General features: G+C 32.5%; 8 protein-coding genes and 1 long non-coding RNA gene across 19 annotated transcripts; 2 read left to right on the top strand and 7 right to left on the bottom strand.

Annotated features, from left to right (window-relative positions):
• The first annotated feature begins 2,099 nt into the window (after positions 1–2,099).
• Positions 2,100–8,183, top strand: LOC140834117 (GDP-mannose transporter GONST1-like). Of its 7 annotated transcripts, none has more exons than XM_073198766.1 (11): positions 2,100–2,349; positions 2,493–3,191; positions 4,197–4,355; positions 4,437–4,671; positions 4,785–4,924; positions 5,470–5,599; positions 6,056–6,154; positions 6,402–6,556; positions 7,184–7,300; positions 7,719–7,816; positions 7,905–8,183. In XM_073198766.1, the coding sequence occupies exons 4-11, from the start codon at positions 4,450–4,452 to the stop codon at positions 7,946–7,948; spliced, it is 1,005 nt and encodes a 334-aa protein (XP_073054867.1). In that variant the 5' UTR covers positions 2,100–2,349; positions 2,493–3,191; positions 4,197–4,355; positions 4,437–4,449; the 3' UTR covers positions 7,949–8,183. The 7 variants fall into 7 exon arrangements, with proteins under 7 accessions (XP_073054867.1, XP_073054872.1, XP_073054870.1 ...); XM_073198771.1 differs by having other exon boundaries at positions 2,493–2,623; XM_073198769.1 differs by having other exon boundaries at positions 3,007–3,191.
• Positions 8,184–17,580: 9,397 nt separating this feature from the next.
• On the bottom strand, positions 17,581–20,774 carry LOC140834118 (uncharacterized). 2 transcript variants are annotated; one of them, XM_073198774.1, is made up of 8 exons: positions 20,623–20,774; positions 20,478–20,545; positions 19,461–19,562; positions 18,933–19,006; positions 18,791–18,839; positions 18,620–18,721; positions 18,382–18,493; positions 17,581–17,884 (listed from the first exon to the last, which is right to left on the bottom strand). In XM_073198774.1, exons 1-8 carry the CDS (start codon positions 20,676–20,678, stop codon positions 17,734–17,736), a joined length of 714 nt encoding a protein of 237 aa, XP_073054875.1. In that variant the 5' UTR covers positions 20,679–20,774; the 3' UTR covers positions 17,581–17,733. The 2 variants fall into 2 exon arrangements, with proteins under 2 accessions (XP_073054875.1, XP_073054874.1); XM_073198773.1 differs by having other exon boundaries at positions 19,461–19,580.
• An 11,965-nt stretch (positions 20,775–32,739) lies between these two features.
• Positions 32,740–33,999, bottom strand: LOC140833443 (uncharacterized). Of its 2 annotated transcripts, XR_012118482.1 has the most exons (4): positions 33,896–33,999; positions 33,436–33,669; positions 32,985–33,250; positions 32,740–32,881 (listed from the first exon to the last, which is right to left on the bottom strand). It is a non-coding gene; the product is annotated as an uncharacterized lncRNA (long non-coding RNA). The 2 variants fall into 2 exon arrangements; XR_012118481.1 differs by having other exon boundaries at positions 33,436–33,999.
• A 5,762-nt stretch (positions 34,000–39,761) lies between these two features.
• LOC140834119 (calcium-dependent protein kinase 2-like) lies at positions 39,762–43,499 on the bottom strand. The gene is made up of 8 exons (XM_073198775.1): positions 42,448–43,499; positions 41,802–41,945; positions 41,534–41,686; positions 41,271–41,386; positions 40,889–41,056; positions 40,679–40,806; positions 40,494–40,593; positions 39,762–40,203 (listed from the first exon to the last, which is right to left on the bottom strand). Exons 1-8 carry the CDS (start codon positions 43,127–43,129, stop codon positions 40,099–40,101), a joined length of 1,596 nt encoding a protein of 531 aa, XP_073054876.1. The 5' UTR covers positions 43,130–43,499; the 3' UTR covers positions 39,762–40,098.
• A 591-nt stretch (positions 43,500–44,090) lies between these two features.
• LOC140834120 (rhodanese-like/PpiC domain-containing protein 12, chloroplastic) lies at positions 44,091–48,971 on the bottom strand. Of its 3 annotated transcripts, XM_073198778.1 has the most exons (9): positions 48,637–48,970; positions 48,075–48,191; positions 47,778–47,869; positions 45,825–45,925; positions 45,623–45,733; positions 45,370–45,478; positions 45,011–45,061; positions 44,465–44,562; positions 44,091–44,347 (listed from the first exon to the last, which is right to left on the bottom strand). In XM_073198778.1, exons 1-8 carry the CDS (start codon positions 48,884–48,886, stop codon positions 44,482–44,484), a joined length of 912 nt encoding a protein of 303 aa, XP_073054879.1. In that variant the 5' UTR covers positions 48,887–48,970; the 3' UTR covers positions 44,091–44,347; positions 44,465–44,481. The 3 variants fall into 3 exon arrangements, with proteins under 3 accessions (XP_073054879.1, XP_073054878.1, XP_073054877.1); XM_073198777.1 differs by having other exon boundaries at positions 44,091–44,562; positions 48,637–48,969; XM_073198776.1 differs by lacking the exons at positions 44,091–44,347; positions 44,465–44,562 and adding an exon at positions 44,601–44,859 and having other exon boundaries at positions 48,637–48,971.
• An 8,182-nt stretch (positions 48,972–57,153) lies between these two features.
• Positions 57,154–69,432, bottom strand: LOC140834122 (protein CLT1, chloroplastic-like). Its single transcript, XM_073198779.1, has 10 exons — positions 68,861–69,432; positions 61,720–61,865; positions 61,294–61,331; positions 60,651–60,766; positions 59,801–59,897; positions 59,682–59,717; positions 59,112–59,162; positions 58,902–59,025; positions 58,244–58,369; positions 57,154–57,631 (listed from the first exon to the last, which is right to left on the bottom strand). Exons 1-10 carry the CDS (start codon positions 69,289–69,291, stop codon positions 57,450–57,452), a joined length of 1,347 nt encoding a protein of 448 aa, XP_073054880.1. The 5' UTR covers positions 69,292–69,432; the 3' UTR covers positions 57,154–57,449.
• Positions 69,433–74,247: 4,815 nt separating this feature from the next.
• Positions 74,248–76,925, bottom strand: LOC140834123 (uncharacterized). The gene has a single exon (XM_073198780.1). It carries the CDS (start codon positions 76,787–76,789, stop codon positions 74,576–74,578), a length of 2,214 nt encoding a protein of 737 aa, XP_073054881.1. The 5' UTR covers positions 76,790–76,925; the 3' UTR covers positions 74,248–74,575.
• Positions 76,926–86,460: 9,535 nt separating this feature from the next.
• LOC140834124 (non-specific phospholipase C2) lies at positions 86,461–89,075 on the top strand. The gene is made up of 4 exons (XM_073198782.1): positions 86,461–86,939; positions 87,403–88,057; positions 88,376–88,555; positions 88,651–89,075. Exons 1-4 carry the CDS (start codon positions 86,523–86,525, stop codon positions 88,944–88,946), a joined length of 1,548 nt encoding a protein of 515 aa, XP_073054883.1. The 5' UTR covers positions 86,461–86,522; the 3' UTR covers positions 88,947–89,075.
• Positions 89,076–95,378: 6,303 nt separating this feature from the next.
• Positions 95,379–97,199, bottom strand: LOC140834125 (protein LATERAL ROOT PRIMORDIUM 1-like; the record flags this gene model as incomplete). The annotated part of the gene is made up of 2 exons (XM_073198783.1): positions 95,379–95,799; positions 96,233–97,199. Coding segments are annotated over 2 exons (1,308 nt in total), but the record flags the coding sequence as incomplete, so codon positions are not given.
• Positions 97,200–112,720: the final 15,521 nt, after the last annotated feature.

Raw genomic sequence — 112,720 nt, forward strand, 5'->3', positions numbered from 1 at the left:
GTCCGATATCAACCGATTATAATCAGAAATTCATAACAATTCCATAATCAGTTCGTTTTTTAATCTGACTTCGATTCTATGATGTCTAACATATCAAGAACAACATATATGAGTTCCATTCAATTCTGAGCATAGCATAATTTCAAAGCATGTCAAAACGTAGCAAAACTTACGTCCAGTTGTAGCCTACGTTGCTAGGAACTCGGTACCCAAGTCGGAATCAAAATCAGACGGACGGATCGCTCGCAAATCCAATTCTAAAATCAAGAAGCAAAGTTTTCCTCGGATTTCCGTTTTCTTTCTCCGGAAGAAATGAAATGCATGTTTATATATATATATTTATATAACTCTCGCATGCATCTCGGCAATTGGCGCGTCCTTGGCCAACCACGTCTCGCGCATATGCGCGACTTCCTCGGCGCATATGCGCGAGACCTACTGGTCTCGGCGATGAAAGTCTCGGCAGCTCGCGCATATGCGCGACTCGTTTCCGCGCATATGCGCGAAGCCTTCTGGAGTTTCTGCGCATGTGCGCGCAGAGTATCGCGCATGTGCGCGGGGCTCTTCACACATACACACACTTTTCACACGTGCTTATATTTCGTGTCCCGATTAATCCTTTCGTAATCATATAAAATTATAAATCAATAATCACGGATTAACAGGATTAAATTTCCGGGCATTACAATTTATACTCAGTAGACGTATTTTTGTGTATCTAAATTATTTGTATATGTAAAATATTAATATGTTTATAAATCAATATTTAATATGCTATATAATAAGTTTATTTGTATATGTAAAATATTAATATGTTTATAAATCAATATTTAATATCCTATAAATAAGTCAAGTAAGAGATAATTTAAAAAAAATTAAAAGCATTAAAGGGATAATGTTTAAAAATATTAACATAAAATATAAGATAATAGACTGGGATATGAATATTATTATACAAGAGATAATATTTTGTAAACAAAGAATCCAAACCTGATTTTTTTTAGAAAAAAAGAAAGTCCAACCAAAAAACTATGGTGATTATTCCAAGAGAATTTTTCTTAATTATATAACTTTAATTTCGGATCGATCCGATCTATATTTAATAATATTTTTAATATAATTTTTTTTTATGAGATCAATTTTTTTATCATATTAGACGATATCTCATATGAGTTTTTTGTTTTAAAATATACTTATTTTTTAAATTTTTTTTGAGGAGTTAAATTATTTTTTAAATTATTCTTTTAATTTCAAGCAGTTGCTTTTTTTTTTTTTTTATACCAACAGTTGCATTTTCAAACAACTAATAATGACCTAATTTCAGATTTAAAAAGGAAAACCAAACTTACACATATTTATAAACTAATTTGACCATCATGTATGAAAACAGAGTGAGTGTCATGTGAGACCGTCTCACGGATTCTAATCTATAAATGAGTCAATCCTACCCATATTCACAATAAAAAGTAATACTCTTAGCATAAAAAATAATATTTTTTCATGAATAACCCTAATAACAGATCTGTCTCACAAATACGACCCGTTAGACCGTCTCACACAAATTTTTGCCATGAAAATATAATATAGGGATATTATTGTACTATAAATAATGTCATAAAAAAAAATATTCAAAACATAATCTAAATTATTTAATGTGGCACAAGAAAAGAAAATCTTGGCAAAACACATGAAATAACCATTAATTCATCCATGAATAGGTTTTTTGTGAAACTATTTCATACACTATATTCGGATGATGGCTTGACCGATCCATATCTATTGTGAAGAATAATATTTTTGACATTATAATAATATTTTTTTAATGAACTAAGTAAGATTGAATATATGTGTCATAAAATTGACTCATAATACGATCTTACAAGAGTTTTTGTGTGAATTCATTTACTATTTATCATGAAAAACTACTTAATAATAATTAGGAAAAACGAGCAAATATAGAAGGAAAAAAAAACTCCTGCGAAATCGTTTCGCTCATCAATAGTCACCCAATCCATCCAAATTAACACCCTAATTTTAATGGAAAAAACCATCAATTTTTAAAGATGAAATCCATAACTAAAAGGTCAAATCCTAGTTTTTTTATTAAAAAAATCAAAAAGGATTTCAGAAAAATCGAATCATCCGGGAGTGAACTTCGAAAAAACTGCAGATTATGCTGTTATAGAAGTTCACTTGGTTAGGGCAATTTTGATTGGTCATTCTTGTTATTCTCGTCTCTCTCTGTCTCTGACTGTCGGATATTTGTATTCGGCGTCCATTTGGGATAACATATCTCGTCTGCTTTTATGGGCAAAAAATTATGACACTGACATTGTAAATGCCACAAAGGTAACTCTTTTTTATTTATTTTTATTTCTGGGTTTGATTGTTCTGGTTTTTTTTCATTGTTATAGTTTAATCTGATTTTTTTCCATCTTCCCTTTTTTATTTAAGTTTCGGAAAACTAAGTGTTGCTTATGTTTCTTGGATAGGTTGTGAGTTAGGACTTAGGAGTTCTTTTATTTTTAAATGAGTAATTTGTGTTGATTGAGCTGCTGCAAACTCACCAGGAGATCAGATATTGGATCATAGTTTAAAGGCTTTGCTGTTGTGCAAATTATTGGTCAGTTTATCGGTTTGCTTTGGTGTTGGTGCTTTCAATTTGATTAGTTGTTTCTCGGACTGATGGGCTTGTGAAATTCCGAGTACAACTTCAAAGCTTTTTCTTCCTTGTGAAAACTTCAATTCTTCCTTCCTTTAGGTGTGGGGGAATTTTTCTGGGAGACTTAATGTTGTAGGAGCTGCTGTTGTCAAAAATTTTCTTTCTTTAAAAAATTTAGTAAAGGAAAAAGGACTGGTGGTTTGTGTGGATAGAAGGAGACTTAAGTGGTCAGCTATGAATGACCATTTGATTTAGTTTCTAATTTCTTTTCTATTTTAGTATTCTTACATTCTGCCTCTAACTTCGAGCCTATTGATGTTATAATCTTCGGCCAACATTAGCAGCTGCTACCAAGTTAATTTTCCTCATCGGAAAGTACGTCTCTATGTTATTCTGATCTTGTTTGGGAGAGATATATAACACTGGTTATTGGGAAGATTTCCCAAGTGGAGGAGACCTAAACAACGTCAGCCGAGCCACTTGCGGGATCAAGTCTCATCTCTCATGTGAGAAGAGAATTGGTCAGCAGGTTTATTCTTTAAGGCTGCGTTTGGTTGGAAGGATAGGATAAACTAATGATTAGTATGTAAATGATAAAGAAAATGATTGTGATAGGATTGTAATATATGATGTAAAATAATATTATGTTTGGTAAGATTTTTAAGTGTAGGATAATTTTGAATTTTTTGATGAAAAGACGAAATTGCCCTTCTCTTTCGCGACGGCGACAGTGGCGGCCGGCGGCCGGCGGAAATGGTCGACCGGAAAAGGTCAGCAGGTGGCCGGAAACTTACCGATGGATTCTCAAAAACCGTCGCTCATACGGTCATGAATTATTTTAATTACTAAAAATTAGACATTTAGCGACGTTTTTTAAACAAACCGTCGCTAATAGCGACGGTGTTTTGAGAATCCTTTCTATACAAACCGTCGCTAATAGCGACGGTTTTTTGACAAACCGTCGCTAACCGCTGTCGGCCGGTGTTCGGCCGGTGTTCGGCAGTTCGTCGCTGGTCGGCCGGTGCTCGGCGCGGTCGGCGGTCCGTCTGTGGTTGGCCGGCGGCGGTCGTGGAGGCGGCGGTCGGTGGCGGGAAATGGTGGTGAGTTTGAATTTAGGAGAAGGGTAAAATCGGAAAAATAGGAGGTATTAAGAGTATGATAAATAATCCTAAGGGGTGAGGAGGTATTATTTTAACCTATCTAATATAACCTAATCATACCTAGGAGGGATAAGGTAGGTTTATTTAAAATTGAACCAAACACTTGATTGGGCCGAATAAATTAGTCTATCACTCCTAATCCCTCGAACCAAACGGGGTGTAAGTGTACTTTTGTGGCCGGTTGTGTGATAATGTTATGCTCCCTTTCTTGGTATTCACATTTTCATGTATTTTAATGGTTTGATAATTTAAATTTATAGAGATCACCACATGTCGAAAATGGTGTTAGGAAGAAAATAAATCTTAGTCTTGCTGCAAGTGGCTACAGCTTTGACACTTCATGACATTAAAGCATAAAGTTTTCATTCTTTTAGGAAGAGGGGAGAACTGGAATTATGTCATGGGCATGAAAAAACATCCCGACATTCTTTCCGGTTCCAATTGCTTAAGGACTGGAAGAAACTTCTTAATATATTTTACGTTAAAGATGAAAGGATAGGCTAAACAGCCTATATTGCGTCATCATTTTGTAAGTTTTTATATTGTCCTTCTCTGTCAATTGAATTGATTAATTAAACTGCAGACGTGGCGAATTTGATATGTCTCGCTTTCAGATATTTTTGTGTGATGAATACACACGGCAGTAGTGATGGGGCAGATGCCGAGATTGGAAGTCCGGAAAAGAATAGGGCAAAAGCACCTCAAAGTAAAATAGGATTTACATTGCATAATCAAGCCTTGTTATCTGGCCTTGCATATTGTGTATCTTCCTGCAGCATGATACTGGTTAACAAGTATGTCCTCTCCAGTTACAACTTTAATGCCGGAATATCTTTGATGCTATACCAGGTCATCTTTCATATAGGTTCCTTAATGAATTACATTCAATTTTAGTGTACATCAGTTGATTTCAGTCAGATTCTGAGTTCTTTGGAAATATTAAGAAAAATATCTTAATGCAGAATGTTGTCTCAGTGGTGGTTGTTTCCACTTTGAGATTACTTGGCATAATTACTATGGAACCACTCACATGGAGATTGATTAAGGTCTGGTTGCCAGTAAATGTTATATTTGTCGGGATGCTGATCACAAGTATGTTCAGGTTAGCTTTCTCAATTTTGCCGTATATTGCATTGTCTGAGTATTATCTGCATTTACTTTTTCATGATACTCAAGTCTTGATTGATTGAACGTTGAATTAATTATCCTTTCTTCATTGATGTGTTGCTGTTCTTGATAGTTATGTGCTTTTTCATCCTATAATTTTTTGTTGAAAGGCTTATAATTTGCTCTCAATCAGTTTGAAATGATATATGTTTTGTTCTGAATTTTCTGATGATTTACCAGGTTGCCGATTTTCTCCACAAGCTTCATATGAATTTTGATTCTGAACTCTTATTATTTGTTCATTATAATTGATGGCTGGATTCATTTGACAATGAACATTATTTATTTTATTGCAATGCTGCAGTCCCATTGATCATCTTTGTTATTACAAAATCAAGAGAATTTTTTTTTGAAATTGTTGTCCACGGACATTCGATATCGCAGAATGCCTCTTCTATGATGTATGTGTTTCCTTTCTTCTTGTTCTTCAAAAATTCTTCTCATTAGCATATTATTGATGTATACCCATATTCCGTGCAGTCTTAAGTACATTAATGTAGCCATGGTCACAGTTCTAAAGAATGTGACCAATGTGATTACGGCTATTGGTGAAATGCATCTTTTTAACAAGCATCATGACAACAGAGTTTGGGCAGCACTTTTCTTAATGGTATGTCGTCTGGCCAATATTTGTTTATTGTCCCAAAAATTACTTATTTTTCAGTCTATATCATTTTAATTGACCAAGAACACTTGCTCCTCCCACATGTGGACTACACTTGCTCTAGATTGCTAGTGTATATTGGTACTTCATTTCTTTTATCTATCCTCTCTAGCGTTTGGATTTAGGCACTGTTTAAAAGTAGTTTTTTGGAGAATGTTAATTTTTAGTTGGGATTTTATAAGTTTGAAAATGCTTTAGAAAGCCAAGATCGATGAATAAAGAGACGTGGCTATTAAGCTTCTATTTGAATTATACCCAAACGTTAACCTCTTCTGCTTATTCATGTTCATATTTTTATTTTAATCATCATTGTTCCAGTAATTCACTCATTCGCACGAGTTGTCGAAAATACGGTGTCGGTCGGTTGGTTTAATTGTCCAATGAAGTTCATTCATAATGCAGATCGTTTCAGCTATATCTGGAGGACTTACAGATCTCTCATTTCATGCTGTTGGATACACATGGCAGTTCATCAACTGTTTTCTGACTGCATCATATTCTGTCAGTAGAACACCGAAGCTATTTGTTCATAGATTATGAATGCATAATTTTTGCGGAAGATTTCTGCCTTGTTTTCTATTACCACGTTTAATTTTGTGTTTCAAATTTCAAGTGATCTGAGCATCATATGTATACTGCTTTAGTTGCTTGTACGAATTATGATATATTTTCTTGAAATAAGTTAGTTATAATCCATCTAGGGAATGACAATTATTACTGATACATTGATATTCTTTTTGTTGCACAGCTGACTTTACGTAGGGTCATGGATACTGCAAAGCAAGTCACCAAAACAGGAGAGTTGAATGAATTCTCAATGGTCCTGCTTAACAATTCACTTTCACTGCCTCTAGGAATTTTTCTTATATTTTTGTTCAAGGAAGTTGATTATCTTTTGCAAACGTAAGTAAAAGTTCTTCCTATTCTATTTAGGCCCCAAGTTTCACGTCTTAAATTCTCATTCCATCTGAGCTTGAGAAAACCAAATGTTTATCTCCTTCCAAGTTTGGAATTCGACGAGGAAATTATGTAAGATTATTGTAGAAATGGCCTTTAAATGTGGAAAGTGGTATACAGATGAATTCTTCCTAATTTATTTAGACTATAAATTTTAAGTATTAATCCTCATTCCATCTGATTGTGAGAAAACTTTCAAAGTATTATGCAAATGTTTTCTACTTCGAAGTTTGGAATTCGATGAGGAAGCACTAAGATTGCGCTTGGATTTGAAGCTATGAATTTCAAATCCATAGATTTTAATTCATTTGATTGCTTGGATAAATTTATGTCGGGTGAATTTCACATTCATCCGTCCCTAGTCCATGTGGATGCAATGGTAAATGAATGTCATTTCAAATCCCTCTTCAATTCAAATTCTTCCTTCCAAATCATATCCTCCCATTGAAGTGTAACCTAATAGATTGTTGTACCAAGGGCCCTTAAATGTGGAAAGTAATTTAGTGATTGTGGTCGTATATTCCAATCTTGATAAACTTTGAGCTCTCATTTGTTTTTACCCCTTAATGGCAGACCACTTTTGAGATTGCCCACCTTCTGGCTAGTGATTACATTGAGTGGATTCCTGGGGTTGGCGATTAGCTTCACGTCCATGTGGTTTCTGCATCAAACAGGAGCTACCACGTACAGGTAAATTGGTTCTGTCTGAATTTTTCTTTCTTAGATAGCTGAGATGTATTCTTTCTCAAAAAAATATGGGTGTGCCCCTCAGGAATTGTCAGCATCGCCCTCACATATAATAACAAAACTGAAACATCACCCTCAGTTATATTAACACCACCGAAGGGTGGAATATGTGTCGGTTTAGTCTTTAGGCATATCCCAAGAAAAGAGAGAATTTAAGAACTGGTTCACACGTGTAGACTTTTGGTTTTCGATGAGCTACCACAGAGAACATACTCAGGATTTTGATAGAAGGTGGAGAGTGGATTTTGTGCAAAATACAGTTTTCCGAATATTGTTGTTCTCTGCAGCCAGGACTAAAGTTTACGTGCAGAACTTGAATATTTTCCTCTTCTTTTTTTAATTCATGAATCATTCAGTGCAGTCTGGTGGGGTCTCTGAACAAGATACCTCTTTCTGTTGCTGGTATCCTCCTGTTTAAAGTTCCGACAAGTTTGGAAAATTCTGCCAGCATTTTCTTTGGTAAATTTCTCTGCCGACTATGGAAAACCTTGAGGTTTGCTTGATCCCATATGGGAAATATTACATAATCCTGTGTTTCTTTCTGTAGGCTTGTTGGCTGGTGTGCTTTTCGCAAGAGCGAAAATGCGCTAATGGTCGGTTAATTTTTTCAAGGGCTTTGAATTTGTATCATACCATGTACACTAGCTTGTTCTTAGTGCAATTCTTCTCCGACACGCGGTGTTACCGTTGTGAAACAAGCGACGCATTTTCCGTCAATGTAGCAGACAATGTATGTAGAATAATCTGGAGGGTTTGAGAAGGCTTTTTTAATTTTCCATTTGTGCCATGAAAATACTCTACCACGGCTATATGACATATTTATTTTAAGAGATAGAACCTGAAGCTCTTCTTGATCAAGATAGCAGGCTAGCAGTCCATTTGGAAATTGAATTATTAAAAGAGAAGCTAAACTTCTAAATCAAAAATAATAATAATAGGTGAAAACATATTGTTTTTTCTTTAATTATCGTTGATTGATGATATACCAGAAAATTTATTATTATTGATTAAAACTATCTTCATTTGCTTGAAATACATATATATATATATACTAGAACAGTGCACGTGCGTTGCACGTGGAAACGATTTTATTTGAGATAAAATTAGTTGATATAATAAATAAAATTGAAAATTATATTTTTTATAAATTCATATTAATTACATATATGAAATTTACATGTTTTCACATGTTTATTTTAAATAATTTACTTTTCGTTATGTAATTTTGTTGGTTATTTCTGTGTACATGTCAAGTTTTAATAACAAGAACAGATATCGTCCGAAAAAACTTGATATATTACAAATCTACATTAAAAACAATTCTTTAATTAACTTGAACAAAAATTTGAATAAATTAATAAACTAAATTGAAATTAAAATAAAAAGATAAAACAAACACAATTTAAATAATTTAAATTAAAATAATTAATAAACGACTGTTCAAATATCGATTAATGCACATATCAATTCTTAAGCAATGATTTTGAAGGAATTCATTATTTTATCAATATGTTATGTCAAATTATATTTAACTAATTCAACAACATACAATAACCAAGTGTCCTTTTGTTATTTAATAATTGCAATTGCAACAATGAATGATGGATTTCTCTAGCTTTCGTTTTTTAGGCTATGACTATCAGCATGTACTCAATCTCATATGTTGTTAGGACCGGCTAGATGTTTAGAGGGGGTGAATGAATACCTATTAAAACTTTCGGTATTATTGGTTTGAGCTAACAAAATACAATCGCTTTATCTCAACTCAGTTGAGTTACAAGTCAACAAGGTAAAATATATGCGCAGAAAAAGAATTGTGTTCAAAGTTGAACCAAATAGATACTAACACGATAATCGGTAGATCCAATTATCCCAATGCCAAAAATATTCATGATGTTCAGTAGTTTTTCGTTGATGAAAATATTGTTAAACAACCAATTCAAGCTGATTTTGATGGAGAAAATGGAGAAGAAATGCATCAACCTTTGGAGAATGCATAATATGTAGAGTACAAGCAACAATCAATAATCAATCAACATATTTTAGTCAACGAGACAGAAAATGAACAAAGATCTCAACGATTTAGAAGAAGAGCAACATGGATGACAAATTATGAGGTAACTGGTAATAACCAAATTGAAGATTAATTTGTTCATTTTGCTCTATTTTCATATTGTGATCCAGTAGCTTTTGAAGAAGGTGTCAAAGAATCAAAATAGCAAAAGGCAATGGATGCTGAAATCACATCCATCGATAAAAATAAAACTTGGGAACTCATCGAGCTTCCAAAAGGTCAAAAAACGATGTGTGAAGTAGATTTACATGAGTAAATTGAAAGAAAATGGAAAGTCGACATTCTTACATGGAGACTTGGAAGAACATATATATATCCATCAACCTCCTTGTTATATTAAGTTGGAAATGAGCATAAAGTGTATAAATTGAAAAAAAAACTTTGTATGAGTTAAAGCAAGCCCCACGAGCTTAGTATAGTCGAATTAAGACTTATTTTTTAAGGTATGTTTTCAAAAAAGTTCATATGAGTATAAACTTTGTACAAAATTGAAGATGATGGAAAAATCTCATTGTTTGTTTATATGTTAATGATCTTATATTCTCTGAAAATGATAGTGTCATGTTTGGAAAATTTAAGAAGTCCATGATGGTTGAGTTTGATATGTAGGATCTTGGCAAGATGCATCATTTTCTTGGTATGAAGTAGTTCAATCTACTTATGAGATTTTTATTTCACAAAAGAAACGTGTTCAAAAAGTTTTGTGCAGATTTAATATGAAGAAATGTAATTATGCAAGTACTCCCGTAGACTATGGTTTGAAGATAACAAAAATTTGTTAAGGAAATAAGATTGACAACACATTTTACAAGCAAATTGTTAGAAGCTTAATGTATTTGACAGCAACAATGTCGGATATTATGTATTCTTTCAGTCTCATAAGCAGATACATTGAGAATCCTACAGAAATGCATTTTTAAGTTGTTAAGAAGATTTTATGATGCCGACAACGAACACAAGAACTTGGTCTCTACTATAAGAAAGGAGAACAATCAGATTTGAAGGAGATCGAGATGATAGAAAAAGAACTTAAGGATATGATTTTTTTTCTTAGATCAAGCGGTTGTTCCATGCACTTCGAAGAAACAATCAATTGTTACTTTATCAACCATTGAAGCTAAATTTGTTGCATCAACTTCACGTGCATGTAAAGCTATTTGGTTGAGAAAAATTCTTGAAGAGCTTAATTCAAGAATCATGATCTTTTTGCAATTTATTATGATAATAGTTCAGCCATAAAACTATCAAAGAATCTAGTCCTCCATGAAAGAAGCAAGCTCATTGATGTGAAATATCAATTTTAAGTGACTGCACAAAGAATGAAACAATTGATCTCATATATTGCAAAAGTGAAAACCAAGTAGCTGACATGTTTACCAAGTCCCTGAAACTACCTGCATTTCATAAACTAAGGGAGCTACTTGGTATTAGCATACTACAAAACAAATTTGAAGGATGATGTTCTTATTAAGCCGATGTTTACCTTATCGGTTTAAGGGAGATATTATTGAATTGTTAAAGGTTTGTCGAAGTACTTAGTTATCTGTCTTGTCAAATAAAATCTGTTAGTCATTGCTTACTATTAACAAAGTATTACAGAAAATAATTATCTTAGCATATTTGTTATTTAGTGGTCAAATATTGTTGCTATTTTTATGGTTTTTTTCATATGTATATTTGCCTATAAAAGGCTCATTGCTGAATAAAAAATATATATAATAGAAAACAAAATTCTTCTCTTTGTTTGATTTATATTTTATTCTCTGAATCACTAACCACAAATCTATATGTTCATTTAACTTGAAGTTTAAAAAATACAATTCGAACCATTTTTGCTTATAAAACGTATATGTTTATTTGATTTGAAGTTTAAAAAATCAAGTTTGAACTATTTTTTGTTATGAAACATAGAAAATATATCTTTAAAAAATATTAATAATAGCCTACTTTTTCATGTGAAAGAATGCATAATAAAAAAATATGTAAGAAATATTAATAGCATTCAAATTTTTATTTGAAATAATGCATAGTTATGTATCAATTAAATAAATAAATAAACTAAATTAAATTAAAATTATATCAATTATTAACTAATAATAGGGAAAATAATGCATAATGATGTATCAATCTATCAATTAAATAAATTAACTTTATTTAACTTGAAGTTTAAAAAATTAAGTCTGAACCTCTAACTAAAAATTAATATGTTCATTTAGCTTAAATTTTAAAAAATTAAAAAGATACATTAATCGTATATAAATCAATCAAATCAACAAACGTTAGAGCAATATTATATGAGTATGTTCATTTTAATAAGTCGGTGAAATCACAATACATTATTATTATTATTACAAAAAATAAAAAACTAAAATTATTCACATCGTGATGTCCTCACAATTATTTCAAAAACAATAAAGCACCAACATCTACAAATATTTATTTATGCTAAATTTATATATCGAAACATATGCAAATCAAATATTAGATCACTAAAAATTTATGGATGAGTGTTATAGATAAATATAAATGAGATAATGAAATATTTATATATTGATTTAACTTTAAGTTAAAAAAGTTAAGTATGAAACATTTTTTGTTAAAAAAATAGAAAATATATTATAGGTTTAAAAAATACTAACCATAAATTTATATGTTTATTTAACTTGAAGTTTAATAAATACATTTTAAATTATTTTTGGTTATAAAACATATATGTTTATTTAATTTGAAGTTTGAAAAATTAAGTCTGAACAGTTAACAAAAAATCTAACAAAAAATTTATATGTTCATGTAATTTGATGTTTAAAAAATTAAGTCCTTACCATTTTTGGTTATAAAACATAGAAAATATATTTAAAAATAGAAAAATTTATTGTAGGTTTAAAAAATACTAACAATAAATTTATATATATGTTCATTTAACTTGAAGTTTAAAAAATAAAGTTTGAACTATTTTTAAGTATAAAACATATATGTTTTTTTAACTTGAAGTTTTAAAAATTAAATCCGAACCGCTAACAAAAAATTTATATGTTTATGCATTTGAAGTTTAAAAAAACATAGAAAATATATTTAAAAATAAAAAATATATTGTAGGTCAAAAAAATACTAACCATATATTTATATGTTCATTTAAATTGAAGTTTAAAAAATAAAGTTTGAACTATTTTTAGTTATCAAACATATATATTTTTTTAATTTGAAGTTTAAAAAATTAAGTCTGAACCATTTTTGGTTATAAAACATAGAAAATATATTAGAAAATAGAAAATATATTTTAGGTTTAAAAAATACTAACCATAAATTTATATGTTCATTTCAGTTGAAGTTTAAAAAATAAAGTTTGAACTATTTTTAGTTATAAAACATATATGATTTTTTTTTAAATTTGAAGTTTTAAAAAATTAAGTTCGAACCGCTAACCAAAAATTTATATGTACATGTAACTTGAAGTTTACTAATCATAAATTTATGCGTTCATTTAAATTGAAATTAAAAAAATAAAGTTTGAACTTTTTTTATTTATAAAACATACATGTTTTTTTTAACTTAAAGTTTAGAAAATTAAGTCCGAACCGCTAACCATAAATTTATATGTTCATTTAAATCGAAGTTTAAAAAATAAAGTTTGAACTATTTTTATTTATAAAACATTTAACAAAAAATTTATAGATATATGTTAATTTAACTTGAAGTTTAAAAAATAAAGTTTGAACTATTTTTAGGTATAAAACATATATGTTTTTTTAAATTGAAGTTTTAAAAATTAAATCTGAACAGCTAACAAAAAATTTATATATTAATGTAACTTGAAGTTTAAAAAAATTAAGTTGAAACCATTTTTTATTATAAAGCTTAGAAAATATATTGATGTGAAATAATGCATAGTAAAATAAAATGTATCAATTAAACAAATTAGGTAATTAGATAAGAAAATTGAAAAGTCACCTAAATAAATAAATAAGACATTAATTAAGTAATAGTTGGAAAAGGGTAACCAAGTAAATTCACAATCAAACTTATATATTTATAATAAATATATATTGATGTGAAATAATGCATAGTAAAATAAAATGTATCAATTAAACAAATTAGGTAATTAGATAAGAAAATTGAAAAGTCACCTAAATAAATAAATAAGACATTAATTAAGTAATAGTTGGAAAAGGGTAACCAAGTAAATTCACAATCAAACTTATATATTTATAAATATATATTGATGTGAAATAATGCATAGTAAAATAAAATATATCAATTAAACAAATTAGGTAATTAGATAAGAAAATTGAAAAGTCACCTAAATAAATAAATAAGACATTAATTAAGTAATAGTTGGAAAAGGGTAACCAAGTAAATTCACAATCAAACTTATATATTTATAATAAATATATATTGATGTGAAATAATGCATAGTAAAATAAAATGTATCAATTAAACAAATTAGGTAATTAGATAAGAAAATTGAAAAGTCACCTAAATAAATAAATAAGACATTAATTAAGTAATAGTTGGAAAAGGGTAACCAAGTAAATTCACAATCAAACTTATATATTTATAATAAATATATATTGATGTGAAATAATGCATAGTAAAATAAAATGTATCAATTAAACAAATTAGGTAATTAGATAAGAAAATTGAAAAGTCACCTAAATAAATAAATAAGACATTAATTAAGTAATAGTTGGAAAAGGGTAACCAAGTAAATTCACAATTCAAACTCATATATTTATAATAGTATATATATATATATATATATATATATATATATATATATATATATATATATATATATATATATATATATATATATATAAGCATATGACTCACTATAACCATATCAATCGGTTAAAAACATCTTTCTTTCTCCTAAAATTTTCAGGTAAAAACTTGTGTGAGACGGTCTCACTCTCTCACAGGTCGTATTTGTGAAACAGATTTTTTATTAAGGTCATTCATGAAAAAATATTATTTATGTTTAAAGTATTATTTTTTATTGTGAATATTGATAAGGTTGATCCGTCTCACAAATAAAGATTCGTAAGAATTTCACAAAAGACCTATTCAAATTTTTAACCTTTCTTTCTCCTAAAATCAAAAGGTATTGCTCACCCAAGCCTTTTTTCCTGAGCCTTTTCTAGCTGTTCCGATGGGTTTTTAATAAGATATTGTAGGATCGATTAATTTTTATTTTATCAAAAGTTATAATCAGTGACAACAGTACAACTCAATTCTCTTAAATAGTATAACACTCCAAACATCACGGTTCGATCATTATCTAATAGAAACAATTATTGTACCCCAACAATATTCCTCTCAATAATTACACTTTTTGCCATTAATGAGAATCGAACACGTGATATTAATTTTGATACCAATTGTAGGACCGAGTGTTTGTCGTTTTATCTTAAGTCATAATTAGTGGTAACGGTATAATTCAAATATTTTAAACAGTATAGCAGCTCAAACAATACAGATCGATCACTCTTCGATATGAATAATTATTGTACCCAAACAAATATTATAAAAATATATTTTTTTACTTAACTATAACAAAATGAGAGAAATTTAAAAAATATGATGATCCGAGGAATGGTTTCTCAGATCCTATTAGAATATTAAACAAAATATGGCCATTATTTTTTTCCCAAAAAGAAATATATGAAGTTCCACCTATGATTCATGATGTATATATGTTTGTATGATTATAGTTTATACGTCCCGATCTTCTTATATTTTGTATTATTTTTAAAAACTCAAGGAAATCACCTTATTCTTGTAATTAATTTTTTTTTAAAAAAATCCCATTATTATTATTATTATTATTATTATTATTATTATTATTATTATTATTATTTTCGTACAATTTCAATAAAAATAAAGGTGATGATGTAATACCTCATTTCACATAAAATGTTGATTCATAATTGAGTTTATAATGAAATATAATGGAGTCTTATAACAATTTGTGTTTGTCATTTTTATAAAACTGGTTAATGAAATAAAGCTATAAATGTGATTATATAGTATCTAATTTATTTTTTAGACAATTGATGTTATTCTCAAAATATTTTATGAGTCAATTTTTTTTGAAAATAATTTTATCAATAAATTTTACAAATAATTTTAAAAGTATAACATAAAATACAATACAAACAAATAGACATATATTTTTTCTAATTAGCATAGATATAATTGTCTAAATTCAAAAACTGTCCTCTTTCAGCTATAATGACTCTCTCTAGACCAAATTTTTCAATGAGACGCAACTAATTTTTTATCTTACATTAAAAATAATGATTGATATCTTTTACTTTATGTATCAGTTAATTATAAGAATCATCTTACATATTGACAAATCGTTAGCTCATGTCCATATTAACGCGATTGTTCAATGAGTTCATGTAACAACTACTTCAGATTCGTTTTTATTGTATAAAGAAAGTTAACCTAAGTTAGAATAAGATTCTATTATATTCATTATAAATTCATTTAAATATTAACTTTTTACACATGTGAATTGAGGTAGTACATCATCACATTTATTCTTATAATAACTATTGATGCATGCACATGGATAATAATTGAAATTTATTGTTGCATGCAAATATTAAACTATTGATGCATGCAAATGGATAATAATTGAAATTTATGGATGATATAAAAAAAATATAATAACAATTATTTTGAAAACTTATCTTTCGCATCAAATGGTTAATTAAGACAAAATAAATATTTCATTACCTTTAGATGATCACAAGTTTCATTTTTTTTTTTGAAATCACAAGTGTCACTCCCCGGGACGGGGGTTGGTTGACACCGGCGTTGCTCTCCAATATTACATTCGAAAACAACAAGCCTCAGAAGTACAGAAACTCAGAAACCCTTCTATTATTCATAATAATCATTGTCTGTTACAACTCAATGACAAATGTTTTACAGCGGAAATGTAAAACCATAAAATTACAATGTCTGAACAGATGCAGCGGAAAATAAAACATAAATCGGAACTAAGAACAACGATCTTCATCACCAGCCCCAAAACTGACGTTGCTCATCTTCTTCTATCAACTCTTCCACGTTCTTATCTGAGATGGGTTTGGTGGGTGAGTGATATGATTGTCACTCAGTAAGCAGGGGCGGGAATAACTCTCAGTTTTCGAAATCGTTTTCAACAGAAACAGTAATATAATAATGTACAGAAAACTCGTATTTTCATAACAGGAATCAGAATTCAGAATTTACAGGCTTCAGAACAGAAATCAGAATTAGTAAGCACTGAACACGTTAGTGAATTTCATGGCTAAACTGATATCAGTCCCCTATATGTTCTCTCCTCTAAGGGGTGAGGCCAGAATCAGAATCAGAATCAGAATTCAGAAATGTTCAGAATATATATTCCTACCATTAGTTCACTAGGGAGTTTCAGTGCTTCAAAATCAGAAATCAACATACAGAAACTGAACTTTAACACAGAATTATCAAACAGATTTCAAGATATTTATATGTAAGCCCATTTACTGTAATTTGCTTAGAGGTTTCGGTTGAAGTCTAGAAATATGCTTTCTCTTGCTACTGGTTTCTACTGCTCGAAATTCAGCACCCTCTTAACTCGAAAATTCAAGAGATAACTCAGGATTTGTGTAACACCAATTTCAGAGACTTGAGAGTGTTATTTATAGGCCGAAATCTGACTGTTAGGCTCCCTATTAATGGTCATAATCTGCATTTAACAGCCTTGATTCCATTTTAAATGCTTCAGTTACAAGTCCAAGCTGAATCAGTAACTGTCTGCTGCTTTCTCGCTCTTCTGCTGCTGGATTCTGTCTGCTAGAAAAATACATGTCTGCTGGAAAAATACCAGCTTCTGAAATATTATCTTCTGCTGGAAATTTTGCATTGCTACTGAAATGCTGGAAATTCGGGTTCTCACAACAAGTTTCAGACTTTAATAAAAGGATAATTGTCATAAATTAGGTGAGAGTTAACATTGGAAGAAAATATTACATTTTTGTCAAATAGGTTTTATATTACTAAAATTTAGTGAAATAATAATAATAATTTTGTTTTCACTTGAAATCAACAGTGATGCTAAAGTGGTGCAATTTCATTTTACAGAGAAATAAAAATTAGATATGCTATAATTTCATGCACAAATAATGAAATTGCATCAACCATGATAACATAATAGTTCCAAATCATTCTATATTATGAAAGATCCATCCCCTTTCCCAAAACCAACTAAAGGAAGATAGTTGCAAGCAAAATTACATCAACTCTCTTAACGTACACGGAAGTGCTTCTAAATATCTGAGTTTCTGGTTGTTCGAGTTCTTCCACATGTGATCTCGAATATAACACCTTCAAGATTTTTAACCATGGTCCGAGTTCCCGCAACTTCACTCACTTGTAATCCATGTCGAATCGCTTCACTGATAACCAGAGCATCCATTCTGTGCAGAAGAAACATAAAAGATAAGTTTCATATTAAATTCATGCTCCATGAGACCGGCCTAGTTACAGAATGAAGCTACTATCCATAGAACAAGGGGGTGTAAATATGATGTTAAACAAACTCGAAATCGTGTTTAGTTACCGAGTTGGTCGGCTGCTACATCAGGATAAACACAAAATCTATATATCTAATGTGGTAAGCCATAAACTAAACCTATAGGGAACGGAGTTTTAGGGGCTAAGAACGTAACCTTTCCAATTTACCATCTCAGAACAATTTCGTTATATAAACTAGTGAACAAAGAACAGGCAATATGTGAGCACAAAAAATTGTACAAATAGGACTTGATATAAAATCAATTAAAACATTGATAAAGGAAAATTAGCTCACAATAATTTTGATTTACGTTATCTTTTTATTCTTATTATATGATAATAAATAGATATCAAAGAAATCACAAGGATCTCTTATTTCGTATATAGCATAGATACTTACACTTTTGCTCTGGATACATAGGCTAATATGAATTTGCACTTTCTTTGATGGCTAACACGGAGGATATTTGCCACAGTATCAAAGAGCAAAGGAATACTGGACTGCTGAAAGCTTGAACAGAGTCAAGGCTTCTTTAGTTTTTAGTTTGTGTATGCACACACACACACACACACACACTCATGACCAAACGAATGCAAAGCAGCCAACATGATAGATGAATTGGCAAAGATTAGGATATAGATATCGGCTCCAAGAATGAGATCAAATCCTTCAGGATGGTTTTGCAAGATTTTATCCAGCTGCTCAGAATTTCCCCATTCTAGTTTCTCAGATTTTAATCCTGCAGAAAGAGAGTGTAAATGACGAGATACTCAAGTTCCCATTATTATAACAGAAATCATTCACTTACCGGCATGACTTTGAGATGATATGTGCAGCTTTATGTTTTTCTCAAGGACCTAAATATGTTTAGAGAGAGAGAGAATAATGTCAACATAAAGATAAGATGTATGTCGCCACTCAAAAGCACCGAGACAGCGTCATAACCTTGCCTTGAGAACCTCTTCATTGTGGTCTGTTAGAACTGCTTCACTACAAAATCTATGACAGAGCATCCCCGTAATGCCTGAATTGGAAAATCGGAAACCAATTTAATTTCGAGGTGACCCTAGTAAGTGATGGTAAACTATAATTTGTCAAACCTACGGATCCTTTTATCTTGAAAATATCATTACCAAAACTATTGATTTCTGCTTAAGTATCTGGCACGCGATGCAAGATTAAATAGCAATCTTGAAAAAAATAATTCTGTTCTAAATACATTAACCTTTTCTAATAATTCACTGTTAAGCAAAAAATAATGATAAATTTGGATCTTATTTATGCCTTGAGATGCCTGGAAATAAATATTAGAGGAATTTCACAAATCTTGTCAACTTTCTATTTCTTTCTGATGGTTGACTAGCGCATGTCTTGTGCATTCCAATATTCATTTAAACATTGTGATATGTTTCCAGGTGCAAAAAATGATGTAATATGATAAAGCAACAAATTTTAAGGAGGCTAAATAGAAAACTAACCGACACCAGAGCCAAGCTCAATAACAGAACACCCTCGGAGAATTTCTTCATTTTCTGAGAGATAATTATTCAAAAGCATAGCCCCAGGCCATACCAACTGTCCTGTCAAATCATAATCAGCTGCCATATAGACTGTCAGGCCATAATCAAATCGCACATAATTTTGCAACACATCTTATGGTAACACAATTGCACTTTCTTTTACATGTTTGTCTTTCATCAAATCAAGCATACACCATATCAGCAGAAATTAAACTCTTGAGTTCTTAAACCTTGATATTCCTAGAGCCAAACGTTATTAAAGGCCCATCTATCGAACTTCTGCAGAATCACATACTAAAGATCTAGCACTACAGAAGCCACCTGCCTCAACTGATATAATTGTGACATTCTTCATTGATGCCATGATTGTTCTTCGATCAACAAACTCTTTATTTTAACATAACAAAAACATATTGCAATAGTGTAGCATAAAACGCGGCACTGTTTTTCCCTGTCAGACAAAAAACTATACAAGTAAACTCGAAAAGGGACACCAAAAACTACACATAATACCAAGATTTAATCATTTACATATCCTTTCATTCCCTCTATCGACTATCACCACTTGAGAGTCACACATACTCTTCTTCACGAGATTTTATTAGCTGCTCATTTTTATGCACCGTCCGATTTGTTAATTGTTGTTTGAGATTGAATCAAGATCACATCATTCCCTCACAACATTCCCCTATATTTCAATGCCAAGTCAAAACTCAAAACTGCGACTCCATCCATCGCCTCACGCCAGGTTTAAAACTCGACCCCAAAACGATAACGTCTATAAGCTGAGAAAACAGGTATTTTCCACATGATTTGAGCGGCACGTACCGCACTTCAGAACCGGAGATTTCCGAGAAGCAAAAGACAGCAAACACCCAAAAAAATCATAAAACTTTATCGAATTACATCCAGGTCTCTGTATTTACAGTCATTTCAGCCATATGCACATGTACATACAATGCAAAAAGAACTCACTTGAAGCAGATTGGAGGCAATACAGCTCAAGAATCTGCGACCCAAACGAAAACTTGGTCAATTGGTAGCTGCAGAGAACAAAAACAAAACCCATTAAATCAATTATCACAAGCAAAAGTTAGTAAAGATGGAGAAAGATGAATACTTGTCGTTGACAAAGAAAGATGCATCCAAGCAAACAACATCGTCTTCTCCTTCCATCTGCGGTCTCCGAATCGTTGTTTCCCTTGCACTTGGACTTTACTCTTTGGTACTCTTAAATTGGGCTTTTTTAGTACTTTAGGCCCATTCCCTAGAGAATTGGAAATACTTGCCCTCTCAAATTTACAAATTTTTTTTTTAGTAACCTATTATAAATAAATTTAACAATTACATTTTAATATGTTGAATTCGATCCAATATTACTTTTATTTTTTTTATCACTTTATTTATTTAATATATAAATTTTATGTGTAATATTGGTTCAATTTATGTTTTAGACCTTGACCCCTGTTATTTTACGGTCATATCTAGTAATCAGAGTTTGCCTCGATTTGACACCGCTCTTGAGCCTAGTTTAGTTTAGTTTTTTTTTAAAAAAATTCGAATTGAGTTATACTCTTGATCCGATTCAAATTCGTATCTTACATGATTGGTTTTGGAACCAGTGACTCGATCCAGTCCGGTAATATTCATGGTTATATATCAAAGAGCTTAAATTTATAGGCTTTAAAATAGTTTATAAATGGTTTAAGAATTTTTAAGTTATGAGAAAATATTTGGTAACACATTTGAAATAAATGATAAAAGATATAAGATGAGTTAATTGACTAGGTAAAAGTTGTTTTAAAAAGTTTTGGACTACCTATCCTATTTTAATATTTAGCAAAATATCTCCATATTGTATTATATCATATCTTTCCAAAATTCAATTACACTTATCCTAAATGCATGTCCAAACATTGACATGCCTAACGGTACAGATTTCGTGTTTGGCAGTTTCGGAACCGATCTGAATCGGTTTCAAGTTCAAGGTAAAAACCTTAAAACTAATCTGAATCGTGGACCGATTCTATAATTTACTGACAGTTTTTGGTCCAAGTCGAATCGGTTCCAAGTCCGAATTTAATTATTTTTATTAATGAGCAATTTTTTTATAGTATTTTGAGTGGAAATAATACTGAGTAATCATAAAATAAAAATAAAATAACTTAAACATTGATTTTTACAATTGAACATCTAAATTTCATCATGATTTATTAATATACTTTGAATACTCTGGATCTTCGTCGAAGCTTGAGCTTTGAAATTCGTCGATCGCTCCAGCAGTCTTATTATTTTTTTGGCTGCAAACCAATCTTATAGGCATGTTAGCAAGCTTAGTATTTCCGACACCAATGATTTTTTCACATACTGAAAATATTGATTCGGAAGCAACACTTGAATTTTGAACGACTAAGACATCTCTTGCAATTGTCGCTAACACTGGATAAAGTTGAGAACTTAATTTCCACCTATCAAGAACATCAAAATTCTTTGTAGTCTCAATATATTGGTTTTGATAAATTTGGATCTAATTGTAATTTGTTGTTGTCATCGATTTTTCTTTGAACTTTTATCGTTTCAAACTTTGAAAGAAGTTTAGTGGTCCACTTTTGCTTTTCTTTGTCGACCTTTCTTCCGGCAATGCACTCAGTGCACATTGTTCACTAATATACAAATCAAACAATTCTCGGATAGAATGCATGATTGACTTCTTTTGATATCAACATTCTGGCGAAGAAATTTAGCATAATATTAAAAAAAAAAAACATGTCTAACTCATAATGACTTTTTACTAGTATCAAGTTATATTGCTTAGCCATGTACAATTGAGATATTCTCCCAATATTATAAAATTTATTTTCCATATTTGAAACAAAATCATGTATAACAAAATCATTTAGATATTCAATAAATTTATAAAATATATTGAAAAAAATGTAGAAACATTGTCGAAATAGAGTAGCCAACGCCATAAAATTTTTGGCTGCTTCTTTAAAAATTTAACAAAGAAGCACAATTACTCAAAATATTTCAATCATCCTCAATAAATATTAAAGATTTTACGGCAATATTATTGTAATATGAAGTAACTAAATCTTGAAAACATAACAAAGTATGAAATAATAGATATAAAAAATTTCATCTAGTTCTAACAAAAATAAGAAATTTTTTAAATTTAATCCCGTTTGATTCTACTAGTTTTTTTTAATCATGTCCATTTCTTTTTTCACGTAATAAATATTTCTCACATACTTTGAATTTTTATATTACAATAGACATATGCTCATCACATGTGCATTTAACACATAAGTTCATAATATGACATGCACATCTAACATAAATCAAATTACCATCTTGTCATAAATCTTAACAACATTTAAAACATATCTAGCTATAGTATATGAGTTGCATGACGATTCTAAATGATATAATGCTAAAATTCTTTTTGCATAGTCCGGATGTCATCAACCAAATGACATGTAACAATAATATAAGATTCATATTTTAAAATAGTCCAAATATCAGTTGTCGAATTGACTCTACGAAGATATTTGAAAGATGCGATTTTAGTGTTTTTTTTATATTTCTTATACATATGAAAACAATATTTCTTAAGTATGTGTCTAAAAATATTGTGAAAATTAGGTTGAGTAGTACTAGTAAATTCAACAAAAACTCCTTGTTCAGCTATTATTTCAAAACATTTCATAACTAGTTTAACCATGGCGTTTCGAGAAATTTCATTTTTAATTGTGAAATTTTTACCACTTGCAAGATTAATTTGTTGTTAGGTTGGTTCCATACCGAATAGTTGTAGAGTATTAGGTCAAGTTTACGTACATTGACTAAATCTTTTTTCAAAGTACCTGTACCACCAGAACTTTCACTCGTTTTGTAAGAATATTTTGTTTTGCAAATTTTATATATGACAAAAGAGTTGTTCGTACATTGTTTTCTAATATCGAAATAATCCCAAACTTTACTTCACTTTGCTTGGACTGTGGTCTGGCTCATTGCCATCGTGTTGTTTGCTCGGGAGAACGATTGTGTCCCTACATCTTTGTTGGGGAGTTTCATTGCTTCTTTCTTCTCGTGGCCATGTTCGGCTTCATCAAAGTCCATGGTATAGCCAAAATGTTCATCAAAGTCGGAAATGTATTCATCTCCACCACTACGATTTGAAGATGATGTCCTTGAAATTCGAATTTATTTGGGTAAATTGCGAAAAAGTATGTAAATAATAATGAAGAGAATATTGAGTCTAGATAAAATTATAACAAAATATATTAAATATATGTTTACGAATGATAGCAAAGAGAAAGTTGATTGTAGAGAATGTAGATTTGAGAGAAAATTATTGTGTGAAAATGTTAAAAAATGATCTTGTATTTATAGTTGATTTTTGAGGTTAAAAATAAATAAATATTTGCAATGTGGACTCCAAATTTGGGGTCAACTTGCAATTAAATATGTGCCTTACAATCGTTGGCCAACTACCTTTAATTTTTTTTAAATTTCTGGTTCCAGACAGGATCCAGTGACGGGCAAGATCAAAATCGGTTCAATCCATTGAACAATGGATTGGAGGCGGTTTCGGGTCCGATTAATCCATATCGGTATCAATTCCGAGTTTAACGGAGCGATTCCAATCCATTAAGCATGCCTATCCAAACATATGCATGCACTTGCATTATTTGGATACCTTTTCGTAATTATGATAATAAACAATAACAAAAATATGACGTGAGACTGGAAAATAGTGACGTAATTTCGGACATTGTTGACATGGCCAATGCGACATCTATATTTCGGTGAAAAAGATTAAATTTGAAAAAAAAATGTTTATGTTAATGGACTAAAATTGTAAATTGATCGATAACAAAATAAAAAAAAAGTCTAAATTATAGATAAAAATGAAAAAAACGTAGAGTTTATAAGCTATTCAAAATAAATTTAAGTGTAAGCTTGATAAAATGCGAATTGATGGTCACAATGACAACCTATTTAAAAGGAAGGAAATTAATATTGCTTATAATGACTTTAACACGAGACCCGAGCTCTAATTTTTTTTACGATAATATAATTAATCTGCCGTTGTTAAACTCTCGTACTAACGCAATAAACTATGTTAGACAGGTAAACCGTACTTACGACATGCTCGTCCGAGAAAGTGTTGGCAGGGTAATTTAACGTCTTGTCAATGATCAATTGTTCACTTAATTCACAAACTTGGACACTCCATGAGTGGCAAATTAATTTTCTTCTTTTGTATATATGCTGGTGATTCTAACTTGAAAGATTCATGTGCAAGTAAAGAGCCACACATATGCATTAGCCATTGAATACAATTTTTCGAATATATATGACTGCTCCCCTTCAAGCGGCGGCGGCGGCGGCGGCGGCGGCAGGAGCACAACAATGACAAACGAGCTGAAGCTCAAGAAGCACCAACAGATAACAAGCACACGCACCCAATTAATATTGCAAGAGAAAGAACGTTCATATATGAATGTCAAGCTCCATCGGCATATCCAAATTGTATTCAAGATTTTAATGTTTTCCTAAATCTAATGAGTTTTGAAAAAAGAAATGCATACGAAAACTAAAAACAAAACAAAAAACTATAATACAAGATCCATCTGTATCGAAGTTTAACCATCCTGGAAGATTGTCTTGCTGACTAGTACCTCACGATGTTCAATTTTTATACGCTTTGTGGGCTACTTTCTTGCAGCTTTTCCGATTCTTAGTTTCGCGAAACTCCATAGTAACAGCTTGTTTTTATTTCTTGATAACTGGCGGCGGCTTCTCATGCGAAGTCGACACGCAACACAATTTTCTAACTGCAGTGAGGAACAATCGGTATATATATATGTGTGCGTGTGAGAAAAGTAGCATCAAAATTTTACAAAAGTTGAAATAGTGTTTACGTACCCGCATGTCATTTTGTTGTCTGGGAGGCTGGTCAACGATGAACTCTTTCATGATCCAAATAGTCTCTTTGCCATTCGGGGGCTCTCCTTGGTAAAAGATTAAAGAATTCTTGTATCCGATGCGGATATTGTTGTGATATATTTGTTTTTTAGTACCGTGGCACTTCCAATACCCCTTACCAGCTCTTCGATACAGTCGCTTCCGGTCTCTCGGGGTAAAAAAGTACCATACACCCTCTTGGCAGGGATATGTCTCTGCGGTAAAGCTCGCATATTCTACAAGTAGAATCAGAAAAAAACAACGTAAGAGCAGGAAAAATAGTACATATCCAGCAATGTAAACTATTTTCCCTGCTACGGATTGAGAACAAATACTCAGAACGACCAAGATCAAGATTCTATCAATTAATATATTCCATAATACGAAATCAGTGGCTAAATTCACATCAATAAACCTGTAAATCCAAATACCATTTCACAATGCAGTTCTTTCATGACAAATCCTGGATTCTGTCTCTAAATCTATGATCTCATGCAAGTTGTTGAAAAGATTAATTTATGAAGAAAAATGTTGAATATACCTATCAATTCCCGTGGACTGTGGTTGTAAACATTAACACTAGTGATTGGGGCGTATCGTGGAACCCGCTGGTTATTGATCTTCTTCTTCAAAAATCCGTTAATCAGCTCGTGGTCTTCCGGGACGAAGCGAAACCCCAACGGAAGACGACATGCAGGAGCATAACTTCGTCGACTTGGCCCACACATTTCTTCAAAAATACTTGAATTCTTGAAAGATTGCTTGATGATTTCACTCTGGATTTAATTTCTTGGAAAAGAATATTGCTAATGCATATATGCAAGATTCACAGTAAAATTGTATATATATATTTATATGTATATGTATGTGTAGATTGATGATTGATATAATCAATGAGCCAACTGCTAAGTTTTCAGAAACTGCTTTGAGGGAAGAACATGAACGGTTAATGGCTGCAAGATTCATATATTAATTCATGAGTTAATTATCAATCCACCAAATATTTATTTGCTAGAGTTTAAATTAAACAAAAATATGGGAAATGGGGTCATTTTAAAATGAATTATTCATTAAGGAAGATAGATTTGTATTGATTTTACATTCTTGAATAAAAAATTTATAAATGTGGGAATTAATTAACTATACTAGAAACATTTAAATTTAATTTTTGACAAACTATATAAAATCTCAAGTATTTATATGATGTAGCTAATATGAAAAAATATTTTATTTAATCAACAAAAAGTAGTAAATAACAAATTAATTTATTTATAAAAACTAAATTCATAACGATAAATAATTATAATAATAAACGAAATATGATTTTTCTAGTACCTTATTCAATTTTAAGATTTGGCCCATTAAGTTGTCAAAATTTGATTTTGGTACACTAATTTTTAATTTTGGGCTACAAATTTATGATATGACATATGATAAACCATCAATTTTCGATGTCACATCAGTATTTTTTCGATGTCGAATACGCATTTCCTGTACATCAACAGTTCAACGTCCAAACTAACCGAAAATTAAAAGTTAGTGTAATATCATAACCAAACGTTGAAAACTTAAGTTGTACGTACTTAGACGAAAATGATTAGGGATGTAAATGAGCCGAGCCGAGCCGAGCCGAACAGTATCAGGCTCGGGCTCGGCTCGTTCAACAATTTTCTCGGCTCGGGATCGTTACGAGCTTTTGGTTTCGAGCTCGGGATCGGCTCGTTCGGAAGTTATGAAGCTCGAGCTCAGACGCTCGGGTTCGGTTTGAGCTCGGCTCGAACATTTAGCGACGGCTTTTTGAAAGACCGTCGCTGATTAAATTAGCGACGGTTTTTAAGCGACACACCGTCGCGGATTAAATCGGCGACGGTTTTTAAGCGACAAACCGTCGCTGATTAAATTAGCGACGGTTTTTAATGACAAACCGTCGCTAAATGTTCAGCATAGTTTAATTTCCTTTGTTAATCTGCGCGGTTCATCTTATTACGTCAGCATGAAATTATTTTTCTTATTTTTTTATTTCGTCAACATTGATATACCGAAGTAAAATATAATAAAAAAATATAGTGAAGCCCGTGTTTTTAAATTTCCGAAGTAAAATATATTATTTTACTTCGCTTGTGTTATTACTGAAGTTATTGGTAATGTATTACTTCGTAATTTATTATTGACAAAGTAAAGCCTGCCGAAATAAAATCTGATTTTTCTACTAGTGATTATTGCCATAACATTCATATTTTTAATATAACTAGGTAAAGATAGGTGCGACGCACGTGAAAATACATTTCTATTATCAATAATTGTTCTTAAAGAAATGAGATCAGAAGAGATTAATTTACAAAAAATTATATATTAATGATTTCATGCTATATTAGTCGATAGAAATGAGTAATGCTATGTGCAACCAAATTTGTACAATAATTCTTACAATTCAAAAAAAAAAAATCAATAGAAATTTCATTTATCAAAATCTCATGATAAATTAAATATAAAATCTCATTAGATAATAACAAAATCTCACGATATAATTGTTGTAAATATCGCAGTACTATATATTAGTTGTACCTTTAGCATTATCCGTAGGAAATTCAATGTAATATAATTTATACTATATGTATTATAAAATGATTGCAAAAGATATTTGTTTAAAAAAATTTACGTGTTATGAATCTAAGGTTATTCTTGATTGGAAGGATTTCAAATCCATGAATTTCAATACATTCAAATGTATTTTTGTTATTTAGAGATGTAACATCATAAACTTCAAATCCACTCATTTCATGTTTATATAGTAGTATTTATGATATTGTTCAAGTCCACCAAATAATAATGTTATTTGAAATTTATTCTACTTTATATAAATAATAATATGTAAATAAGTAATGTGTAGATTCAAGATTTGATATATTGTTTCATTGTTAACAATAAAATTATAATTCTAATCCATAAATTTGAAATCAATTTATCCAAGCACAATCTAAATAAATTAATAATTGCTGAAAAACATATTAGTAATAAATATTATAATTTTGTATAAATTAGACATTGGAGAAAATATAATATAAAATTTGTTACATCAAGCAAATAAAATCAAAGAATTTTGTTATTTCAGTATTCTACAAATTATATTTATTTTTTGTAAATATTTTAACTTAATCTACAAGCAAATAAAATCAATGAATTTTGGTTATTCTATCTTCTAGACAACTGACAAAATATGATTTAATTAATATTTTATTATATTTATCAAAAGTGTTCAACTCTTTAATGATATAACATATTTATGCAATATGTTATTTAAATACAAAAATTCAAAATTAAGATAACATAATTTTTTTTATATTTCATACTATATTATTGGAAGTATTAAATTTGTATATATTAATTTTTTTCTGAGAAACTTCTTGCATATATAACTCATTCAAAAGATTATAGATTTACAAAATAAAACAAATCATATTCAATTTAATATTTGTGAAAAATATATGTTCACTTCATCTACAAGCAAATAAAAACAAATAACTTTGACCTTAATTCACACTTTTATAATATGTATAGATTTTTAGTTTTTAATTTATTATTATTTATCATACATAATTATTTTAATATTATAACTCATTAATTATTTCAAATTCGAGCTCACGATCTACCTAAACGAGCCGAGCTCGAACCCGAGCTCGTGAACCACTTAAACGAGCCGAGCTCGAGCTCGAGCTCACGAGCCAGCTAAACGAGCCGAGCTCAATTTTGAGCTCACGAACCTATTATCGAACATGTTCACGAGCTAACGAGCCGAACATCAATAATCTCAAGCTCGGCTCAACAAAATTGTCGAGCCCAAAATAAGGCTCGGGCTCGGCTCGATAAGCTTAACGAACGAGCCCGAACGAGCTTTTTAACGAGCCGAGATCCGAAAAACTCGCGAATAGCTCGGCTCATTTACATCCCTAAAAAGGATTTAAAGGTATAGGTTTCAAACCTCTCTTTAAATCAAATCATTCTTTCCGACTCAAATTCTCCCATCCAAGCGCAGTTAACCTTATTATACCTGTGGAGACCCGGACGCTAATTCATTTCTTAATCATTCTTGGGAATAATTGGATCAATTAAATAAACTTGGGTTTAAATTTTTTTTTTAATACAATATAAGTGCGGAACATAATAAAATCAATCTGATACAAACATCAACATAAAAGTACAAGTCTTGTACAATTACATTAAAATCAAACTAGGGTTCAACTACTATATATCAAGTGCTGAATCCTATTCTACTTCTGGCTTCAGATCTCCACGCTAAAATGTAATCTCTCATCATCGTCTTGACCATGATCCCGTTCCATCTGTTGTTATGCACACATACAAACATAACAATAGCCGGATAACTCCGGTGAGTATAATATTCTCAGTATAAACAACGTAAACATGCAATCATATAAAAACATATAAGAAAACATATAACAGTCATCAATAACATGTATCCATCTGACACATGAATGATACAAAACTATAACTCAAACTCGTATATCTGACTCGACTCTGATCTAGTCTAGTATAGGGATCCCGGTTCCCGGACGTTGGCATATCATATCGAATCTCAGCAATAGAAGTCGATCTACTTCTAAGCAACATCGATATAAACTAATCATCCAATGTCTAGACACCTTTGCCACAGACTTGACACCTCTGCCAATGACTCGTTCTCGTAATCTATCTTCTATTTTCTGCTATTCTATAAGTCAATAGAATAGACATATACATTCAAATAATACAACAATATTAAAACAATAATAAAAAAGTATGTGGTTTAGGGAAACTCAAGTCAAGTCTAAATCGAGTCGATCTCCCGGTTAACATTGATTTATACCTTTCGTTCGTTGGGTTCTAGCTCTGTTGAAGTCTCAATTCGAAGCATGTCAATACTCAATCTGGCAATGATAATATCGAGGAGTACAACATCAATATACCACTCAAATCAATACTGATATATTCAGAACTTAATCTAAGTCTGTTTCAATGGCATAACTGCACAATCTCAATATACCCAGCAATACGAATCAACAGATATCAATTCCCACCTCATAATCGATAACAATACAACCCTGATATCAAATCTCAATCAAATCCATTCTGAAAATCATAACAATTTCATACGATATCTGTTTTTTAATCCGGTTTAAATTATACGATGTCTAATATCGCAAGAACACCATATATAAATCATATCTGATTCCTTCAATATCATAATTTCAAATCATAATAGAAATCAATAAAACTTACGTCCGTATGAAGCGCTTGTTGAGAGGATCACAGTACTGCACTCGGATTCAAAATCAGACGGACGGATCTTTCGCAAATCAAATCTAAACTATGAAAAGCGTAAGGATTTTCACGAAACTTTCTTCGTTCTTCTTCTGAAAGTTTGAGGGGAAATGAAAGTTTACATATCAAATATGCATGCCAAGGACATGTGGCTCATCCTTCAAACAGCACGTCTCGCGCATATGCGCGACCCTCCTCGGCGCATATGCGCGAGACATTCTGTCTCAGCGCGTGTCTTCTCTGCAGCTCGCGCATATGCGCGCACCATCGTCGCGCATATGCGCGAGACCTACTGTCTCGACTTCACATGCTCGCGCATATGCGCGAACGCCCTTCGCGCATATGCGCGAGGTTCTCTGCCCATCTCGCGCATATGCGCGACAGGAGGTGCGCATATGCGCGAGGTGTTCTGTCCTCGCATATTCGATATCACATGTCAACTCAAATCAAGTCTCGGAGGAGTCCTTCATAATCATATCAATTTAAAATCAATAATCGCAGATTAACATGATATAAAATCTCGGACATTACAATACCAAAACAAAGAACGAACAAGTTAGTAAAGAAAAACCAGTTTTCTTTTTTAAAAAAAGTTGTTAATTTAAACTTTTAATAGTGTATTGCCCTAGCTAGAGAGTATGTTAGTAATATATAAATTTTGTTATACGATATATTATACTATATGATTAAACTTGACATGTCATGCCAAAAAAAGTTGTAAGTTTCAATTATTCCCAGAGTGAGAATTTATATATGCATTGTATTTATAAATTTATAATGTAATGTACGCTTCGTGGTCTGTTTAGAAATAATTAATGATTAATAGTTTAAAAGAAGCTGATATGTTTTTTTTGGGTCTACTGGTCAATATATGAAATCCGATTAATTAAATAAATTGGAGCGGTCTGATTTATCACTCCAGAGCCAAGACACATCATTTTTACAAAGAAATCAAAGTCTTGTACTTGAAACTAAAAGAAAATCTTACTAAGAAGATAGAATAACCAGTCATGGGTGGAGTAAAACATCTGCTTAAGAAACCTCACCGACACCAAAAACTTTTTCAAACAATAGGAAAGCTTAGAAGTCTGGAATGATGGAACTAATATTTGATATTACAAGATTAAGAAATTAATTCTCGTGAAACAACCCATGATAGAAATCTATCAAAAGAATGAAAAATATCGGAGAATTGAAGATATATATTAAAGCAATTCCAAGAAAAGAATCAAGTCAATTGATTATTGGTTCAGATTTCAATAGAATTGAGACATAATTACATAAATACCTTGCACGAAGAAAGACATCTAAATGAAAGGAATTGAGCAATATTTTGTATATCCAATCACCCGTACTTAAAACTTTTGATAAAAAATTAATAATATTAAATTTTAAGATCAAAATGAAATCTATGTTATTTTATTTTTTATTTATATATAATACAATATTGTGACAAAACTTTTTTTAAGTATTAAAAGTTTAATTGTTGACATGAAAAAAATATTGTATTTGATTAAGATTTAATAAACCCAAACTTTTTTTAAGTATTAAAAATTTTATTGTATAATTATTATAAGGGTCACCGTTATGACCGTCCATAACGGTGGATTGGTGTGGTGTGTTGACAAACTTCTTTCAGTAATGAAATGTTTGTTTACATATATTTCAATTTCAAGTTGAATTACATAAGAAAGAAGGTTCACACGAATGGCAATCTCTATCAGCATATCAAAACCTTGTTCAAGATCTTAAAAATTTTCCAAAAAAGAAATGCATATGACAACTAAAAAAGAAGAAAACAAAAACAATGATCCATGTATCCTGTTGAATTCATAAAATCCATCATTTTTTACTTGAAATTCGTCGTCTTGGTTGATCAATGCTGGTATCTTGAGCAGGAACTGTCGTGATCTCTTCTGCTAGGCGTCGCCGGAGGAATGTTTTGCAGACTAGTACACTGGTGTTCAATTGCTACAAACTTGTTGGTTTTCTGTTTCTTAGCATTGAAAGAAGCAACTTGTTTCTTATATGTTGAAAGACGAGTGCAGCTTCTTCCGGTGAATCCGGCACAGAACACAATCGTCCAACTGAAACAAGACAAATTCAAGAACTGCTTGCTTGGTAACAAGAATATAGCACCATTGTTCAATATACATAACAGAAAATGTAGAATCAAAAGTTGTTACGTACCAGCTTGTTATCATCATCCTTATTGTCAATTGCATACTCTTTCATGACCCAATTGGTTTTTTTGCCCTTTGGGGGATTCCCTTCGTAAAAGATTAAAGATTTTTTGGATCCAATGCAGATACTGTTGTGATATATTTGTTTCACAGTACCACAGGCCTTCCAATACCCGTTACCAGCTACTCGATTGGGTCGCTTCCATAATAGATCCATCTGGTTTGTCCGGGTAAAAAAGTACCATTCCTCGTCTTCCAAACTCGGATATAATTCTGCACACAGCACAGTTATAAATACCAACAACCAATCTAAGTTTATCAATCTTTTTGTCGCAAATGCTGGAATAATTCTTCGATCATGATGATGTAAAATTTTTCAAGTTTTACGTAATACTAGGATGTAACAAATTTGGAACGGTGGATATTGGGAAAAACAAATAGGAAGAACAGGGCAGTACCAGTCAAATCCAATGGACTATACTCGTAAACATTGGCACTGCGGATACATAGATTGGTCTTCTTCTTCAAATAGAAGTTGATGAGTTCGTGGTCTTTTGGGGCGAAGCGATACCCCGGTGAAAGCAAAATATCGGCTCGGGCGTATAAACTGAGACCAACTTGTTCATGATTTAACGCTTCTCCTATAAAGCTGGATATCCTTCTTGATTTATGGGATCCATGGAACTTAAATTCTTGAATTAAGAAGACAGAGAGCAGGGAATTATTCAATCAAGAATCTCAGATATTTGCAAGTTGCAACAAATAGAGAACTGTAAATATATGGTTCACAAATTATCTGGCCTCTGAATGTTCCTGGAAAAAGAATTACAATCGCATGCAAGATTCACAGAATAATATCAACTCCTTTTCGAATGAGAATGAATCAGATTCAAGCAGCGAAGACGAGGAACATAATACCTGTTTGATTTCTCTGAATTTTCTTCGGAAAAGAATGATCAAGAAAGATGATCTATTGAGAACAAAGTCTTCGATCGAGAGAATGAATGGAGCTAACTAGGGAGGAAGGGCTAGAAAGGTTTTATTGGCCGCAAGATTGTTAATATATGATACTGGATTGGCTCGGTTTTGTATATCTGTGGGGAGTCTAATTAAACTCAAATTCGAAATCCTTTTAAGTTGGATTGGATCATATTGATACGAAGTTGGAATCAATTATATATATATATATATATATATACTAAAAAAGTGCACGTGCGTTCAGCGCTGATCCTAACAATATTTGGGTCTGACTCTAACTTTTAGAAACAGGCCTCTGAATCATAATGCGTGTTCATATTTTTTTAGTTCCATAACAATTTTTCAAATTAAATCAATATGTTAAAGACAATATAAAAAATTAAATGAATAAAAATATCAAACATGTCCAAAATGATCACTAAAAAACAACTCGCCTAACAGTTTTAAAGCTAAAAATACTAATCAAGTCTGTATAATCAAGTTGTTCAATAATTTCTTTCTCAATCGATAACATAGTCAATCCATTCAATCTTTCTTGTGATATGGTTGATCAGAGAAAAGTTTTGATGAGCTTTAACTTTGAGAAACTTCGCTCTGCACTTGCTACTGTGATCGGGACAGTCAACAAGATTTTATAAGCAATACGAGCATTTGAGAAACACCCATCCATTTTCTTCAAGTAATTCACTACATCAATGACCGATTTTGTTTCTCTTGGTAATGAGCACCTCAAGAATGTCAACTCCGAAAATAGATCATTCCCATTAATATCAAAACAACCCGTATGAGTCAAAGAAATTTCAAGATTCTTGCAAGATCTCAACAAGGTTTCATTGTCTGCACGTTGTAACCTCTCTATATTGAACAAAAAACCAAATGTTTCTTCATATTTTTGAAACTGTTCAAATCGAGCTTTCATAGAAGAACGAGCTTGATCGATTATAAAGAGAAACTAGTTAATTCGAAAAGATTCTGCAGTTGACTGTATCACTTCTTCACTTCACTGCTACTTTCACCAAATTGTCTCTTTCTTCGAATAACACGTTTTTCTCGAAATACAGCTTCAATGCCCATCTCACATGTCATTTCTTTAGCTTCAACCATGGCTTTATCATAACCATCTTCTCTAAATTCTTCAAGAAATAAAACAGTTCCTTGTAAAAGTTTGATAACAACATCAAGATCCATATTTTCAGATTGCAGAAATTTGATAGAATATGTTCCACAAAAATCCAATCATCAGGGATCCTTTGTTAGAAGGTAAATATGAAGCAGTTTATCCTTTTTCATATACAGATGGAAACTACCAGGAAAGTAAATACAGAGACAGACAAATAGCTCATACGAAGAAAGAGAACTTGTCATACGTGGGGCGAAACAGAAAATATACAGAGACAACAGAGTCTGAGAAAGACTCGTGACCAAAATTTCGATAAAAAATACTTTTAATTAAAATAGAAAATACACTACACATTGAAAGTCGGATAAGCATTATATCCACCAAAATTTCAGTCAAAAGCGTAGATTACAGATACCACATAAAGCCCCAAAGAAAGTAAAAAACTACAATAAAAAATTAGAAGTCCGAACAAAACAAATATGAGAAAATAGACTTACAGCTCCTCACGATTCTTTTAATTAAACCTAGAGACGACGCAACGATTGAAGTCGGTTAGGGCTTGTCTGCAGATGAATATTAGGGAAAATTGAGGAATAAATCGAGAACAGGCTACGCAAGTTCCATTTAATAGATACCTGGTTTTGTGCTATCTAGTAACTAGTATTATATATAATAATTTTTTTAAAATTTTTGGTCCCCAAAAAAGAGATGAGCATGAGTCATTGGACTCATTTGCCTCTTAATAAGCACGGCCATGCGTGCGTTGCACGTGAGCAACTAAATTGCTGAAATATAAATACGAAATTTTGATAATATTTAAATGAATTAAAATATGGCTAATATCATTTATTAATTGAAACAAACCAAACCACAAAATCAGAAATCATGACCATAGATGGTATATGAATCGGAGAAGTTATTTTATCCACATGAAACACTTTTCAATATACTTCTTGGTTGATTTTGATAACTTAAAAACTATTTGTCGTAGTTTGTTATAATATACATTTAACCATTTCGCTATACTCAGCAAGTATATATATGATCGTCTTTAACATCTATTATGTTATTTAAAATCCTCATTTGGGATATGACATGCTCGTAATTTATTTCCCTATCAGGACGTTTTTTCGGTTTTCTACATTGTTTTTATCCAGTAATCTTATTTTCCAAATATTTATTTTATTGTTGAATGATTTTTCAGTTTTTGACAATCATCAACTATAACTCATAAGAATAAATGTTGTTTTTAGTCGTGATAGATTTTTACCTCTGACTAAAAGTATGTATAACATATATATTCTTCGACAACATAACCAATGAATTGTGCTGTAATTTCTTCAAACATCGTGATATTTGTAATATCATTTTTGTATATTTAGTATCAACATTATCAACATATAACTATAAGTTTAATAAATTTTTAACAATTATTTTTCAATCAGTGTGAGAAAAAATTGAAAATCTTTTCAAATGACTATATCTTAAAACTATGTTATCGTTTAATTTGGCGCAATTCAGAAAAGTCATTTCGTTCGTCATTTTTTAGAAGATTTTGAACAATGATTGCATGCATCATATCATGGGGATGATATAGTTTCAATCTCATAAACAAAACAAATTTTATTCATCGAGTTTACATTTTGTTTTATAATATTTTATATATTGTAGGACCGATCGCTTACCGCTTTACCAAAAGTTATAGCTAGTAGTAATGGTGCAACTCAAATATTTTAAATCGCACAGCAGCTCAAGTACCATGGTTCGATCGCTCTACCAAGCAGAGACAATTATTGCACCCAACAATCTCCCTCCCAATAATTGCACTCCTTGCAATCAATGTGAATCGAACCCTTGACATTTGCTCTGATACCAATTGCAATCGCTTTACCAAAAGCTATAGTTGGTGGCAATTGTGCAACTCAAATCTTTTAAACCGCACAACAGCTCAAGCACCACAGTTCGATCGCTCTACCAAGCAGGGACAATTGTTGCACCCAACATATATTGTGGAACGATATATAAAATTAATTATTGTATTTTAAAAATCTTGAGAAGAACACAAATAACGTAAGATATGTATATGATATATCATTCAAATATATATATCAAAGTGTTTTTCTTATTCAATATCTCATATAATAATACAACTGTTTAGATTTCATGAGCATATTATAATAGACAAAATTAATTTGATGAAATATTGTATAATTCAATTTGAATTTCACTATTCGACTAAGTGAATTTATTTGACGAGTAGTTTTCTATGTTACCATCATATATCTCGTGAATTAGTTTGTTAGCCACTTTAACTAAAATAATAGGAAAAAACAACATCTTAGTCACATCGAAATCTATCGAGATAATATTGGAAAAAATAAAGTGCAACCGGCTTAATGTCCCAATTTACTAAAGATGCACAAAATTGATCTATTGTGTCCACAAAGCTATATAATTGTTCTCATACCATTAAAAATAGAATGAGAATTATACACAAGTTTTTTTTCATGTACTTAAAAAACCCCATGAACATGACAAAATATAAAACAAATGAAAGGGTAAAAAAGAAAACTCACAAATGAAAGTTAAGTACACTATTAATTAAGATATTAAACTAACATAGAAAATTACTTAAAAAACCAAATGAACATGAAAAAATATAAAATAAATAAAAGGGTAAAAAAGTAAGCTCACAATTCAAACTCAGATATTTATAATAGTAGTAGTATAGTGTATATATATATATATATATATATATATATATATAATCTATTCTATATTTTATTAAGGTTGAGGACATAATAGCAACCACTTAGGAAGAACATCGATTTTTTCTTCCAATTATACCTTTATATGATACTAATATTACACTTTTGTTTTTTGGTTTTTTTTTTAAATTTCAAAACACGCTTTTATTTTTTTTTATTTCAACAATTCAAATATCAATTTAGTTCCTCCATAATTTGTAAAATTCCACTTTAATTAGTCCATCGATAATGATAAAAAAGATTGTACACACAAGCATCGCGTGTGCAACCTAACTAGTATAATATATATTTATACTATATTATTAAGTGTGAGGACATGATAATAACTACATAGAGAGGACACCAACTTTTTTTCCAATTTCACCTTTAGATGATACTAATATTACACTTTTTTTTTAAATTTCATCACACACTTTTATTTTTATTTCAACCATTCAAATATCAATTTAGTTCCTCCATAATTTGTCAAATTTCACTTTAGTCCATCGATAATGATAAAAAAGATTGTACACACACGCATCGCGTGTACAGAGTAACTAGTATAAAATTAAGGTTTAGGGCATGATAGTAACCATATAGGAAGGACATCAACTTTTTCTTCCAACTTTACCCTTATATGATACTAATATTACACTTTTTTTTTGTTTTTTTTAAAAAAAATTCAACACACATTTTTATTTTTATATTTTTTTAATTTAAAAAATTCAAATATCAATTTAGTCCATTCATAATTTGTCAAATTTCACTTTAGTCCATCAATAATAATAAAAAAGATTGTACACACATGCATCGCGTGTGCAAAATAACTAGTATATTTAGGCATTAGTTTGGTACATGAGATAAGGGTGTGATTGATAAATAATCCCCTTTATCACATGTTTGGTACCTTTTTAAAAAGCCCATGATATTATCATGGGCACTTGATAAATAAATTTTGAGAAGGATAAAACATCCTTTGTAAGAGGTGTGATAATTTTAATGTAATGATAAAATACATTACAAATGACTTAATTACCCTCAATTTAAATGCATTTAAGTTAATGTTAAATGTTTATTAAATACATACATATATACAAATATATGGATACATATACACACACACAAATATATATATATACACACACATGTATATATGTGTGTGTGTGTGTATATATAATTTAAGAATTGAGATATGCAATTACAAGATCTTGATAACAATGAAATATAAGTTTTTGTAATAGGGATTAATTTTGTCATTACAATTCAATATATAAATTTAATCACTCTTGTTAAAATCATCCCAAACATTCAACATATTATCTTATCATTATATTTATCCTTGATTTATCCTTATACTATATATCCCTTAGTTATCATATCCTATATACCAAACTATACCACAAAGAATACATGTTATCTAGGTGGACATTATCCGGAGCAGCATTGCTGAACTGGAAACATAAACAAGTTTGCGATGGAATTGGTTTCAAAATCGATGCATCTAAATGGAATTGCACACATTCTAGAGATACCGCGAGTTTATCTTGCTGTACTGCTTCTAACCTCAGCCTTTTCTGTCATCAAGAAATTTTCCACATGAACCATAATCTTCCATGTAACCGGATGTTGTTGGAAAAATTATTTGCTTTGGTGTTTTTGACATCATTCTAAGGTTTCAGTCTACAGGTAATTTCCTCAACAACTGGAACTAAACATGGATAAGACATTTGAACTTGCACTATCAGAGGCCTTGTCCAGTTCAAGGACTCAAAAAGCTGTCTGTAAGTATAAGAGATTGAACTTTGTATTCCTGCATAATTTTGCATGTTATCTGAAGATTAACAGATACAACGTCGATTTATCCTGAGGAATCTTGTTTATGTTTGATCGTCAATCTGTTAGAAGAAATATCATAGCTAGGACAAACAAATAACATTCTTCAAAGGAAAGAAAATTATCTCCCGTCACATTTCACAACAACACAATTGGTAATGCATCTTTGAAGGCTCCTAGTATATGAAAAACAACCGTAATCTGAATGTGATACTTACTGATGTGGACTAATGTTACAATTCTCCGATCACCCGAATTAGGGACCTCATTCGGAGATCATCAAACCTTTTCCCTCTATTTTGTTTTAACATAATTGCTTTGGTACCGTGATTTGTATTGAGAGTTGTAAGCCAATCATATTCTCTTTAGTGAAAAAGTAAGAAGAAATGGATAAAATATAATGAGATTCTCCATCATATCCTTACAGATGGAATGATGTAATACTATAATCCGAAGACACCGTCTCTTCTCTTCTTGGGGTTTGCTGCTGCTTCTGGATTACCTTTCTTCATCATTGCCACAAACTCTTCATAGTTAATATTCCCATCCTGCATGCAAATGTTTAAAATAAACTTATACACGGCACGTTGTCGAGAGGGACTAAGACTATGACACATGGCTATTTAATCTGTCATCACAAATAAAATTTGAATTTTTTCCCCATTTTGGGGGAGGGGCAACAGCCAAGTTTGTCTCGCCGCTGCGCACACCTCTTGGTAATTTGTAAGATTAAACTACATGTCTCTAGTAATAGTTACGTTCAATTGCGTAACTTTCACATTAACAATGAAATGAAGATGAGGATTCACCAAGTTATATATCAGAAACAGGTGCTTACATTATCAGCATCAACTTCAGAAATGATTTCCTTTATATCCTTTTCATCATTCATTCCATATTCTCTTAGAGCTTGCTCTAGTTCTTCAATCGTAATGCACCTGATCACATGAAAATTCAACTAATGTTAAGAACTCTGTTCAAGCATTTTACAAGCAAATACAAAGTTCCGTAAGCATTAAGTACCCGCTATTATCTTTATCGAAATATTGAAATGCTGTGTAAAGATGTTCTTCTCTGTCCATTCTATTCATGTGCATTGTTGCTGTGATGAATTCTTCGTAGTCAATCGTCCCATTGCCATCCGCATCGGCCTAATTTCCGATAATGAACAACATTAGTGTAATGACAACATAAAACTTACAGTTAGGTTTACAGAATTTCTGAAATACTTACAGCCTCCATCAACTGTTTGACTTCATATTCAGATAGTTTAGTGCCTTGCTTCGACAATCCTTGCTTTAGCTCTTCAAGAGTTATTGTACCACTGTTGTCTGTGTCCATGCTCTTGAACATTTGTTTCAATCCCATGATTTCTTCCTCTGATAAACAGCCAGCAATAACCTGTTCATCCAAGAATTAACAGCATGTCAAGTTCCATCTTCCCTAAAAGATTACAGTTTAAACAGAAATGATCCAAAAGTAATGGAATTATTCCAATATAGGAATATCAACAGTTGACCCCCTAAACCCGAAAATCTTGAATTCGACCCCGTCAACTAGTTTCCTAAATCTGCTGTTGTGTCACAAGTTTTGTAAAGAAAGAAGTATAATTTACCCGAAGTGCGATTTTCTTGAACTTATTCATGGCTCTGAATTGTTTCAACCTATTCAAAACAGCATTATCAAGTGGCGTATCAGGTGCCTCTCCATCTTCTTTGATCCATGGATGATCTGAAAAGAGTAGAACAACATTTTAGGATGATCTTCTACCATATAATTTAGTAATTATGTACTTTATAATTCTGAGGTGTTAAATCATTTTTCGCAAGACTTAATGGTCTAGTATCAGAGTATTTTCAGCAATTTAACTATGCGTACTTAGCACTTGGAATGCTGTCAGCCTTTGCTTCGGGTCCGAATTCAACATCTTCCTTACAAGATCCTTTGCACCATTTGAAATGGTTGGCCAAGGATCGCTTGTAAAATCAACATGTCCTCGAAGAATGGCATTGAAAATTCCATTTTCAGATTCTGTACTAACCAAATTCCCGTTAGAACTTCAAATACTATTCTGACGACGGGCTGAATCGAAAAGTAGAATGCTGCTTTATTTAAGTAAATCGAAGTTATGAATATTGTAAATTACCTGCCCAGAAAGGAGGAACTCCACATAGCAGTATGTACAACATGACTCCAACACTCCAAATATCAGCCTCTGGCCCATATTTTCTCTTCAACACTTCTGGAGCAATGTAATATGCACTGCCCACAATGTCTTTGAATTGTTCTCCTGGAATTCATAGACAGAATGAGATTTACACATGCTGTTTTCAACGTATTTCGTACTAGGCATATTAGCATTTTATAGGACATCAATCTTTTGCAAAATAATTCATAAGCACAATCACCATCCAAGCCTTAGCTCTGGCTTACTTGCATAGCTCTTCTTCATTATACTTCCCTGAAATCAAACTCTCGATCATCCCCTAAATTACTTGATTTATACTTTATAACTCTGGATAATTTAATTATCGTGACTCTCCGGTTTGTTTGAATATACTGTCTCTTAGAGTTATTTTTGAAGGTCAATGCCTGAATCATCACAAACGTGTGGCCATAATTGTGCGTCATTTTTCCTTTGACATGTCATTTTTTGTTATGTTCATCAGTTCTTGTACAACCCTTTGTTTGTCTAATCATGCTTGTGCAAAATTTGTAATAATCCATGGTTATGAATACCATGCATGCTGCAGAACTAAGAATTTATGAATTCTGCAGAAACCATTTATTACCCTCTTTGTAGAATACAGAAAGCCCAAAATCTGTGGCCTTGAGCGGTGCATTCTCATCCTTATTCAAGAGCAAGAAATTCTCAGGCTTGAGATCCCTGTGAATAACCCCCATGGAATGGCAGGTGTGCACAATCTGCACGATGGTTCTGAGCAACGACGCGGCAGCACGTTCAGTGTAATGCCCCTTAGCAATGATCCGATCGAAAAGCTCTCCTCCAGCACACAATTCCATCACCAAATGCACCGAATGTTTATCCTCATATGCACCCTTAAGCTCTACAATGTTGGGTTGTCCTGTCAAATGGTGCATGATTTGTACCTCCCTTCTCACATCCTCGATGTCTTCCTTATTCGCCAGCTTTCTCTTTGCTATTGTCTTGCAGGCCAACTGTTCACCGGTATGTTTATTTGTACAGAGATGGGTTACCCCGAATTGCCCACGGCCAAGCTCTTTGCCTATGGTGTAGGTGGCACGTACGTCTTCCATGGGCCGACCAAGAACAGGGCCTATCGGGGTTGGCTTGGAGCGCTTAGGGGAGCGGTTTGGGGACGCTGGTGGAGGCGTTTTTGGAGGAGTGGTGGAAGGATTATGGGTGGATGGCCCTGCGTCTGAGGTCTCAACCTTCCCCACCTCATCCGATGGAGCATCCACGGTGGCGCTCCGGGAGCAGCAGCTGCCCATGTCAATGAATCAGTTATTCGGTTTTCAATGATTTATAAGGAAGAGAGTTCAGAAGGGGAGGGAAATGCGGCAGACGAAGTGGCTACGGCCGTGTACTGGTGGCCGGAGCCCGGAGGAAGAGCAAAAGGGAAACTTCTTTTGGGTATGTGAAAGAAATGAGATTGCTTTAGAAAGAGAATTAGCGCGTGCAGTGCATGCATGCAGAGTCGGAAGAGCCAAGGGTTACCAGGTTGTGAGAGATTGAAGGGATATTTTGGTAATTTACTTTTCTGATAAAATTGGTTTGAATGAAAGAAAAAACAAATCATCTCAGGCACGAATGGCGGGGAGCGATTTCAGGCATTTGTTTTGGTTTTCTGGTTGACATCTGTGAAGAACCACTGTCCCTTCACCATGATACATGCATGCATATACATTAAATTTTTTTAGTAAATTATTAAATTTTCTTTTCCAATTCGAGATATTATATTAAAATATAAAAACTTTTTTTTATATTTTTATGTTATAAAAGATATGATTATTTAATATAAAATATTAAAATATATATAAATATTTTTATTAGGATAATGTAGATAGATAAAGATATCAATTTATTAAATGTATTCAATGACATTTTTATTAAACCAAAAAATGAAATGTTTTGTAATTTGGAAAAAAAATGTTATCTTTGGTTTATAAAAAACAGACTATAACATAAAACATTAGTAAATGTCTCGAATTTAATAATAATAGACTAATTGGGCTAATTTGTTTTGTGAAAAAATATCTTTTATCACAAATCATACAACGTCTCTACTTAACACGGTTTAAATTTGTGACATACATGAAAGTTCCAAAAAAAGTTATCATTATCTTTGTATGATATATATTTTACAAATTTAAATAGTGTAACATGAGATGTTACATGATTTGTAACATAAGATTTATGCCTCTTTATGACAAAGATATATAGGAATATAGATACACTGGTCAATCAACAACTCTATCATTGAATTATTTTGAGTCGTATCGTTACCATTCAGCCGAAGAACAAGTTCTTCATATAGATTGATAGTACTAGTGCCTTGAGAGACAGTACCCAAGTTAATGGAACAAATGTAGAGGATGTTCTGTTATCTTCTTCAACAATATTATCACAAGTTTTGAGCAAAGCCATTGAGATATTCTGGCAATTCATGCACAGTGCCTTAACTTCCATTTTGGCCTCCGTACCAAAACCTTCTAACAAGAAGTTTCTCAACTCAACCGAAAAACTATATGTTCTACATAACAATTGGATAATTCTTCCATGGGGGATGACACAACATAAGGGAAACGAGAAAAAGAAAAATATACCTAGACGCAATGCAAAATTAGTAGGTTGGAACCGATGGATCTGCTTTCATAGCATATTCATGAATTCCTCCGGAGACATTGAATACTCTCCTAAATCCCTGAAATCCAAAGTTATGATACAGAAGAACTTAGCCATTATGCATTTATTGATACTATTATGGTCATGCACTAACAGTATCAAGAAACAAAAGCAAAACTTAATCCCTTCAAGGAGTTATATATTGTATAGTGGAGTTTTTCCCATGATTCAAACCAATTTTTTGACGGTGATTGGAATGGCAGAGTGGTATCAAAGCAGAACTTTATTGGCCTTAGGTAGACTGTCCTAGGTCACATCCCAATTGCAATAGGGTCATGCTTGGATTAGGTCGGGGACAAACCTTGGGAGAGCCAAACTGTAGACGAGGGAAATTTCTAAGCTAAGAGAACTAAACTGAAGCCAGGGTTCTGGCCTTCGCCACTGCCCCCACACGATCATTTTTTTAGAGTGTAATTTTACTTTAGCTTCCCAACATGCTATTTTCTGTAGAAATTCATAAGATTCACCTGTGTCTGCAACCATTTGGCGACTTGCAATGACCGCATACCATGATGGCACTGCATTAAAGTTTTAATATAACAATAAGCAAAAACTTGTAACTCTACATGAAATCTGATGGCAAAAATAGACAAATGGCAGGTTAGTATTTAATTAAAAAGCCAATGATGAGTTAATTTAGTATAAGTAAAAAGGTCATAACTGATGCATTCAGATAAAAAGGGTACATGCAACTGATAATGAATATTAGGTATGCTGTCACTAATCTCAATAGCAACACAGTAATAAAAAATAGTCGTTCCTATCAAAATGATATTTCACAGCTTAATAATCAGTGCACAACTTGGAACAAAGGTTTAGAACATACCAGGACGTATGTATCAATCTGAGGATCTAACATTGTCAAAATTTCAGGTCCCCAGTTTCCAAACTGCCGAAGTGGAAGAACCTGGAAACCTGCCAGCGAAGCTTGGGCCCTGTATCAAGAAAACAAAATTTAAATTGTGATAACATACTATTTCCATAAAACGAAATGATAAATCAAAATCTAACACATTAGTTTCCTGAATCCTGCATTTTTTTTCCTTTTTTATTCTTAGGATGCGAAAATATTTGCTTACACTTCTTCAGGTTCTCGAACATCAATCAATTGGGCATCTTTAAGAAACGCTGGATTTTGCATTTTCTCATGAAACTCAACAGGTTGGATGTCTTCAAGTACTGATTCCTCCCTGCAACAGAAAGTGCAAAAATTACGATAAAAAGCACATCCGTTCTCCATCTAGAGTCTATACTCGGTTTAAAATATATATTGAATTTTACCTCTCTGAGAGAACTTGCAACAAATGCCATCCAAATTTAGTCTTGCACCTTACAACTTTATTTAATGGAGCAGCAAATGCGACTTCATCAAATTCTGGCACCTGATTAACTTTACAGTCAAGGTGCAATTTTTAAATGAAATCAGTGTTTTAAACGACGGTCTAGGCGGTAGGCGGCCCTCGACCGCCCCACCTTTGTCTAAGACGGTCTCTATAGGCGGTTCGAGGCTATCCGGCGACGAGCAGGGCAGAGGTGGTCAATGATTTTAAAATCCTAGTCAACTGTCAAAATCTAATAATTTTAAAAACAAGTCGAAGTTAATCAATTATAAAAACTTTATATATAATAAAAACACATCTCACTCTCTTTTGTATTTACTTTTCATTTCAAGTGTCCACCATCAACCACCACCTATCTCAAACCACGTCCAGCCGCCGCCATCAGCCACCACCTTAACTATCTTGTTAGTTTGCATTTATATATTTTTTCACTATGTCTAGATCGTATTATGTTGTATGAAGTTTTTTTATGCATAAACATTATTTAATTATATATATATAGGTAGAAAATGATGATTATTTGTAATTACAATGTATGATTATATATGATTATCTATTAAAAAATTGCTAAAAAAATTCAATCGAGGTGACTGAGACGGTAGGCGGTTACTGGCTGCTCCGCCACCACTTCTCGCCATTTACAATATCTAATGAAATTAAAGGAAAACCATGAAGACCACGAAAATAAGACTTGGCTATGACTAAAATTTCAAATATCGGACTTGGTGCCCAAGACGCTAATTTTGGAAAGATTTGGGCTGAATTATGGAAGAGATTTTTCGCTAATCATGGAATGATCGAATTATGGAATTATTGTGCCAAAATAAGAAGAGCAAACACCTATAAATAAGCCCTCAAACCCTGCAGAATCACACCACAAATTCTCTAAAAATTTCGAACAAGGCCAGAGGCAGGTAGTACGCGAAATGCTGCAGAGATTGATTCAAGTTCGAGTAGGCAGAAATCTGTCCTAAGCAAAATCAGTACTACTTTTTAAAATATAAATATATGTGTTTAATCGATCGAGTGTGCATTCTTTGTTTTATGTTCTATCCAAGAATTCCATTTAAGCACTGTTATGATTTGCGTTCGATATGGATAGGAATTCCAAAAGATGTTATTTTATGATATGACCCTACACGATGGGTATAAAACTGTTATATGTCTCACCCTTTAGAAAACTAACAATTAGAGACTGATCAGTGAAACATGGAAAATAAAATGAAATATCAGTACTGTATGATTATGTTTTGTACATGATATGACCATACACAATGAGTATAAAACCCTGGCTTGCTGAGTGTTTCTCCAAACACTCATCATTTTACTTCCCCCCACCCCCCAGATAAGAACGAATATCAGTTAGACAAGGATGAACTAAATATGTTCTATGGCTGGTGATGAAAAACAATTTGAGATCGAGATACGTGTTTAAGTTTGTTATCGTTATTTGATTTCAGTTGTAGACACTTACTCATTCTATTTCGTTTGTTTTTTTTTTGGAGTTTTGCATTATAAAGAAATTGATTTTTATGTTATATTTGCCAAAAAATGGTGGTGTCAAACGCACCAGGCGCGGGGTGTGACAAAACTCAGCACCCAAATAAAATAATCACAAATCAAATAAATACGATTCTGTTTGATTGAGATATCATCTTGCCTTAGATATTTTCACTAACCAATATTGAAAAATAAAATTACAGGTTAACTAAATAAAAGAGAGTATGGCTGATGATTCACCCTTCCAATACCATCGCTTGATTTGGAATGCATAGTTTCGCAAACAATCCCATTGGAAAGAAGTAAATAAAATCAACATTAAAAAAATATAATTTGAATAGACATTTTTATTAAATGAAATAAGCAGCAATTGAGATTCACACAAACAGCATACCATCTGCCCTCTTCTCACCCAACCAAGCATCCCACCTTCTTCTTTAGACGGGCAGATAGAGTATTCCACAGCCAAGTCACTTAAATCCTCCCCTGAATGCAAAAAGTGATGCTGTCACAAAAACAACAAAATGGAGATAGAGCAAAAAGCTTTAACATTTTCTAGATTTGAAGCTTGAGCTTCTATCAGAAACTGAATCTAAGAAAGAAAAACACCAGCTGAACACTGCTCCTCCGTTTCACCACCGAATCTACCAATTTGGACTCTAATTTAACAAGAGCCAATATAGAAACTAACCTTCAGCAGCTCTTTTCTGTAGTTCAAGCAAGAGGTCCTGATCATCTTCTTTGACAAGCAAGTGCTGCACCAATAATTCTCTGGCTTCTTTGGAGTTACTTTCAGTGCCGAATGAAGCTGAAAAAAAAAAGAAGCAAAACCTGAACTGAATGAAACTTCAAGAAACCAGAAAATGATATCTTAGAGACTATTATGCTAACAAAATACACAAGCACACGTACATATACAAATGCTAGCGCGCCATTATGATTACATACATTCATACATATATACGTATAACATATGCATATGTTTTTGGAAAGGAGAATGGTATCTAGAAATAAGGATTGCATGAAGAAACGTAAATTAACCACACTCGAAAATGAAATAAAATGAAAGATTACCTCCAATAAAAACCAACAAATTAACCAACACAAACTAATAAAAGGAACCAACGTAATCTTACAACAATTGAAAAAGAACCCCAGAAAACCAAAACAATAGATAACTACAAAAATCGGAACTTGAACACAAACAAACATCAAAACGTAGAAAATGGTATTGGGCTCCATCAGTGACAAACCTGCAGCCTTAGGAATGCTACATTGACCGATCATTCCGGAAACCCCACTCAATTTGGAGCTAAAAAAGCAATAATTACGGCGATAAACGGGTAGAACGTGAGTAATTCTTCGATGTAAAATAGACCGCGATGCCTGCCCTTGGGAGATGGGGAAGATTTGGTGATAGTTGAGAGCGGGCAGCAGAGCAAAGATAGGTGACGGGGTTGTGAAAATACTTGGCGAGAGATGGCAAGATGAAGCTCTTAACATCGCTTGCTCTTCGAAATATGAATCAGAGAATGGAGAAGATGGGAGTTTTTCTGCAATGATAACCTTTTTACCTTCGACTCGAGGTAACGCGACTTTTCTTAATCATCGCACATGTAAAACACGAGAATAACATTTAAGATTAATCAACTACGCCTTCGAATAAATTAGCAACGGATATGTCTGAATTGGTGGAGTGAATTAACTAATTTTTCTGTCAATAATTTTTCGATTTAACATGTCACACATGATTTGTTTAGTGTAATTTATTTGACTAACATAGTTTGAAAACTATGTGTTATTATTTTATAGATAATTAAACCGTTGAAGCACATTATAATTATTATCTGTTTTAGTCATTTCATAAAAAATGATGTAAACAATGGTTCCATCTTAATTTAATGTTGCACTCAATTAGTATGAATACATGTCCAAGAATTAATCCTAATGTATCTTGGGGCCTCTAGTATTTTTACGTATCTACATCCTTTAAACACATCGATCTGATTCATATCTAAAGAAATGCAATATTTTTAACATAAAAATTAATATTTTTCAATAAAATCACATATATTACACAATATACTTTTGACATAAAAATTATATTTTCATTCAAATCAGCATACATCATAAGCACAATATTTCTTCATATATAACTAACAAAATATATATTGTTGTATAAAAAATAATACTTTAGACATAAAAAGTAATATTTATCATGATTCAAATATTTTTCACACAAATCAACATATATTACACAATAATTTTTTCATAACATAGCTGACAAAAAACAATACTTTTGCAGTAGAAAATATTTGACATAAAATTATTACTTTTCATGAGTAATGTCGGATATCTATCTCACAAAGCTGACTCATGAGATGGTCTCGCAAGAGTTTTGATACTAATATTATATTAAAAAATTCAAATTAAAATATTTTATACAAAATTTTTGTATTTCATAAACTTGATGTACGTGATAATACCTTGTACAACCAATCATGACAGTATCCAAAATATGATTTTTAATAGTTTCATAAAGCACAAATATCAAAATCTAAGCTGCATAAAAAATCATTACACTGTTTTGTTAATATCTCTATATACAAAAACCTAAACAAGAGCACCACAAAGTGACATCCACATACCTTTTCAAATAGGTACGCAGAAACACTTCTACCAGATATCGATGCATATACTATAAATCTGTAACTTCTTGGTTTAGGCATCCTCATGTGATGAAGAAACTTCATAGAGAACTATAAGAAGTTGTGGGTGTGGACCAAATGGTAGAAGAATCACATATTGACAAACTCAAATACTTGGATTCTATTGTTAAGGAGAGACGTTTGTGTTGGTCTTTGGTGCAGTATCATGGGATATAAATATGAAAGTAAAGTATAAAATTGAACAACGAGATTTACGTAAAAAATCTCTAAAAATTAATTGGGTAAAAACCACACACAAATAATTCCACTATAATATTTTGTAGTTACAATTTCTTACAATTTTTTCTTAACAAGTTTCAAAAAAGAACACTCTATCTTACTACAGGAGAACAATACCTTACAACTATTATAGAACTAAGAACTCAAAGAAGTATGCTTATAAGATGAGAGAAAGAACTCAATAAGAGGATGCTTAGAAAGAGCTGAATGATACATCTATTTATCTAATTAAAATTTTCATTATGAAAACAAGATCTGAATTTTTCATTGCCATAATTGTGACAATTCATCAATATTGTCTGCCAACCATCATTTTCCATCATCAATGTTTTCTGTCAACCATTCATATTCTTCTACTTGGAGATTTGATTGAGAATCAAATATAACTCCACATATCCTTTCAATCTTATCATTTTTTGATGATTACGTTTTTTTTATGCCACTTGAGAAGATACACCACTTAAACTTATCAGTGTTCACTGGCTTGGTCAAAATGTCAGCTATGCTATCTTTTGTATGAATCTTTTACATATCCATAATGTTTTTCTCTACTAATTCTCGCACAAAGTGAAATTGAACGTCAACGTGTTTAGTCCTGGAATGAAAAGTTGGATTCCTTACAATGTGCAAAGCAACATGACTGTCACAAAACAAAGAAACGTTATTTTTTTTTTGTGATCAATCTCTTTCAGTATCCTTTTAATTTATATTGCCTCTTTGCAAGCTTGAGTGGTTGTCATATATTTTACCTCCGTTATAGATAATGTCACAACTGTATGGAATTTTGAAACTCAGCTTACTGATCCTCCTGCAAGTGTAAACAAATAATCAGTAATAGATTTCCTCTTATCAGGATCACCTCTATCATCTGAATTGACATAACCCTGAATGTAAAATCGGATCCTCCAAAAACATAATGTAGCATTTGAGGTACCCTTAATGTATCTCAGGATCCTCTTAAACGTACTTCCAATGCTCTCGTACATGATTCACCATATACCGACTAACTGCTTGAGCAATGTCTGGTCTCGTACAAATCATGGCGAACATCAAACTACTCATTGCTGATGCATATGCTACTAGAGACATCTTTATCCTTTCTGCTTGACTGCTAGGACACATCTTGGAAGATAACGTGAAATTAACAGAAAGAGGAGCCAAGATTGACTTATTATTTTGCGTGTTGAAGTATTGCAAGACTTTCTTCAATAATTGTTATGGAAAAGCTAAATCTATTTATTACTTCTGTCTCGATAAACTTGCATTCTAAAATTTTATTTTTTGGTCTCAAGTCCTTCATATCAAATTCCCTATCCAATTGTGCATACAATTCTTTGATCTTATCTTTGTTGGTGCATGTTACCAACATGTCATCCACATACAACAGCAACATCATATAAACATCACAAAACCTCTTGAAATATGTACAAGGGTCTACAATAAGTATGTTGTGTCTAAGACTCATGATATACGAATCGAATCTCATGTACTAATACATCGACGTCTGTTTGAGACCGTACATAGATTTGTTCAATCTACAAACCAAATTCTCTTTGCTTGTTTCTGCAAGACCTTCTGGCTGGAGCATATAGATTTCTTCTTCAAGATCCTATGAAGAAATGTCTTTTTTAAATCTAGCTATTCTAGATTTAAGTCAAACACTGCACACATTGCCAACACTACTCTAATATTGTAAGTCGAACCATATGAGAAAATATCTAATTGAAGTCAATGTCTTCTTTTTGAGTGTACCTTTTTACCACCAATCTAGTATGATATCACTCCACTTGGCTATTTTCATCACGCTTGATCTTATAGACTCATCTGTTTTATCACCAATCTAGCTTTCCTCCCTCGTGGTAGTTTAACAAGACCCTCAAGTTTTATTCATTTCTAATGCCTCCAATTTTTCTTGCATTGCTGTCATCCACAAAGATATATTCGAGCTTTGAGTAGCCTTATGGAAACTCGAAGGCTCACTGTTTTATGATAATATGCAATATTACTTTCAGTGACATAATCCGAAAGCCAACCTACTGATCTTCTCTCTCGAGTTGACTTCCTCACTTTGGAAACTTCAGACTCAACATGTTTTTGTTCATCGTGCTCTGGTACTACTTCACAAGAAATTTGATCTTTGTCTGTCTTATTTTCCACTTGAATTACAATGGTTTCTGTATTCAGTGTGTCTATCTCAATTTAATTGTCTTTCTCGAAGATAACATCCCTGCTGATGACAATCTTGTGGATAGTTGGATCTCACAAGCGAAACTATTTTATTCCATCAGCATAACTCAAAAAGATGCACTTTCTGGATTTTGAATCCAACTTCGATATTTCTTGACCATTGTACTGAATGTACACAAGACTTCCAAATGTATGGAAATGAAAGTAATCAGTCGGCTTCCCAGTCCACATCTCCATCGGAGTCTTTAGATTAATCGTCACTGAATGAGAACGATTGATGATATAACAAACAGTTTTGACTGCTTATGTCCAAAATGACTTGGCTAAACCCGCAGCCCTCAACATGACTCTTGTCCTGTCCAACAAGGTCTTGTTCATCTCCTCTGTCACTCTATTCTGTTGAGGTGTGTAAGCTGCCTTTTGATACCCTTATGTTGACAAAATGCATCAAATTTGTCATTAGTATATTTTCCTCCATTTTCAGTTCTCATACACTTTATTTTAATTTAAGAATGAAGTTCAACCCACGCTTTGAAATCTTTAAAAACCTGAAAAACATATGATTTCTTCTTGATTGGATACATCAAACATCTCCTATAGACATTATCAATGAACGAGACAGAATATCTCGCTTCTTCTAATGATACAACCAGTGCTTGCCAAACATCTGAATGAATCAGCTCCAATATGCTTTTACTTTTGAAGTAAAAGTGTTAAATTTTTATCTGTGTTGTTTACGAGTAACACAATATTCACAAATAGGTAATGACACTTTTCTAAACCCTAGCAGCATCTTTCATTCTGAGAAAATTTTAAATCCTTGTTCTGACATATGTTCAAGCTTTCTATGTTATAAAACTTTTAATTGTTCTCCTGAACCAACCATGCAACAGCTAGTTCCGTCTCTTTGTGTTTTTTTCCCAAAAGTACATACAGATTTGCAGCAACTTTTTCTGCTTTCATAACGACAAGCACACCCTTCACAATTTTCATGATCTCGTTCTCGATACTGGTTTTGCACCCTATTAGGATCGGAAAAGATTTTAGAGGGGGGGTGAATAAACTATTCGAAAATATTTTCTTTTAAAATTTGTTTTCAACCATTTTTAGGCGGTTGCAAGTTTTTCTCACATAGTTAGAAATATGAACCACTTGAAAAGTGCGGAAAACGGTTCAATATTTCTAATTATAGTTTCAACCGGTTGGCAGTCTAATCAATAAGATATAGTTTGAAATGTAAAGACAGAGGATTTTTATGGTTGTTCTGAGGTAAGACTCCTATATCACCCTTTATTCCTCTGTAAGAAGGATTCCAGTAAAATACTTTGGCTTTACAAAACTCTTTGCAACAGCTCACTCCAATCAGGACTTATGATACTGCCTGTTTTAGAACTCTTAGTGATCACTTTACACTTCTGGATTTTAAGAACTCTCGGTTCACTAGACACCACTATTAGTCAAATAATCAAGGTTACTGATGTAAGTAAAACAATCGGTTTTAGTAGCACGAACATGATCTTTGAATGATCGGATATATTTCCGTTGAGTGCGTGCTTGATGAACGATGAGGTATATAATCTTTGATTGCGCTCAGATTCTTTAAGTATGCAGGCTTGTAGTAATTGCACTGTGGAAAGCTTGACGATTGTATATTTCTTGCATACTTCCAGCTCTTCTTATATAAGCTGTCATTCCAACGGTCGGAAAGAGACGAGTAACGTTAACATGTAACCTTGGAATGATGTGTCACTATCAGCTGCAGATACATTAAATGTTCTTCAGCAAAGTATTTAATGTTCTCTTTGCTAGCATAGCTTTGAATCATGCTCCTTGAAGAGTTGCTGCTGAGTATTCTTTTATGGCAACTATTTTTACCATCAGAACTTATAGAATATAAACAATCTTTCTTTTCTGAGATAGTGACATAAATGCATATCAATATCGGGACTGGTGTATGACATAGTTGATTTGTAGCGGTGCAAAACCATTAAATGTCATGAACCGATTAGAAAATGTCTTTCATTTAGTGAGCAATAAATAGCTCTTTAATGACTCAATTTAAAGTCTTCGAACAGCTAGCTGGTTGGGAAGTTCTTTAATAAGTTTGAAATTTTTCTACTTCAAACGATTGAAGGTAGGCGGACTAAAATTCAAGCGGTTGAAAACTAGGCGGTTGTAAGATTAGACGGTTGAACTGCTTCATGTTATACACAAAAGATTGCAGTTGTTTCCTAAAACAGTTAAGTTTTGTTTTGATTTTGTCGGTCACCAAAAATTTTAGGTAATAGTAATTCCTTAACACGCCTGATACCATCCAATTGCCCTAAGGACGAGATTTTTCATCAACCCTTTCATATGTGATAACTCCTGTATGATGTGAACAGTGTCATCAAACATTTCTATTTTGATGGTAACGATCCCAACAATTTTTAGGGCATGATCATTTCCCATAAATACAGATCATCCTGAGATTGGTTCATACTGATCAAACCATTCTCTCTGGGACGTCATGTGTCACGTCACTCCTGAATCAATAATATATGTATCACAAAATTTTGTTTGCCTTCTGCAGCTTTGTTGAACAATATCTCACCACCGCCTGAAGTACTTGCTACATTTTCTTGAGAACCTTTCTCGATACTCATACACTCTTTTTTGTAGTGTCATTTACCGACACATTTAAAGCAGTAAATATTTTTCTTCTTACTTTTCAATTTCGATCTATCGCGTCTTTGACTCTCACTGGAGTCAAGGTCCATAAATCTTCCTCTTATTATCGAGAAATTTTCTATCTGTTTTGAAGTTCCCAACATATCTTCCTTAATCTTACACCTTTTTTCCTCCGAGAAGCGCAGTTAGAACATCGTCGAATTTTGAAAAAATTTGAGGATACTGTTGGTTAAATTGATGATAAGTTGACTATATGAACTCTGTAGACTTTGAAGTAAAATTTCTGCACATTCTTTTTCCTTTATTTTATGCTTCATAGAGGTGAGTTAGAAAAATATGGTATTTAAAGTGTTGATATGATAAGTCATTGATGATGATTCCGTCATTTGAAGAGTATAAAATTTTATCTTTAGAAAAATCTTATTGTGTAGTGATTTGGCTTTGTACATCTTTGCTAGAGAATCCAGATAACTTTTGTCGTATTTCTTATATATACTCGACAGTACTTTGTCTGCTATGACCAAGTGTAAATTGACAACAACATTATCATTCATATTATTGTACTTTCCATCATCTGTCATTTCTTTCTATCTATCTCCAATTGCCACCAAGCAATTCTCAAAACTGCTTGTATATTTATTTTTCACAGTATAAAATTTCTCTAATTGATTTTTGTTATCTAGTACTTGTATGTCATTATGTATATAACAATTTACTAAACCGGACAAAATAATCTCGGTTTAATAAAAACCTCAAAAAAAATCTTTTCTCTTGTGGAAGATCATTTTAGGCTGCAACCATATACCATACTCAAAATTTAAGAAATTTTAAATCAATGCCTCTTATACCACTCTAGGTCTCAAGTTCAGCATCTTGAGATATAAATTTGAAAATAAAGTATAAAATTGGACATCGAGATTTACTTAGAAAATACCTAAAAATTATTTGGGTAAAAAACACGGTAAAGATGAAAATAATTTCACTACAATATTTTGTAGTTACAACCTCTCATTGTATTTCCAAAAAGAACACACTCTCTTACTACAGGAGAACTATACCCCACAATATAGAACTAAGTACAGAAATATGCTTATAAAATGATAGAAATAAATTTTTTTTTTCTTTTAAGATAAAAGAGAAAGAACTTGATGAATAGATACTTGGAAAGAGCCAAATATGACTAAATTTTTATTCATATAACAAAATCCGGATATGAATAGATACTTGGAAAGAGCCAAATATGACTAAATTTTTATTCATATAACAAAATCCGGATTTTTCGTTACCATAATTATGGCAATTCATTCTGTCAACCAACATCTTCCGTCATCAATGCAGTCCGCCAACCATTAACATTTCAGTATCCACCGTATCACCCATTTCTAATCCATGAGTCAATGGAAGATTGTGTTGTCGAAGGATTAAACATACCAAAACAATCACGGATCTGGGTGAACTTATGTGTAGGGATCCTAACGTATGGACCGACCCTTAAAAGTTCACGCCATAAGGAATTTATGGGACCAATATAGATATTTGGGGAAACGATTTTATGCTCATACTAGTCGAAGAGGATGCCCCGGATCATCGCTATTCCAACACAGATTGCATGAGAAATGAATAGATTATATAAGATATAAAAAAGAAATGAAATATATAGTGTATTGTTTTTATTGAATCACTTGTCATAGGAACCAAACATGCCTTTATGACTGATTAATTAAGAAATAAAACAATCAGAGAATGTGTGTTCATCATTTCCTCTAAGTATATTTTTGTCTAAATGTGATTTGTACTTTAAATTAAAGATTATCTTCTATTTTGGGGCATAATTTATTTCGATTGCTATGTTTGTTGTCCACGTGTCAAAGACGAAATACTTCAACACGTAACACTTGAACTATTATGCATCGAGTACATATAAATACTCATCAAAGTCAACAGGGTTTTCGTGTTCAAGTCAAATGAGTTTCAAGTTAGTTCAGTTTTTATAAAGAAGATTGTCAAGACTGGGAAATAAATACTAAATCTAACGTTTGCAATTTGGTGGATTGGATATCGATTGTGTTGGATACAAAAATTATACTATTTTGGAAACGACATGGATATTGCAGGTACCAAATGTTGCGTCTTATGAAATGTGTCATTGTTCCCACCATTCTTTTCCGCATACTACCAACTACTCTTCTTATCCTCCAATCTTTAAGCTTCAAACTGCTATTGTTTGGTGTCGCATGCATCAGCTTGATGCATAAGAAAACTCATTCGGTTCTTGGGTTAACTAACGAGAAAGGTTTACTCGACGAATTGGGGGAAGGTGTCCAAGTGTAAATGATCACACCCGTGGCAAGGATGATGGCGCCAGCTACAAACCCTGGTGGAAGGGAAGATGCAACCCCAAGATATGGCAGCGGCAGTGTAAATAGGTATACAGATATTGGCACTGCAAAATATAGATAAAATCAAGGATTTTACCAAGAATACGCATGATTTTAAGAATGAACATGTTTCAAGGCGACATGCCAGGCCGGATGACTAACATTATGTATAGGAATATGAATGTAGTTTATTAATTTTAACTTACGAGGTTGATGCAGCATGAAAACTATGTTCTTAATTATCGGACTAAAATAAATTCGGTGGGGATGATGAAGTAATGGTCCGGGAATTACTGTTGATAGTTCAGGATTCGGTATTGTTAAATCTATCTAAGAGAGCTATAAACATTTATTATTCACAGTTCTGGACTTTGTGAAGTGTAAAGAACACGACACAAACATGTTCTAAACCTTTTTGGGTCAACATATGCTTGTCAATATAAACACGGACTACTCAAATAAGATAGAATAAAGAACATATCAACCAAAGATAAACAGGAATTTGAGGTGAGGGGGAGGACGGAGAAAGTATCGTGGAATCATTATATTTCGAGTATTTTGAATTCTAAACTTCAAAATTGAAGCAGATCATACGATGACTAATGCATGAAAATCAACATTTCAACTTGAAGTATCAGATGAGAGTTAAGAGTGACAAGATGACAAAATAAACAAACCTGAAAATGTTGATGCAAGACATGTTACTACGGCAGAAGAGATCTTGAGAAGATGCAGCAATGATATATTAAAACACATGTTTACAATGATGAAGAGCAGTGGCAGTAAAGGCGCACCATTGCATCCTGTGGCGAGTAGAACGTACAATGTTATCAGCTATAATTCTCTAGAAAAACTGAGTACACCAATGTGTGTGTGTTTTGTAAAATGTTTAGTATACATAATTAGGACATTATGTTCATATTTAGGCATCTCAACAGAAAAATTAAATCTTTGTGCTGTGATTCGTGACATAAATCTCAAACCACAAGATTTAGATATGAAAAAATCTAATATGTTCTCGAGTAAGGAAACTTTTGTAAAAATCGACAAAAGCATTGTCAAAACAAGATTAACACCAGATAATGAACAATTTTAGAGTAACCAAGAGCAAATACAAACGCCAAGGATAGAAGTATATGTACAATGCGCATAATGAGGTCTTATTCCGACTTCATTTATCTTAGATTGAATCTAGACAGAAGAACTTTAAAATAATTCAGATTAAGTTTAATGCATAGGCAAGAAAATATGAAATAATATTTGATGCTATAGTGCTAAAGTTAAAAGCACATATAAAGTAGGTTAAAAAGAAGAATCATGAATAGCACGACTTACTGCTCGACATGATGCCAACATTCAAAAAGCAGGCAGCACCATCTTTGAGATAACTTGGCAATTGATTAAATGGAATACCCCATAAGTTCGACAAGAATGGAAGGAGGAGGCATATAAAAACTGTCTGTTCAATAAGCAAGTTTCAAGCTTCTGGCAAAGTTGAAATATGTGGTGTTTCAAAAACTCTAGGGGCAGATAAAAAAACTTAACCTGGAAAGCAGATCCAAAGGAGTTAATGACGAATAGATCCATCGTACCTCCCTGAGTGCAAAAAGAATTAGGTATTAAGTTACTCAAAATTTATATCACTAAAGGTACCAGAAATTAATTTTTATGGCAGTTGGGGGAATCCTCAATACAGAGCTTGTCTTCCTGAAATGAAATGCTCCGTGATTCTCAAGGGACATCGTAAATCAATGAGCCTATATGACACTCTCCCTTACCATATGTGCAAACATAGATCTGGTATGTAGTAAATTAGTAATATGGAAAATGCAGGTCAGAGTTTGTATTTCTTTCAAATACTACTTGAGAACTGAATGACACAAAGGAACTCCAATGCTATGATAAGCAACTTTACACAAAAGAAATAAATGTTTCTTAAAATCAAAGGGACTTGAAGAAGATTTGGTTACCGAACAAAGGAAAACCAACTCCTCTGGTGCCAAGAATTTAGACCAAACAACTAAATTTCTCGTAAGATGCTAAATATGATTGAATCGTGAAATATGAGTCGCGAAGTCTTAAGTTTACAAAATGGTAAAACTGTGACATACCTACCTTCAATCTTTGAGCTGCATCCAAAAATATTGTTTCCTATAAATAATAAAATAACTGGTGAGAGAAACTACAGAAATGTAACTACAAGGGAGCTTAATTACCCACAGAGGAAGCTTCACCTTCAACACTGTATCAGCAGCTTGCAATAAGAAAGAAATGATCATGATAATACTCCAAAATAAGCCACCTTCCATCAGAGAACCAGTACCTGATCCACTGCAAGTGCAAAAAGAGATGACTGAAACATTACAATAACAAAGATAAGCCAGGACTTTCAATGTTACGAGTAGCACCACTTAAGGGCTTTCTAGGTATTAGAAGAGATATGCAGAGACTTCTTTCGCCCATTGAGCTTATGGAATTTAGGCATTGCAAGAATAAATAATGTTACAACATCCCATATTTTATTTTTGAAAAGTACACCGGACAGCAACTACAATAATTTCAAGTGTTTGAGAATCATTGATTTAAACACAGAAACAATTAAACCGTCATTAAATTTCTTATATACATCGAATGATACGAAATAATAACCAAATTCTAATGACTAGAACTGATGCTATTTTCCTGTAGCGAGCCCTTGGACTTCAAACTGATGAAAGCACTGTTATTTTTCAGAAAACTGACTCAGATCTCAGTCATTTCCAAATGAATATGATCTTCCTTCTAGACAAATTATTTTAAAAATTTATAAGATAATTAGTGAACATGAAAATTTTGTATTATCATGTAAATTTGATTGTTTTATGAGAGAAGTTAGAACCTCAATAAAAGCTGAAAGTGGAGTAAGATAAGCCACATATTAGTTTCTGAAAAACCTCGAAGAGCTTAAAACCATGTTATGGCCTAATTTTCAAGTTATTGAGCATGCTATTTTCTCTATAAGATAACCATGGTAGACTTAAATCACTGAGGCGTGGATGTATGTTGACAGAGGTTGAAGAAGAGAATGGGATTTATATGAATTACCTAGCAACAGTGACCATGACACCCACCGCTACCAGAAAGCAACCAAACAATTGCTTGAAACTGTATCTCCTCCCAAGGAAGATATATGACAAGACAAGTTGCCAGACAAGAAAGCTCTGTAAGAAATTAGTAGTTAAACAAACTACGTAATGCTCCGACTAGATTAGTTCAAAACAGAGAGATTCATATGCAGCAGGCAGCAGCCATGTGAATGAAGTTAAATCTACTGCTCTGTCATGACAATTTCTCTAAGTAATTAACAGATAAACTAGTTGTTTTAATCCAATAAATAAGCTTATTAAATCATGGAACGGAAATTTGAATTTGAAAGCATCCATTTGAATTTGAGATTGAAAAGGTTTTAAATTACTAGCAATTTCCACATTCAAGTGGGTTAACACAAGGTACATGTTATTTTAGTTTAAACTCATGAAATTTCAAAATTACAATGCCCTTAAATTTTTCTTTCTTTTTAAATGGTATATCATCTCTGTGTCACAGCTTGTCAGTTTCTGTCAGTCATTCATCTGGTACACTGGTTACAGTATTATCAGCAACCATCAATTTCAATACATCACAAGTTTATAAATTCAAGAATGATGAATCTTATTCCAATAAAGACAAAAGAATATTTCGTCGCTACCTGAGAAAGTATCGGAATTGCAGCCCCAGAAAGTATGGCTGTTCAAGCCCAGAAAAAAAAAGGATGAATCAGCCCAGAAGAATATTTTTTGGTAACTGTAATAAAATAAAATAGAGTGAAATGCATATTACATATGGGCACTTTAATCAATCTGAAAATATAAACGAGTACACATTTATGTGTGTGTGTAGATACATAGAAAAATACATGGACATGCATTTATAAACTGCAGTTCTTTCAATTGTCTGCCAAATTTTGAAAATAAAAATTAGATCATGACTTTTCATTAATAATTGTCCAAGAATCAGGTCAAAACCTTCAGTAAATGTAAGTAGCATTACTGAAATGATCGACGGATCATAATTTCCAACATCTAGCACAAGAAGAAAATAAACATTTGCCGCAAAAATATCATCAATGCATTACCTCCAGCTGCCATTCCAGATGCAGCTGCAAGAGCCTCCAAGAGGCCAACAGCTATTAATGGAAATTTTGGCAAGGATAGCATTTCATCGGTAACCTTGCCAGCCTGATACCGGAAATACAAGATAGAGAAGTATACAAGTACATACCTAAGAAAAGAACATTAATATACTACGATCAGAAAAATCATAGATATGTAATCATAGAATTTCAATTAACATTATTTTTTCTTATCATGTGGTAATCTTGATTACATAAAGCCAGTCCTAATTGACATATATTCTACGATAAGCAACATTTATATGGAAAATTCTTTATGACTGTTACTAATATTTTTTCAAGCGATTACAATATAAACGAGCTGAATATCACAAATAATATTGTATTAATAATTTTATCCAGTATTTTTGTATCCACTGGTAATGACATGCACTTGCATGCAGTTTTAATGTACCTTTCCAGGAGAAAATAATTTTTTTGTTATAGCTTTTGGTAAAGCGGCAAAGGATCAGTCCTACAATTGGTATCAGATCCAAGGTCACGAGTTCGATTCTCATTGATTACAAAGAGTACAATTATTGGGAGGGAGATTATAAGAGTACAATAATAGTCTCTGCTAGATAGAAAAATCAGAAGGTGGAGCTTGAGCTGCTACACGATTTAAAATATTTGAGTTGCATTATTACTATCAGCTATAGCTTTTGGTAAAGCGGCAAGCGCTCAATACAACAACTAGCATATAGCATTTGTCAACAGATATTAAAATAAATATCACTCTTTCGTAATCTTATGAACTCCTAAGACAACAACTAGCATATAGCATTTGTCAACAGATATTAAAATAAATATCACTCTTTCGTAATCTTATGAACTCCTAAGCAACATGACTGGAAAATCTTAAGCATTCAAGGTTTGCAAAACTTTTCGACAAATATTTTTCCAAGAAAATTGTGACGATCATAATATATATTTTTCTCGAGGAATATCATGTTAAAGTAGGATCCAACAACTTAACGGAGTTTAATTGACTGATGGAGCACATCCATGGTATGCTCGGAAAAGAGTAAATTTGTTTTGACTCTAAAATCACAAGACATTATGATACCATGAATATTATGCACCTGAACCATTGGAGATTACATAAATAGTGGTTGATCACCTAGGTATACCCATCATATTTTGTATTGAAATATTTGATCTACGAAAATTTATTTTACGGATTAGAAAAATAGTGATCGATCACCTAGGTATAGCCATCGTATTTTGTATTGAATTCTTTGATCCAAAAAACTTTATTTTACAGATAAAAAATCGTGATTGCGGTTTACGCAAACAAATTAGTTAAATTTCAATGATTTACAACATGAAACTTAATACGGTTAAGGTTCAAATTAAATAAAGATTATAAGTTAAGTTTAGATTGGCATGAAGAAGAACGTTGAGAAGTAAAAGCAAATGAGAGTGAGTTAGTCAGAATAGGAGTATTTTTAGAGGAAAAAAATTATAGTGAAATAAAACTAGAGAAAAAACAGATACTGAAAAAGAAGTGGAGATGGAAGACAGAGGAAATGATTGAGCAAGATTTGAAAGAAAAAGAGGATGATGACTGATGGAACATTTAACATTTTATGTGCAATCTTGATTTTGATGATGACAAAACTTGTTATTTTGTTTCTAATAAGTTTATCTAGTGTCAGAAAAGCTGAAACTGATCAGGTCCTGAACTGATCAGTTTCCGAGCCAAAACTGAAGCTATCGAGACGCCAACTGATTGCCAAAATTGAATCAGTCCAAACTGATTTCACCAGACCAGTTCAGAACATCAGTTGTAACTTATCAATTCATATATCACGACAAGACTATCAATTGGAATCCAGCTACGCACGAATATACAAGGTACAAGCTACTTCACAGACGAAGTTACAATAATGGACGTTGCACAAGGTTATAAAATTCGCTAGGCGTTAGTCGGGCGCCAGCCCAGCGCCTAGCGCCTAGGCGGGGACTAGGCGCCGCTAATCGGATTCTACGATATCAAGACATAATAAATCATATATTAGAACTTCAACACAATAACATCAAGAGATAACAAAAACACCCAATACTTATTCCATAGTAGGTCCAAAAGATGAGAATCAAGAGATGACTTGAAGATTGAAGTATGTGATATACAATGATTCATCAAGGTTGGCCAGATTCTAGCTAATAGCTTAATCAATGAATTTAAAAAATGGGACCATTTCATTTTGTAAAGTAGCAAGGTTTTCACGAGAGAGGAGGCTCCATATATTATTATCGACTGTCATTGTTATTGAAGATTGTCAATGAATAATACTACACAAAAGAAAAATCTGAGTAGGTGAGCAATAGTTCTTCAGATTTGCAGCAGGAGTTTTGGCTGAGAAGAAGCAGGAGTCGTGGCCGAGAAAGAGAGTTCCAGACTGGAAAATAACGAAAAGCCGAGAAGGAAAGAATTGCAGCAGAAGTTGTGGCCGAGAAGGAGCATCAGTCGTGGCCGAGGAGGAGGGAAAATAATAAGAAGCAATGAAAAAATTGTAGCAGACCTAGCCCAAATTTTATTTTGTTAAATGGGCTTGTTAGTGGATCAAAAAATTTTAAAAGCCCAAAGTTTTTTTAAAAACATAGCAGGCCCTAGGCGGCCCAAGTCCGCCTAGGCGCGTCCAGGTCCGCCTAGGCGCGCCCAGGTCCGCCTAGCGCCGCGGATGGTCGCCTAGCACCTTATCGGTGCGGCTGACCTCCGCCTAGCGCCTAGGGCGCGTTTTAGAACACTGACGTTGCAACAGAGCTAAAAGCGGAAAGCTTTCAGAATAGTTGTCAAAATGAAGAGACATATCATAAGGAAGCACATGCAAATACAACGGACATTATTATTGAGTCTTCATGTACGGTCAGCTAAGCGACTATAAATAACAGATCCAGACCATTGAAGAATAAGCGGAACTACAACAAATACTAGTGTGCGATGAAAATAAAGGGCACACTCATTTAATATCAGCTTACTAAAAGCAGTTAGTCCAATTGTATGAGAACACCTTCGTGTTGTATTGATTAGATCAGTTCTCACACATTCACACACAATCACTCACATATACAGAGAGTTGAGTTTATTGTTTAGCTGAGTGAGTCTTCACACAAACACATTAAATATTGTGTTTGTAGTCTTGGCATCAGAGACGTTAAACATTATGCGAATTGTCAGGTGTTGCATGCAATCTTGAGCGCTAGGAGTTCTAGTTGGGTGTTATCCTTCTGGAGTGGGTTTGTACAAGGTGTATAAATCAAAGTCTTCTAGTGGATCCTACCAGAGGTGATAAAAAAGGTGACGTATCAGTATTTGAAGTCTCTGAACATCCATAAACATATCTTGTGTCTTTAACTGTTTAACTATTGTTTCAAAACTGATTTGATCAGTTCAGCTGATATCAGTTCAGTTCTTCCCATAACTGGACTGATACAAGCCCGAACTGATCCCCTTATTTCAGTTATTCAGTTTACACAAGCTAAAAGCTTTAAACTGTTTGGTTTCTTAATAAAGGAATATTTCGACTGTCTTCTGCTTGGTTTAAAAACCAAACTTGATTTAATTCATCGGAGTATTCATTCTTAGAACACAAGCTATTGCAGCTTATGAAGAATATTATGTTTGAAGCACCTTCAAGGGTGTCAAAATCGATCCTTCAATGACAAATTTCAAATTTGTCACAATAAGTTTGTGGATGATCCATTTGTGACAAATAGGGTAAATGTGCTTGAGTTATTTTAACACAAATGTTAAATGTGCTTGATTTCTAAAAAATGGATGATATATTAGCTTATTAATATTTTTTAGTACGTTTATGTCTTTTATACTTTTCACAAGGGGGCCTGGTGCGATATGCTCGATGTAATATAAAGAAGGAAATTGATGATTAAGGGATTAACAATTTAAAGAAGAGCAAAAGGTTAAGAGGATTATGCATGAAAATGCAAAGTGGATTAACTAAATTAAAGTTCAAGATTGATTTAATTGATTTCGGATTTAAACTTAGCTAATTGATTAGATAGACTATTTATGTTGGGTGCATATCTTATAAGCCTAAATATGTCTTTAGGCAAGAATTGTTAAAAAAAGGCTGATATTTTAGTTTGAATAATATTTGAGAGATTTTCTCTTGTGCTCTTCACCAAAAGAACTCATCAAAGTTTGTATCCTGTGTCATTCAAAAATATTGATTTATCAATGTTATCATCATGTTATGCTTCACGTATTACGACATCTTTTTACTAAATCTATTACATACCAAGGTTTGTGTTTTTTTAAGCACTATGTTGAGGTTTTAATTCATCAATCGAACTCGAAAACTTCAATATTGATTCATTTTTTTTTTCTTTTTCGAGTCTTATTTTAAAATAAATAATTTATTTTACCAAATTTATTTTGTCTATTCCGCATTTTTGCTTGATTTTAAATCCTATAAAAAAAATTACATACTATTGTTGTGCGCCATTGGATTGAGTTTTTCAAACAATGTCGCATAAGGCTCGTATCTTGTAATAACAAGCTAGTTATACTCCTCGTGAAATTAACAAGGTTGGTTTTTTTAACAATGGTTTCAGAAATATTGATTTTTATACAAACCCTGGTGTTATATAGTAAGCAAAGTTTTACAATAAAATCATAGTCAAGCCATTTAAAAAATAAACAAAGTTTATTCAATTCAATCAGATCAGAGATAAGACCAATGTTCAATCCATGATTCATTTGTGAGGAAAAACTCTAATTTGTGTACGGGATTTAATGACAATCATGATAGACAAAAATGTTTCTAATTCTGTTACATTTCTAGTTTGATTTCCGAACAACCCCAACATATTATGTATGAAGTTCAAGCCCTCATATAGAGTTCAATATTCCACTTATAGTTACATATCTAGAGGGTGTTTACAAGAGCTTATAATCTATTTAAAACAACTTATAAATTGTTCGAGTGCTTACAAGTTCTCAAAAGCTGCCGTAAAAAACCCATAAAAGAGCTTATAAGAATAAAAAACAAGTTATTGACGGTTGTTAGTTTAAAAAAGTTGTGTCCCACTAATTTATTTTTTAAAGTCTCATTATTTCAACATCTTTAAAGACCAAATCCCACAACATATAATATATTATAACACTGATACTATTAACTTGTAATAATAAATACTACATAAATAATAATCATAATACTGATGATGATAACAACAAATAATCATAATAACAACTAATAAATAATAATGGTAGTATTGGTAATAATAATAGTTTATTATTATTATTATAATAAACTGTTAATATAAAAAAATATGTAAAAATATTTGTTTACATCACTTTCATAGTATCAATCTGTTTTAAAATATTATAATTACAATAATAAAAAGATATCGTAATACTAATATCAATATCTGCCCTTATTTTGTCCCAATACTTAACAGCTTACTTTTGAAAACAAGATCATACAACTGATACGTAAATAAAATTTGAAATAGCTTATAAGATGACAAACACCCTCTTAATTTAGTATGGATTAATATTGAATAACGCTGCAAGCAATCATCATAGGGGTCAATAAACCAGTAGCTAGGTGCAGCAAATTTTTATTTTAGCCCCTAGACTTAGATTTTCAATCACCTATCCAGACAAATAAATAATTCAAAGAAATGATATAATTTTTCAGATGTGATTGTTCTCATCCATTTTCACTGATTTTTAACGTCGTAGTAGACCAACTAAAAAAAACTAATCACGAAATGTATCGAGCCTTCCCAGCAATTTACATGGCCAGAATGATCAAGGTTTTTTTTATCAGAAGATTATGACAGATTCTAATGACCTTCTCCTCAATTTCTACATTGATGATACAATTTCTACATTGATGAATTGGTATAGAAACCAACAAAGAAGAACACACCCTAGTAGTCTAATATAGTCACTTGTTTTGCTTTCCAATCAAACAGTAGAATAGAAAAAGTCAAACACTTCAATTCATCCTCCTCGTTACTAAATCATTGATTATCATTGGGTAGTTCATTTATCATTCTACAGTTAAGACGGGCATGAATTTAAATGGAAATGGATATATCAATATTCATCTAGACCACTTGCCGTAGACGTGTGGATGTGGATCTCTAGAGTCGTGGAGCAAACGACTGACTGGAGATCGCCAATCAAATGGGGACCATCTCCATCTCCTCAATACTTACACCATTTTACATTCAAAAACTAGGTTTTCTAGATAATATAGATATATAGCTTTAAATTTTTGCACATTCAAAACCAAAATTTTCTACCAACAGCTTTAAATTTTTGCACACTCAAATCTCCATTCTTAATTTGAAATATGGCAAAAGTGAAATATCCAAAAGTGAACTACTTTACTATGGGGATCCCACCACTTGAAAATCCAATTCACCACCAAGGGTTCTCATTTAAAGTGTCCCACACCAACACAAAGCCTACAACATATCCTACCCTCGTTTCCTTTTCACGTAAAGGTGTAAGACCCACCGCAGAAAAAGACATTCACCAAAAACCATAAACTTCTTACAGAAATGAGAAGCAATTTGCTAATTTGCTTCGAGTCATTCCAATCTCAGTTTGTGATTTTTAAAGAATTTCCTATCCACATAAATCCAAATTCCAATAATAGGAGGTCCATATTAAACAGAGTCCGCAGCCTTAAGAGACACAATATTGATTGATGAAGAACACGCGGCCACCGGAGACTTATTGAAGTACAATCATTCACAGCACAACAAGGTCTCCTGACAAAAAGTAAACGACAGCGACGGGGTACAACTTCTGAATTATCGATGTTCTTGCAAATTTTCTTCTTTTTTATTTCAAGTTTACGTTTCTAATCCGGCAACCAATATGCCGCCGTGCACATGTTTCTCAAGTATGCTTAAGTTATAGTCAACAAGATTCGTGAGGATTTTGAAATTAAAAATTGTAAATATCTGGAAATTAATTTTTGTTTGAGAAGAGACCCACTAATAAATTTGAAATTCGATTATTTTGATACTAATTTAGCTGTAAAAAGTCCATAATCATAATCATTTCATAATTAATCGAAATGAAAGCAATATACGGATACAGTAAAAAGCTAAGAAGTACCCGAAAGTGGCGAGCTGAGCAAGGAAGAACGGGTAGTGCTTGAGAGGGACTAATGCAAGCTTGTACAGCACTCGGTTCCCTACACCAAGCACCACCGTAGCAGCTATTGCGACCATCAACTCCCCCCTCCGATCAACTCCCCCACCACCCCCCTCCGCCACAGCAACCACCTCATGATGAGGATGATTGCGATCGAACGAACAGCACCGAGGCTGCGATGGCGGCCCCCTCTTCTCCTCCTCTCGCCCTCCCTTCTGCCCAACCGCCTCTATCACCACCCATCGACTCGACCGCAGCACTATTCCTCTAACACCTCTCCGTTGCTTAATCCGCGAAATACCAATCGACGAAGGGACTCGCCGTGAAATGTGGTGAGTCGCCGCCTGTGACTCAACGGCGACGGCGGTCACCCGCCGGAAGCTCGCCGACATCACTTCTGGACGTGTTAATCAATGTAAAGATCTGAAAATGATTGGAAATTGAAAGTCGTATGAGAATGGGAAAAATTGGAGCGAAGAGGCTCATGCTTAATATTGCAAGAGTCTGCGTCCACGTCATCGCCAATTTCTTTTTTGCCACTTACTACATTATTATGTTATTTTATTATAAAGCACAATTTTTTTTAGGGTCCCACACAATTATGGGCTAAGAGATACTGCGATCGTATTTTATGAGACGAATTTCTTATTAGATTTATCCATGAAAAATTATTACTTATTATGCTAAGATTATTACTTTTTAGGCAAAAACTTGTGTGATACGGTCTCACGGGTCATATCTGTGAGACGGATATCTTATTTGGGTAACCCATAAAAAAATATTATTTTTTATGCTAAGAGTATTACTTTTTATTGTGAATATGAGTAGAGTTGACCCGTCTCACAGATTATGATCCGTGAGACGGTCTCACATGAGACTCACTCTACTTTTTATTGTGAATATCGGTAAGGTTGACCCGTCTCACAGATAAAAATTCGTGAGACAGTCTCACAAGAGATCTACTCAAAACAAACACATATATTTTATTATGTCATTCATTTTGTTTTCCAAAAAATAATTTTGAAATTTTTTATTTAACATGTAATAACAATAATAGTAATAATTTAAATTGTCGAAAAAACAATGAATTCGTTTTTTTAACAGGTTGGGTATAAGCCAAAATTAGTTTTATTTTTAAATCCATCGTCAATATATTACACATGTACATAAAAGGTCAAAATACATGTGTGCGAACCAGAATTGTAAATTATATGAGGTTAGTAGCAAATTATTGAGGTTGTGCTATTTGACTCTTCTTGTAATCAAACTTATTAATTATTATATATTTTTTCAATTTTTTTTGAACCAATTCTCGTTCGATATATATGATCATAGTTTTTTGTTAGGATCGGACGCCCTTTTCCGATAACAATCAGCTGGAAGTTGGAGGGACGGAGGGGGTGGGTGACAAGAATGGGGTTGTGGGTAGGTAGCCCTGTCAAACGAAGCGGCCCGACTCGAGTAGGCGGGTTGGCTCACTGGCCGTCCCGACTCAAGATGGATTGAGATTTTTAAACCCAACCCAACTCAAGATGGGTTGCAGGCAGCCTGTTGCCATCAAAATTATTTTTAAATATATATAATAATAAAATAAATTTGATAATTTTATTTTATAAACAAATATTTATTTTAAAATAATAATAAAATTATAAATAATTGAATTTCGCACTTAATATATGTTAGCCAAAATAATCAAAAGGTCTGCTTCTCATTTTATAATATTGCAATCCCTTCAATTTCGATTTGAGACAATGCATATTATCTTTTAAATTATCTAAATTATATCCATAATTTCACACTTCTACATGTTGATTAAAGTATTTATTACAAAAAATTTACAATTTTAACTAAAAATTAATATAATAACTTTTTAAAAAAAAAAATCTCAACCCGCTAGGGAGAACGTGCTCTTGAGCTATTGGAATTATTGTTCGGAGAGTAAGTTCGAGAATAAAGATTCGAAAGCTCGAAATATTTATATATTTAATATATAATTATATCATAATAATAAAATATTAAACCTCGTGAGCGGTTCGCGAACTATAGAATAAAATAATTTTGACTCGAGTTCGGATCGAAAAAAAATTCGAATATGTTCCAATTCGGCTCGAGTTTGATAAATTCAAATACAAATTAAATATTTATCGAACTGACTCAAAAAATTCATGAACCAGCTTAGTTCATTTAGAGGAGTTAATGATTGGTTTGCTTTATTTTAGCATGTGTGTTTGGAACTTCATATATAGAAGGTGGTGCAAACGTGATCCGATCATGTATATTTTTAATGTTTATGTGTTATTTTGTTGGGTTAAGCTTGTATTAGTGAGAATAATATTAAGATGAGTGACCTCCTAAAAAGTTCTTATGCGTCAAGCTGTTGATATTGCTCCACTTGATCTGGTTGGTATATGGTCATAAAAGAGTGACATCAGATCACGTGTAATGTTGTCTCTGATGTGATTATGGGAACAATACCAACAGTAAATAAATATTAAGACTGACATATAAGGAATATGAGACATCACTAGCTGATATATATACACATCTGCAAACTCATGGACATAACTGTCTGACATATTAGAACATAATTAAGTGCATTATGTGCTACCACAAGTATAAAAAAAAGTTTTGTATAGACTAACTACAATAGATTTTGGCTTAGCTGTAAGCATATGATCATAACATATTTCAACTCTTGCATTTATTTTATATCGTAAGATTTTTTAAACACAATTTAATAATGATAATTTAATAACATCTTTATTAAAGATTATATAATATAACTTTTTATAGTTTAACTAACTAATAATCCTAAAACATCCGTTCTTTTTTTTTTTTCCCAATCTCAATAAAATATTACAATCTAGATAAATAAGGATTACTTTCCAAAATAATTGAAATAAATTATTCCATTAAACATTATTTATTTTCGTAATAAAAATCGATTATCATGATAATGATAATATTATTACAAATGGTAATAATATAATGTGTTATATTATTAAAAAAATGATTGTTATTATTATCTATATTAATTTATATATTATTGTATATGATTATTCTTGTTTTATTATTTTATTTGTTATTAATTATCTTTCTTGTCTTCTTATTTTTTATGTTTTAAAAAGTTATTGAAAAAACAAAAATGATTCCGCCAAGTTGTATTGACGAAATTCTGTAGATTCATAAGTTAACGAAATGCTGTAGATTCAAATTTTGAAAGATAATTTACTTTATTTTTCTCAAAATCAGACCTTATAAATATAATTTTATTCATATTAAAAAATTAAAATTATTTAATAAAATATGTACTAACTCCGTAATTATGTTATCATTTTAGCTCAATTTAATATATTTGCACATTAATGCAAAAATATTTAAATAATATATTTGGAACATAAAATTAATTTTAAAAATTAACTTAAGTTAAACCCATATTTAATTATAGGTTGTAAGGATCATTTTAAAAAATTCTGCATTTAAGACTAAAAAAAATTCAAAAATCCAAAACTATTAATTTATTTTGATTAGGGTGGGACTGGAGCTCGTCCTAACCCAAGGATGACTCCACCCCTATGTGTGGCCGCATCATCCTTCGTCGCTCCTTCTCCATCGGTCCTGCAGATCGCCCGTGATGTCCCTGAACTAACCAACACTACCAGCCAACTCAATTCCTCCAACTCACATGGCTCACTCACTGTATAATATTCACACAACCAATAGTTCCTTGGACGAGGAACTTGCTTGTGTCACCTCAGTACTTCGTGATTCTCGCTGTTGAGCTGCCATATCTGAAGAATTTGTTGTTCTTATAAAAAATGGCACTTCGGATCTTGTCCCTCCGAACCATACTCAAAATCTTGTTGATGATATAGATAAATTTTTTAAAAGTCTAAAGCTAAACAGCATCCATACAAAATATTTGTAAGACCATTTTGCCATCAAAAGTGGTTGACAAAGGAATTTGTGAGAGAAATTTCTGCATGCAAGAAAGCATCGAGTACTGAAATCACAAAAAAGAAAAGCTCAATAGATTAGCCAACTCTACCAGGTGGATCAGGAAGATTGGTGGGAACAGTTGGTTGATAATCGGCAGCCTGTTCCTGTACTACTGGAGCTGAAGGCTGGTAACCAACATCCTCATCACCAAAGCGAAACACATCATTCAGAACAAAATAACCTCTCTCTTGTGGGGCAAGAAAAAAAAAGTCCTCGCAGATTTGTTCCACCTGGTAGTATCTCTAGATTTCAAAGAATCAGTAACAACCACGAGAACAACTACATTCCAAGGTTCAAGGGAATTTATTGTATTGATTTCAATTCCATTGAAGTCTAGTGACATTATTAGCTGATGAATTTGCCGCAGAAAAAAGGAAACAGACATGACATACACATAGAACTGGAAATAACATACACGATCTCCTATTGAACAAAGTTAACCACCTACTGAAAAGTAAGGAATCCGGACTGCTGCTGTTGGATCACAAATCATCTGTTTATGAAACAGAATCTCTTCCATATAAGTCAAGTGGATGGACTTTTTACCAACACATATTTTTAATCCAGATCTCTAGGAATAACATTTGAAGAAAGTTTAGAGAAAATCCTACAAGGTAAAGTAGGAAGAATTTAACACCCTTTGGTTGCTCATCTTTGTCATCTGGATGATGTATCTTTTAGCACTATTAACACATCAAAAAGAAAAAGACTTTTCCTATACATACCAACTCCAAAGTTCAGTAGTTTCATACTTCCATATTTCATATATGGTTATGACTAAGCATTAGTGTCAGCAAAATATGCCGCATAACTCTAGTGTTAAAAATTCAACCATTTGGCATAAATTGTCGATCACATTAGCTATGTTTTCCATAAAGAAAAAATACGTGCATAATTCAATAAAACAGAATTGCTCTTAAGATATTTTAACATCAAATTATGCAATACTCCATCAACTGCCCATACAATGTAGGAATTAAATAATAAAAAGAAATGCATCGAACGCGTACTTTTGGTAGCTTTTCGAAAGAACCAGTAAAACAAAACCCATGACCCATAAACAGTTTATTTTGAAAAGCTGGTTATATCACAGAGGAACCCATCACCAAGGAGAAAATTGCAAAAAGATATTTCTTTACACCACGATTTCCATTCCCCAAAGATAAAAACCAGCTATAATAAATAATCCTTAGATAACTAATGTAAAAACCATCGAGTTAGCACCATAAATCAAAATTTCAACATAATTCAATCTGAAGGACATCGACACTCAAAAGCAATAATCATGTTAAAAAGAAACAAAGAAAGGAGGATTGGCAGAGGAGGAAAATAGAAGTGGAAGAAAATAGTGAATCACATTAATCAGAGCGTTGTAAGTTTTATTACTGATGTGGTGAGTTATATAGACAATCACACAGATCTCAACATATGCCGATCGTTTACATTTACATCTCCCCGTTATCTTTTTAAACAATCTGTCATGATACAAAACACAAACACGGCCTTCAATTGTGAGATAAATTCATAACAAAATCTGGAAATGGATCGGCAGAAGGCAACTCTGAGGTGGAGACATCTTTAAGATCCACGAAAAACCAAGGGCTGTGTTCATTTTGTCAGAACCAGAAAAAGAAAGGAAGTGTATCTATAATTTTACGTTGACACTGATCAATGGGTTTACGTATGAAGCTGGTCAGCACTATTGTGGAGTTTGGTTAGCAACTTATCATGCATAAGACTGCTTCTTTTTGAATTTGATACATCATGGTTAAAAGATGGTAGAAGCTTAACAATATTTTCTGCCTCGGGGATACCACATATACACATCAATATTGTAGAAGTCAGTTCATCGTCAAGAACAACACCTGAATCTGCAATTTGGTGAAGCAACACAACTATTTCTTCTGTTTTACCCACTGCACTAAATCCCTTGAGTAAAGAATCGAAAACAAAAACATCTGGTGAGAATCCACATGCCGTCATTCGATTATATACGCTTTTAGCTTCTTCCATCATTCCTAATTTTGAAAACCTGTTGATCAAGATTGAAAATGTCCACGCATCAGGTTTCAATCCCCTATGCTGCATATCAACCAGTAGTTCGTTGCTAAACTCAACATCCCCTGCTTTAATGCTTGATTCAATGATAATGTTGTAAGAGATAACATCTGGTTGGCATTTTCCACTGACCAAATATTTGAACAAAGTTCTTGCTTGCTCTAAGCTACTCTCCCTGCGTAAAGCCGCCATTAATGTGTTATGGTCAAACGTGGTAGGAGTAGGACCATTGGTTCTCATTTTCATAAAAATACCTTTTGCCAAGTTGATTAAGCCACATTTGCATAATCCCTCTATTGTAGCACTGTAAATCAATGAATCTGGAATCAATCCCAATTCAAAAACCTCCCTCCATAGGCGCATAGCCTTTTTAACATTTTTCGACTTCAAATGAGCATCAATTAGGACAGTATAAGGCCCAACATCCCTCACTTTCTTGTATTCAACCATCTCACGATTGACTATCTCTGCCTTTGTCAGACGACCCTCCTTGCACAGGCCTTGAATTAAAGTGGTTAGTGTCCAAGAATCTGGCTTGGCATGATTTTTATTCAAGTTCATCGAATTGAAAAGTTTCAGGGCACCATCAACCTTTCCCATGTCACAAAGCCCTTTCAATATTGTATTATAACTCACCACATCAGGCTTCATATTCTGGTCAACCATCATTTCCAGAATCCTAAATGCATCATCCAACAATCCAACCTTGCATAATCCATTAATTAGAGTGTTGTAAGTTGTAATACTAATATCTTCGCCTTTTTCCAACATAAAATCAAATAACTCCACCGCTTTCTTGGTTTTCCCAAGTTCACAAAGCCCACCAATCATACCAGTGAATATAACGACATCAGGGCGTATCCCACGTCCTATCATATCATTGAACAATGTCTTGGTTTTTTCTAGTTTTCCCTTCTTACAAAGACCAATAATCAAACAAGTATACGTTACATTATTGGGCGAAACTCCTTTTCTCAACATTTCATCAAAAATTTCGCTAGCTCTATCAACATCTCCGCTGCTGCAATATCCATTTATGAGTGTACTATACACAATAACATCAGGTTCTAACCGTTTCCTCATCTCCTCCCACAATTCGATAGCTTCATCCACCTGACCCTCCCTGAAATAACCATCCATCAGAACATTATATGTGACCAAATCGGGAACTACATTAGCACATTCCATCCTCTTCTTCAGGCTCATAGCCTCACTCAATTTCCTCTCCCGGCAAAATCCCTTTATCAAAGTGTTAAAACTAACTCGATCCGGCAACACACCATTTCTACCCATCTCACCTAATAATTCCTCTGCCTTTATAACTAATCCATTACAACAAAAACAATTCAATATAAGATTCACAACATAAACATGAACGCTATATCCGTGCTTCAAAATCAAACCAATCACTGCCATAGCCAACTGCGGAATACAGAAATGCACCAAACACTCAACTAGAGCAGATAGTGACAAGTATGTAGACAAAACCTCATGAATACTCATTCTCTTGTAAACACTGAAAGCCATTTTGTACTCTTTATTCTTGGCAAGAATTTGAAACAAAAGATTGAAATTAGGCTCCGAAGGAACAATACCCGTGTCCAAGGATTGCTCAAAAAGTCCATAAACATTTCTCAACTGGATTTGGGTTATGGGTTTTTGCGATAAAGAATTTATTTGGGATTCGACCATGTCTAATTTTTTGGTTGATGGGACTGGAGAAAGGTTTAAGCCTGGGGTTGAAGTGAAGAAATTTGAAAATATCTTATTTTGGGTTGGAAAATAGAAACAAGGGTTTAAAAACAGTCTTGTCCGAATCGTGCTCACTGTCATAGCTATATTTCTGTTGAAATTGGATTCTTGTTTTTCCTTTTAGGGATTCAAGAACTGAACTTAAGTAACAAATGGAGCAAATGAGAACAGATAAACATATTGCACATAAACTGTATAAACATCGCGATACCTACCAGCCGTACCAGGGAAAGCAAATGCTTGAATGGTGGTCTCAAAGGCGGGAGCCCACGAGTAGGAACAGAGGAGACGAAAACAGATGTGAACTGGAGGGATAATCGGTTTCCGTGAAATCGTGTGCATTTTATTTAGGTTTAATCACATTTACGTCCCTCAAGGGCAGGGATGGACAACGGTCGATTTGGTCTGATTTTATTTTATAACGATCGGTTTTTCAGTTTTCGATTTTGAATATCTCTAGTCTAAAATCGAACCATTTTATTATCAAGTTCACATTTTGCCTCCTCCAACTTTAAAAATTACCTATAGTTCTCTTGAAATACATGTCAATCTTACAATTATGTCTTGAATATCATATTAAAAGTAATTTCGATTTAGTTTAATTTTAAATATTTTTAAGTGAAAAATTAAATATAATTTAAGATAAAATCAAACGACAAATTAAAAGTCGAATAATAAATATATTTTAGGCTGGTTCTATGGATTTTAGTTTTAAAATAAAAATAATAAACTTTAATATTTTGAGTTCTAACATACAAAATCGAAATAACAATTTTGTTTTGGTTTAATTGTATTTGGTCGTTCATTTTTTTATTTTTATTTTTTTACTTTTTTCGTGAATTAATTTTTCTAAATGGGCATATTTTTTAATATTATGATTAAGAGGTGGCAATTGAAAGGCCTATAAAAACCTAAAGAGATGTATATATATGTAATTTTAAAGTTTTTTTTTTTTTGATGTAATGCAATTTTAAAGTTAATGGGTGAAAATCTAAGTTTGATATAAATTGGTAGCAGTATATGAAAATATTAATTTTTGTTGGATTTTTTGTAATTATAATAAACTTCAGGCTTTTTATATATAATTAAACCTTTTTATTTTAATATAAAAAAAAAAATCAAAGTTTTGTGATGATTTTTAAAATTAAATTTGGTAGAAAATGATTTTGTAAAAGATGATGATCAAATTTTAAAACAAGTTTCTTAGCTAGAAAATTAATTAAAAATGAGTTTTCCCTTTTGCTTTAAGTATGAGTGGAACGGATCCTAATTTGTGAGATAGGTCAACCCTACCGATATTCATAATAAAAGTAATACTCTTAGGCCCCGTTTGGTTTGAGGGATAAAGTAGGTTTATATTATTTAACCTACTTTATCCCTCGTTTGGTACGCGTGATTATTTAACACACCTTATCCCTCCTATGAATGATTAGGTTATATTAGGTAGGTTAAAATAATATTTCCTCATCCCCTAGGATTATTTATCTACTCTTAATCCATCCTATTTTTTCAATTTTATCCTTCTCCTAAATTCAAACTCACCACCACTTCCCGCCGCCGCCCGCTGCCTCAACGACCGCCGGCGCCGACCATTTCCGGCGCCGGCCGAAAGTTCCGGCCGCAGCCCCCCGCCGGCCGTTTCCGGCGGACCATTTCCGGCCGGCCGGCCGCCGCCGCCGCCGCAAAGGGGAATGGCAATTTCGTCTTTTCATCAAAAAATTCAAAATTATCCTACACTTAAAAATCTTACCAAACATAATATTATTTTACCCCATATTAATCCATCCTACCACAATCATTTTCTTTATCATTTACATATTAATCATTAGTTTATCCTATCCTTCCAACCAAACGTAGCCTTAGCATAAAAATTAATACCTTTTCATTGATGACCTAAATAAGAGACTCATCTCACAAATACGACCCGCGAGACCGTCTTACACAAGTTATATAATGAAATTTTTTCTTGCACCAGATGTTATCAAACATAATCTCCCACTGATTACAAATTTTTTTCGATATAATTAAAATTGACATAAAATTCATATTATTGATATTAATCATTTATTTATTCACGATATATCTATTTTCTTGTGGACAGAGATGGAGCGACTTTTTCTTTTTTTTTTTTGTTGAGAGGGTGATTTTTTTTCCTCAAAACGATTAGCCACTAAAAAAAATAAAGTATAAATATTGTTTTTGCAACAAAATAATAGTAATAATAATATTTATTATTAACATATATTAAAAATTGATTCGGAAAAATCTCGATAGGACCAACTCAGCATTGTTAAGAAGGCATGTTGAATCATGTTCAAACGATTAAGATTAGTGGTTCAATAAATCAACCGATAAAAGACATATTTGAAAGTGTGTTAGGTGTCTCGTTTGAAAGTGTGACATAATCTGAGTTAGATTTGACAAAAGTATTGTATAAATCAAAATCTTCTAGTAGAATATTTATTGTTCCGGGGAAAAAAGAAATCTAACGTAACATTTGAACTTCCATGAACAGATTTATGTGTTCTTTACTTTCTGCACTTTATTTAAGTTCAGCTATGCATATTGTCCATTCTGTTATATCTGCCATCAACACACACTCTATTCATCACATTTGCTTGAGCATTTTTCACATTTAGACTTGCTTTAAGTCGCCCCTTCGATCGGTTTAGATCAAGAAAAGCATCTTCAGTTTCTAACAAGACTAATAGGCTCGAAAATCTTGAAAACTCCGACATCAATTTATTCATCTCTTCTAAATTGTAGCGTCGATCCTAACACAATAATGAAAATTTTAAAAAATTAAAACTATTGATTTAAAATAAAGTATATGACAATTAGAAGAATTAGACTACCAAAATGTTCAATACTTCATAATAAAAAATTATAAAAACTTTATCTTTAGAAAATCATCAATATGTTTGAAATAAGAATCGATTTTCATAATTAAAAGAAAAAAATATGCAATGAATAAGGATAAAACCCGACACAGCATTTTTTAAATGATAAGATTTTACATATAAAATTTGCATATATTTTCATAAAACTTTTAAAAATGATAAAAATATTATCTTTTGTCCATCAAAAAATGTTGTTTAAGTTTTTTAAGTATATTTGTAAGATCAATTGTTTGTCATTTTAGCAAAACTATATTTAGTGATAATGGTGCAACTTTAAATTGTACACGTTTTGATTTCTCTACTCAAGATGGACAATTATTGTATCTAACAATCTTCCTCTCAATAATTACACTCATTGCAATCAATGAGATTTGAACCGTACGTGACATTGGCTTTGAGACCAATTGTAGGATCGGTACCGCTTTATCAAAAACTATAGATGATGATTATTGAGCAATTCAAATCTTTTAAATCGTACAATAACTCAAGTGTTATATTTCGATTGTTCTACCCAGCAGAAACAATTATTGCACCTAATAAGATTTGAAATTAAAATATCAGAGACAATTATTGTACAACAAGCATCAAGATGTCCATATGAACACATAGTTGTCAACTCAAATTACTCAATTCAAACAGCACATGGACGCATGGTTCGATCTCCTCCAGACTATAATTCACACATAGTTGCAAGAAATTCTCGAATTTATGCAACATGGTGATTTCAAAAACAAAAAAAAAGTGTTAGATTATAAAAAATTTGAAGAACAAAAGAGGCCAGCTGAGAGAACCAGATATGAGGAGTCAAAGAGAGAAGAAGAAAGGAGAAGGCTAGAAGAAGAAGCCCGGAGAAAAAAATGTGGTGGTATAGAGGCTCAAATTTTAGAAAATAATTCATCTTTTTTGTAGGTGTATTAGGATTTTGTTTATGAATTTGTACCAATGTTATTTAATTCATTTAATGAAATGCATTTGTTTTTAATTATCATTTGAACCAATGTTATTTAATTCATTTAATGAAATGCATTTGTTTTTAATTATCCTTTTATCGTTTTTTCGCAACTTTTGTATAATTTTGCAGATTGATTTGTCATCACCAAAAACGGAGAAATTGTTAAAAATTTTGTTTTACTATAAGTTTTGATGATTGACAAAATAATATAATCGAGTTGTTTCAAGATCCAGTCTTTTGTATTTACATGTTTACCGACCGCTGGATCAAGTCAGATAACTCAAGAATTAATATAAAATCAAGCTATAGATCACCTGTCGTTTGATCGGACTATGTATTAAATAAAGTACTCAAACATAACAATTATAGTCAAATTGCACTGGAACCGATAAGATATGAGTAATTCAAGGAGGATATGTTCTTTTACCGTATCAACTGAAGCCATTCAAGATAACCGTTGTTTTTTGTATTTATTCTGATGAACCGAGAGTTCTTAAGCATCCAGGACTTATAAAGTGATTACTAAGAGTATCAACTTAAGAAATGATAACTTCCAGTTGAAGTGGGTTTTCACAAGAAATTATAAAACTAATGTCTTTTAGCAGTTGTTTCCTAAGTAAAAGAACAGGTGATGGCCTCCAAACATCCATACATATTTTTCTTATTTCCTCGCACACTTTATATTCTTGTTTAGTTTTTATTTTTTTGAAAACTTTAGTTTTTCTCAAGTTATTTCTTGTTAACTAACTATTTACATCAGATATATCTTACCACTAAACAAATCACTGTTTCCGCACTTATTTATCTTAATTGGTTCAATAAACCTATTGTTCAAGAATGTCTTAAAACCTTAAAAAATATAACGTAAATCTCGATTTTAATAAAATAATTTTAAGAGTCTATTCACCCCTCTAAATTCTAATATGCTCTCAACATATTATTAGCATCTAATTTTTTTTAATAAAAAAATAAGTATATGGTAAGCCAACTGAAGACACAACATAATACATAAATAAGTTCTTACAAGAGTAGGTCTTTTGTGAGACGGTCTTACGAATCTTTATCTGTGAGACGGGTCAACCCTACCGATATTCAAAACAAAAAGTAATACTCTTAGCATAAAAAGTATTAATATTTTTTCATGGATGACCCAAATAAGAGATCCGTCTCACAACATATGCCTCGTGAAACCGTCTCACACAAGTTTTTATACATAACGAGGACATAACATGGTACATAAATAAATTCTTATAAAATATACACGGTATGCAAAACGAGGACATAACATAATACATAAATAAATTCTTATAAATATAAAAAATCTTTAATAATCAGTGTCAACTGTCAGGAATTGTAAACGATATAAATCGAATTTAAATAAATCATGATTGGCACAACTATTATTCCGCCATTTATTAAATTTCATTTATTCCATCTCTTCATGTGAAGTACAACTGCATATATCCTCATGCGCTTACATAACTATGAGCAGATTAAATTTTTAAAGGATGCATGCATATTTTTGTAATATATTACTTAATAGATACTATTTCAATTACAATATTTTTTAAAAAAATATTGCAAAAAATATGATAAAAATTTGATCGAATTATCGTGATTGGTAATTATCGATCGATGGATATTTTTACCATATCAATTGAGCATTAATTAGATCACAAAAATATACTTTAATTCGAATTTCGATCCGAACAATATTATTTTGTGGTGTATGTTCTCTCATCACTTTTTTTAAATATTATGTATATGTTATAAAATAAGGGGAAATTTAATTACTTTCGGCATTTTAAGAATCGAAAATAATTTATGGGGAAAAAAAGAGAGAGAAACGACAACCTCTAAGTGTAGTAATTTAAAATTATCATGCAAACGGATGCAACACACTTCCAAGATTTGTTAATTAATTTCGAGCAACGTGAATATAATATATTTTATTCGAATAAATAAATGATATTATATCTCCCATAAACCTTCTACTTTTACACAATTAATAATTGACAAAAACTTATGTGAGACGATCTCACATGTCGTATTTTGTGAAACAAAACTTTATTTGGGTTATCCATGAAAATATATTACTTTTATTGCTAATAGTATTACTTTTTATTATGAATATTGATAGGGTTGACATGTTTCACAGATAAAGATTCGTGAGACCGTCTCACAAGAGACCTACTCTTAATAATTATTATTAGGGGAACAGTAATGTCCTAAAAATGAGTTTTCAACGGAAACCCTTGGAGTAACTATATAGAATAGTAGATATCGAAGTTGTATGCTATAATACATTCATTACAGATTTTACGTCACAAGTAGATAGGCGATGAATGTACCGATCATGGGTCATTAGGCCGAGCCAACTTGGGTTTCGGCCAATACTCACACACCACTACTGGTCATAGGTCATTAAGATGGTCCAACATGAGCCGTAGCCCATGCCCATACACCATCATTCATAGAATATCTCACCACTGAAAAGTGATTTCTTTCGCCTTCCCAACACTTGAACCAATGACATTCAGGCTTAAGTACCTAGATTTTTAAAGTGTCAGTATCAATTGAGCTAGTAGATCGCACTTTCCATTGGTACCAACACTATAAGAATTTTGGTACTTAAGCCTGGAGGTCCTGAGTTCAAGTGTTGGGGGAGACGAAAGAAACCACTTTCCAGTGGTAGGATAGTCTATGAGTGGCGGTGCGTGAGCATGGACTAGAGCTCATGCTGGACCATCCTAACGGCTCATGACCAGTAATGGTGCATAACGATAAAGAGTCCTTAGGCTGAACCAATATTGGTCTCAGTCCATACTCATGCACCACCTTAAACATGGAGGTCGTGAGTTCAAGTGTTGGAGGAGACGAAATAAACCAATTTCCAAGGGCGTGATATTCTATGAGTGGCGGTGCATGGACATAGGCTAAGGCTCTTGCTAGACCATTCTAACGACCCATGACCATTTATGATACATGGGTATAGGCTGCGGCCCATGTTACTTCAGCCTAATGACTAATGATCGTTACCAAGAGTATATAAGGAAGGCCCTTGGAGCTTCTTTCGTGACTTGATAGTTATCAAGGAACCTCACGACTTGCAAAATAGTAGGAATAATGAGATGCGAAGCCTGAATGTCAATGTGGCTCGCTTATTAAATGAACTCTGTCCAGCTCAGAAGAATGGTTCGACCTCCCGAACCACAGGTGCATGGCCCTCGCAATCCATTTTATTGGGTGCCTATTAATTTTTCTTATTGACTGGTTAAAGACATTCAATGATATCAATAAAAATTATAATTTTAATAGTCAAAAAAACAATTATTATTAGGGAAGAGTATATCTCTGTGAGATGGTCTCACGAATCTTTATCTGTGAGACGGGTCAACCTTATCGATATTCATAATAAGGTAATATTCTTAGCATAAAAATTATTATTTTTTCGTAGATGACCCAAATAAGATCTCTGTTTCACAAAATACGACATATGAGACCGTCTCATACAAATTTTTGTCATTAAGAAAAGGTCTTTTAAATTTGCACATCTTGAGATCTGTTCCTTTAAAATAGCTAACATGATATCGTGATTTGTTGTTGTAGAACCAAATTTATGGATGTGACATCCGATCACTACTTCGAAATAATAAAATAAAATAAAATAAAATAAAAAGCAATTTTAGAGCACCATTTGGATAATATTTTCTTATTATTCTTGTCATCTCGTAGTTCCAGATCAGGAAAAAATTAGCCAAATTCATCAACTAAATTATTCATTTCAGATTTTTGGTCATTTAAATTATTCATTTCAGATTTTGGTCATTCGGATAAATTTTAGTCACATATAATTTAGCGGAGTGCAGACGTGTCATTAAAAATTACTGACATAGTATTAAAACTTGATGACACGAAATCAAAAATTACTTACATGTTCGATTCTATATAAGTATTCAAATGAAGAAAAAAATCCCAAAAACAACATAATCTAATTCACAAAACCACAACCCAACTTCGACCACTCATAATACCAAAACAAAGAATAGACAAATTTAGGGAATCATTTAGGAAATATTCCATATCCAATTCTACACGCTCGCAACTGCACAATAGATTTTTTAAACTATGTTCGGTATTCGCTCGTTTTACGATAATGATTAAATTTCTTATAAATTAATTTAAGTACTTATAACGAGACGAATATACTAATTTTTTTTTTAAATAAAACTTGCCTCCAAATTAAAATGTGGCTAGGAAATTTTTTTATTTAAAAAACAGATCTGAAATATACATATGGTCGATGAAAAAAGGTTCCCGTATATTTAGATTTATTTGTGTGTGAAGTTGAAATTCCTTGTGCAGTGGAAGAACCTCCCAATTATGTCGGATGTCCAAATCTGTCATCGTGCCTTCTAAGTAGTTGAAACGATTTACGTAAATGCTTTGATTTTCAAACAATCATTATTTAATTATTTACGTAACAGCGATTGAGTTATTACCAGCTATAATCGGCGCCAATAGTAACTAAAGAGCACTGCCTCCACATGATTTGGATAGACAAGATTTACACACATATGTGATTTTAAAAAAAATTAGTGGACCCCGTGTAGTATGTGTAGGCTAAATTTGAACTCTTGATTCTATCATGTGGGTAGTGCCCCTATATGTAGGATGTAATCAACCCCTAAAATACATGTTAAATCACTTTAAATATATTATTTTATTATTATATAATATAGATAAATGATGTAATTGTTCGTGAGCATATGGGAAATTGTTGCACAATAGACATGGGGTTTTATGGTTTTCATCTATATTTTATACGTTTAACTAAGATTTGAAAATTTTGAAAAAAATAAATCAAGTCATCGACGGAAACGGAAAGAGAGGGATTCGAACTCTCGACATGGGATCTTCTCTGTTTTTAATAGTTGTTGCTGGTGAGCTGAAGGCTGGGCTAGGGGGTAGGTAGTCCGATCATCCGAAGAATGATGATCCAAGATTTCTTAAAGTGTTGAAGAGAGGCAATGTTACTCCTGATTAATGTTTCGGTCTTAAATTCTCGAAGAGATATTTGTAGTGACTCTAGAGTATTCGTGGTTGACGTTCTGATAAAAATATTCTTATTATTGCTTCGACTCATGTTTCACAAAAAATAGATCCGTTCTTATTTAAAAAATATATAAATATATAATCTTTAAAAATATATATATGTATCTTGCTATTTAATTAAAAATGTACTACCTTTAAAAACCGATTCTTAATTAACCGGTGAAGTTCATAATAAAGTTACAATAATATCCATTATTTTCTTATTGCACAAAAAAAATGTGATGCTTATATGTAATTTCACTCTTATTATCCTAAAATAATTTTTTTTTTAAATCTTACTTGTATATTCGAATTCAATCATATTTTTATCTATATTTTAAAATTTTTAAATAGTCCATTACTTCTAAAAAAATATAAAAAATCATTACTTTAAAAATAACAAAAATGATCATATTTAGATAATTTTTCAACAAATGTTTCATAATCTTAAAAAAAAGTTCAATCTATAATATAATATTTTTAAAATTTGAAAAAACTAAAAAATCTATATTATAGACAAAAATATATATTTACCAAAATTTTAAAACTAAATAACTAACACGTATATTCAAAATATCAATTATATATTTTTTAAAAATGAAAAAATTAAATTAAGTACATTTTAATACTTCTAAAATATTATATTTTTTTAAAAAAAACACGAGTATACGCCAGAATAGCTCAAGACCGGTGTTGGCACGTTCGAAATAATTTTTTTAAAAAAAAATTTAAGGCAAAAAAAATGTAAATAAATAAAAGAAAAGCATCCGAGCATAATAGAACGAGTTTCGTAAACCATACAAGTATACAACTATAAAGCTTCCTCTGCCTCACACTAAATCTTACTAACGAAATCAAGATTTCATCAATGGCGAAAACCGCCACCGGCACCTTCATCGTCCTCCTCCTCACCGCCACCCACCTGTATCAGACCTCCGCCGCTAGCCCAATAAAGACGGTGGTGATACTAATAATGGAGAACCGCTCATTCGACCACATGTTAGGATGGATGAAGAAGCTCAACCCTGAAATCAATGGGGTCGATGGCTCTGAGTCCAATCCTCTCAACACAACTGATCCGAATTCAGCTAAGATTTTCTTCGGAAATCAATCCCATTTCGTCGACCCCGATCCGGGCCACTCATTTCAGGCCATTAGAGAGCAGATTTTTGGATCAACTGACACTTCTGCCGACCCGCCTCCCATGAATGGGTTTGCTCAACAAGCTTTATCCATGGATCCTAAAATGCCACAGAGTGTCATGAATGGATTTTTTCCCGAGAAGGTTACTCTTTTCGTTACTTTTTTGTCTGTTGTGTGTGTGGTTCTATATTTCCCGTCTTTGATTGAAAATAAACTTGTCGGAGAACAGCTGGCTGGTTTTTGTATGAAATTTTTGATTTTTTCTGTTGACTTTTTTGTTTTCTCATGTGGGCATTTCCGTTTGTGGGCAATAATTGATTTAAAACTTTGAAGTTAAACCAAAGTTGCCAGCTTTTAATGCCCTGCATTCGCCAATGATGTTGCTTTTTGCTATTTGTTTGCACTTTCTTTAAGATCAACGAGGAGGCAAGTGGTAAATGGTAATGTTGCTTTTTGTCCTTTTCTCTTCTGTATAAAAATATCTTTCACACTGAATATCTTAGTGGAATGTCAGGGTGGACGAGAATTAAGTACAGAATTTTTATGAACATTGAATTATATATTTTTTATTGGAGTGAACCTGATGAGTGAAATTCTGCATTCAGGTTGCTGTGTACGAGTCGTTAGTATCTGAATTTGCAGTGGTGGATAGGTGGTTTGCCTCCATACCAGCATCTACCCAGCCAAACCGTCTATATGTCCATTCGGGCACCTCCCATGGCGCCACGTCTAACGTGCCAGCACAGCTCGCAAAAGGCTTCCCGCAACGCACCATATTTGATGATCTTTATGATGCCGGGATATCATTTGGAATCTACTTCCAAAACATTCCAGCCACACTCTTCTACAGAAACTTGAGAAAACTCAAATATCTTACGAAGTTTCATCCCTACGACTTGACGTTCAAGAATGATGCCAAAAACGGAAATTTACCGGGCTACGTCGTTGTCGAGCAACGATACACAGATTCAAAGATTGAGCCTGCTAACGATGATCATCCATCGCATGATGTGTATCAGGGGCAGATGTTTGTGAAGGAGGTGTATGAGACACTTAGGGCCAGTCCTCAGTGGAATGAAACTCTGTTTGTGATTACATATGATGAACACGGAGGATTCTATGATCATGTTCCGACGCCGAATCATGGGATTCCGAGCCCGGATGGGATCGTGGGGCCTGAGCCATTTTTCTTCAATTTTGACAGATTGGGAGTTCGAGTTCCTGCCATCCTTATTTCTCCTTGGATTGAAAAGGGCACTGGTGAGTTTAGTCTGTTTCTCGTTAGTACTACTTTGAAGGTCGTTCTTGAATTGAATACAATTCTAGATTGTGATTTTTTGTTCTGATCATGGAAAATGATCCTCTTCACCATCATCTCTCGCACAATATTCAAAAAGAACATAAGAAGAAGAGGTTAAAGAGCAAAATATCCTTCCATATTCTTGACATTACGTCAATCAGCGTTTGACAGAACAGTCTTCTAAATATAAATGACGAAACTCATAACTGTGTTCGTATTGGTGTTTCTCTAGTTTCAAAAGTCTGTCTTACACTCAGATTATTGTGATAATGGTGCAGTTGTTCATGGTCCCAACGGCTCTCCTTACGCAACTTCGGAATACGAGCATTCTTCTATTCCGGCTACAGTAAGGAAGATATTTAACTTGTCGTCGCCTCCTCTAACGAATAGAGAAAAATGGGCCGGCACATTTGAAGGCATTCTCAACAAGCGCCGCAGTCCAAGAACAGATTGCCCAGGTTGCAAAATGTTTAGATTCATTACAACCTTAAATTTCCGTAATTACGTTCTAAATTTTCTGGAAGCTACTGTTTTGATGCTCTTTGTTGGGTAGTGAAACTGCCCACTCCAGTTAAGATCAGGGAAGGAGAAGCAAATGAAGATGCCAAAATAAGTGAATTTCAGCAGGAACTGATACAACTTGCAGCTGTATTGAGAGGAGATAATATCCTGACGAGCAATCTTGGCATTTTTGGGAAAGAAATGACGGTTAGGGAAGCTAAAAAATACATGGAAGACTCCGTCCAAAGCTTCTTAGAAGCAGGATTTGCAGCTCTAAAGTTAGGAGTTGATGATGAACAAACTGTGAAAATGAGGCCCTCCCTTTCAACAAGACTGTCCAAGCCGTAAACTGATTTATTCTTGGATCAACACAAATGACTTCTATTATTGTAATGTATGGAATGTAACCACCGCATGTCACGCTTTAAATCTTCATTTATATTTGTGATACCTCTTGTCCGATATGGTGAAAATTAAAGATTTAAAATGAGTTTATAACGGGCTACAATAGACTGCTATAACAACTTGGGTTAATCATTTTCATAAAACGATGACAAATGCGAAGTAGTTGCTATAGAGATCCATTGTGCATTCATGCAGTCGCGGGCCCAAGGCTCGGGTTGTGACAGAATGATATCAGAGATGGTACGGCCAAATAAAACCGGGAAATAAGTGCTATGCGGGACAAAGTGATACGTGCATGAGAGCCATATTTTAAACCCGTGGGGCTAAGTGCTACATGACAGGAGCCACTCCTTGAACCTGTAGGAGCCACCTCTAGATTCTCGACGCTGATTGATCGAGGGATCAGGCCACAACGAGGACGTCGCATTCTGAAGGAGGGGTGATTGTGATACCCTTGCCCATATGGTAAAAATTAATGATTTAAAATGAGTTTATAATGAATTTCTATAGCAACTTGAATTAATTATTTTCGTAAAGCGAAAACCGTGCAGTCACGCAGGCGCGAGCCCGGGGTGTGACAATATCAAATAGGGCTTCATCACCTTCCCCACAATTCTCTTGCTCAAAATCTTCGATTTGTTCCTCGTTCTTATCTAAGGTGAGAGTGTAAGAGTTAATAATTTGTGAAATATTCAGTAAGTGGGGGTAGATCATACACAGAATAACAAAATACACATAAAACCTTGAAAATATGCATGAAACGTAATCACAGGAAAAAAGACAATTTTTGAAAATTTCACCAAACATGACATCATCATAAGATAATCTTGATCATGGACTTGTAATATTAGCATTGAAATTATCTCATATTTCATAGTGTTTTTCTATCATTCCCCTGTATATAATTCGTTTAAGGATTGAGGCCATAAATCGATTATTATTACCATCACATTAGAACCATAAACTTAACATAATTTTGAAAATTTCCCTTGGCCATTTCAAATCAAATCATAGTAGTTCTCGAATTTATAACATGCTTGTGATGAACAATTACATGTAATAGCATTTCGAATGGTTCGAAAGTATAAATATCATAGCCAAATAAATGTTTCGTAATAAAAGTCAAATAAATCAAACATATCATGAACGATCGAGTTAAATATAGATATTGATTTTAAAACATGAGTCCACTTACTAATCATTCTCCAAAAATGATGAAGGAAAAAACTGAAATTTATCATCAAAAAATCAGTCATCTTACAAAAGTGTTGGCGACTTATTGAATCGTTGGATAAAGTTTATGTCGGCAAAAAATTAAATGAGATAGGGACAACACGTTTTGCATGTTTTGAAAAACATGGAGGTTGGCATATTTGACGACATTTTCAGAAGACGCGTTTTATACGCGTCTTCACATGGACGAAAAACTCTATAAATAGATCTCCCTCCCCTCATTTCATATCATCCCTTTTTCGAGTTTTCTCTCATCTTATAAGCATTTGAGTGCTTAGTTCTATAATATTTGTGAGTTGTTTGTTCTCCTGTATTAAGATAAGTGTGTGTTCTCTTTGAAAACACAACGAGTGGGTTGTACAATACAAAATATTATAGTGGAAATTTTTTCATTTTGCCCGTGGTTTTTATCCTTACAATTTTTAGGGGTTTTCCACGTAAATCTCGGAGTCCAATTTTTAGGCACGGGCCCGGGCTCGGGCGTGACAGCAAGAGTATTTATAGAGTATGAAGTCATCCTGAAATTATTTGGGTGAAATGGATTGACTTGTTCCATATAGCGGTTAGAATGCAAGAGAAACAAGACAGCGAGATAATTATGGAAGTTAAAATTTTTCAGGTGATCAGAAATAGATAAAGTTGTAAAATATGAAACATAAATACAATCCAATTTGATAAACATGATAGTCCATGTATCTGTATGTAACTTGTTAATATTTGAAAATTTGAAATGTCAAAAAGTGACTTTAGGTAGTTCATATATCCGGGTAAATATATTTTGGAAATGGATAATAAACGTCAGAAAAATAAGTAAAGAATTGATCCAAATTTGAGAAGACAGAAATAATGAAATTTCGGACCATTCAAAGAGGATTAATAATCCTGAAGGACAAGTCAGAGCTTACAATAAAATCAACCTTTCACAGTTTCATAACAAAACGGTCGGAATTATATACTAGTTTGATTAACTATTTTATCAGCTCAACTTTTATTCTCCGTAAATATATGCACTAATTTAAATCAATTAAACCAAGGATACTACAAAAATAAGAAAACTTAGCGCCAGGTTGTGGCTTAGTTAGAATTTGTGCGGCTTGTTGATCCGCTGAAATGTACTCTACTTGGATGTCGATATCAGATGAAATGATGTCTTATATCAATATGCTTGGTCCGAGAATGAAGAACATGATTATATGTGATTACTATTGCACTTGTATTATCACAGAAGATTGGAGATTCAGCGGCTTGAATTCCAAAATCTCTTAATTGTTGATTAATCCATAGTAATTTTACGCAACAACTCCTAGTGACCGATATTCTGCTTCAGCTGTTGATATAGCAATCGATGTTTTCCTTTCACTTAACCAATATATCAGTATGTTTCTCAAGAATTGACATGATCCGCTGGTGCTCTTTCTATCAATCTTGCAACGTACATAATCTGTATCTGAATAGCCAATAAGGTAAAAACTTGAGTCTTTGAGATACCAAAGACCCTACCCATAAATGAAGTACCATTAATATATTTAAGAACGTGTTTGGTTGCAGTACACAGATGATATCTGGTTAGCTGGCGGTGAGATATATAAGTAATCCTATTAAGCCTTTGTATATTGTGAGGTCCACTGATATTCTCCCTTCATATTTTTCTAGCTTGATTGATGAGCTCATTGGGGTAGTGACAACTGCATAATTATCCATTTCAAATTTTTGAGTAGATCTTTTGTATATTTGGTCTGACTGATGAAGATGTAATTTTCGAGCTGTTTGGCTTGCAACCCAAGGAAAAATGCGAGTTCTCCTATCATGCTCATTTCAAACTTTTCTTGCATCATTTTGGAAAACATTTCATAGAGTTTTGGATTAGTTTAACTAAAAATTATGTCATCCACATATATTTGAACAAGTAAAGCATGATCATTCTTGACTAATTTGATAGGGTTTTATCAACCGTTCCAATCACAAAGTCATGGTCAAGTAAGGATTTAGATAATGTGTCATACCATGTACAAGGAGATTGCTTTAAACCATATAATGTCTTATCAAGTTTATAAATATAATTTGGATCTATGATTAATAAATCCAAAAGATTGTTCAACAGTAACTTCTTCATTTGATAGACCGTTAACTAATGCTGACTTAACATCCATTTGGTAAACCTTAAAATTCTTTAACGCCAACATAAGCAAGAAATATTCTTAAAGCATCAAGTCAATCCACATGAGCAAATGATTCATCAAAATCTATTCATTCTTCATGTATATATCTTTGTGAAAATAATCTTGCTTTTCTTACTACTGATCTACTATCATCCATTTGATTCCTAAATACCAATCTAATTCCAATAATATGTTCATTAGACAGTCATGGAACTAGGTGTCAAACTTTATTCCTCTCGAATTGATTAAGTTTTTCATGTATTGTATCTATCCAGTTTGAATCTCCTAAGGCTTCATTTATTTTCTTAGGTTTAAGTTCGGATATAAAGGTAGCATGCATGAACTCGTCTATCATTTGTTTTCTAGTTTTAAGAAGAGCGGTTGGGCTATCGATGACCAGCTCAAGTGAATGATTCTTATTCTACCGGAAATTTGGTCCAAATGGATTTGGATTTGGTAGTTGAATAGTTTGATCTTCATTTGTTTTAGCATCATCCTCCATTTGATGAATTTTTGGCTGTTGATTGTTCAAAATTTTGAATTGTTCACCTTCTTGTTTTTGAACAGCTTCTGCATTGATGGATGGACTTGCTTCAGGAGTGATTTCAGTCGTTTTTCTCAAATATATATCATGTTCATTGCAAGAATCAAGATTAGTAGCATCCACTCTATTGCTTAAATCATGTATATTTCTACTGCTATTATCATGATAGATAGATGATTTATCAGATACTACATGAAAATATTTTTCAACTGTTAGAGTTTTATAATTGTAAACTCTATATACTTTGTTCAACAAATAATATCCTAAAAATACATCATCATCAGATTTAGAATCAAACGCATATTTTTTTATCATTATTATGAATAAAGCACTTACAACCGATTATGCCAAAATATTATATTTTTGGTTGTTTGTCTTTCCAGATCTCATAGGGAGTCTTTCCATGATTTTGTTGATAATTGATTTGATATATGTGTAGCATGCAATGTTGATAGCTTTTGTCCTAAATCTTTTAGAGATACCAGATTCTATTAGCATGGTTCGAGCCTCTCTTTGCGTGTTCTGTGATCTTGTGGCTAAAAGCTCATGCACGCGAATATGACTGTTTCAATGTCAAATACAGCCAGAAATTTTACTAACATTCATATTCTTGTATTTAATGTTTATATCATTATTTGAGGTCATAAATACAAAAACCTGAAGATCAAATGCAAGCTTTGCAAAGAGATTCAAAGTATATGCAACTTACATGAAGAAATTAGCTAAAATGATAACAAAATCAAGTGTGAGAATACATTTTATATATACATATATGGTAAAGGATTAAATCATCACACACAATCAATCACACATTTGCATGAGAGTTGAGCTTCAATGTTTAGATGAGTGATTTTCACACAAAAACAATAAAAATTTGTGTTTATGGTCTTGGCATAATAGATGTTAAATATTTTGCAGATTGTGCGGTTGTAGGCCACAACCAAGTGCTATAGGTGTTTCAATTAGGCAAGAGATAAGTTTTAAGTTGAAATGAGTAATTTGTACAAAAGTTGTATAAATCAAAGTTTTCTAAAGATAAACTCTTAGGCTGATGAATGAGTGACGTAGGAGTTGCTATTATCCGAACACCCATAAACAAATTTGTGCATCTTTAGTTTATTGTATTTACTTATTGTTATTGTTTTTAAGATACATTGTCGAAATATTTTATGTGTTATTCAAATACCAGATATTGTATATCATATGTTTGATAAAATGATTCCATCCAAAAAAATTTATACATTCAACTTACATGTCTTTTAAATGTTTTACAAAATGTATAACATTTTTTAGATGGATTATTTTGAGTTCTTTCCAATTGGTTATAAAAACAAACTCAATTTAATTTCTCGGTATTCAATATTTCAAAAATCGAACTGTTAACTCAACAATTAATATATGTATCTATATCTATGTGTGTGTGTGTGTCTATATATATATATATATAACAGTGAATGACACACAAAATATTTTATTTGTTTCATTGTATCATGAATAGTTATAAATTTGAATAGCTAATAAGTATAATTTAATTCAACATATGGTTTGTCTAACTTCAACAAAATTCCAACTTTAATAATTTTTATCGCGGACATCCATATTTTTAACTTTTAAAAAACGTAATTATCACTTCTTTCTTCAAGTGATCCGGAAAAAAAAGACAGATGAGAGAGCAGATATAACAAAAAAAGCCAATATATAATATAAAAATATAATAGGAATGGCAAACTCAAATAAAGAATAAAATATATATATATATATATATATATATATATATATATATATATATATATATATATATATAATTTACTTGGCATCCTTCCGACGTTCATTAAACCGTAATTTCAGTTATCTAATTATAAACATACACACTTTCCTTTATTTAACCAACAATCAAAAATTCAAAATAAATAAATAACATTAATATATCATAGATGTTAATGATTAAAATTATATTTTCAACATTTTCCCGTTGGATCGACACTATACTTGCATTAGCATGAAATCCAACCCTTTGTACAATGAACAATCATTTTATCATAGTTTTCTACTCTTCCAAGAACGATTAAGCGCAGCGCAGAAGGCTCTCCTTTAGCTGAAACTAAGCAAAGGATCCCTCGACCTAGTAGTAATCTTATGTTCAAATCCCATGGGTTGTGTTTGATGTTTAGTTAAGTTAGGTTTAGGTAAATCTCCCGCCGTCGTCGTCGTCGTCGCAGCAGTCGTCGTTGTGTATAATATATACAGACACAACAATACTCAAAAACACTCAACACCCTAACTTCTGGTCCCTCTATCCAGAATTTTATCCTCATGAGATGTATTGATAAAATATAAAGAGAAGCAATCTTATTGAGGTAAATAATAAGGGTTCAAAAATTTTATTACCAAATTGACATCGAATAGTACATACATATTTAGAAAATCAATTTATGGTGTTACCATAACTCGTTCCATAATAAGGGTTCAAAAATTTTATTACCAAATTGACATCGAATAGTACATACATATTTAGAAAATCAATTTATGGTGTTACCATAACTCGTTCCCCCAAGCAACCCTCTACCAGTGGAAGCAACTACATCAGATGGATCAAGAATTGAAGCCCCATTTCTTCCGCCGCCGCCGCCGCCGCCGCCGCCACCACCGGTGCAGCCACCCGAATGGAGCTCCGAGATGTGGGAGAAACCATATTCTCTTCCCTGATCATATAGAAAACCTTTAAAAACGCGGCCGCCAATTCTTACAACAGCCTGATATGCAAACTCATCTTCCCCGTCGTCAAGTGCAGTCACTCTCACGCACTTGAATACTGCCGGGGCGTGCACTTGGCCAGGCAAGTGGCCTTTGAAACTTGCATCTATATAGAATATATAAGATGTGGGATTCATCAAGATTTATGTTATTCCACAAAGGTAAAGACTAAAATGTCTGCAAAATCGTGTAACTCATAAATCTTCTGAATATATTTGAAAATATCAAAAATAAGAAGATTATAGATAACTATTAAGAACTCATTATTAGTCAAAAAAAAATTAGGAGCATATACATATAACGAGTGTTACAGAACCACGGAAAATCTCAAGTCTAAATCATCATCATCGTATATTTATATATACATATATATGACGCAGAATATATGGTGGAGTTCATGATTATATCATACATGTGTAATATAAAATCTAACAATGTAGTAAATAATAAGATCACAATAAGTAAAATGAAAATTAGAAATAACCTAAAAGTGAAGAAATTTGAGAGTTTATATTTCTTGAGGCATAATGTAAATGTACCTTGATGGCTAGAACTGGTGTCGAAGCTTCTTGGAGGGGAGGTGTTGGAAGTTGTGGTAGGGGATCCGGTGGTTGTTGTTTGAGAAGCACCGCCGCCGAGTCTAGGTTTCTTGACACCAGAAGTAGACTGCGAAGATCCAGCTGTGGCCGTGAGTTTCCGCTCGCGGCGACACACCGCCGGAACCCAAGTGCTCTTTACATGCGTGGTGCAATCGTAACCTCTACTTTTACAACAAGACCTACATCTCCGGTAGGTGCAATCTTTCTTGGCTTGGTTTCCACAGTCTTGACAGGAAGTGGCTCCAAATAAAGAAGGCCCGCCGATATTTCCACCGCTACTGCTTCCACTTTGAAGCATCTTCGTGTGATCAAAATTCATGGGTTTCTTCATGTGGGAAGAAGGATTATGTCCCTGTTGTTGTTGCATCAGCTGAATCCCGCCGCCGCCGCGGTTGCACGAGGTGCGTAGCGTGGTTTCATCAGCTGCAAAGGTAGTTCGTGGCGCTAGACGAGGGGTGGCTGCGAGAAGAGGGATCACTCCAACCCCAACACCAGCGGAGTTGGAGGAAGTGAGGGTGTTAGAGTCGAAGTTGATGGTGGCCCCGCCAGCAGCCTCCCGGTGGTGCTGGTTGTGAAACGACGAGGCAGGCGCAACGAAGAAGAGTTCAGGGGGAATCCCGTTGTTAATATATCTCCCGGCTGAGGCGGCGTTCGCGGATGCCCAAAGACTACCACTGCTATTGACGGCGCTGGAGCCAACAGCGGCAGAGGCGGGGCCTGCATTGAAGCCCAACGAGAGGTCCCCCACGGCGGAGGAAGATGAAGCCACCCACTCTGCAAAAGCGCCGGAATCCGAAGGCTGCAGCCTCCTGCTAGTAGCCACAACTGCAGATTCTTCTCCACAAACCACAAAATTAAATGCACACAACAAAAAAGCACCACAAAATTTCCTCTCCGCACGTCTCCATCAAAGCACTGCAAGAAAAACCTAATCTTTTCCGAATCTTGAAAAGAATTTAACAAGCCTCGTTTATCTTACACTGGAAAAAGAAGTGGGGTCTCTGCAATTCTTTCAGCAGTAAATCTTATCTTAATGAACCAAGGAAGACTGATACAGATCAAAAGCCAGCACTTGCTGCTTCTGAAGGGACGGCGGATTCTTCTTCCCTCTGCCTACTGCTGAGCTTCTTCTACTCCACATTTACCATAAACTGCAAATCTCTACCACTTTTTGGTGCAAAAAGCTTCTCTGCAAGAACTTGTATACGCTCAGAAAAGCAGACGCACACATAGAAATATTTTCAAACAATTAATTATTTAACAACCCTTGATTTGTGAAGGAATAGGGAAGGTGGGGAGACCCCTACAACCATATACTACACAAATCGCAGCAGAAACGTACATATTTGTCGCTATATCATCTCTGTACCGCTGTGACATTGTTGGACCCATGCCTGGCTTCTCTCTCCATAATCAAGATTCAAAGAAAACATGGTATTGCTGTTTCATCCTTTCTTGTTTCTTTGTGTATATCAGAAAGTGGAAAATGAGGTGGGTTCCTCTCCATCGCATGAGAATACTGCGATTATTGGAGAGAGAATCTGCAAAGCAAAAGTTATGTGGTACTGGTGGTTGATTTTTCTTTCTTTTTTTCTTTAGGTTTTGTTTTTAGAACCCTAAAGTCAAGTATTTCACAACATTTCTTATAAAATATTTTTATTGCATTAATTTTTTGACCTAATATTAAATTTATTATAGTTTAAAGTTGAATTTTTTTTCAATATATTTATTATTATTAATTAAAGTGTTTATGAAACTATATATATGTAATGTTATATATATTGATTTATCTTAATTTATAATATATTTAAAACATGAAATTTTAGTTTGTTTTCATGACATCAATTTAATATTTTAGAAAACAATACGTTTCACATTAAAATTAATAATTTTTATGAATGATCTAATTAAAATATTTATATTATAAAATTCATCCGCAAAACGTTCTTACAAAAAAAATTTGTGTTCACAAATCCATGTTCATTTAATTATATAAATAAATGTATCTTTTATTTAAAATCCAATAATTGTATCACACGTACATTTATTATTACTCATTTACGCATTCCTAACAAAATATAATAATTATATTGTTAGAAATTTTTCCTCAATCGAAAATAGTGACATTTTTTTAAATTTATATTTTCAAGTTTAGTCCCATCGTTTCGCCATCTCCACTCTGCCAAGCAGTTGACTTCTGTCTTGACAAACAACAAAGAAAAAATCTAAATATAATATCATCCGAACTTTGAAAACTGTGTAGTATTTTCCGTATTATAATATAATATTTCTAATAATAATAATAATAAATAAATAAATAATAATATTTATTATAAATAGAATAATTATTTAATGTCCTTTCGTGACTGTACAAGTCCTGGTCTAATTATGAGAACTAAATTTAATCCATTATGGGAAGCATTAATTTTTTCAATCATTAAAACTGCTATTAATGTGCTGTTATTTCTATGTGCCGCATAAAATAAGTATTTTAAAATATAATTTGCAAAATGATATGCAGCTAAGATTTCGAAATAATGAAGTGTAATCTCATTACAAAAATAACAAAAACTCTTGTAGATGATTTTTAATCTAATTTTATAACACAGATATCTGATTTGATCCAATTTAACTTATGAAAATTATTTTTCTTTAATACAAATATAGATTGAATGAACATACTCATGGATATAAACTCGTAAAAATCGAGACCTATATTAAAATTTACTATGATTTCAAATTTATAATAGGAAGATAAGTTCTTATATAAGGTGTAAAATTAACCATTTAATGCATTAAAGCTTGCTTGATTATACACAAGCCACAGTGACGCACAAATTGTCATTAGATATAATATTTTTTTTATCAAATAAAATAGAATCAGAAATTCGTATTTTTGGACAATAATTTCATTTTGTTAAAATTGATACGTTTAGATTTGATTAAGAAAGTTAAAAAAACCTTTGAAAAATTGGGTTAGTTCGATTATGGGTGCCCACACCTCATATGAGTGGTTGAGATTTCACCTCATAGGGAAAAAAAAATTAAAAAAAATAAAATTGGGCCAGAAAAAATTCTGGCCCTTGGATGTACCCCTGCAGGCAGTGCCTGCAGGGGTAGGATGAAATAATCCGAAAAATTGTAACTATATACGCATATATTTTCTCTATAAAACTAAAATGAAACAAATTAATTTGTAATTTTAGACTAATTGAGTTTTAAAAATAAATATAATATTTTATTTACCATAACACAATGTGAAAGAGGAGTATTTCAGAGAACCTACTTTTGGTGACCAAATTAAAAATTAAAAAGGCTCACACTTAAATCTTAATTAATATATGTATATATATATATATATTATTGAAAAGTTGTTGTTTTAACTGTATAATAATTCAAACGTTTTAGTTTGATTGATATCCTAAAAAACATGATTATTGCATAAAAAATAATAATATAGATAAAAATTAATGTTTTTATTAAAAAAATGTAAACTTAATTTAATAGTACTTTTTGGCACTATATTTTGGAGCTAAAAAATATGATCCAAGTAAATAAAACAAAAGCAATCAAATTGTTTGAATTATTTTTGTCAATATTGTCACATCCAAATTCAAAATATAGATTAAAATTTGAATTTCATACTGATTTATTATGTCAAAACTTGATATTGATTACTACCAAGTAAAATATCGAATTATAATTTTTCAAAAAATATATCGAATTATAATTGTAGTTCAAAAGTTAAGAGTATTGCATCCTTAAGAAAATAGTTAAAAAAATACTAAATTATTAAATAATATATTATATATTATTCGTAGTAAAATTATTGTACGGTAATAATAATAATAATAAAAAAGAGACGGAATAAGTAAAGCGTGTTTTCCTCGAGCCCAACGCTACGCCTGCATCGTTCTTTACCTGCATATCCCGCGATTTCATCCCTTCTTCTTCCACGCTCTCCCATTCGCGTATACTTCACGCTTCCTTTTTTATTATTATTATTATTATTATTTATTTATTTATTTATTATTTATTATTTATTATTTGCTGTTTGGATCACTCTCATCTTTTGTCATTTTGAGATTTATTAAAGCTGGGAATCAAAATTCCTTGGGCAAAATATTAAATAAAACTTTTTGGAAAGATATAATTGTATTTATTATTTTGAAAATAATTTAACGCAAAATGAAAAAAATGAGTTAAAACATTATCTATACCACACACATAAGTTTAGCGTCGATTTTAACAATAATTTTGTATTTCGTAGCTAAATCTACTGTCACTGATATATTATGACCGAGTTATGAAGACGGTGGCTAAATTGGCGACTACATATAGCAAACTGTCTCTAATCTAAAGACGGTTCATTGAAGGGACCGTCGCATGAAATAAAATGTGGCCAAACCAACTAACATTAAACTATTGTTAAGTAGTTTAAAGACGATTTCTAATCAAACCGTCACTATCTAGCGATGAAATCATTGCAACATCAACGATGGAAGTTATTAAATTGTCGATATTTTGCGACGGTTTGATTAGAAAAATATTGACGGTTTAATAACTTATGTTGCTAAATTCATTAATATTTTAATTAAATAATTTAAAATAATTAATTTATATTTAAATGCCAAAAATTGATTTTTATAAGCTTGTTTTTTTAATTATTAATATTTTTATATAAAATATTATTAATCACTATTTTGTTATACGTAAAATAGTTTCAAATAATTTGTTAAATTAATTAACTATGGATGATTTAGCAACATCAAATCGAGCTAAATTTTACTAAAAAAATTATATGTGCTTAATATTGGAAAAGTGATGGTCGAAATCAATTTAACAAGAGCAACCTTTACTCCAGCCAACAGTTAACCCTACTCAACTAAATCAGTAAGGCTCGTGAGAAGATATTTCCTAAAAACTATCAATTTATTATGTTAAGGATCATAATCCAGCTGATTTATCAGATAAAGAATTTTGTACCGTCTCCGATTACCTGTAAATGTCAGAATTCCAACAAAACGACCCACATTGTATGATTTTCAGAAAGGACGGTGATGTGGAAAACGACGTGACCAACAACTATTTGATTTGGAATGGATATCATATTTCATTTTCCTAGCCGTGGGATCGAAGCCTATAAATAGATTAAGTGAGCGATCAATCTCCCTTTCCTGACCTTAAAAAAGCTTTATATTATTCTCAAGCTATCAAGAAGAAAAATAGATTGAGATTTTCATTAGCATACACTTAAAAGATTTTATTAGATCATCAATGATCAACTGTGCGTGGTGTTTTCAATATGAAATACTTGTAATTTGACAGTAAAAAGTCTCACTGATAATTTGTATTAAGTTTGTGAGATACTAAGAGTTTCAGCTACTGAAGTGGACAGTTGCAAATCGTTGTAATTATCAAAATCTTTTAGTGAAATCTTTCCATGATGAAAAAGGGGTGAAGTGTACGAACATCCAGTTATAAATTTGTACAATCTAAACTTCAGTTACTCTGCTTTTAGCTTTCATTTTTTAGCCTAAATGTTTCATACCCAAACCATTTATTGTGTTCAAATCGTATGAGTGAGCTTTTTTCCGTGCAGTACTCAACTGTCCGTTTATTGATACCCAACTGCGAGAATTCCATGTATGTGTCATATAACCAACCGAAATAATTTTTCAATATGTTGAGATTATTCACCCCCTCTAAATCAATCTCTGATCCTAACAAATTTTCAATATGTTGAGATTATTCACTCCCTCTAAATCAATTTCTGATCCTAACAAGTAATATCAAATAGCTTTTTTTATTGTCTCTGAACAAAAACGTAAATGACCTTATTCATTAAAATTCTCATGTTCTCAAAAGAGCATTTTGATGATTGAAAGATCATGCTCATTTAGTTGCACAAGACGATTATATGTGGTACATCATCACATACGGACTAATGAAAATCATGAAAGCAAACATTGTCATTGACATCACTGACATTCTATACAGATGATTGAAAAGCCAAGAATGGAATGGACCGATGAAGATAAGAAAAAGTAAAATCTGGATAATGTTGCCAATGACATCTTGTATAAAATACAGGATAATAGTACCTTTAGCAAATTCAAGATGTGCTCCACTACCAAATACACATAGAAGAAACTGATCTGGTTGTGCGAGGGTAATGACCAAACGAAAGCGAACAAATGGTCTATTGCAATACAAAAGTTTGATAGCATTAAGATGAAGGCCAGTAAATCTATGTTAGACTTTGATGAAAGAATGAGGATCATCATAATTGAATTGGCTGCTTGTGGCAAAGAGTATGACAATCGTGAAATAGCCTTGAAAGTAATGAGTGCACTCTTGCAAGAATGAGATGTCAAAACTATGGTTATACGAGAATTATAAGATCTCAATAAACTTGAACTGCATGATCGGTTCACATATGTTAAGGCTTATGTGTAAGGTCCAAAATGCGAAAACGTAATCCAACTGCATGTAAATATAAGGAAAATAGAAAATGACTAATTAAATTATTTTAATTATATTTATTGAATGTGATAGGCATGCTTACATGTTTTAAATATATATAATGCATAAAACTATGTTTTAAAGGTTATTCGAGATGCGATCGAAGAATGAAGATCGGAGACCATATAAGGGAAAATATTTTATTAAATAATTATTTTTAATTATGTAATATATGGTATATTTTTATGAGTATTTTTGAAAATGTGATATTTTGAGGTGTTTTTACACGCCGAATCGTATTTTAAACTGATAATCGATTTCTACGAAATTACAGACTTTGGGAATTCAGCTAATATTTTCGAAAACTTTTCTAAACGAAATAATTTTCCTACCATCTAATGGGCCTATTATACCCATGTTATCAGGCTTAAGCTTGTACCTTATTATTTATATCAAAATAAGCCTTAAACCCGAAACTCCTCCACCCAAAAACACACACACATCACACAAAAGCCATAGGTCTCTCCCAATAGCAACAACATGCACACACTCTACGTTTTCAAGGCCATCACATGAATTTGAGGAAAAACACAGCGACGAAGTGACCATAGCTGTCCTTTTTCTGGTATGGAAACCAAGGCAATGTATTCGATCATTTTCCCCACAAGCACCCCCCGGCTCAGTGGGGACCAACTATCCCTCTCCGCCCACGTTCCTCGCATCGCAAGTTGTTTTTCGAGCGTAAAATATGCAAAGGCACACCTTAATCTTCTTTCAATCATCGTTCATACCATATTATATGTTTTGATACATATTTGCATGAAAAACATGATACACTTCTTATATTTTCGTTTTTATATCATAACATGAACAAAACTAGAGTTTTCATCTTTTAAAACTCTTGATTATGATGCAAAAAGGGGCTGCCATGATAGGGCTATGGCAAGGGACGTCTTTCAACATGTTTAAGGGTCCTTAGGTGTACGTTTAAATGCTACAAAAGATAGGGCAGAGGATGAACGAAAATTGGGTTTTATGGCTAGGGATTTCAGCTAGGGTTTCCTATAGGGGCACGGCTCTTAGATGTTGTAGGATTCAGGGAACTAAGGGGATGGTATGATGGTCCTAGGGTGGTCGCATGAGGGCTGGTTCGAAGGCAAGGGGCTGTGGCGTGACGCTTGGGCGCGCATGGCTAGTATTGATCGGGTTGGGGGTTGTGGCTTCTAGGCTTGTTAAGCTTGGTCCAGCAACGTCCCTAGGGTTCGGTAATGGTCCTAGGATGGTCAGCTAGTGGCTGTACATGGTGGTTAAGGGCTGGAGTCGAGGGATATGAAGGTACGTGCAAGCTAGGGTTTCAAGATAAAAGGTGCATAAATTCCAGAAAGGTTTAGGCTTGTTCAATGATTGTAATTGGCTTGATTTGTGTTGTATAGGGTATAAAAATGTGTTAAAAAGCTATGGTTCAAGCCTGGTAAAGTTTGGTTAAGTTTCGAGTTGATTTGGGTTAAAACTGAGACATACGTTTAAGTTATAAAACGAATTGAGAAATTAGTCAAAGAGCGTAAGTTTACATCTAAGAAATATTTATGAGTGTATTTTAAGGTGTTATGTTAAGTTTGGATGGATTTGGGATATATATGTATATATATTACTTGTTATCATGGTTAAAGTTCGCTGAGTCGATAGATTCACTAGGTGTGATCGATGCAGGTGAGCATGATATTGTTGTTGGTGGAGGATTTGATGGTTGAACATGCTGGACTGATGATGCATATAACCCGATGACCTTTGTTAGTTTTTCACATTATGTTTATGATTTAAGATTACTTTAAAGATTTTACGACTTTTGATGATTTTGAGTGGTTTTGAGATGATTGAAGATGCTTATACATTATTTTGAAAAATGCTAGTTTTAGGTTTGATTGACTTTTACGACTTGCGTTTTTGGGAATTTCAAATAATTAGTTGGTGAATTGATTTTAAATGGTGCAAAGTATATTCAAACATATACATACATACATATATATATGTGTGTGTGTGTGTGTGTGTGTGTGTGTGGCCGAAAGTTTAAAGAAAAAATATTCTAGTATATTTTAAAGAAAAACGAGTAGTTAACGTTTCATTATGAATTTGAACTGGATTTGAGAACTGATGATGAATCGACTGCCAAACTAATGAAGGCCGTGACTTCTACATCCATTGTTCAATTTGTTTCGAAATAAAAGTAAGCCGAACAGTTAACCCATTATGCGATGTCATTGTTTGTCAAGAAAATTGGCAAGTTTTTAAAGAAAAACTAGAGAAATTTTCAAATATGAAGCAGACACAAGCATTACCAAAAAAATTACACTGATGAGGACAATGTGTGTTTTGATTGTGAGAAAGCCGATCATTTCATATTTGACTATCCTAAGAAAATAAGGATGAGAGAAACCAAACTAACAAAGAAGACTAGTCTCATGACAAGAAGAAGAGGTTCAAGGATGACAAAAAGTAATTCAGGAAGAGAAGAGATCAAAAAGTTCTAGTGGCCAATGAAAGTAAGGCCAGGTGGGCGGATTCTCATTCTAACTCATCTGAGTCAGAGTGTTCCACCAGTGAGAGTGATGAAAAATAAATGCAGTGCCTCATGATGGACGTTGAGCTGGAATCTAGTAGTGAAGATGTATTTGACTTTAGCTCAACTAATTTTGCACGAGATGATTTCATTATTGCACTACATGATATGGTTAATGAGTACAATACACTTTGTTGATCATTTGAGGAATTAAAAGCAAAGCAAACAAGCCAAATTGACAATGAAACAAATTCTAACCGAGAACAGTCAGGCGAAGTGTTATGTCTTAAAGAAGAAGTTGCAAAGCTAAAGACTAAGAATGAACGAGTGCTGATTGAGCATCAACAGTTGATTTATTAGGAAAAAATTTAGCTAAGCTGGTCAGACTGTGGAAAATTCATCAATCAGCCTAAAAAAAATGCAAGAGCTTCAGAAGCCGTCAAGAGACAAAATCGGTCTTGGCTTCAATACTATTGATAGCACCATATTGACCGCAATACTATATCAAAACTGAACATATGCAAAGAAAAACACATTAACTTTATTAAGTCTAGTGCGATATATGAATATCAGGAGCCAACTACTCAAATTGAGATACATGTTGAACAAATGAACAAGGGCAGAAAGTTTCTTATTGGTTACAAACATGAGAGTTATAATACTAAGCCTAATTGGTCTGGTAGAAGATTCATTTAGGCAAGTCATAACTCAATGAGAGGTATGCCTAACCGATACTGCAACAACAAACATGTTCAAAAGAGATACAAACCAATGATAACAGAAAGGCGAGACAATATTTTGTTTCCATTGCACATAGAGCATTACACACATGTTTTAAACAAACAAAGTGGTCGCACAGTCAACGTGTAAATCCATAACAAAAATAAAGAGAAGATGAAAAATTTAGTCTAATACTTGGACAGTGATTGTTCGAGACACATGACTGGCCAAGCCCAACTATTGATTGATCTAATCAAATATGAATGACCCAAGATCATATTCGGTTACAATTCCAAAGGTAAGGCTGTGGTAAAGAGTAAAATTACTCATGAAAATGTTGTGATCAATGATGTGCTACTTGTCGAGAATCTGTGCTATAATTCGATTAGTATCAATTAGTTTTGTGATAACGGTTAGTGAATTTCATAAGAGTAATTAAAGATGTTGATAATCGTACATTGTTAACTGGTATTAGAAATGGTAAAATTTTTAACATTGAGTGGACTAGTAATTGTCTAGTCTCGCCGACATGTTTTTGTTGTCATTAATAATAATAAATAGTGGTTATGACATAAGAGATTAAATCATATTAATTTTAAATCAATTAATAACTTATGAAAATTAAACTTAGATGGTGGATTGCCTTGTAAAGAATTTCTTAATAATCATATATGTTATGTTTGTCAGTTAGGTAAACAAATCAGATCTAAGTTTAAAAATAAAGGAAGCAAACTGAAGATGTTTAGAATTGTCGCACATGAATTTATTTGGTCATATACGAGTAATAAGCTTAGGGGACATGAAATATACTCTTGTTATTGTTGATGATCTATCTAGATTTACATGGGTTATTTTTTTAAGTGCTAAAGATCATACACATGACCAACTGATTGAATATCTCAAGCGCATTCAAAATGAAAAATCCAATTCAGTAATAAAGATCAAAAGTGATCGAGGTACTAAGTTCACTAATAAAACTCTTGAGTTATATTTCTCACAACAAGGGATTCACTGTGAATACTCAACTGCCTGAAGTCCTCAGCAAAGCAGAGTTTCTGAATGAAGAAACTGGATTATGAAGGAGGCTGCTTGGACATGCTTGATGATTCATGAATTTCACAGAGATTTTGTGCAGAATCAATCAACACCATATGAAATATATGAGAATAAGCCTAATCTCTCGTACTTTCATATATTTGGCTTTAAATGTTATATTTACGATAATAATAAAACTCATCTTTCAACATTTGATGCTAAATCAGATAATGACATATTTTTTGGTTACTCAGTCGTCACAAAGGCTTGTAGTGTTTTCAATAAGAAAACATTAAATGTTGAAGATCGAGAATTTTCACTCTCAGCTCATTTGTCATCGAAGATTTATGGTGTAAGTACTCAGTTGGATGATGTTATAGCTAGCTACCTCAATTAGCATTTGTTTTTATTGAAGTATCAACACCATCATTCTTCATCAGTATCATCCAACAACTCTTCTTCAAAAAATTCAATGATCCTATCAGTGGTGAAGTGATTTGGGTCTTCGACATTTTGGACTAGAGAATGAAGCAAAAAAAAAAAGAGGTAATAAATGCTTGAAAGAATTGTGAAATATAAAACGTAGAGAGAGAAATTACAATTGATGAAAGAATGAGGATTTGATGAAAAAGAATTGAAGCATTACAAGATGTATTTATGATAAAAAAAAAATTATTCATCAAGAAAAAAATAGCCGTTTAATAAAAGAATAAAATTATATAAAAGAAAAGTAGCCATTTACGTATATGCAAATTTGTGCAAGTCCAAAAAGAAATACCAACGGTCATTGAAAGATAAACGGTTCCCAAGATTTTGAGACCAATTTATACAAGAGTGAGTCTCATGTGAGACTGTCTCACGGATCATAATCCATGAGACTGGGTCAACCCTACTCATATTCACAATAAAAAATAATACTCTTAGCATAAAAAGTAATACTTTTTCATTGGTGACCCAAATAAGAGATTCGTCTCATAAATACAACCCGTGAGATCGTCTCACACAAGTTTTTGCTATTACACAAAAACCTGGGTGGGTTTTATAGTGGGGAGTTCATCAAATAAATCCCATGCAGGAGACCTAAATAAACCTTTCCAACAATTATGTTATTTTTATATATGTTATTCATTTATCTTTATTTATAATTTCATTTATTGTTTAATTATTGTTTAAAATTTTAATTAATACAGTTATTCAATCCGTCTTCTTGAACTCTTTTCAATGTGTGGGCACAGTCATTTCAAATTTCGCACACTTCTCACGCGCATTTCTCGTCTTAAATACCCATAAAATAAGAAGCATATCCTTCAAAATCAAATATTAACAAAAAGATAGAAAATCAAATTGTTATCTTCCAAAATCTACCAAAATGAAAGCAAACACAAATTACATATCAACTAAACAAAAATATCAAACCAATAATAAAAAAGTATTCATCCATCTAGAACAAGCAAACAAAATACCCGATAAACTTAAACCTTGTTGTGGATAATTTTGTAGGAAAACTGTTTTTCCCACCCTTTGTACTTGGTGTTTTATGATTTTCGTCCGCTATATTATCGAGATTGAATTTAATCACGTGCCCTTCATTTTTTTGGAATTTTTTGTCATTTGTTTTGAAGTTTTATTTTATTTTATATGAAACTGCTTACTCAACACTTGACACATCAGCGTTATGTAGTAAAAAAATTAAAATTGCACAAAATAACGAAGATAATAGACTAAAACTGAAAGTCAATAACATAGATGACTACAATCGTAAAAAGACAAACATGAAAGAGCAAGTTTCCTAATTTTTTGTATTACACATGACTCTTTAATGCATTTGTATGCAATCGTTCTGAAATCAGTGCGTCAAAAATATCATTCTGCATGTAAATGTTTTTTTTTTTTCCCTTTTATAACTCCCAAAACTAATTTCAAGAATTTTACAAGAGAGATTGTGCTGGCAAATGAGTTTAGTATATAGTTGTGTTTCGATAATTTTGACTTTCAAACAGTAAATTCGAAATAATTTTGTTCATGAAATCCATTCAAAATACATGTAGGAGCCAAATTGTTTTCAAGGGTTTCAACCATCAATTTAATGACACGTAGTTTTAGTATCATAGGGTTTAAGTGCAATTCATCCAACAATCTCTACTATGTAGACACGGCCTAAATTTTAGTGGTCCAATATTATGATAACTAAATGAGTTATTCTAAATGAGTTATTCTATGTTACATCGAGATATTTATTTTTATTTTTGTTTTGTATAAAATGATCGGTCGATCATTTCACTACGCATTTTTTATTTTACAGTGAGATGATCGACCGATCATCTTATACAAACACACCGAGAGTTTTTCTCCTCCATAACTACAAGCTACGAAGCTTCTCATACAATGGCAGGGGAACTAGGTGGGTTAGTTATCTATTTCCATATAGATAATGTTTGAATTTTCTTCATCTCAGTCATTCAAGAAGAAAATTCCAATGGCTATGCAAATGGTGACGATGATATACAGCTAGAGGTGTTCATCGGTTGGTTCGGTTTTCGGTTTTTATTTCGATTTTTTCGGTTTTCGGTTTTACAAATATATAATCCGATATCCGAACCATTTTTCTTCGGTTCGGTTCGATTTTCTACCGAAATGGTTCGGTTATTTCGATCGGTTATTTCGGTTTTGATACAATTATTTAAATTAACAATATAAATATATTATAAAATATAATATGTTATCTTTTTAAATGATTTCTTAGTAAAATATTTAAATATAAAGTAAAAATGAATTACATAAACAATAATCAACTAAGTATTATTCAAAATAATTCTTCATTCACTAATATCATCTCAATAAATAATATAAAATAAAAATAACATTATTAATTTAATTAAATTTCGGTTTTTTCGGTCGGTTCGGTTTTGACATTTATAATCCGAAATCGAACCAAATTAATTTCGGTTTTAACATTTATATCCGAATTATGAAATTCGGTTTTCGGTTCGGTTTAGTGTTCGGTTTTTTCGATTTTATCCGAAGTTTGAACACCCCTATATACATACTGCTGATGTGATTTGATTACCAAGTTAGATAGAGTTTGCTTGAGTTTATTATATGCTCCCGGGAGGACAATGGTCCTGGTTTAAACTGAAAAAAGAGACGGGTCTAAACTTGGTGAAACTGTTTGCGAGATGGGTCTATGTAACGACCCAAGGCTATCCCGATCTTGGGCTCTGCTCTATGGGTCTTAGCCCCTCTGGAACTCTTCCCTCACGGGCTTTCCATAGGCATCGTTACTCATAAGCTACTTAAGCTACTCCAGCCCATGCACTGGAGTTTGTACCTCTCCAGGATCGAACCTAAGACTACATGGATATATAGGTACTTAGCACAATCCTGGTACCAATTGAGCTAGTATTAAATGTTGTGTTTGAATGTAATTTTGATGAATGTATTAGTTTTTTTACTTTTTATTCTGACTTGTTGTCTTCATTAATTTTGAGAGTTTAGTTCGGAAAAGCATATGGTAATTTTTTTTAATATTTTAAAAACAAAAAACAATCCTCGTGAATTTTATTATTTTCCAAATAAACCATCTTAAAAACAACTTTTTGCATTGTTTACGTAATTTTTGTTAAGCATGTATGATAGTAAAGAAAAATTCTTACAATACTAGATATGTCAATGTTTTTAAGTAATTTATTAATTATATCCAAATTATTTAAAAATTTATTTTCAAAATAATATCTTACAACTTATAAATTCCTAGAATCATTTATACGATACAAAACTTATAATTTTTTTTGGCATTAAATTTAACGTAAAACAATTTCAGTATGTTTCGAAAAAATAAATTTAGATACTTTAGCATAGGATTTAGAAAAGAAATTAATATCCTAACGTTAAGTTTGATGGCCGGCTTTCGGTAAATTCAACTTGCATTCCTATGTATGAGTTGGATTTTATGGCTCATTCGGAGTAAACAACTGAATAATTTACCTTAATGCTGAACTTTAAAATAATAAATACAATGTCTGAATTATTAAATATATTATTATTTTCATTGAATTTTCTAACAAAATTTCAAAATCTCTTTTTTCCCATTCAAAAAATATGAATTATTGAGATATAAAAGTAAGTGAAATCAGGTAGATAAAAATTAGCAAATTGGTCATCCAATTAGTTAAAATTTGATCTTAATCAAATAATTCTTTTTTAAAATATATAATTTTATTTCTTTTCTTGTTAGAATCTTAATACAGCTACGACATTGTTAACATATCATTAGATATTGCCAACATCTTCAAGTACCATATAAGCACTGAGAAAAAAAAATCAACTTATTACACTAGTACGAAATTCTAACTATTTAAAAGACGAAAACTCAAAATATGGTAATTTTCGGGATGATTTTTGTAATCTTTTTATTAGATAATACATCTATGTGAAGCATGAATATTCTTTAACATGCAACGTACAATTCTACAATTAAAATAATAATATGTGCAGGGCCAATCATAATAATATTTGGACCTGAGTCTAACTATTAAAAAGAAACATCTGAATCATAATGTGTGTTCATATTTTTTTTAGTTCCATAGCAATTTTTTAAATTAAATCAATACGTCAAAGATAATAAAAATAACTAAAGGAACAAAAATATCAAACATGTCCAAAATAATCACTAAAAAAACCCATCTAACAGTTTTAGAGCTAAAAATACTAATCAAGTCTGTATAATCAAATTGTTCAATAATTTCTTTCTCAATCGATAACATAGTCAATCCATTCAATCTTTCTCGTGACATGGTTGATCGTAGAAAGGTTTTGATGAGCTTTATCTTTGAGAAACTTCGCTCTACACTTGCTACTGTGACCGAGACAGTCAACAAGATTTTATAAGCAATATGAGCATTTGAAAGCAGGATAAGCATTACATCCACCAAAATTTCAGTCAAAAAGCGTAGATTATAGATACAACATAAAAATCCGAAGAAAGTAAAAAACTACAATAAAAAATTAGAAGCCCGAACAAAGCAAATACAAGAAAATAGACTTACAGCTCCTCACGGGTTTTTCAATCAAACCTAGAGATGACGCAACGACTGCAATCGATTAAGGCTTGTCTGCAGATGAATATTGGAGAAGATTGAGAAATAAATCGATAACAGGCTAAGCAAGTTCAATTTAATAAATACTTGGTTTTGGGAAATCTAATAACTAGTATTATATATAATAATTTTTTTTAAAAAAAATTTGGGTCTCAAAAAAGAGATGGGCCTGAGTCATTGGACTCATTTGCCGCTTAATAGGCACGACCCTGAATATGTGCCTTCTCAAAATTTAGTCAATAAGGAGAAAACAATGGAGAATCTTCTCTTCCTCATAGAATATTTATTCACGAAACTTTAGTGAGACGATCTCATGAGTCAATATTATATATGAGACATATATCTTATTTGAGTTATCGATAAAAAAATATTACTTATTATTGTAAATACAAGCATATTTGATCAGTCTCGCGGACAAAGATCTGTCATACCGTATCACAAAAGACCTACTAATATTTATTTTAAATATGTTTATCTAAACTGCCTCCACCTAATAATACTTCTAAGAGTAGGGTGGGTGGTTTACGGATTCCTAATTTATGCTGAAAAGCCTAA

The sequence above is a fragment of the Primulina eburnea genome, chromosome 6 (genome assembly GCF_022965805.1).
Source record: "Primulina eburnea isolate SZY01 chromosome 6, ASM2296580v1, whole genome shotgun sequence".
NCBI classification, from domain to species: Eukaryota; Viridiplantae; Streptophyta; class Magnoliopsida; order Lamiales; family Gesneriaceae; genus Primulina; species Primulina eburnea.

Bases quoted from the DNA above. Each gene is read 5' to 3' on its own strand.
- LOC140834117 (XM_073198766.1), top strand. From the start codon at position 4,450: ATGAATACACACGGCAGTAGTGATGGGGCAGATGCCGAGATTGGAAGT. The intron at 4,672-4,784 runs GTCATCTTTCAT...ATCTTAATGCAG, and splicing joins TATCTTTGATGCTATACCAG to AATGTTGTCTCAGTGGTGGT. The intron at 7,301-7,718 runs GTAAATTGGTTC...CATTCAGTGCAG, and splicing joins ACAGGAGCTACCACGTACAG to TCTGGTGGGGTCTCTGAACA.
- LOC140834118 (XM_073198773.1), bottom strand. From the start codon at position 20,678: ATGGAAGGAGAAGACGATGTTGTTTGCTTGGATGCATCTTTCTTTGTC. The intron at 20,546-20,622 runs GTATTCATCTTT...TGTTCTCTGCAG, and splicing joins TCTTTCTTTGTCAACGACAA to CTACCAATTGACCAAGTTTT. The intron at 19,007-19,460 runs GTTAGTTTTCTA...TTTCCAATTCAG, and splicing joins TGAGCTTGGCTCTGGTGTCG to GCATTACGGGGATGCTCTGT.
- LOC140834119 (XM_073198775.1), bottom strand. From the start codon at position 43,129: ATGGGCAGCTGCTGCTCCCGGAGCGCCACCGTGGATGCTCCATCGGAT. The intron at 41,687-41,801 runs GTAATTTACAAT...TGGTTAGTACAG, and splicing joins AGTTCCTCCTTTCTGGGCAG to AATCTGAAAATGGAATTTTC. The intron at 41,387-41,533 runs GTACGCATAGTT...TACTCTTTTCAG, and splicing joins GACAGCATTCCAAGTGCTAA to ATCATCCATGGATCAAAGAA.
- LOC140834120 (XM_073198776.1), bottom strand. From the start codon at position 48,886: ATGTTAAGAGCTTCATCTTGCCATCTCTCGCCAAGTATTTTCACAACC. The intron at 45,479-45,622 runs GTAAGCAAATAT...TTCTTGATACAG, and splicing joins GTTCGAGAACCTGAAGAAGT to GGCCCAAGCTTCGCTGGCAG. The intron at 44,860-45,010 runs GTGAATCTTATG...CCTCGTCTACAG, and splicing joins CCAAATGGTTGCAGACACAG to TTTGGCTCTCCCAAGGTTTG.
- LOC140834122 (XM_073198779.1), bottom strand. From the start codon at position 69,291: ATGTCGGCGAGCTTCCGGCGGGTGACCGCCGTCGCCGTTGAGTCACAG. The intron at 59,718-59,800 runs GTGAAGCTTCCT...TATTATTTATAG, and splicing joins CTGCTGATACAGTGTTGAAG to GAAACAATATTTTTGGATGC. The intron at 59,163-59,681 runs GTAGGTATGTCA...TTTTGCACTCAG, and splicing joins ATGCAGCTCAAAGATTGAAG to GGAGGTACGATGGATCTATT.
- LOC140834123 (XM_073198780.1), bottom strand. From the start codon at position 76,789: ATGACAGTGAGCACGATTCGGACAAGACTGTTTTTAAACCCTTGTTTC.
- LOC140834124 (XM_073198782.1), top strand. From the start codon at position 86,523: ATGGCGAAAACCGCCACCGGCACCTTCATCGTCCTCCTCCTCACCGCC. The intron at 86,940-87,402 runs GTTACTCTTTTC...TTCTGCATTCAG, and splicing joins ATGGATTTTTTCCCGAGAAG to GTTGCTGTGTACGAGTCGTT. The intron at 88,556-88,650 runs GTTGCAAAATGT...TTTGTTGGGTAG, and splicing joins TCCAAGAACAGATTGCCCAG to TGAAACTGCCCACTCCAGTT.